Source organism: Hypanus sabinus, chromosome 12 (assembly GCF_030144855.1).
Source record: "Hypanus sabinus isolate sHypSab1 chromosome 12, sHypSab1.hap1, whole genome shotgun sequence".
NCBI classification, from domain to species: Eukaryota; Metazoa; Chordata; class Chondrichthyes; order Myliobatiformes; family Dasyatidae; genus Hypanus; species Hypanus sabinus.
The window spans coordinates 60,774,098-60,918,276 of record NC_082717.1 but is presented as its reverse complement, the minus strand read 5'-3'; the positions used below and the strand labels follow the sequence as shown (position 1 = coordinate 60,918,276).

Genomic DNA, 144,179 nt, shown 5'->3' with positions numbered 1-144,179 from the left:
TGTTTTATTGCTGCACAAATACGCAATTCTGGTCAAACCTGAGATAAGCAGACACAGATTTCACCTTCAATGAGACCATTTCTATCCTTGCTCCTCATGCTTGTTAAACATAAAAAGCTTGCTCATACATGTAAGAAGTTGAAAACTGCAGCAAAATGTTCATTGCTTTCATATGAATGGCAGGATACTTGTCTTTCACAGGAATCCAGAACTTGTCTTAAAGTCAAGTTCTCAGGCTGGGTAGAAGATTCAGAGAAAGGGTCCTTCACTCAATCATACACTTGTGTTGAAAGGAAGGAAAAATACTCTTCAATTTTGTTCTGCCCCTCTTCCAGGTGGTTTTCAATAAGACTCACAACTTTCTGATATCCTTCCTCACTCTCAACCTGAAGCAGCAGTGGAAACATTTCAAGATTTCCTTTTGCAACATGATTTTTCCAAAGATTGGTTTTCCTTTAATTCCAGGAATCTTGTCACTTGAAGTCAAAACATTTTCTCTAGGGTCTTTTTTAGACATTCTCAAGGGAACTGGTCTTTGTTTAATCAAGTTAACCATTTTTATAGCCGGAACTTTTGTCATTCATCTCCAAGAGTTTTTGACATCAGCACCTTTCGGAGAAGATCCCTCCAATTTCCTACGACACCAGTGGAGTTTGTTTGCTTCCTTAAGTCAGTTGGTGGCGCGTACGAGGAAGTTGGGGGAGTTAATTCTGGAGCAAAAGGCTGACATCACAGCCCAAGTTGGATGAGTCCATTCAATTCTCGGAAAACACAGTTCACACTCCTCATAAGCCTACTGTCCTCCCCTCTGTACAATACAGCATTCACCAGTTATTAACAGCCTCCGTATCTTGCACCAAAAACTGAGAATGGACACAACCAAATAAACCCGTTTCTACTGTGCACTGCCACACTGGGATGAGAGAACTCGAATGAGATTGCAGATTTCTTTTCATCATGATTTCGTGCAGAAACTCTGGTAACTTCTCAGGGAACCCCGGTTAAGAAACCCTGCTGTAGGTTTGCCCCTGCAGTCAGTGGATATCTTTTCAGTAAGCTATCACCCATTAGAGCAGCTGGCATGTCTTCTGCTACATATCATAGGCCCTGAGGTACATGAAACTATTTTGTAAACCAGTAATTGTATAAATTGAATGGTGCATGTGTGCATTTGGTTGATTTATTGCACAAGTGTCATTCAGTGACAGTTCAGACAGCAGCACATGTAACTGTAACAGGAATTTCCTCTTTCCTTTTTAAAAGAACTCACTTTCACTTTGTTTTTAATGGTTTTCTCATGTTAATAATAGTCTTAGAATATTCAATGGTGAAGATGAAATTTGCTAAACCTGTCATCAGTAATTAAAGTGCAAAATCCCACAGGTAATTAACTCTGAAGTGAAAACAGAAAAAGTTGGAAATGTTCAGTAGTTCTGTGATTACAGATCCAGTTTCAGTGGCTGAACAGACAATACACTGACAAGCTCAGCTCCTTTCCTGGTTCCTCTGCCTTTTCTGAGACTGGCCTGAATTTTATCCTTCCTGGGCAGGCGATTGGTGTGAGATAGCTTTAAATCAAACCACCACAAATAGACCTGAGGAATTCACCTTCTACAAGCTGATTTATCCCTTCAGACAACCAAACAGCCACAAAGCAGGCATAACTGTTACATGCCAACCAAGAAACCCATCTAAGCTTGACCCATCTGCCTGCTGTTGACACATATCCCTCTGAACCATTAATCTTCTAAACTATACCAAGAACAGAATGGTTCTCACCAGATGCTGAAGTGTACTCTACCTATTGATGCCATGGGTAAAATTTGGTATGAGCAAGAGGGAGAAAGGAGGTGGCCAAACCCCTCCAAGATCCTTCTCCCATTCAATTGCATCTTATTTGATCTTTGCTTTAAATTGTCTGGCATTCAATTATCGTTTATATGGAAGTGATAGTGGGACAAGAACATTCTTGAAAGCTCAAGAAATTTCTTTTTTTTTGTAATTTATTTTTTATTGAAGTTCATCATCAAACAAACATTTCCATAAGAGGTATTTCAGACATTGTACATATATATCATATAATCATATATATCACAAATCTCCAAAAAGTATTTATCTGAGGTATACAATAGACAATAGACAATAGGTGCAGAAGTAGACCATTCGGCCCTTCGAGCCTGCACCGCCATTCTGAGATCATGGCTGATCAATTCCTATCAATACCCGGTTCCTGCCTTGTCCCCATATCCCTTGATTCCCCTATCCATAAGATACCTATCTAGCTCCTTCTTGAAAGCTCCTTCTTGATGTTATTTTCTGGCCTCCACTGCCTTCCGAGGCAGTGCATTCCAGACCCCCACAACTCTATGAGAGAAAGTTTTTCCTTAACTCTGTCCTAAATGACCAACTCCTTATTCTCAAACCATGCCCTCTGGTATTGGACTCTCCCAGCATCTGGAACATGTTTCCAGCCTCTATCTTGTCCAATCCCTTAATAATCTTATATGTTTCAATCAGATCCCCTCTCAATCTCCTTAATTCCAGCGTGTACAAGCCCAGTCTCTCTAACCTCTCAGCATAAGACAGTCCAGACATCCCAGGAAGTATCCTTGTGAATCTACGCTGCACTTCCTCTACAGCCAGGATGTCCTTCCTTAACTCTGGAGACCAAAACTGTACACAATACTCCAGGTGTGGTCTCACCAGGGCCCTGTACAAATGCAAAAGGATTTCCTTGCTCTTATACTCAATTCCCTTTGTAATAAAGGCCAACATTCCATTAGCCTTCTTCACTGCCTGCTACACTTGCTCATTCACCTTCAGTGACTGATGAACAAGGGCTCCTAGATCTCTTTGTATTTCTCCCTTACCTAACTCTACACTGTTCAGATAATAATCTGCCTTCCTGTTCTTACTCCCAAAGTGGATAACCTCACACTTATTCCCATTAAACGTCATCTGCCAAATATCTGGTCATACTGTAGGACAGCTTTTCTCAAACATTTTGGCCTGGAGGAACCTTCAAACTAACTTTCAGGCCTTAGGGAACCCTTGCGTAAAAATTACTAGATCTACAGCTCACGGTACATTAGCGTATTCAGTAAGTTGTAGATACAATAATCTGTAAGTAATTGTCAATGCCCTTTTGAGCAGAGAATGAAATTTTAGCCAATCTTTCTTCAAAAAAGACAGGTAGTTAAACTTTATTGAAATGAATCCTTTCTTTCCCTTTCATAAATGTTAAAAACTCATAAGGCAACATCATAAATTTCTGTTGAATAGCTGGCTTAAGCCAAAATGAGATTTAATTTTTCAAAAGGTCAGCTCAGTAGATTTAATTTAAATAAAGGTTGTAAATTGTTTTTAATTAATGCTATTTACAACAAGAAAATGTATTGACAATGTTGAATGATGAGGATGATGGCTGGTTCTTCGCTTGTGAAGATCACAAGGGAAAACTCCATCGCTGTTGGGCTTCTCTTCCCATGTGCGTTGTGTGGGATTATGGTGGGGATTAGTGCATGCCGACTGATTCCAGTCTTTAGTCTGGGGGACGTTCCACAATGGCACAGCGAGCTGTGATGTCTGTGGCGACCACAAGGCCACAGACATCACACAGATTGAGCATCAGAGCTTTCCTTCTCCTACCTGGCAAGGCTAATGAGCCCCATCTAACCCAGGTTTGGAATCGGACTTGTCCTTTCCCTAGACTGGCTGCCAACCGAAGCTGATGAGTGCAGCCTGCCTGCCCAGTCATTCTGCTGGACACTCGCCCACTCCATAAAATTGCCAACTCAGTAAGAACAGGGATGCCACATGAAGGTGTTGATATAGGCACAGTAGTGTAGGAGAGGCCATATATGAGTGACCTCCTGCATGGTCCTGTGGCGATCACTATACCTGGAAAGGAGAGAGTCTGGGAAACACTTCGCCTTCTTTAAGTGAGCAGGACATCCAGCCCAGGACTTATCTGGCCCCAATAGTATCGTTACTAAAAGGCAAGCAAAATAAATAAAAATATAGCCTCAAACACAATTTTATACAAGACTTTGAAAAAACATGTTCTTACTAAGTGACATAATCAGGCTCAGGTATAAGCCTAGCATATGAGACCTGTGCTTGTTTTATTGCTGCACAAATACGCAATTCTGGTCAAACCTGAGATAAGCAGACACAGATTTCACCTTCAATGAGACCATTTCTATCCTTGCTCCTCATGCTTGTTAAACATAAAAAGCTTGCTCATACATGTAAGAAGTTGAAAACTGCAGCAAAATGTTCATTGCTTTCATATGAATGGCAGGATACTTGTCTTTCACAGGAATCCAGAACTTGTCTTAAAGTCAAGTTCTCAGGCTGGGTAGAAGATTCAGAGAAAGGGTCCTTCACTCAATCATACACTTGTGTTGAAAGGAAGGAAAAATACTCTTCAATTTTGTTCTGCCCCTCTTCCAGGTGGTTTTCAATAAGACTCACAACTTTCTGATATCCTTCCTCACTCTCAACCTGAAGCAGCAGTGGAAACATTTCAAGATTTCCTTTTGCAACATGATTTTTCCAAAGATTGGTTTTCCTTTAATTCCAGGAATCTTGTCACTTGAAGTCAAAACATTTTCTCTAGGGTCTTTTTTAGACATTCTCAAGGGAACTGGTCTTTGTTTAATCAAGTTAACCATTTTTATAGCCGGAACTTTTGTCATTCATCTCCAAGAGTTTTTGACATCAGCACCTTTCGGAGAAGATCCCTCCAATTTCCTACGACACCAGTGGAGTTTGTTTGCTTCCTTAAGTCAGTTGGTGGCGCGTACGAGGAAGTTGGGGGAGTTAATTCTGGAGCAAAAGGCTGACATCACAGCCCAAGTTGGATGAGTCCATTCAATTCTCGGAAAACACAGTTCACACTCCTCATAAGCCTACTGTCCTCCCCTCTGTACAATACAGCATTCACCAGTTATTAACAGCCTCCGTATCTTGCACCAAAAACTGAGAATGGACACAACCAAATAAACCCGTTTCTACTGTGCACTGCCACACTGGGATGAGAGAACTCGAATGAGATTGCAGATTTCTTTTCATCATGATTTCGTGCAGAAACTCTGGTAACTTCTCAGGGAACCCCGGTTAAGAAACCCTGCTGTAGGTTTGCCCCTGCAGTCAGTGGATATCTTTTCAGTAAGCTATCACCCATTAGAGCAGCTGGCATGTCTTCTGCTACATATCATAGGCCCTGAGGTACATGAAACTATTTTGTAAACCAGTAATTGTATAAATTGAATGGTGCATGTGTGCATTTGGTTGATTTATTGCACAAGTGTCATTCAGTGACAGTTCAGACAGCAGCACATGTAACTGTAACAGGAATTTCCTCTTTCCTTTTTAAAAGAACTCACTTTCACTTTGTTTTTAATGGTTTTCTCATGTTAATAATAGTCTTAGAATATTCAATGGTGAAGATGAAATTTGCTAAACCTGTCATCAGTAATTAAAGTGCAAAATCCCACAGGTAATTAACTCTGAAGTGAAAACAGAAAAAGTTGGAAATGTTCAGTAGTTCTGTGATTACAGATCCAGTTTCAGTGGCTGAACAGACAATACACTGACAAGCTCAGCTCCTTTCCTGGTTCCTCTGCCTTTTCTGAGACTGGCCTGAATTTTATCCTTCCTGGGCAGGCGATTGGTGTGAGATAGCTTTAAATCAAACCACCACAAATAGACCTGAGGAATTCACCTTCTACAAGCTGATTTATCCCTTCAGACAACCAAACAGCCACAAAGCAGGCATAACTGTTACATGCCAACCAAGAAACCCATCTAAGCTTGACCCATCTGCCTGCTGTTGACACATATCCCTCTGAACCATTAATCTTCTAAACTATACCAAGAACAGAATGGTTCTCACCAGATGCTGAAGTGTACTCTACCTATTGATGCCATGGGTAAAATTTGGTATGAGCAAGAGGGAGAAAGGAGGTGGCCAAACCCCTCCAAGATCCTTCTCCCATTCAATTGCATCTTATTTGATCTTTGCTTTAAATTGTCTGGCATTCAATTATCGTTTATATGGAAGTGATAGTGGGACAAGAACATTCTTGAAAGCTCAAGAAATTTCTTTTTTTTTGTAATTTATTTTTTATTGAAGTTCATCATCAAACAAACATTTCCATAAGAGGTATTTCAGACATTGTACATATATATCATATAATCATATATATCACAAATCTCCAAAAAGTATTTATCTGAGGTATACAATAGACAATAGACAATAGGTGCAGAAGTAGACCATTCAGCCCTTCGAGCCTGCACCGCCATTCTGAGATCATGGCTGATCAATTCCTATCAATACCCGGTTCCTGCCTTGTCCCCATATCCCTTGATTCCCCTATCCATAAGATACCTATCTAGCTCCTTCTTGAAAGCTCCTTCTTGATGTTATTTTCTGGCCTCCACTGCCTTCCGAGGCAGTGCATTCCAGACCCCCACAACTCTATGAGAGAAGAAGTTTTTCCTTAACTCTGTCCTAAATGACCAACTCCTTATTCTCAAACCATGCCCTCTGGTACTGGACTCTTCCAGCATCTGGAACATATTTCCAGCCTCTATCTTGTCCAATCCCTTAATAATCCTATATGTTTCAATCAGATCCCCTCTCAATCTCCTTAATTCCAGCGTGTACAAGCCCAGTCTCTCTAACCTCTCAGCAGAAGACAGTCCAGACATCCCAGGAATTAACCTCGTGAATCTACGCTGCACTTCCTCTACAGCCAGGATGTCCTTCCTTAACCCTGGAGACCAAAACTGTACACAGTACTCCAGGTGTGGTCTCACCAGGGCCCTGTACAAATGCAAAAGGATTTCCTTGCTCTTGTACTCAATTCCCCTTGTAATAAAGGCCAACATTCCATTAGCCTTCTTCACTGCCTGCTGCACTTGCTCATTCACCTTCAGTGACTGATGAACAAGACTCCTAGATCTCTTTGTATTTCTCCCTTACCTAACTCTACACCGTCCAGATAATAATCTGCCTTCCTGTTCTTACTCCCAAAGTGGATAACCTCACACTTATTCACATTAAACGCCATCTGCCAAGTATCTGCCCACTCACCCAGCCTATCCAAGTCACCCTAAGTTCTCCTAACATCCTCATCACATGTCACACAGCCACCCAGCTTAGTATCATCAGCAAATTTGCTGATGTTATTTTCTATGCCTTCATCCAAATCGTTAACGTAAATGGTAAACAACTGTGGTCCCAATACCGAGCCCTGTGGCACCCCACTAGTCACCACCTGCCATTCCGAGAAACAACCATTCACCGCTACCCTTTGCTTTCTATCTGCCAACCAGTTTTCTATCCATGTCAATGCCTTCCCCCCCGATGCCCTGAGCTTTGATTTAACCCACTAATCTTCTATGTGGGACCTTATCAAATGCCTTCTGAAAATCGAGGTACACTACATCCACTGGATCTCCCCCGTCTAACTTCCTGGTTACATCCTCGAAAACTCCAACAGATTAGTCAAGCATGATTTGCCCTTGGTAAATCCATGCTGGCTCGGCCCAATCCTATCACTGCTATCTAGATATGCCACTATTTCATCCTTAATAATGAACTCTAGCATCTTTCCCACCACCGATGTCAAGCTGACAGGTCAATAGTTCTCTGTTTTCTCCCTCCCTCCTTTCTTAAAAAGTGGGATAACATTAGCCATTCTCCAATCCTCAGGAACTGATCCTGAATCTAAGGAACATTGGAAAATGATTACCAATGCATCTGCAATTTCCAGGGCTACCTCCTTTAGTTCCCTAGGGTGCAGACCATCTGGACCTGGGGATTTTTCAGCCTTCAGTCCCATCAGTCTTCTTATCACCGTTTCCTTCCGAATATCAATCTGTTTCATTTCCTCTGTTACCCTATGTCCTTGGCCCATCCATACATCTGGGAGATTGCTTGTGTCTTCCTTAGTGAAAACAGATCTAAAGTACTCATTAAATTCTTCTGCCATTTCTCTGTTTCCCATAACAATTTCACCCAATTCATTCTTCAAGGGCCCAACATTGTTCTTAACTATCTTCTTTCTCTTCACATAACTAAAAAAGCTTTTGCTATCTTCCTTTATGTTCCTGGCTAGCTTGTGTTTGTACCTCATTTTTTTCTCTCCATATTGTCTTTTTAGTTAAGTTCTGTTGTTCCTTAAAAACTTCCCAATCATCTGTCCTCCCACTCACCTTAGCTCTGTCATATTTCCTTTTTTTTAATGCTATGCAATCTCTGACTTCCTTTGTCAACCACTGAGGCCCCTTCCCCCCCTTTGAATCCTTCCTTCTCTGGGGGATGAACTGATTTTGCACCTTGTGCATTATTCCCAAGAATACCTGCCATTGCTGTTCCACTGTTTTTTCTGCTAGGCTATCCGTCCAGTCAACTTTGGCCAGCTCCTCCCTCATGGCTCCTTAGGTTCCCCTGTTCATCTGCAACACTGACACCTCCGAGCTGCCCTTATCCTTCTCAAATTGCAGATAAAAGCTTATCATATTGTGATCACTACCTCCTAATGGCTCCTTTACTGCGAGATCGCTTATCAAATCTTGTTCATTACATAACACTAAATCCAGAATAGTCTTGTCCCTGGTCAGCTCTCGTACAAGCTGTTCCAATAATGCATCCCATAGGCACTCTACAAACTCTCTATCCTGTGGTCCAACACCAACCTGATTCTCCCAGTTCACCTGCATGTTGAAATCCCCCATAACTACTGTGACATTACCTTTGCCACATGCCAATGTTAACTCCCTATTCAACTTGCACCCAATATCCATGCTACTGTTTGGTGGCCTGTAGACAACGCCCATTTGGGTCCTTTTGCCCTTACTGTTCTTCAGTTCTATCCACACAGACTCTACTTCTCCTGACCCTATGTCCCCCCTTGCAAAGGACTGAATCTCATTCCTCACCAACAGGGCCACCCCCACCCCCTCTGCCCACATTTCTGTCCCTACGATAGCACGTATACCCTTGTACATTCATTTCCCAGGTCTGATCTCCCTGCAGCCATGTCTCCATTATCCCAACAACATCATAGTTACCCATTCGCACCTGGGCTTCAAGCTCATCCGCCTTATTTCTGACACTTCGTGTGTTCAGATATAGAATTTTTAACCCATTTCTCCTCTCTCTGTTTGAATCGCTGCCTATTGTGCTTAACCCAGTTCCCTGAACTCCCATCGGGCTATATGCCCCTAGAATTTTGTTGTCCTTCCTACATTTACTTATTCTTTCAACACATTTAACTCCATGTTCCGTCAGACCATCCCTCTGTACACGAGTCCTCCTTATCACTTGTTCCGCCCCACCTTCCTCTACTACACACTTAATATTCTGGAACAGTGTAGTCCCCACCTGTCCTTTGTTCTTCCTCTCGCTATCCTCTCTCACATTCTGGACCCCCGCCCCCTGCAAATTTAGTTTAAACCCCCACCAAGAAGCTCTAGCAATCTTCCCTGCAAGAATGTTAGTACTGCTCCAGTTCAGGTGTAAACCGTCCCTTCGGAACAGATCCCACCTTCCCTGGAACAAGGCCCAATTATCTACAAACCTGAAGCCCTCCCTCCTGCACCATCCTCTCAGCCACGTATTAATCTTTGTAATCCTCCTGTTCCTTGCCTCACTCGCATGTGGCACAGGTAGCAATCCTGAGATTGTTACCCTGGAGGTCCTGCTCTTCAGCTTCGCACCTAACTCCCTGAACTCCCTACGCAGGACCCCCTCACTAATCCTACCCACGTCGTTGGTCCCTACATGGACCACAATATCTGGATTCTTGCCCTCCCTCTCGAGAATAACCTGCACCCGATCTGAGATATACACTTATAGAAAAGAGTGGGAAAAAGAAACAAGCAAAAGGAAAGAACTATGTACAAGTAGCGAGTGATCTTTTTTTTACAACAGATTCATTGATTTGTGAGAATAAAATCAGGCCTATGAGGCATTATGTAGTTAACCATTTTTCCCAGTATGAATCAAATTGTTCCAGCTTATAGACAATAGACAATAGGTGCAGAAGTAGACCGTTCGGCCCTTCAAGCCTGCACCGTCATTTTGAGATCATGGCTGATCAATACCCGGTTCCTGCCTTGTCCCCATATCCCTTGATTCCCCTATCCATAAAATACCTATCTAGCTCCTTTTTGAAAGCATCCAGAGAATTGGCCTCCACTACCTTCCGAGGCTGTGCATTCCAGACCCCCATAACTCTATGAGAGAAGGTTTTTCCTTAACTCTGTCCTAAATGACCTACCCCTTATTCTCACAGCATACCCTCTGGTACTGGACTCTCCCAGCATCTGGAACATATTTCCTGCCTCTATCTTGTCCAATCCCTTAATAATCTTATATGTTTCAATCAGATCCCCTCTCAATGTCCTTAATTCCAGCGTGTACAAGCCCAGTCTCTCTAACCTCTCTGCGTAAGACAGTCCAGGCATCCCAGGAATTAACCTCGTGAATCTATGCTGCACTTCCTCTACAGCCAGGATGTCCTTCCTTAACCCTGGAGACCAAAACTGCACACAACACTCCAGATGTGGTCTTACAAATGCAAGAGGATTTCCTTGCTCTTGTACTCAATTCCCTTTGTAATAAAGGCTAACGTTCTATTAGCCTTCTTCACTGCCTGCTGCACTTGCTCATTCACCTTCAGTGACTGATGAACAAGGACTCCTAGATCTCTTTGTATTTCTCCCTTACCTAAATCTACACCGTTCAGATAATAATCTGCTTTTCTGTTCTTACTCCCAAAGTGGATAACCTCACACTTATTCACATTAAGCACCATCTGCCAAGTATCTGCCCACTCACCCAGCCTATCCAAGTCACCCTGAATTCTCCTAACATCCTCATCACATGTCACACTGCCACCCAGCTTAGTATCAGCAGCAAATTTGCTGATGCTATTCTCAATGCCTTCATCTAAATCGTTGACGTAAATCGTAAACAGCTGTGGTCCCAATACCGAGCCCTGTGGCACCCCATTAGTCACCACCTGCCATTCCAAGGAACACCCATTCACCGCTACCCTTTGCTTTCTATCTGCCAACAAGTTTTCTATCCATGTCAATGTCTTCCTCCCAATGCCATGAGCTTTGATTTTATCCACCAATCTCCTATGTGGGACCTTATCAAACGCCTTCTGAAAATGATTAACAGATGCTGTTATCTTCTCCATTTTGTAAATGTCCATTGTAATTTCCATCCATGTATTTAAAATTGGGCTCTCCTGTGATAACCATTTCCTAGTAAGAGTCTTTTTAACCATCCACCAACAGTATATTCATTAAATATTTATCTCTTTTCAACCAATCTTGAGGTATATATCCAAAATATATGGTCTTACTCTCTAAGGGTATTTCACATTTAAAGATGTCTTGTAGGGCATTGTGTATCCCCCTCCAATAGTTTTTGATAACAGGGCAGTCCCAAAAAATATGATAATGATTTGCATTTTGATTTCCACAATTTCTCCAGCAAACAGGGATCATAATGGGATTTCTGAGAGGGTGTAATAAAATATCTTATCAAGTTTTTCCATCCAAACTCCCTCCATTTCTGTGAATTGGTACACTTCCATTGATCTCCATATTGTTGTCCATTCTTCCTCAGATATAGTTATCCCTCCTTCCTTCTCCCATTTTGTTTTAATGCATGAAGTCAAATGCATTTTAAGATTTGACAACCCCTTATACATGCTAGAAATGATTCTACTACCATTATCTGAATTATATGCTTTTCTAAAAGAGCTCTATCAAGCATATATTTGCCTTGGTTACATTTTTAAGTGTCTTATTAACATATTGTCGCATCTGTAAATACCAATAAAAATCTTGTTTTTCTAATAAGTGTTGCTCTTTAAGCATTTCAAAACTGAACGGTGAACAATGTTCCTTCTTTCATTATGTTGCAAAGAACTGTTATTCCTTTAGCTGTCCAGTCCTTAAATCTAGCATCAAATTGATTTGGTGTAAAATCAGAGTCATATGCACACCATTTAAGAATTGCAATATCTCCCTCTAGATTATATTCTTTTATAGTATTTTTCCATATTTTAAGAGTCAGTTTCACCCATGGGTTATCAATAGTGTTCATGTATCTTTGCAGGTTGTTATCAGCCAAAATTGCTTGTATGGGGATGGGAAGTACCCGCTCCTCAATGTTTTTCCATTGAGCATCATATGATGGGTTGCACCAACATATCACAACTCTCAACTGTGCTGCAAAATAATAAGAGAAGGTAGGCCCCATCCCCCCTTTTCCTTGGCTAATTGCAAAGTCTTGAGACAAACTCTATGCCTTTTACCCTGCCAAATATACCTTGATAGCATCTTGTTCCATTCATTGAATTGATTTTGATTAATCTCTATTGGTAGGGTCTGAAAGAGATATAACAGTCTGGGCAGTATATTCATTTTAATAAATTCAGTCCTTGAACTAAGACTGAAAAAAGGAATCAGGTTCCATCTTGCCACATCTTCCTTAATTTTTTTGTATAAAGGCTGATAATTACATTCTGATAATTTTGCCAAATCTTTTGGCATAATGATGCCCAAATATTTGAAAGGCTCTGTGTGCCATGCCCAGGGGTATCAATTTTCAATTTCTCTTCGTGGGCTATAGTAATATGAAAGTAATTGGGTTTTATCTATGTTGATCTTGTATCCTGATAATTGACCATATTGTTCAAAGGATTGCATCAATTTAGGCAAAGAGTATGTTGGTTGCCCTAGATCGGGAGTCGGCAACCTGCGGCTCCCGAGCCATTTGTGGCTCTTTCACCTCTGTGCTGCGGCTCCCTGTGGCTTTGGGAAATAATTGGTCAGTATTTAATTAAAATGTATTTTATGTTAGTTTGTTAGCTTTTGAAATGTAATTATGGTGATCTTGTACAACCTAAGTGTAGCGACACATTTCCTGCCACATCCGAAACGGCTCACAATTAGCCAGCATTCTGGCTAAGGGAGATAGCCTACGGGGGTTTGTGAGTACGCGTCTTTTGCAGCATCTGCGTCCATGGGGGGCTGGGTTGAGGGAGGCTTAAAAGCAAGGCTGTTTAGTTCGAATAAAGCTATCTTTGACTGCAGTTTACTGACACCGCTACAACGTGTTTTTATCGCTGGCTGTCCAGACGGAAGGTGCTGAAACGCTTTGTCGCGTGTCTGGAAGAAGTGAAAACTTTCCTGGGCAGCAAAGGGCTCACCTTTCCTGAGCTGGAACAGCCAGAGTGGCTGGAAAAGCTACACTTCATGGTAGACATGACAGCGCACCTGAACACGCTGAACACAGCTCTTCAGGGGAAAGGACGTACAGCCCTGCACATGTTGGAGGATGTTTTGGCATTCGAGCGCAAGTTGACAGTGCTTGCCAGAGATTTACAGAAAGGCACTTTGTCTCACTTCCCCAATTTGAGAGAGTTCAAACAAGGTCACGACATGATAATTTCGGAGTATTTACATTCTGCAATCATCGCAATGCAAACATCGTTTGGGAAACGCTTCTGTGAGTTCAGAGAGGAAAAAAACACATTATCCTTCCCGGTCACTCCCTTAAGCATCGATCCTTCCCTACTGAATACGACTGCATTGGCAGGTGTGAGTCAACCTGATCTTGAGATGGAACTGGCCGACATAGCCGACAAAGACATATGGGTGTCCAAGTTTAGACGCTTGACAGCAGACCTTGAAGATGTTGCCCGTCAGAAGGCCGTTCTTGCTCAGAAACACAAATGGAGTGATATTGAAAACCTCACAGATGACAGCTTGCGATCCTGTGTAAAGATGAAGGTGACATCATACAGCCCTGATGTGCAGACGCTGTGCGCTGAGGTCCAGGAGCAGAAATCCCATTAACCAAGTATGATAAATATTTTAATTGCCTATTATTTTACTTATATTCATATTTTTTCATTGTTCAGTGAAATAGTCCTTTCATTTTTCAGGATGACAGCTGGCTGACGTTATTTTTGGTTTGCTGCTGGCGGAAAATTTAAGTTCGGCGTTTTTCATAAATACAAGAAGGACTCAAATAGACATTGAATATTTTACTTAAAAGTAACTTTCAACCCAAACGTCTTTTTTTCGGAGTTCAAAATGTTTTTGTTGCATGCAGAAATGTAATTTAGTTTTCTCTGCAGGAGTTCATCAATTTCATAAATGCAACACATTATAGTTTGTTTATACATAGCATAAAGGCAAAAAAAAACGTTGTATGCAGTGTTATTTCATTTTAAATGTCAAACGGGTTTTGCGGCTCCCAGTGTTTTCTTTTCTGTGGGAAACGGGTCCAAGTGGCTCTTTCAGTGGTAAAGGTTGCTGACCCCTGCCCTAGATAGATCAAAATGTTATCTGCATAACAAACCAATTTATGCTCTGTCCCTTTAATAGTAATTCCCCTGATATCTTCATTTTGTCTGATGTATTGAGCTAATGGTTCCAGATATAACGTGAAGAGTATTGGTGACCATGCACAACCCTGTCTTATGCCCCTTTCTAGGGTAAGACTATTTGATAAATATCCATTGATTTTCATCCTAGCTGTAGGGTTGTCATATAGTGTCTGTATAGCTTTAATAATTGTGTCTTGGAAACCAAATCTATGTAAAACTCTGTAAAGAAAATTCCAATTAACCGAATCAAATGCTTTTTCAGTGTCCACGTTTATCACTATTGCTTCAATTTTATTTTTTTTTGTATATGATCCATAATGTGAAGAGTCCTTCGTATATTTTCTTGTGTCTGGCATTGTCGTATAAAACCTGTCTGATCGTTACATATCAGTATGGGTAGAAACTCTTCTAATCGTTTGGCCGTGATGGAGGTAAATAACCTATAATCTACATTAAGAACGGATATTGGTCTAAATGACCCGCATTCCATTTTATCCTTGCCTTCTTTCGGTATAGCTGAGAGTATCGCTTCCTTCCAACTGGGTGGCATTTGTGCCTTTTTTAGAGCCCAGTTCAGTATGGGGAGTAAAACAGGAATTAACTCATTTTTAAATTCTTTGTACCACTCTGCCGTATACCCATCTGATCCTGGTGACTTGCTTAATTTAAGCCTACCGATTGCAACTTTTAATTCAACTTCACTTATGTCAGCAGTCATCCTTCTATTTTGTTCTTCGCTTAATGTGGGTAACTCTAGAGAATTCAAGAAGGTGTCAATTTGTGTTATGCTTCCCCCTGGAACTTTGGAATACAGAGTTTTGTAAAACACTTCAAAAGCTTCTTGAATTTCACTTAGCTTATTTTTTATCATTTTCATTCTTGGGTCCCTATTTCTATGAATTGAATTTTCTGCTAGCTTTTTTTTTTCAATTCCCATGCCAGTATTTTCATAGATTTCGATCCACTTTCATAATGTCTCTATTTCAGAAACATTGTTTTTCCTGATTTCTTGCGTAGCCAAATTATTTACTTAATTCCTAATTCTTTTAATTTCCCCTAATGTATCCTTGTGCCAAATTCAACTTGTGTTTTTTCTCTAGTTCCTTCAGCCTATTTTGTAATTCCTTTAATGTTTTATTCCTTATTTTTTTCTTATATGAAGATATCGCTATAATTTTCCATCTTAAAACCGCCTTCAGAGTATCCCATAAAATGGGAGGTAAAACCTCTCCATTATCATTAAATTCTAAGTAAAGACCAATTTCTTTTTTAATTTGTTCCTTAAAGTATGGATCATTGAGTAGACTTGAATTTAGTTTCCAAATAGCATTCTTTGGTTGTAGGTCAAAATCAACGGATAAATATATAGGTGCATGGTCACTTACATCGATTGTCCCAATTCCACAGGTGTTTATTTTGTCTTTGTCTTTTCCAAATGTTATGTAATAGTCTATTCTTGTATATACAGAATGGGGAGCAGAATAATGAGTGTAATCCCTTCTGTCCGTGAAAAGGTCCCTCCATATATCAATTAAACCAACATCCTCAAAAAGTGTATTAACTTTCTTATGTAAATATTTTGTTTCATAGGTTTTTCTATTGGAAGAGTCTAAGTTTGGTTGTAATTGTAAATTTAAGTCTCCCCCACATATCAGGAGACCTTCAGTTTCCATTACCATAATATCAGTAATTTTCTGCAATAAACCAATATCACTTCCCAGAGGTGTGTATATATTTAATAGAATAACTGAGTTGCCATCTATCTTCCCCCTTACCAGAATATATCTGCCCTCTTTATCTTCCATTTCAAATACTTTTTCAAAATTTAGCTTACTTGAGATAAGAATAGCAACTCCTCTCCTATGTCCTGATTTATATGAGGAGAAAAACATATTAGTGAAGCCCATTCTCTTTTGTTTTTTATGCTCATTATCACTTAAATGAGTTTTCTGTAAATATACTACATGGACTCGTTCTTTTTTCATTTTGGATAAATTTCTCTTACGTTTGATTGGATTTAATAGCTCATTGACATTAAAAGAAATGAATTTTACCTTGTCCTTAGCCATCTGTATTTATCTGTCAATGTATCATTGAAATTAGAACAGAACTTAATCGACCTACTCCCTGAAAATATAAGAACCAAGAAACGCAAATAATAACTAAAATGGCAATGAACGTGTGATTCCAAGGCTGAGGTCTCTAGTAGATGACCCTGCATTGAGCTAGAGGAAATGTCTAGATGTGGGGGATAACCCCTCCTACTTGTGAGTTGAGGGCCCCCATTAGCAGTATTCATAAAAGTCAGTGAACAAATCCATTACACAGAAAATATTTCCCTGTGTACTCCTCCCATATATATATACACACATACATACATACATATATATGCACATATATATATATATATTTTCTCATTTTGGTGGGGAAAAAGGAGTAAGTGAGCAAATAAAGAATAACTACTAAGTAATATAAAATCCACTTTATCAGGTCAAGTCAAGTCAACTTTTATTGTCATTTCGACCATATCTGCTGGTGCAGTGCATATTAAAATGAGACAACATTTTTCAGGACCATGGTGTTACATGACACAGTACAAAAACTAGAATGAACTACGTAATAAAAAACAACACAGAGAAAGCTACACTAGACTACAGACTGGACTGCATAAAGTGCACAAAAACAGTGCAGGCATTACAATAAATAATAAACAGGACAGTAGGGCAAGGTGTCAGTCCAGGCTCTGGGTATTGAGGAGTCTGATAGCTTGGGGGAAGAAACTGTCACATAGTCTGGTCATGAGAGCCCGAATGCTTCAGAGCCTTTTCCCAGACGGCAGGAGGGAGAAGAGTTTGTATGAGGGGTGCGTGGGGTCCTTCATAATGCTGTTTCCTTTGCAGATGCAGCCTGTAGTGTAAATGTCTGTAATGGCGGCAAGAGAGACCCCGATGATCTTCTCAGCTGACCTCACTATCCGCTGCAGGGTCTTGCGATCCGAGATGGTGCAATTTCCGAACCAGGCAGTGATGCAGTTGCTCAGGATGCTCTCAGTACAACCCTTGCAGAATGTGATAGGGGGTGGGAGATGGACTTTCCTCAGCCTTCACAGAAAGTAGAGAGGCTGCTGTGCTTTCTTTGCTATGGAGCTTGTGTTGAGGGACCAGGTGAGATTCTCTGCCTGGTGAACACCAAGAAATTTGGTGCTCTTTACAATCTCTACCGAGGAGCCGTCGATATTCAGCGGGGAGTGGTCGCTCCGTGCCCTCCTGAAGTCAACAACCATCTCCTTTGTTTTGTTCACATTAATATAATAAGTATTTCTTGAGATAGGTATATCACTGTGTACTTCTGCTTCTGTTTAGCTTCTCAACATTTTTACAGTTAGCCAAACCTTATGGCTCTTCTGAAGGAGGTGATTTCTGTCTTTGGGAAACTCCTGGTCCCTTCCTGATATATTTCTCTAAGCCTCCTCCCATCTTCTGCCTTCTCGTTTCTCACACTATTTCCCAAGCGGAGCGGGATAATTCCTCAGCCAGGCTTTCCCTCATTTTGGTCATGCTGACGGGCAACCCTCTGGCCTTCATGTCTGTAGTCGCCTCTTCCACTGTCTGGTACAACCACATCCTGTTGTCATAAAACACTCTAAGTTTAGCAGGGTACGGAGTTTGAAATCTAATCTTATTTTGCTTTAGTACTCGCTTTACTTCAGTGTTTTCTTTGCGTTTCTGGAGGACCGCGGGGGGGGGGTAATCTTGGTCGAAATATATTAATTTATCCTCTAAAAACACTCTTTTCTTACCCCAGTCCCTTCGTTGAATCTCTGCCTTGGTGCTGCACCGAAGGAACTTAATTATTATTGAGTGTGGCTTTCTATCCTGGGTAGGTTTCGAGACTAACGCGTGGTGGGCTCTTTTGATTCCCAGCTTCATAGCCGGGCGAAGATCCAGCATGCCCCGCAGTAACTTTCCGACAAACTCCTTCATAGACAAGCCCTCCGGTCCTTTGGGAACATTGTAGATTCTGATATTTTTCCGCCGTGATCTTCCCTCCAGGTCAAGCAGTTTACCTTCTTGGTGATTTAATATTTTTATTGTCTTACTCAGTATCCGTTCCACGTTTTGAATGTGATCTTCCACCTTCTCAATGCGAGTCTCTGCCACCACTATTTTTTGATTGACGCTGGCGAGCTCTGCCTTAACATCACGGAGCTGCTGCTTTATTTCTTTCTGGACCTCCATTATTTATTTCAGGATTTCGAAGATATTCGCCGCTTCGCCTGAATGAGGCCCAGCGTCCTCCTCGCTAGCATGCAGTCGGGTAGGAGAGCCGCTCGCTGCACTCCTCTCGGACGCAGTCTCCGCAGTGTCGCTTTTTTTATTTCCATTCCTTTTCCCCATTCTTGCCCCTCTTTTCAGTTCAAATATTTTTCGAAAAATACTATATTTGATGGGTTAATGGGGCTTAATACGTGTTTTTCCGGAGGAGCTAGTGACTTAAACTGCCATTCTCGATGATGATGTCACTGGAAACCTTCCTGATGTGTTTTAGACAAAATCATTTGGTAGGCAAGGTAACTTTTATGAATTAATCTTTGTTTATCAGCATGTGGAGCACTTATCAAACCCAGTTGGGTGTAAGCGTAACTTCGGGGTACTTGCTGAGTCTGTCACTCAGTGGTGTTACAGCAGACGGTTCGAATTCCATGTCCCATCCAGAGTCAAAATATACTTGTTTTTTTTTTCTCTCTGTCTGTAAAGTAGACAGTTTAGTTACATCGAGAATTATTTCTCCAGTCTGCTCAACAGGTCTACCAATCATTCACTTCCTACTCACCTCCAACCTTTCAAGAAGTTTAGTTCCATCCTCTGGACGCAGATGTTGGCATATAAAGTGCTTCCTGTACAGTCTCCAGCCCAGCACATAGTACATACACATCACCTGGACAGAAAATGTACTGGTTAATGATTTGGGAGAAGAACAGATTGGAAACGGAAAACAAATCAGTTGCCATTCTGTTCATCATTACTTGAAAGGCTTGCAAAGGCTGCAAATGTCCTGAACACAATGCTCTTCCTCAGCGTAGGGAAACTCCGTTTCTTTAATGTTATCTCATAGACCTGATCTGGTGCAGAGACAACCACCAAGCTTGAAATCAGAGCCAGAAATTCAGATGTGTAGTGCTGTTTGTGTGAGTTCTACACTTCTGAAAATTTAATCACTAGAGAACAAAAAGTGATAATGACCATTCACAGTTAATTCCACCTGCTGCAGATATGGCCAGTGTTTGTTCCATTTGTGGCCATCTGATTAGCTGATGCTCCTGCAATGCATCTTTTGGCAGAGTAGGATCCCATTTTATCCTTTCCTTTCCTTTTATCCTTGAACTTCACCACTATACTTTCATAGTATAGTACCTAAACCCAAGCTTCCTCCCACTGATCTCCAACCCTTGACCTCTCAACCATGCTCAAATTACACAACCACCAATCTTCCTTATAATCTTTCATTTTCTCAGGCCTCAATCCACTTCTCATTTCCTACTACCATCTCTTGATGTTCGAAGGCATTACCATAATTAAGTCCATCGCTGTCAACATCCTGAGAACCAAAATTAACCAAAAAATACAAGACCAGCAAAACAAATATCCTGACAATATCAGCAGGCCTAGGTATCCTGTGGTGAGTGACTCATCCTTGACATCCCTAGGCCTTTCTCACCTAGTTAAATGCCGAATGTTTAATCACAGCAAACCAACTTTTCCAATAAAGCCGTGACTATTTTTTACAGCTTTGGTCACGTTGTATGTAGACCATTCCCACAAGGCTAGGTGTAAGAGAGTTTTCATCCACAGGGAGTGGAGATCACTTTTGTTCCTGATGTGTCATTTTGATCTTCACCCAAAGAGTGCATGGAAAAATGTGCCTGAAATATTGTAAAACACAGAGTATAAACTGATCACATCCCTTTCTTGTTTACAAAGTGATGTGTGCATGAACACATACCTACAGAAGCTGTTTCACTTTCTGCGGAACAGGAGGTCATTTTCTGCCCAGCTGACTTACATGAGCATTTAAATTATATCCCATTCCCTGTGACACAGCATGGGTGGGGGGAAGGTCCAAAGGGACTATTGTTGAGAGCCAGGTTGTGATAAGTACAAGCTGAGCTGATTCACTTCAAGGAACAGCATGCCCAGCTTCCTTAGCCTGGTTTGTGATACACCATCAATAACCCTCGGAGACGTGAGGCGAGAGATAGGCTTTTATTAGCTGGAAGAGAGAGCACTATCAGCAGCAAGAGACCATCACACAACATCCTGGAGACTGAGGGAGGAGCAGTGCCTCCAATCGCCTTTATACAGGGGTCTGTGGGAGGAGCCACAGGAGCAGTCAGCAGAGGGGGGCGTGTCCAGACAGGTATATGTAGTTCACCACATTCACCCCCCTTTGTTTTAAAAGAGAGTCCCCATGCGGCGAAGTTTCTTACAAGTATATTTACAGGTCAAGTCTATCAGGTAGTCGAGTCCGTCACTGCGATCTACGTAGCACCAGTGGTGATTGCACCAGAGACGGTGGTTGTGCTAGATCCAGCCTGACTTGAGGCGTCAGCACATTAGGCGTCAGTGATCCCTCATGCTTGTGTGAGGTGCCCGGTATGGGACTGTCGTGAGGGGTCTGTGTAGGGCTTGGTGTGCGCGGTGTCTGGTAGATATACACCTCGGTGGGTACAGGGTTCATAGTTACCGTGGAGTGTTCGGGGTAGTGGTCTGCTGCTCCCAAGGGCGCCAGGTCGCAGACGGAGACCGTGTCCTCCCGCCCATCAGGTAAAACCATGTAGGCATTCTGGGGGTTCACATGTAGTAGGTGAACCCTCTCAACCAGCAGGGAGTATTTATTGCTCCTCGCATGTTTCCGGAGCAGCACTGGCCCTGGGGACGTCAGCCAAGCCGGTAAGGTGGTCCCAGTGGCAGACTTCCTGGGAAAAGAAAAGAGGCGCTCATGAGGGGTGGCATTGGTGGACGTGAATAACAGAGAGCGGATAGAGTGGAATGCCTCAGGGAGGACTTCCTGCCATTGAGAGACCGGCAACCCCTTTGACTTAAGGGCTAAAAGTGTGGCCTTCCACACTGTGGCATTCTCCCTCTCCACTTGTCCATTTCCCCAGGGATTATAGTTCGTGGTCCTATTAGTAGTAATGCCACTAGCCAGCAGATACTGGCGCAGCTCGTCACTCGTAAAGGATATAGCAGGGATATCCGAACAGAGTGAAGAGCTGGTGCAGGGCTTTTATGACGGAAGTGGTAGTGGTGTCGGGGCAGGGGATGGCAAAGGGGAACCGTGAGTACTCGTCAATTATGTTGAGAAAGTAGACATTGTGGTCGGTGGAGGGAAGGGGGCCCTTAAAGTCAACACTCAGTTGCTCAAAGGGGAGGGTGGCCTTGATAAATTGTGCCTTGTCAGGACGGTAGAAGTGCGGTTTGCACTCAGCGCAGACTTGGCAGTCCCTGGTCATCGTCCTGATCTCCTCAAGGGAGTATGGCAGGTTCCCGGCTTTCATGAAATAGTAAAATCAGGTGACCCCCAGGTGGCAAAGATGTGCATGGAGGGCGTATAGCTGGGCGAGCTGCATGCTGGCACACGCTCCCCGGGATAGGGCATCAGGGGGCTCATTGAGCCTTCCAGGCCGGTACAGGATATCACAGTTGTAGGTGGAGAGTTCTATTCTCCACCGCAAAATTTTATCATTTTTGATTTTGCCCTGCTGTTGGTTGCTGAACAGGAACGCAACTGAGTGCTGGTCAGTCAGCAAGGTGAACCTTTTGCCGGCGAGATAGTGCCTCCAGTGCCTAATAGCTTCCACTATGGCCTGGGCTTCTTTCTCCACCGCGGAGTGCTGAATTGCAGAGCCTTGAAGGGTATGGGAGAAGAACGCTACTGGCCTGCCTGCCTGATTGAGGGTAGCAGCCAGCGCGGTCAGAGGCGTCACTCTCTACTTGGAAGGGAATGGTCTCATCCACCGCATGCATCGTTGCTTTGGCAATGTTCCCTTTAATGCGGCTGAAGGCCGCGCGGGCCTCGGCAGAGAGGGGAAATGTGGTGGACTTGACCGGGGGTGGGCCTTGTCTACGTAATGAGGGACCCATTGGGTGTAATAGGAAAAGAAGCCCAGGCACCATCTGAGGGCTCGGAGGGTGGTGGGAAGAGGGAGTTCTAACGGGGGGTGCATACGGTCGGGATCAGGGCCAATGACCTCATTCTCCACGACATACCCAAGGATAGCAAGTCGGGTGGATCCGAACACACACTTGTCCCTATTATAAGTAAGGTTCAGGGCTTTGGCCACTTGGAAAAATCGCTGGAGGTTGGCGTTGTGATCCAGCCAGTCGTGACCGCAGATGGTGATGTTGACCAGATAGGGAAATGTGGCCTTCAGTTGGCACTGGTCCACCATCTGGTCCATTTCCCTCTGGAAGACAGGGACACCATTTGTGGCACCGAAGGGGACGCGCAGGAAGTGATAGAGCCTGCCGTCCGCCTCAAAGGCGGTGTAGGGGCGGTCCTCCGGCGGATGGGGAGCTGGTGGTAAGCGGATTTCAGATCTATTGTCGAGTACACCTTGAACTGAGCTATCTGATTGACCATACCCGTGATGCAGGATAGGGGGTACGCGTCAAGCTGCGTGAACCTATTGATGGTCTGGCTATAGTCCACGACCATCCTATTTTTCTGCCCGGTCCAAACAACAACCACCTGGGCCCTCCAAGGACTTGTGCTTGGCTCAGTGATCCCCTCCCTGAGCAGCCGCTGCACCTCCGACTGAATGAAGGCCCTGTCCCCCGCGCTGTACCTCCTGCTTTTAGTTGCTACAGGTTTACAGTCGGGGATCAGGTTGGCGAACACCGGTGGGGGAGGGATCTTGAGGGTGGAGAGGCTGCAAGTGGTGTCAGTAGCGCAGCTGTCGGCATGGTGCTGGGTGGGATGTGTGGGTCGGGGTGTGTGTGTGTCGTCAGTAGCGGGATATATGATGAAGTCTCACAAAACTGAGGATTCCTGACAGTCAGTGGTGGGAGGGGCCCGTCATACACCATTGTCACACTTTTTAGGTGGCTCTGGAAGTCCAGCCCCAATAGCACAGGCGCGCACAGTTGAGGCATGACTAGTAGCGCAAAGTCCCAATATTCTGTGCCCTGCACCACCAATATCGCTACACAACCCTCCCGGATGTCTGTGGAATGTAACCCAGAAGCCATGGTGACCCTCTGGCTTACTGGCTGTGTCACGAGTCTGCAGCATTGCACCGTGTCTGGGTGAATAAAACTCTCAGTGCTGCCCGTGTTGAACAGGCAGCTAGTCCTGTGCCCCTCCACCAGGATGTCCATCATTGACCTTGCAAGCTGGTGTGGAGCGCTTTGGTCGAGGGATATGGAGGCCAGAGTTGAACTGCCGTCTTGGTGCCTGGTAAACACCCCTGGGTCGGAGGCGGGGCTCGGTGGCACCGACCAAGATGGCGGCCCCCATGCCTCACACGTGGCGCTGCTCGACCCCACTCGTGGTTCAGACTTACAGACCTTGGCGAAATGGCCCTTCTTTCCGCAGCTGGAGCAGGTAGCTTCTCGGGCCGGGCAGCGTTTTGGGGGGTGTTTTTCGAGTCCACAGAAGTAACACTGCACGGACTTGTGACTGGCAGCAGCCGTGGTCGATTCACCGGAGGGTTGCGGGGAGTTCACGGACTCGTGAGTGGCAGCAGCTGAGGTTGATTCGCTGGCGAGTGGCGGGGTCTGCGGCGTCCACGGGACCAGCGGGAACTCACATGGCCGGACAGCATCAGCGTTGTGCAGAGCAGCCTCCAGCATGTCAGCCAGCTCGATTGCCGAACATATGGTAAGATCAGCGTTTTCCAGCAGCCGCTGGTGCACGTACACTGACCTGATCCCCATAACGAAGGCGTCTCATACCAGGAGCTCTGCATGCTGTTCCACCATCAGTCCCTTGCAGTAGGGCTCGGAGAAACTCCCTGCTCGACTCACTGGATCACTGCCACCACATCGCTAAGCAATGTCTTGCGTAGACGGTGTTCACCGGCCGCAGGTACTGTCTTTTGAGGGCATCCAGTTCCCCTTGGTAGGTTGGCGGATCCCTGATTTAGGGGGAATACCCTCGGACTGACTCTGGAAAGGAGGATTTTGTGCATTGTGGCAGGCTCAGACACGGGAATCTCTTCCAAGTATGATTGGAAGCATGCAAGTCAGAGTTCAAAGGCAAGAGCTGCTTCTGGAGCTTGAGGGTCCATCCAATTTTTCCGGACATAAAATACTCTCCATGTTTTAAAACTTCCAGCCAATAAAATTGATGCACCATCAATAACTCTCGGAGAAGTGAGGTGAGATATCGGCTTTTATTCGCTGGAAGAGAGCAGTCAGCAGCAAGACACCACCATACAACATCCTGGAGACTGAGGGAGGAGCAGTGCCTCCAATCACCTTTATACAGGGGTCTGTGGGAGGAGCCACAGGAGCAGTCAGTGGGGGTGGGGGCGTGTCGAGACAGGTATATGTAGTTCACCACAGTTTGCATGTTCCTAGTTCAAATCCACATATCTTTGTATAGGGCAGTTCAGTCACCAGGCAAGGGATCCTGCTGGAGTCATCAGCTAGCTGTGCAAGGGTAGAGTCACAAGCTGAGTGTGCAAGAAGTAACAGACTTGCTGCTTGTCTTGAATGGGAGGTGATGAGTAAGAAAGACTGACAGCCTCATGTTTACTTCTTGTATTAGAAGCAAACATCATTCTGACAAAACATCACTGGTCTCTCATCAGTGCTGGGTCTAAATCCCTGCCTATCATCTCTGTGGGAGTCCCTCCACCAGGTCAGCCAGGTGGCCCACCATCTCCTCCATGTCATGTTGGGATGGGAAATAGCAATGTCCAGACCCCAGAAATAAGTAAACTAACTAATATGGATTTTTTTTCTTTTTCTAATGACAAGTTTTCTGCAAGTCAAACTCAGGAGAGGAGAATCATTTCCATACCTATAGTTTTCATCTAGTGCTCTGATGTTCATTGATATCTGCTGGTGCCCATCCTTTTATCAATCATATTCTTGAAAGCATCATTGAACATAATGTAGACTTCAAAGTCAAAGCTGTCCAAAGCCTTCTATCACTTCTCCCTGAATCTGCCCAACCTGTTGGTAAGTATACAAATGGTGTCACAAAATGTCACCAATATCAGGCCCACTGAAAAGGGTAATGTGGAAAGAGCATGTGTCCAAAGCCTGATCATTAAAGGTGTTGTACTGACTAAATCTACAACATTTGGATGCAGCACACTGTATCCTACCCAGGGAAGCACATGATTAACACAGTTTGCTATTCATTCTTTAGCTTTTTTGGGGACTGTCATACTCACAGAGTGATAAATCACACAACGGACATGTCTATAGAACTAAGAGTCTACCCAGAGCTCAACTCCTAACAATCACAGCACATGAAATGAAATGAAATTAAACTGCAGTGTGGCTCACAGCCGGACTAAGAGGAACAATGACAAGATATCGTTGCTCCAGGCATGAACGTTGTTATCGGTGACACCCAGCTGAATGCAACAAGAGAACACTTGCTGTCACTCAGCTACTATTTGTGTTTTTCCACCAGCTGTACTTTTATTCTGCCCTGAGGGGGTGAGAAAAACATTAACTTCAGCAGACCTTAATATCATTGTATGAGACTGAGCTCGCTTCCTGGCAGAAGTCAATTAATTCAGCTCCAAGGTTGGACCTTCCGAATCTCTGTGATCCGTTTGACAAAATCTGCGAGGAGATCAGCCTGTGCGCAGGGTATATTTGTGTTATATTATGTTACATACTAAAGTAGAAGACTTGCCTAATTAGTTAATTAGATAAATTAATATTAAGAGGTTATCTGTGATGGTGATCATGGAGCATCAAATTGTGCTGTAACCTGCCTGGTTTATTAATGTCCTATAGACAAGGAGATCACATTCACATTGTCTAGCCTATATGTGACTGCAGATTTACAGCAATGTACTCAGTTCTTCCTACACCAATGAAATAACCGACTAAGCCACTAAATTGAGGGAACACCAAGGGAAAAGTATCAACAGACAACCTATTCAATGATACCCCATTTTTTCAATTGAAGTTAAAAGTTTGTTGACGTAGATGACCAAAGATGTCATTGGGAAGAGCCTGTGCAGTGGACTGTGTGGAGTAATTAATCCCAGGGGAAATAAGCCATCACTCAATGACTGCTGTTGAAGCGTACATGAAAGTTGCTGCCTTTTTGTGTAATGTATCACAACTCTACCATCTTGGCTCACATTTGAAGTATAATCATAAGTCCTGCTGATTTAGGTGAGTATAGATTCCACAGAACATTAAAAGGGGAATGAGATACATACATCTCAACGCTTCATCAAAGAAGGACTGTTATATTCAAGAACATCTTGATCAATGTTTATTTAATTATGAAATATAATTAAACAGGATAACTTTTCCCAAGTACTTGAACAGTGAAGATATTAAGCATAGCATTACTTCTGCTATTTCATACCACAGAGCAACATACATCAGATTTTCTGGCAAATAAAATAATTTTTAAATACAACAGTCAGAACAAAATCTGAACTTCAATTGGTTATTTAAATGAACCAAACAATACTCTGTTTACACTTGTAAAAATTGATCACAATTTTGGCTCCATAATAATTTTTCGAATCAGGTTACGGAGAATATCTATTAGGCTAACGAGGCTGCATGTTCCTGAAATAAGTACAGATCTATGAGCTTGGTGAGCAGCTCACTGAAGTTCTTAGAATATTGTTCCAAGAAGACTGACACGAAAATCGCCCTCAGGAAATGTCAAAAACTTGGAAATCGCAACCACAATTGAAAATTGATTGGTGTTTTTGTGATGTGGTGACAGACTCTGTGAAATCATTTAAATCAAGGTGTGCTTATATGGAATATCTACTAATATGAATCTGTGAGCAAGTCTAAAGATTAAAGGCAATGGGGCATGTTGAAAATATGATTAAGAAGACCTAATGAAAGATAGCTACTGTTGTATCATCTTTGTAATTCCAACAATATGTTGGACCCAGGATAGATCTTCAGAGATGTTGACACCCAGGAACTCGAAATTGCTAACCCTTTCCACTTTTGCTACCTTAATGAGGACTGGTATGTGTTCCCTCTACTTACCTTTCCTGAAGTTCACAAGTAATTGCTTGGTCTTATTGAGATCGAGTGCAAGGTTGTTGTTGTGACACCACTCAAACAGCTAATCTATCTCACCCCTGTACTCCTCCTCCTCATCGTCTGAAATTCTGCCAGCAACAGTAGTGTCATTAGCAAATTTATAGATGTCATTTGAGCTGTGCCTAGCCACAGGTGTAAAGTGAGTAGAGCAATGGGCTATGCACGCATCCTTGAGGTGCACTGATGTAGATTGTTAGTGAGAAGGAGTTGTTTTATTTACGAACTGCACTTACTGCCGTCTCCTGGTGAAGAAGTCAGGGATCCACTTACAGAAGGAGATACAGAGGCCAGAGGCCCAGGTTCTGCAAACTTATTGATTTGTAATGAGAGTATAGTGGAGATGAACTCTGAGCTGTAATTAATAAACAGCAGGTGATCCAAGGCCACGTGGAAAGCCAGAGAGATTGCTTCCGCTATAGACCTATTGTAGTGATAGGCAAATTGCAGCAGGTCCAGGTCGTTGCTTAGGCAGGAGCTGATTCTGGCTAACCGCTCAGAGCGCTTCACCACAGTAGATGTGAGTACAACCTGCCGATATTTGTTGAGGGAGCTCATCTTGCTCTTCTTGGGCACTGGTGTGATCTTCACTCTTTTGAAGCAGGTGGGAACCTCTGACTGCAGCAGTGAGAGATTGAAGATGTCCTTGCACACTTCCACCAGTTGGTTGGCACAGATTTCCAGTGCCCTACTACGAACACCATCAGGGACAGATGCCCTGTGAGGGTTCACCCTCTTGAAGGATGTTTTTGATATTAGCTTCCAAGATAGAACTCCCAGGGTCACCAGATGCTGCAGGAATTTACACAGGTGCAGTTTTATTTTCCATTTCAAAGCAAATATAAAAGATGTCGAGCTTATCTGGGAGCTTATGGCCATGGACTATTTCCCATACCAGAAGCAGATAAAAACAGAGAATATTCTCTTAGAGTAATGGTTAAGATATTGAGAAGGGATTTGAGTGGTTTGTACCCAAAATACATTTACTAAGAGTGTGGTGGAAGAAGAGGTGTTGACAGCATTTGAATCACTTTGACACAGAAGACACCAGGTTGAATGCTGAAAGATGTGGTTACTGTGGACATGTGCCACTAGTCAGCGTGTATGTGTGGGCTGAATGCTCTGCCTTCATGCTACATAACTCTATAACAATCTGATTCTATCAGGTTCACTTTCTTGATAAATGGCTTATGGTGTTTCAAAGAGGAATAAAGAGAAAGTAGACAGTAGGACCATGAAAGGAACAGAAGAAGAGATGATTAAAATTTGTGATCAATTGAGTAAAAACTACTGTAGAAACTTCAACAGGGAAAGAATGGTAAATTAAACTTCAAACACACCATGATATCTGTACCTTGGGTCACTTTCCTCTGTGATCTGTCGACTGATGTGGAACCTTTTGTTCAACAGCATGGATTGTTCTAGAAAGGCAGCTTCGTAGATTCTCCGAACAAAGGTCTCTGATGTCCGTTGTATTCTGTTGACATTCTGGGTCCACACGTAGATTGTTGTCAAAATGAGTCCAACCCACCAGACTGCCCCAGCAGCACCCACTAATCCAACGCTGACCATGTTTACTAAATCTCCCTGCTCGCAGATACTGCGAATGATTTCTGAAAAGAGGATATCTACACTAACTGTTTCATTTACCGCAGTTCTGGAATTGGCACAGAAATCTGAGATATTAGGATTGTTGTTTGTCTGCAGGAACTCATTGTAATGAATTCTGAAAACTACCAAGAGAAAGGTGAGCATGACAGGAGTATTTAGGATCAAAGGAAGACCAAAACTTCGCTTCACTGCATGGACCTTACACGCAACACCCCCAAACCAGGAACAAAGCATTGATGCCACAGCCTGCACTCCAAAAAGGCCCAGGATTATTCTGATTTCATGAGATGCAACATCACTGATAGTTGCCCACTCCAACTCTCGAATGGGTATCAAAGCTCCTACAACACAAGCAGTGACAACAATTCTCACTACACTGATACACAGGCTCAATACATTCCTGGATTTATCCAAGTCATATCTCAGATGTCTAAACATTGGATGCTTCCAATTTGAGATAAAGTTCTCCCACCAGGTTAAGGAAGTTATAACTGAGAATAATATAATCAAACCCAAGTACACCACATCATGTTTCTTTAGATAAAACATCTGGACAAATAGGAAGAGACCATAGGCACACAAGAGAATGAGCAGCCCAGCCAGAGGAGCTGTGACTTTGAACCGATGGCTGATGTTCAAAGAGATCACTTGTAGAACCGATGGGACGAGATAAACGCTGTTGGAAATGAACACATTGGTCAGGATGTCAAATTGAGGAAGGCAGACGACAACCAGCATTGCTGTACCAAAGGATGCAACTGCTTCCAGGAGGCACACCTGAAAGAGAAGCAAGAGGCTTTAGACTTCTGATGAATAGAAACCTGATAATCAAAAGAAGTTCTGAATAAATTAATTGGTATTTACAGATTAAAAACCCACAGGTACTGCTGTTGATTCTCTTTCTCGTTAGTTTCAAATTCCTTTCTAGGGAGTTGTCTGTGTGTTTCTAACCTATATATCTAGGTTGTGTTGAATAACTGAACTATGTCTTTCTTTCTTTTTTTTCAATCTTTTTATTGAATTTCATATATAAAAAAAACATATCATAATATTGAATAGGTTATAAGTGCACTAGACTTGAAGTTGAATTAGTAATAAGATAACAATATCTTATTAAAATATCAGCAAAAAATAGTACATTAATCAATCAAACCTATATTAATTATACATGAAAAAGACTAAGAATAATCATCAAAAGAAAAAAAAATTAAAAAAATATAAGAAAAAAAATATTGAAAAAAAATTAAACCTAAACTAAACTAACATGGGCAGTAATAACAGCTTATATGTATATGATCGTGTCAAAAACTCCGGAACTCCATACCAGAACAAGAATAAAAAAAGAAAAGGTCTGGAAGAGGCCAAATTAATTCATATGAAAGTGTCGAATGAACGGTCCCCAAGTTTCTTCAAATTTAATTGATGAGTCAAAAATAGTGCTTATAATTTTTTCTAAGCTCAAATAAGAAATAGTTTGAGAGAACCACTGAAACGTGGTAGGAGGATTTACTTCTTTCCAATTTTGTAATATAGACCTTCTGGCCATTAATGTTACAAAGGCAATCATTCGTCTAATTGAAGGAGAAAACCGATTACCATCCTCATTTGGTATACCAAAAATTGCAGTAATAAAATGAGGTTGTAAATCAATATTCCAAATTGAGGAAATGGTAGCAAATATGTCCTTCCAATAGTTATGTAAGGTGGGACATGACCAAAACATATGGGTCAATGAGGCCACATCTGAATGACATCTGTCACATTGAGGGTTAATATGAGAATAGAATCGAGCAAGCTTATCTTTAGACATATGAGCTCTATGTACAGCCTTAAATTGTATTAAAGCATGTTTAGCACATATAGAAGAGGAATTAACCATTTGTAAATTTTTTTCCCATTTTTCTGTTGATATATTATATTGAAGTTCTTTTTCCCATTCTTGTTTAATTCTACCTGATATTTCTGGTTGTATCTTCATAATCATATTATAAATAAGAGCCACTAATCCCTTCTGACAAGGATTCCAACTATGTCTTCCTGGAAGGATTTTAAAAAACTTACGGTATTATTTAAAGCATATCTGGGTGTTTTCAGTCACACAATGGATGACAACATTAAAGTGCTTATTTATATTTTACTTTACTGTAATGAAAACCTCATCCATTACTGTAATAAGTTGGATGATCAGCCATGATCATACTGAATGGTGGTGCAGGCTCGAAGGGCCGAATGGCCTACTCCTGCATCTATTTTCTAAACCCTCACCACCCAGGGCATATCCTGTTACCGTCAGGAAGGAGGTACAGAAACCTGAAGGTACCCACTCAGCGATTTAGGAGTAGCGTCTTCTCCCCTCTACCATATGATTCCTAACCCAACCTAACTTTTTAATACATATTATTTCTGTTTTTATTTTAAATCCATTCAATATATATATATATATACACACACACACACACATAGGCTGTCCAGACTATCCTTCAGTTTTGACTTCTTCTTTGTACTCTAACCCAAAGTGTTCCTTTCAATCTTGTGCTTCAGTATGTTTCTTCATTGTGCCCTGTCTGAAACCATTGATCCTCAGCTATGGCCACAGTTTCACCCTCTAAGTCCTCAATAATCAGCAATTTTAACACAAAACCCCCCTGTTTTCTCCTCTCTATTGGCCACTTTGACCAGGTTTGATTCATGTGTTCTGACGGAGAGTCTCAGCTTGAAATGTTGACTGTTTATTTTCCTCCATAGATGCTGCCTGACTTCAATTACCACTTGCATTTCATGTGTTGCTAGAGATTTCCAGCAAATACAGAACCTCTTGTGTCTCTAGACTCCTCCCCCAGGCTTTCTACCCCCCTCTCACTGGTTGGTAATTCATCAAGTATTTCTAATATTTACTGTTTATTCTTCAGAAATCTAGCAACTGCTTTTCCTTTGAGAGAGTTGAAAATTTGTTCCAATGTAGTTATTTTCTAAACCTCAGAATTAGAATCACATGTGGCAACCCACTTTCTGCGCAGGCGAACCGGCTCACAAATAGCCAGAGCGCGGGGAGGGACTTTGGTAATGCACCTCTGACGCCATTTCCGCCCGGAGAGGGTGGGCACTAGGGATTAAATGCCAGCGCTGCGAAGTTTGAATAAACTAGTCTCGAAATGACTTACCGACTGCGTGTCATCTCTAGCTCTGTATGTAATACGTTGCTACATTGGTGACCCCGACGGTCCAAACAGGTTTTGGACCAAAGGTGACCAACTCTTCAACTGTTCATGCAGTTTCGCTAAAACTGCCGACTTTCTGGACGCTGCGACCACGCGTGTGGTTTAGCCAAGCAGAAGCCCAGTTCCAGATTTGGCAGATATCCTCTGATTCCACGTGTTACTACCACGTGGTGAGCACCCTTGACCAGGTTGCAGATTTCATACAATCGCCCCTGGAAGAAGGCAAATATGAAGCATTCAAAGCGCTGCTCATTGGGACCTTTGGCCTCTTGCGGCGTGAGCGGGGGTGCCCGCCTGCTTCACCTGGACGGTTTGGGAGACAGACTGCCATCAGCATTGATGAACGAGATGCTGGCCCTGGCTGACGGACACAAGCCCTGCCTCATGTTCGAGCAAACGTTCCTAGAGCAGCTGCCGAAGACATATATCTGCTGCTGGCCGACGCAGATTTCAGCGACCCCCAGAAGGTGGCGGCCTGGGCAGATGTGCTGTGGAAAGCCAAGAGGGAGAGCATGGCGTCCGTCGGTCAGATTACTAGGCCACACGCCCAACAGCAGACCAGACCAGGTCTGGCAGGGGGGGGCACACACAACACAGAGGCAGGAGTGAGGAGGCCAGTGTACAGTGGTTTTCCTACCACCAGCGGTGGGGCACAAAAGCCCGCCGTCGCCGCCCACCCTGCAAGGGCCAGGGCCAGGGCCAGCAGCCGCTAATGACTATGGCGGCTGGCCACCAGAACAGCCTCTTGTACATCTGGGACAAACAGTCGGAACGCTTCTTCTTGGTCGACACTGGAGAGGAGATCAGTGTCTTGCCACCGACGGGGTATGACACCCGCAACAGGACGCCAGGACCCACCCTGAGGGCCGCAAACGGCAGCACGATATGGACCTACGGTACCTGCACGGTGCAGCTGCAGTTCAGCGCCAGCTGGTTCACGTGGGACTTCACATTGGCCGCCGTGGCCCAACCACTCCTGGGGGCGGACTTCTTGCGAGCGCACAGCCTGCTGGTCAACTTGCAAGGGAAAAGACTGGTACATGCCGAGACTTTCCAGACGTTCTCCCTGGGTGAAGCCAAGTTGCCGGCCCCACACCTGGACTCCATCATGCTGTCGGACAACAAATTCACCAGAATCCTGGTGGACTTTCCATCGATTCTGGCACTGCAGTTCACGGCAGCCATGCCCAGACACAGGGTACAGCACCACATTCCGACCCAGGGACCACCCCTCCACGCCTGCGCGCGAAGGCTCCCCCCAGAAAAGCTCCGCCTGGTGGTGGAGGAGTTCAAGAGGATGGAGGAATTGGGGAATGTACGGAGGTCCGACAGCCCATGGGCCTCCCCCCTGCACATGGTGCCCAAAGCAGCCGGGGTTGGAGACCATGTGGCGACTACCACAGACTGAACGAGGCTACACCTCCAGACTGCTACCCCGTGCCACACATACAGGACTTTGCAGCAAACCTGCACGGGGCAAGAATCTTTTGCAAAGTAGACCTCGTCCGGGGGTACCATCAAATCCCAGTGCACCCTGAAGACATCCCCAAAACAGCACTCATCACCCCTTTTGACCTGTTCGAGTTCCTCCGAATGCCGTTCGGCCTGAAGAATGCCACATAGACGTTCCAGCAGCTAATGGATGTGGTGGGACGTGACCTGGACTTTACGTTCATCTATTTGGACGACATCCTTATAGCCAGCAGTTGTCAGGAGCATCTGTCCCACCTCCGCCAGCTCTACTCCCGCCTGAGTGATTTCGGCCTCACGATCAACCCGGCCAAATGCCAGTTCAGTCTCGATACCATCGACTTCCTGGGCCACAGGATTACCAAAGACGGGCAACACCTCTGCCTGCCAAGGTAGATGCGATCTGTCACTTTGCCTGGCCCAACACGGTCAAAGGCCTGCAGGAGTTCGTTGGCATGGTGAACTTCTAACACCGTTTCCTCCCCTCAGCAGCCTGTATCATGTGCCCTTTGTTCACCCTGATGTCAGGTAAAAGCAAGGACATTACTTGAGACGAGGAGGCCACGTCCGCTTTCGTTAAAGCCAAGGAAGCCTTGGCAGATGCCGCGATGCTGGTGCACCCCAGAACGGACGTTCCGACCGCACTCACAGTGGATGCATCCCACACAGCAGTTGGTGGGGTGCTGGAGCAGCTCATCGAGGGGCGCTGGCAACCCTTGGCATTCTTCAGCAAGCACCTACGACCACCCGAACTCAAGTACAGTGCTTTCGACCAGGAGCTGTTGGCACTGTATCTGGCAACCCGGCATTTCAGGTACTTCTTAGAAGGCAGGCTGTTCACCGCATTCACGGACCACAAACCGTTGACCTTCGCGTTCACGAAGGTGTCCGATCCCTGGTCGGCTCGCCAGCAGCGACATCTGTCCTACATCTCCGAGTACATGACGGACATCCAGCATGTCTCGGGAAAGAACAACATCGTGGCGGACGCACTCTCCAGAGCAGCTGTCCAGGCCCTGTCCCTGGGGGTGGACTATGCAGCACTGGTGGAGGCGCAGCAGGCAGACGACAAGATGCCCAGCTACAGGACCGCAGTCTCGGATTTGCAGCTGCAGGACTTTCTCGTAGGCCCAGGCGAGGGGATCCTCCTGTGTGACGTGGCTACCTGCCAACCTCACCCCATCGTCCCGGCAGCCTGGAGGCAGCGAGATTTCAACTCCATACACGGTTTGGCGCACCCATCTATCATGACAACCATCCGGCTGGTCTCCAGCAAGTTCGCGTGACACGGACTTCGCAAGCAGGTCAGTGAATGGGCCAGAACGTGCGTGCTGTGCCAAACAGCCAAGGTGCAGCGGCACACTAAAGCCCCGCCGCAGCAGTTCAAACCCACCCACCGGAGGTTCGACCACAGTCATGTGGATATTGTGGGCCCCCTACGTCCCGAGGAGCACGGTACCTCCTATCTATGGTAGACCGGTTCATGAGGTGGCCTGAGGTGGTCCCGTTCACCGACACATCTGCTGATTCCTGCGCCCGAGCACTGATCACAACCTGGGTAACACGTTACGGGGTACCGGCCCATATTATCTACGACAGAGGCACTCAGTTCACCTCCAGCCTGTGGTCGGCTGTGGCCAGCCTGTTGGAAATGCAGCTACACCACACTACTGCCCACCACCCACAGTCGAACAGACTAGTGGAACGCTTCCACCGTCACTTGAAGTTGACTCTCATGGCCCGCCTGAGAGGACCTAACTGGGTGGACGAGCTTCCCTGGGTTCTGCTTGGAATTCGCACAGCGCCCAAACAGGATCTGCACACTTCGTCGGCCAACTTGGTGTACAGCGCACCCCTGGCAGTCCTAGGAGAGTTCATACCAGCCCCAAGGGGGCAAGAGGAAGAACCCGCAGCAGTCCTGGTCAGACTATGTGAAAGGCTCGGCAACCTGGCCCCTGTACCGACTTCACAGCACGGACAGAACCCGACCCATGTACCCAAATACCTACAGGACTGTAAGCTTGTGTTTGTATGAAGGGGCGGACCCCAGGCACTGCTACAATGGCCGTACAAGGGGCTGTTCAAGTTGATCAACAACAACGGGTCCACATACGTTCTGAACATTGGGGGGAGAGAGGAGGTTTTCACGGTGAACTGACTCAAACCAGCCCATGTGGACTTGGCGCAGCCAGTCGAGGTTCAGGCCCCGCGGCGCAGAGGCAGACCTCCCAAACAGAGGCTGATTCAGACTGTGGACATTGGGGGGTGTATTGCCAGTTCTGGGGGGGTGGTTATATGGCGACCCACTTTCTGCGCAGGTGAACCGGCTCACAAATAGCCAGCACGCTGGGGGAGACTTTGGTAATGCACCTCTGATGTCATTTCCACCCGGAGAGGGCGGGCGCTAGGGATTAAATGCCAGTGCCGCGAAGTTTGAATAAACTGGTCTCAAAACGATTTACTAACTACATGTTGTCTCTAGCTCTGTATGTAGTACAAAGCTACACAGGTGTATATATAGAGCTAGGGTGCCTAAGATTTTTGCACTGCACTGTAGTAATTTTATGTATTGTACTGTACCGCTGCAAAAAAAAAAATTGTGACTTACGTGAGTGATGATAAACACGATTCAGATCTGGGTCTCGATTGTGGACTGGGAGTGGGAAGGGAAACCATGGTTGGGAAAGGGGGAAGTGAGAGGGGATGGAGCGGGAAGCACCAAAGAGACACTCCGTAGTGATAAATAAACCAATATTTTGCAATGAAATGGCCTTCCCTGGTGTCTCATTTCATGTCCGTGCCAACCCTACCCCTGGCACCCCTTCTTTGCCACCTGTCCCATGGCGCACAACCTCACTATTCCCAACATCTTTTGTTCCCGGCAGGTTTACAAGCACACTCTCAGCTCCACGTATTGTGCAAAAGTCTCAGGCACCCTAGCTAGATAAATGTGCCTAAGACTTTTGCACAGTACTGTAAATTATGAAATATACAAATAATGCAAATGAAATAGTGGTCATGGGCTTGTGCACCATTCAGCAGTCTGATGATGAAGGGAGAGAAGTGCTTAATAAACAGAGCATTGACTTGGGATGGAATGAAAGTTTCCACAGACACTTCATGGCTGTCAGAATGCTGGGGATTTACCAACATGCACCCATGGACTAGGGGACTGAAGGGCTTCTTGGTAAAATGCACAGAAACATCACCTGTGGCTGAGATTATTAGAAGGGAAACCAGGAGAGAACACAACAGTTCATTTGTTAGCAGGAATGCACATTGAGAGATGAAATGTCACACACTTCAGTCTTAAATAACTGGCCCCTTATTTTGGATTTTTGTCCTTTTGTTTATCACTGTTGCGTGAGTGGAAACATCTCAGCATCCACCTTGCCTGAGCACATATTTGAATAAGGTCATCCCACATTCTTCAACGCTAGCTCTTGATAGGACAGTTTCCTCATTTGAGTCCCTTTCTGCTGGGTGTAGTGAAGATAAAGAAATGCAAACAGAGAAATGGTGAAGGAATAAATTGTACAAATTACCACATTTCAAATGTGCAGACAAAGCAGCTTTGGAATTAATTTATTGATCCTTCTCCACGAAGGACCACAGCCCTAGTAGATTACCAATTATTTACCATATGGCAATCCTCAATCTAGTACCAGTTCCAATCTTCAACAAAAAGAAATAAACATGTGAGGGCAAAGATCATTTTAATTTGTTTTCGAGGTTGGCTTCCTTGCTGTAGCTCAGTAAATTTGCATCTACTGATGTCAGCCTCGATCTTTAGGCTCATCATCTTCTGGAAAAACATGAGTACGAAGTATCAGCTATTGCTCCTTGCTGCAGTTTACAGTACATCCCCACAGAAATTAACTCACATAACAGGGATCTATTCAAGAGCACAGAGACTGACCCTGATCTTCAAGACAATCCTCTTGGAATTCTTTTAGACAGAATAGTTTTGATTGAAATTTTGTAAACTTTTTTTGAATGGTAACATATTAACTTTTCTTAGTAAAACAGCCTCCATTTGAAATATATTACCGAAGCAATGTTTCAACTCACCTTGCTAAGGAAAGCAAGTCCCAGCACATAGAATCCAAGGCCCACATAGCAAAAAAACCTCACTACTCCCTTTAATAATATTTGATTTTCTTCTTCATCACAGTTTTATGGATGTTAAATAAATTCCAAGTATTCCATTTTAAAATATTTTCTTTTAATGAGTGGACATCAATCATTTTGATATACAGTAAGCTGCAGTAATGAGGATTCAGTGGGGGAGTACGGGGTCAGAAGGACGTGGGGTGATGAAGCTGAGGCCTGAAATTGAATTGGGCCATTGGATGACAAAGGAAGCTGTAGGATATACATTGTCCTTTCAGGGACAGGGAGAGGCAATACAGATTACATAAAAGTCAAAACAAATCAAATATAAGATACCACATTGCAAAAAACCATGTATGAATTTGTGACTTCACTTTTTGGGGTCCTTATGGATTTGCAGAGATGAAATCTTAATTGTCACAAGCAATTGCGTGTATACATCCCATGAAAACATATTATTGAAAGGTGAATCCGAGACTTTCCATCTGGTGATGTCCAGATCACTTACAATCCAGAGAACCTTGCTTGAGTTTTTATAAAGTCACTTCAGTTTCTCAGGCAATGCTTTATTTATGACTGTCCTGGGGATTGTTTTCTCATAAGCGACTGACTTAGGTTGTTTAGAAGCTGACTTCAGCACACCACAGATTGGCAGTTTAGTTCAGCACAATCTGACCTGGGCCTTTGCTGGAGCCTGTCCCAGCCCGGTTGATCCAAGGCTGAACCGAGTTCTAACCTGAATTAAATTTGCTTCAATTACAATGCATCAGATGTTGGTCTGTGATGCACCATCAATAACTCACACTGAGACGTAAGGCGAGATATCGGCTTTTATTGACTGGAAGAGGGAACCAGGAGTGAGTGTCTATCATACAATGTCCTGGAGACTGAGGCCAAGCGTCAGGCCTCAGATCTCCTTTATACAGGGGCCTGTGGGAGGAGCCAACAGGGGCAGTCAGCAGGGGGCGTGTCCAGACAGGCACATAGTTCACCACAATCTGATTAGCTGACCACTCACTCATTCAACTGGATATTTCAAATTGTAAAAAGAATGGATCCTTTTCCATGTTGCTAGGAACATCATGGTTGGGGATATTCTCCTGAAACACGTACTATTCCAAACTCAATCACAGGAAGCGATTACCAGGCTGAAGAAAAATTCAAGGACACTGAGATAACAGTGGAGATTTTCTATTTCTCTTTAACTTCTGTTCATTAGATATGTGAAGTCACATTTCAGAACTGTCTGTGGTGCAGAGAGACCTTCTCATCATCCGGGAAGCTTCCCAGCTTTGTGAAACTTTCCATTTGTGACAATGTGTCAGTACTCAAAGAAAAATTCCTATTTCAGTGGCTCTCAGATTTTGGAATTTTGGATAAGGGGTGCTCAACCTGTATTACTGTGTTAATATTATTTTATTTAGCTGCATGCATGTTCACAACTGAATGACAATGAACTTGAACGTGAGCTTAACTGTCGAGTTTCATGGGCAGTGGCTGTTCAATGACAAAAAGACAGGTGTAGCTGGGACCCAAGTGAGCGCGTAATTCTCTGGAACTTCCACCACCAAGCACATTTTTCCCTCCTCCCACCACTTTCTGATTTCGACGGGGATCACTCCTTGCTCGACTCCCTTGGCCATTCGTCCTTCCCCATTGATCTCCCTCCTGGCACTTATTCTTGCAAGTGGAACACGTGCTACACCAGCCCCTACACCTTCTCCCTCACTACCATTCAGGGCCCCAAACAGAATCAGAATCAAGTTTATTATCACCAGCCAGGGTCCATCCAAGTGAGGCAACACTTCACCTGTGAGTCTTTTGGGGTCATATATTGTGTCCGATGCTCCTGGTGTGGCCTTCTGTAGATCAGTGAGACCCGTGTAGATTGAGAGACCGTTTCGCTGAGCACCTACGCTCCGTCTGCCAGACAAAGCGAGATCTCCCAGTGGCCACCTATTTTAATTCAACTTCCCATTCCCATTCCAATATGCCAGTCTGTGTCTTCCTCTACTGTTGCAATGGGGCCACACCCAGGTTGGAGGATTAACACTTTATATTCCATCTGGGTAGCCTCCAACTTAATGCCATGAACATCGATTTCTCGAACTTCCAGTAATGCCCCCCTTCACTATTCCCCATCCCCCTTTCCCTCTCTCACCTTACCTCCTTGCCTGCCATTGCCTCACTCTAGTGCTTCTCTCCCCTTTTCATTCTTCCATGGCCTCCTGTCTTCTCTTATTAGGTTCCCCATTCTCCAGCCTGGTATTCCTTTCACTGAACAACTTCCCAGCTCTTTACTTCATCCCTCCTCCTCCCAGTTCCACCTATCACTTGTGCTTCTCTCGCCCCTCCACCCCCCCCCCCCCCCCCACTCAGCTTTTACATCTACTCCACATCTTTTTTCTTCAGTCCTGCTGAAAGGTCTTGGCCTAAAACATCGACTATACTCTTTTCCACTGATGCTATTCAGACTGTAGTTCCTCCAGCATTTTGTGTGTGTTGCCCATTCATCTTTCTCTGGTTTTCCATGTCACTCCCTTTATTTCATGGTCTACTGTCCTTTCCTGTTGGATTTCTTCTTCAGCAGCAATTTACTTCTTCCACCTAACAACGCCAAGGTTCTGACACCATTCCCTCTCCTCCACGCACCCACCTTCCCCCTCATCCAGTATCTCTGCTGGCAGGTACTGCTTCCCGTTCCACCACTATTGTATTCTGGCTTCTGCCCCAACCTTTCCATTCCTGAAGAAGGGTTTCAGCCCAAAATCCAAAGATGCTGCCTCCAATATTTTGTGTTTTCAGAATCTCTTGTGTCTGTGTCTCATATATTATGTCTTCAAATTTCAATCACAGAATCTAAAATGTAAGTTGGCAGTCTATTGCAATATTTTGTTCTGCAGTATCAAAGGTCAGTTCCCTCTGATGACATTGTCCGGTCCCTCTAGTACACACGAACAGTTCAATAAAAACATTTTGAGTAGAGAGAAACTAACTGTAGTAGCCTGACCAATATTTATACATCACTCACCTTTACTAAAAAGGAAACCGTCTGTTTGTTAGCCCATTGCTGAGCATAGGAATAAGCAAGTTTAAATTGACTATTGCCTGCCAATGTTACAGCAGTGGCTAGTCCTTGATTGGCTGTGAAGTTCTTTGGGATATATATCCATATAACAATTACAGCACGGAAATAGGCCATCTTGGCCCTTCTAGTCCATGCCGAACGCTTACTCTCACCTAGTCCCGCTGACCTGCACTCAGCCCATAACCCTCCATTCCTTTCCCATCCATATACCTATGCAATTTTACTTTAAATGACAATATTGAACCTGCCTCTACCACTTCTACTGGAAGCTCATTCCACACAGCTACCACTCTCTGAGTAAAGAAGTTCCCCCTCATGTTACCCCTAAACTTTTGCCCCCTAACTCTCAACTCATGTCCTCTTGTTTGAATTGTCTCAATGGAAAAAGCCTATCCACATCAACTCTATTTATCCCCCTCATAATTTTAAATACCTCTATCAAGTACCCCCTCAACCTTCTATGCTCCAAAGAATAAAGACCTAACTTGTTCAACCTTTCTCTGTAACTTAGGTGCTGAAACCCAGGTGACATTCTAGTAAATCTTCTCTGTACTCTCTCTATTTTGTTGACATCTTTCCTATAATTTGGTGACCAGAACTGTACACAATACTCCAAATTCAGCCTTACCAATGCCTTGTACAATTTTAACATCTTGAGTGGAATGTGGCAGGTGACTGTCTAAGTTCTTTTTGTTTTTGACTTAACTCTAATCAAATTAATTTCATCCAAATATGCAGGATAAGAGAAAAGAAATACATCTGCAGTATATGTGAAGAATATGAACAAACTAGAAATAGCCCAAAAAAACGCTGGGGTCTTCTGTCGTGTAGGCAGGCAGAAGGGAATAGGAGAGGAACGAGAATTGATGGGCCTGGTCTGGCATGGATGTATTGGGCTGAATAACGTGATAAAAAATAATTTAAACTGAACCTGCAAAATGCTTGTGTACTTCAAGCTGTTATTGGATACTCTTTCAAAATTAACATCCTAATTCTTGGCAGCTCTAATTAAGCCTCCAGCACTTTTATGCTCTGAATTCCTGGCAAGCTTGTCAGGTAATGTCCTTGAAGACATATTTGCTCAGTTAAATTTAAGAAATGCCTCATCATGTTTACAGATGGTTGGATTATGGTGGTGTGTTGTAAACTTTGTTATTAATTTAAATCTTGTTCCAAATTATTATTAATTTGTTTCAAAGAAAACCATTATGGCATTTTGGCAACGTTTATTTGAACATAATCATTTCATTTTATAAAACAATTCTTTATTAAATCTTTGAACTGCAGCATCTAGGAAATGCAACCAACATTGTTATTTTTTATGAATAAATGATGCATAAAAATTTATTTTATCAGGAAAGATTGCACTAGTAATGTTTCCAGCTTAAAGGTGAAAGCAAGCCCATTATGAAACTGCATCAGGGCCCTCGGTATACAGTTCAATGGAGCTTTCAGGTATCAGGGTTCACCTAGTAGGTGCTGGTGTAGGGTGCCCCTTGACATTTTCTTTCTGAATGATGTGAATTGCAGCTTCTGGGTACAATCAATCTTCTTCTTTTTCATGTGCCTTGCGCGTTACACGCTTAGGCGATTATGGTTCTCCACATCAAGTGATCCCTTGCAGTGTCAATGATATCTCGCACATTTAGATTTGTTAGTTCTTTCACAGTGTCCATGTATTTTCTTCTTTGCCTTCCTCTTCTGCGTATCCCAGGCATACGGTCTTGTTATGTAAGGCATTCTATTTCTCCCTTTCTGATGACATGGCCCAGGAAATTAAGTTTCCTCTCATTTAATGTTCTCATTAAAGATCTTTTTGTATGGGCATGTTGGAGTACTGTCTCATTAGTTACCCTATCTCTATATGATATCTTCAGCATTCTTCTAAGAAACCACATTTCTGTTGCTTCTAAGTTTCTTTGGTGTTCTGGTGTTATAGTCCATGTTTTGGAAGCATACGGCAAGATTGACCAGACATAACATTTTAGTAGCCTAAACCTTGTTGTCATAGAAATGTGTCTGTTGTTTAAAAATGGGTTTCAATTTTTGGAAGTTGGTTTTGGCAATGGCAATTCGTATTTTTATTTCTACTTCTAGCATCTTGTGATATAAAGCTACCAAGGTAATTAAAGCTGGTCTTTTGTTCAATCTCTTGGTTACCGATGTACATTTGGAAGTTGGGAGTATCCTGCTGTTTTGATATTACCCTACATTTAGTGTTTTTACAGTTGATGCTTAGACCAAAATCTGCACTTGTTTGTACTACTTTGTCTAGGAGGATTTACTAGACAGGTATATGGAGGAATTTAAGGTGGGGGGTTATAAGGGAGGCAGGGTTTAGGGGTCGGCACAACATTGTGGGCCGAAGGGCCTGTACTGTTCTATGTTCTGTGTTCTATGTTCTATTTGTAGGTCTTCTGCTGCACCTGCTATTAGGGTGGTATCGTCTGCATATCTTATATTGTTGATGTTAACACCTCCAATTTCTATCCCATCTAGGTCTTCTCTGAGAATCATTTCACTATAGATATTAAATAGTTCTGGTGAGGCAACGCATCCCTGTCCAACTCCTCTTTGAATTTTAGTCCAACTGCTCATATTATCATCAATTTTTACTGCTGCCATTTGATTCCAATATAAATTTTGAAGCAGTTGTTCATCCCTTCCGTCAATGTTTAGTTTAGCGAGAATTTGAAATAATTTTTCATGATGCACTTTGTTGAATGCTTCAGCGAAATCAATAAAAGATAAAAAGACATCATTTTTGCATTCAATTGCCCTTTCTGAAAGCATTTGTAGTATGAAAATTCTGTTTCTCGTTCCTCTATCCTCAATAAACCCATATTGCAGTTTGGAAGTTTCTGGCCTTAACAATCAATAACCTCCAGTAAACAGTCACAGTGCAATAATGATGCATCCTGTGATTTTGTTGCATTTGGATCTCATTCAGTGGACATAACAAGACCCACCCTAAATCCTGATAAAGGGGCCTGGCCTGAGAAGTCGACTTTTTATTCTTTTCCTTAGACGTTGTCTGGCCTGCTGAGTTCCTCCAACATTTTGCGTATATTAACTCTGATTAAGTTAATAATTAACTCTGATTACTTCAGAGTCTTGCATTTCTGCAACCACGAGGTGACACTGTATGTGTATGTGAGAGGTTGCAGCCTCTATTTGAATTCCTGAAGGGAAATCTCCTTGTGGTGAATATGCTTCAGACTCACACCTCTGATTTCCAGCCACCCAGTGCAGACCACTCGGGGGATCTCCTGTAGTCTGTTTGAAGTCAAGTCAAGTCACTTTTTATTGTCATTTCGACCATAACTGCTGGTACAGTACACAGTAAAAACGAGACAACATTTTTCAGGACCATGGTGCTACATGAAACAGTACAAAAACTACATTGAACTACGTAAAACAACACAAAAAACTACACTAGACTACAGACCCAGCCAGGACTGCATAAAGTGCACCAAACAGTGCAGGCATTACAATAAATAATAATCAAGACAACAGGCACAGTAGAGAACAGTAAGCTGGTGTCAGTCCAGTCTGTGGGTATTGAGGAGTCTGATGGCTTGAGGGAAGAAACTGTTACATAGTCTGGTCGTGAGAGCCCGAATGCTTCGGTGCCTTTTCCCTGATGGCAGGAGGGAGAAGAGTTTGTATGAGGGGTGAGTCGGGTCCTTCACAATGCCCTTTGCTTTGTGGATACAATGTGTGATGCACTATCAATAACTCCAAAAGACTGGAAGTAGAGTAAATACTGAAAAGCTCTTATTAGCAGTAAAACGGAGCACGTCCATGCTGGATGACAGTGGGAGGAGCAGTGACACAATCACCTTTATCCAGGGGTCTGTGTGAGGAGCCACAGGAGCAGTCAGCAGGGGGGCATGTCCAGCCAGATAAATATGGTTTACCACAGTGTGTGGTGTAAATGTCCGTGATGGCAGGAAGAGAGACCCCGATGACCTCACAATCTGCTGCAGGGTCTTGCGATCCGAGATGGTGCAATTTCCGAACCAGGCAGTGATGCAGCTGCTCAGGATGCTCTCAATACAACCCCTGTAAAATGTAATGAGGATGGGGGGGTGTGGGAGATGAACTTTCCTCAGCCTTTGTAGAAAGTAGAGACACTGCTGGGCTTTCTTTGCTATGGAGCTGGTGTTGAGGGACCAGGTGAGATTCTCTGCCAGGTGAACACCAAAAAATTTGATCCTAGGCTTGGCCATGCTGGCCATTCATGAGTCCAGGCTGCTAGCAGTTGAGGGCTTTGCCCCAACCAAATGCCTGTCCCTCTCCCGGCTTTATGTCCGTGCCTGGGTGTCCCTGAGAAGGAGCATATGACCTCAGTCCAGAGGTACAATGGGGATTTTCCTGGATGGTGTGCACCTCAGGACTCACATGTGTTTTGGGCAGTCATGACCGTACTATAATTCGAAACTGCAAAATAGTGCATATTAAGATGTAATGTAAAATTGTATAATGTTGTATTTCCATGATACTGTAATGATTTGAATAAAGTTTTGTAATAAGAATAAGTTTTTTACAGGCTTCCTGCAAAGTGGGCTTAACTGCAAGCGAGAGTATTTATTAACATTTTAGCAGCTGAGGTATTTATATGCATATTTACTCATTATCCACTGGCAGTGTTTCATTAGTAACCTTTTTCAATATTAATTCCCCATTCACATCCCCCACAAGGATAAAGTTTTATCCCATCTATTCCTTTGCATGTACTTGTACAAGCTCTTAGTTTCTGTTTTCTAGATTTTTCATGTGTACTTTTATGATCTATTTCTCTCATCCGGTATCTGAAATTCTCCCAAACTTCTGTTCATCCAGCTTATTTTCACAGTTTTAAGAGTTCTTTTGATAGTGGCATCAAATTACTCACACACCCTTTACTCCCTTTTACCAATAAAATAAGTTTTTATTGAGAATTCTAAACTCTTTAAAAGTCTGCCACTGATTATCAATTCCCAACTAAATTTTTTAAATTCAATATATTCATTAGAATTTTTATTAGGAATCAACAGCACTCATCCAGATTTTCACCACCAAATAAAACAATATTTTTAAACATCACTCAATTCATAAAAATAATAAAGTAATTAATATTAAATTATTGATGCAATTGTAACAAAGATGCAGAATTGGGATTTTTTCTAGAAAAAAATAAGCAATGATGGAACAATCATTAATGAAAAGATTGCTTTGAAGAAAGTGCACAGTTTTATGATAGATTTTTGGAAGTAATATACAAATCTAAATAACTTATCTCCCTGAATATAGACAGATTAGCATGTGCCTGCAAGATTTCTTGGTTTTGGTTATAGATTTCCAGCATCATCAATGTTTGCTTTTGTTCAAATAAAAGGAATTGTTTATTCTTACAAAATCCAATTTAATTTTGATAGGCCATTCTGCCCAACTGCTCTCTGCTGGTATTGAGCCTCCTTCATCCAGTCCTTTCCCTCCCATTGGCCTGTTGTTATTTTCACTCAGTTATCAGGCCAATATCCGTCAGTTCTGAGTACCTCCTGATGCTTGTGATCGTCGCAATGGACATTTTTTTCTTCTCACTGGCTTCAACAGCTCCTTCTAAAAGAAAATAAGTATTGTTTGTTTGACTGGATTTTTGTTACATTTGTAATTCACCAAAACACCAGTTAAATTTTCAATCACACCACACAATAACAAGAACAATGGAGCTTAAATATTAATTGCCCACCTCCATGACTTTAGTTTATATATTTCTCTTCTATAGTAATTGCTTTCAGTAACCTTATAAAGGAAGTCTCAGCTATCAATAATGCAAATTCCGCAAATGCTGAATGGAATCCTGTTAACTTTCAATATGTAAATGTCAGTTCCAGTTTTTTTGTTAGCAGCAGGCTCATCCTCACGATGGATGTCCAATCCCTCTCTACCTCTATGCCACACCTAAATTTTCCAATGCCCCTTCCTTTTTTTCTTGCCCCATTCTCCACCACTTTCCTTTACCCTGGCTGAACTTAATCTCACTTTCAACAATTTTTCCAACAACTCTCATGTACTACAGCCCAAGCTGCACTTAATTTTGCTTTGGATAGATAGAATGCGCTTCATATTCCTGCTTCAAACACTTTCCCTCTTTGCATGGATAACTGTATTGCTTAAAGCAATTGTGCAGAACTCTGAAGTTTGATTAGTAATATACCATTCTTCACTCTGCTCTCACTTCTACGTGGTCCATATCTGACCCGTTCCTTCCCATTGCTATCTCCATCTCAGGGGATAGATTGGGGTGACCAATATCTATTACAAGCTCACCAACTCCCAGAGGTAGCTTGACTATGTCTCTTCCCACCCAATTTCCTGTAAAAATTTCAGGCAAGCACTCTGGTTCATTACTTTCCAGAGTAATGGCAGTACCTTTTTAATTCAATTTGTTTATTTTTCTTTCTTTTCTGTCTCCAACTATCAGTGGTTTAAATTGTTTCCTTCTTATCTTTTGTTCCCACACAATAATAGGTTGTCCCTTGGTGTTCTCCACACCCCTCTTGCTCTGCAGCTTAAAACATTTCCATCTCTTTACCTTTGACAGGCTTCTGACCTGAAGTCTCAGCTCTGTTTGTCTTCCCAAAGAAGCTGCTGGAGCAGTTGAGAGCTTTTGTTTCATATTTTCAGCATCAGCGGCTTTTTTTGCTCCAATATCAAAACCTTGACAATTTCCCCCAAGACACATTGTTTATTGAAGAAATTTTCAACACACCAAAGTTAAAAGCACCCAGAGTAGATGTTCCTGCAAATGTCTGACTTTTTCAGTTCATCTGAATTGTTATTCATACTTTTAGCACAAGGGTCTGGAGTTCATAATCCTCGTTTAGATATTGACGTTTTAACATCTCGCAGAATCACATGCATATCTCTTACGTTCCCTCACAAATACTGATACACATGGACACAGATGGAGTAGATGCAAATGCATGATGGCATAATTACATGCAAGTGCATGCACACATCATAAATGAAGCTCTCATCGAACTCTGACAATCATTTCATTGCAAGACTTTGAAATTACCTTCCATGATAAAGTTGACCATAATGCACATCTATCAGAATAAATCTAGAGGGTGGGGGTCTTATCTAACTCCAAGGTTCAGCAGACAGGAGGAGTTGATCCTCCTCCTTATGATCACTGGAGGAGTTCCCTGAATAGTTAGAAAATTGAAGTATCTAGTGTATTGCGTTGTATTGTATTGTAGTATAGTGTATCTAGTGAAGTATCTAGTATGTACGGACTTATCCTGTGCTCTCCTCCCTTAAATTAACAAACATTCTGTAGATATGGGCACTGGAGGAGTTTCCTGTGTCATTAGAAAATAGAAGTATCTGTGGTATGAAAGTGTCTATGGACTTATCCTGTGCTCTCCTCCCTTAAAGTAACAAGCAATCTGTAGATATCTATCTACATGTGTACCATGCATTGCACCTCATACACTCAAAGTTCAAAAGTTCAAACTAAATCTATTATCAAAAGATATGTCACCGTATACAATTCTGAGATTCATTTCCTTGTGAGCGTTCAGTCAATACAAAGAAACATAATAGAATCAATGAAAAGCTGCACACAAGACAGCAAAAACAACCAATGTGCAAAAGGCAACAATCTGAGCAAATACAAAACAAAAAAAAACAAACAAAATAATCATAAATAAATAACCAAAAAAATCAAGAACATGAGATGAACACATGCGTTGTGCATCGTTGTCTATCAGATCACATACAATTTACCCTTATCACTGCAGAGTTTCACACAAGATAGCCAGCCTCCTAGCATCACTTCATCCCCTCCACACAGAATTGCCACTCCAAAAGAGAAGAGGAGGAAATGGAAGAAGAAGATACAGGCTTTGTGAAGGTTCAACAAGCTAAATTAGATGGGTACATTCCATATTGAGAGAGACACCTGACATTTTCAAAGGCAGTTAGCACCTAATCTGCCTCAATGACAAGAAGAGCAGACCTGATATTTCAAGCAAAACACTGGAGGAACTCAGCAGGCCAGGCAGCGTCTATGGACAAGAGTACAGTCAACATTCCGGGACTAAACCCTTTGGCAGTCTCTACAGCAGTGTGTGTGTGTGTGTGTGTTGCTCGGATTTCCAGCAGCTGCTGATTTCCTCTTGTTTGTGATTGATATCCCCAATAAGGGTTAGAAACAAGGGTCTTACCTTTCTTAAAGGTGTTTGAATGATGTCCATGTTTTGATGGTTTTGATTCAGTCAGAGCAATTGACATCAAATGGATAACAGCATAAACTCTGCGAATTAAATAAAAATATAATTACAGTAAATACGCTACAAAAGATCCATTAAAATTGAAACCTAAGTCATCACTGTTTCTCAGATATCAGACTGACATAACAGTATAGCTAAGAATGATAGTCTTTCCACTAGTTGAAGTATAAACTAACATTAAAAATAGTAATGCATGGATTTAGTAGGTTGGATCAATATACCCAATGTTGCTCACCTTCCACACATACTATCAGAGGAAATGTGTAATTGCAAAATGTTTGAGGGTTTTTTTTTTGAATCCTTGGAATATTAAGCAAAATTGAAGTCAATATTTCCTTACAGTATTGTAGTTAGTAGTTAGCATCATATTGAAGGAGTTTACACTGCTGGAAGTGCTAGCTTTCTGATGCTTTACTGAGGCTCTCTGCTTCCTGAGGTGATCTTAGAATAAACCACAGCAATATATTAAACAGAGACTTCTCCCTAGGAATTATTTATTGACTGAAGTGGATTATCAGATGATTATCTCACAGATATTGGTAGAACTTTGATAACCGGATTCATTTTTTAAAATCTTAAACTGATTTTAAAATCCCTTGAGGTAGCCTGAGAGCATCCAAGACAATATTCAAGTTTATTTACATCTGTTGCTACAGGCTTCAATGATATTAAAGCATCAGACTAGGTCTGCTCTTTCGGGGAAAGTGATAAACTCAAGGAAGTTCCCTTTGTTTTCCCCAATGTTCTAGAATTAGAGTGAAGAATTGCAGTTGGTGTTTCAGATTTAAATCACAATCCCTTTGAAGTGCAACACAGCATTACACAGCTAAGTAAGAACTGCACTTGTTCCTTTCATGCAGAGATCCCATTACTGAAGCAATAACCTTAACATTGCTGATTCCCTTCACCAACATGTTCCTCCCCAGCAAGACTCCAATCTTGGTCAATAGTCATCCCTCAACTAAAAATTAATCAGATTTATGGTCTTTGTTACATGCTGTGTCAGTCCTTAAATGATTATATTTCAGAAATATAATTTCTGACTTTCAAATCTCTTACTATCTTTCCTTTCGGTTAGTCCTGACGAAGGGTCTCGGCCCGAAACGTCGACAGTGCTTCGCCCTATAGATGCTGCCTGGCCTGCTGTGTTCCACCAGCATTTTGTGTGTGTTGTTGTTTGAATTTCCAGCATCTGCAGATCTCCTCGTGTTTGATATTTCAGAAATAGTTAGCTTGAACTATTTTGAGTTCATGAGAGGTGTTTACATACATTAGGTACAAACATCCTTCTATTCTAAGAAACAAGTTAAATAAGAGCCAGAAGATTGCTTTCATAAAAGGGGATTTTAAAAAAATATTTCTTCCTTACATTCAGTATTATTTAAACAATTATATTTGCATTTATGCAAAGAAAAGGCTGTTGGGGGAAATCCACATGTCAGGCAGTATCTGTGGGTAGAAAGGTTTTTCAATGCAAAACACTGGCATTTCCTTTTCTCCACACGGAAGCTGCTTGATCTACCAACTACCTGCTGCACCGCGCTTTTTGCTCCAGATTTTAACATCTCCAGTCTCTTATTTCAAATTTCTCTTTATGTTTTCACTGTTCTCAAAGGAAGTCACAGAAGAAGATTCGTAAAATGAAGTCAAAAATTGCATACCTGTGGTACAGCATTGCCAGAAATTGAAGAACAAGAATAAGTGCAAAAGAAACAAGGAAGATGATTCCAAGGGGTTCAATCTCAACGTGTTCGTTAGGTATAATTTCTCCGTTGTAAAATTTCGGAACATGGATTCGAAGTGTGGAACTCATCAGTTGTAGAATAAAAGTTCCCACAAGCCATAGCAAATTAATTATGACGTAAATGAAAACAGCCTGATGAGAAAAGGTAAAATCTTAAAAGTTTTGCCAAAACACACATATATATACATACACATATACATACATGTGTTAAATTCAAAAGACTTGTTTCTAATTTAAGACTTCTACAATTATGCAGCAATTTTATGTTGTCATGTAGAAAGTCCCTATTTGAAGTTTCAAATTTGTTTTGGCATTTACTTCTGTCAGCATGAAAATCAGAAGCACTACTGTTTTGATTTTGTTTATCTTTTTAGGTGTGGCTCTTTTTTTCGTTGCTCAGTCATAGTGCCATTTGTTACCAAAAAGGAACAGGTTGCAAGCCATCACAAGCTGGGGAGCTCCACCCTATTTTTGCTATCATTGCCAATCTGTAATGAACAAGATGTTTCTTTCCATGCCTGTGGCAGATCAGGTGACAATTGATGTTTCTTTAGCAATTTTGTCTGTTTTTTTGATGAGGAGGTCTGTTTTTTTGATGAGGAGAAGTTACTAGCTCAACACCCAACCAAGGGCAGTTGGAACACGTTCAAGGAGACAGCTGGATTCAAACTCTGGACCACTCAGCTCGAAGTACAGTGCAGATGCCGCTACACCACTGGCCTGCTTTAGAATGAATAAAGAAGTAGCATAAGCTGTTGACCAGAGATGTGAAAAGGACCTGAGATCTCTAGTTTTTTTTTACTCAGTTAACGCTTCTACAGTAGGACGGTCACTATTCTAAACCTGTCATAAATACTAGAAACAGTCGTCTGCAGGCAAACACAAGGATTATCAGTTGTGGCCGTGAGATGTTGGAGAATCCTTTCAAGATTAAGTTGATAGTTTGAAGTTCATATGAACATTAAAAATGTTAAATTACTTTCTCCCAATATTACAACCACTGAAAATGTACATTAGGTCAGTTCTGCAATGAGGTCAATGGGTCTGCAGATTTCAGTGCAGGGTGTGTATTTGTCTCGTGCAAGGTGAGCCAGCGTGGAACATTACTGTTCTCATTTTGCGCTGATCCCAGCTAGGAGCAGCTGCAGAGCTTGCCAGTGCTTACTATCTTTTCTAGTGTGCTGAATAGGTCTATTTGAGCAGGTGGTCAAATGGAAGTAATGCCGTTGATCAGCACTCTTGCATTAGCCAGTCGTTACAGGATGGACAGCAGTGCATCAAAATGAGTTGGGACCCATAAGCTGAGCAAACATATTTGTCAGCATAGGGTGCAGTGCTAAATGTTTTCATTTAATGATGGAACTAGCCTAAGAATTTCACTAAGTACCTGATGACAGCAGGCAGTTGCATTCATTATTCATTCAGAAGGCAAAAACTTTGGTACACTTACCTTATTCCTCAGAGACAAGAGATCTTTTTTGGCCTGTTCTACTTGGTTTTTATCATTTTTAAGAGGTTCCAGATACCCCTTAATCATCTCACTCCAAAATAAGGATTCATCCTACAGTGAGAGAAAAATAAACTATGTTCTCCTCGATTCATGTTTCCATTATTTTCAAATGACTTCACTGCATAATCATCAATCAGATCTTACATAACAAATAACTGATAAATTTGATTTGGTGAGGTGCCACCTGCTATTGCAATTGTGAAATATCATCAAAGAGTAAAGAGTGAGACATCTCCTGTTGACATTTATGAAAAGAAAACATGGGTTTGCTTATTCCATTTCTACTTCATAATTCTCTGTCCCAGCTGCATGAATGACTGCCCCTCCTTTCAAACACACCCTCTTATGCTTTTTGCACAAATGCATCTCCATCCTCCTTTCTAGCATGTCACCCTATCTCCACTAGAGAAATTATTCCATAGGGGGAGAGTCACGCGATTGCATTGATATTTCACAAGCAAGTATATGAGGTCATCTTCCACCAATGATCAATCCAAATTGTCAACAACTTCTATGCTCATTAGTCAGAAAACGTGGCATTTACTTGTCAAAAGGCAGTTTGTACTCTATATACACCACTTATTTTTCATATTTTTAAGACATAGGAGTCCATTCGGCCCTTTGAGTCTCTGCTGGTTCGCAGAACATCCCTATTTATCATTATCCTGATTTTCTTGTCACCTACCTACACTAAGGATAACTCATAGAAGACAATTAACCTACCTTTGAGGTTTGAATGTAAACCCGAACACTGAAGAATACCTTACAGTAACAGAAGGAATATGTAAATTGAACAAAGGGAACACCTGTAGTCAGGGACAAACCCAGAGTGATGGAGCATTGTGGCAGTCTGTACTGCTCTTCCTCCACCAGGTCTGTCAACTCCTTAAAGAATGTTCTCATATACCAGCTCTATCTTCTTTAACAAATTCATCAATTGCAAATTCAATCAGTTTTTTCAAAATTGAGCAGGTACAAGGAGGGTTGATCAGGACTGTAATTTGATATGTCATGAATAGAATTTAACAAGACTTTAGACAAGGTCCCTCATGGTGGCTGGTCAAAAATTGTATCATCAAGGACCCAGGGGAGAGAGATCAGTTGGGCAGAAATATGGCAAATAGAATTTAATACAGAGAAAAGTCAGCTGATTCATCCAGTAAGGTTGGATAGTGATGCGGATTTAGGAAATGGTGGGATTTGAGGATGGCGTTGGCGGTGGCTATCAGAGATGATGCAACAAAGCAATACACAGAACAAGGTTGGAATTTATGTCCAAAGACGTTTGGAGATTGCAGAACACAGGATGTTTTCCTCTATTAGCTGAGGGGCAGAGCATGATAACAGAGAAGTTTTGTTAGAACTGTTCCTAAGAGTGTTGTACAATTCAGATCAGCATATTGCAGGACATACGGGATTCCGGAAAGAGGAAAGTGAAGATCCATAAGAATACAGAACTCAAGATATAGAAAATGAAGGCGCGTCCATAGGTTACGGAATCAGTTCTGTGTTGAGGTGAGTGATGTTATCCACGCGGGTTCAGGATGGTTATCCACGATGGTTGAAAGGTAACATCTGTTTCTGTACCTGGTTGTGTGGGACCTATGGCTCCTGTATTTGCTTCCCGACGGCAACAGCAAGAAGAGAGCATGATTTGAAAGTAAGTGGTCCTTAATGATGCTTGCTGCTTCCTTAAGGCAGTGCTCTTTATAGATGTGCGCTATGGTGGGGATAGCATTTCCTGTGATGGACTGGGCTTTCACCATCACTTTTTGTAGGCTTTTCAAAATTATTCAATGTCTTGTATACAATGGATAATCAGCTTACAGGGCCATGGTTAATTGATTTATTTTATGATGACATTTACAAAAAGAAATGGATTAAGTACTGGAAACATCACCTAAATATAATAGATACAAAAAGCATTTTTTAAAAGTCAGTCAGTTTTAGTCCCTCACTTCTTTAACATTTGTTAATGCCTTATTCAAAGATAATTTTTAACACCCACAAATGGAACATCTATTTTATGTGGTAAGAGTAGTCTGATTTCCTACTGGAATTCTTTTAACACTATGGCGTTGATCTATGTAGTTGAAGAAAAACTGAACAGGCCGAAAGGCTTATAAAGGTGTTTATACAAGAGGATTGGTAAACGTGGAATAGCTATTAGGAAAGGGTGACTTCAGATCTAGCAGCTGATGTTTAAGAGACTTGCAGTTGATTACACTGGTGGCAAATCACATTAAATTGCTAATGGAAACATAATACTACCTCTTCCATCTCATCCTCAATGAAACAAGTATTGGGCATTGCATTTGTTAATTCAGAGATCCAACCTATGAAACATTAAAAAAAAGAATTATCCATGAATTCTGAACATCCTATATTTCCAGGACTATTAATGTTTAAGCCTTATATATAACATCGATTAGTACACATAGGCTCACAAGGATCATGTGATCTTTTTACCCACGTTATTAATTTAGTAACACAACACCAAAAAGTTCTGTTGATTTTATGCAAGCTTATTAATATTGCATCACTTTTGTAGAACAGTTTTATCCTTACTTGACCTCAAATGTGAGTCAGTAATTAACTGTGCAATAGAACTTAATATTGTGTCACTGGTGTCACGAATCTTGGAAACAGTGTGGGACAATTAAGAACTAGAAGGAAATTAATGACTGTGCTCTTTAAAAAGTGGTTTTAATTCCAAAACCATGCCATTAGTAAATGTCCAATTTAACTTCATAAAAGGGCAATCCAAAAGGAATGCAGGATTGATATTTACCCAGCCTATGAGATTACAGCTGGGCCGGTTAGCTAACAAGCAATGTATAATGAATAGTTCACTCACAGTATTGCAGAGGTAGATCTTCTTCTTTTACTTCTTTGGTTGTATTGATGCTGAGAAATCAGAAGAATATAGTTGTAACAAAACAGCTAAATGCTGGCATCGCGGTATTTGACTAATTACTGCGTTCAATATAAAACCATAATTATAACTCTAGTTAGGTCACACTAGGAGTACTGTGTCCAGTTCTGGTTGCCTCACTATAGGAAGGATGTGGAAGCATTGGAAAGGGTACAGAGGAGATTTACCAGGATGCTGCCTGGTTTAGAGGTTATGCATTATGATCAGAGATTAAGGGAGCTAGGGCTTTACTCTTTAGAGAGATGGAGGATGAGAGGATAGAAGTATACAAGATATTAAGAGGAATAGATAGAATGGACAGCCAGTGCCCCTTCCCCAGGGCACCACTGCTCAATACAAGAGGACATAGCTTTAAGGTAAGGGGTGGGAAGTTCAAGGGGGATATTAGAGGAAGGTTTTTTACTCAGAGAGTGGTTAGTGCATGGAAAGCACTGTGTAAAATAGATCAATTTATATTGTCAGCAACACACACAGAATGCTGGAGGAACTTAGTAGGTCAGGCAAAATCTATGAAAATGTATAAAAGACCCTTCTTCAAGACTGGAAAAGAAGGGAGAAAACGCCAGAATAAAAAGGTGCGGAGAGGAGGTGGAAGACCAACTAAAAGGTGATAGGTGAAGCTAGGTGAGGTGAAGAGGTAAGAGGCCAGAGTAGGGAATGGAAGAAGAGGGAAGTGGGAGAGGAAACACTTTCCAAAAGGAGAAATCGATGTTGGAGGTTGGAGTCTACCCAGATGGGATATGAGAAGTTGCTTCTCCAACCTCACGATGGGAACAAAATGTCATGGTATTACCAAATCCTTGATATTGTGAGGACATAGAGAAAATTGTAAGTCCCCAGCCCTTTTCCTGATGGGTAATAATGCCAATTATGATGGGAAAACATTTTCTCTGGGAACCCAAATTTAAATTTTGTGACAATTCAGTTAAGAGTTTGGGTAGTGGGGAGGGGGACAGGAAGTGAAAGCAAGAGTCATAAATACATATTGAGATATAAAGAAAATGTAAATATAGGTGAGCTGACTCATCTAGTAAGGTTAAGAGGTAAGGGGGTTTAGGAGTAATGAGACATAATGTGAAAGAGAAATACAAGTATTGGAACTAGTAGAAATTAACTTAGGTCTGTTATTTCTCATGTACCTAAGCTGTCCAGAATGTCCTTCCAAAAGCATGACAAATATCAGGATTTTCTTTTGAATATTAGCTTTAGTAATATGAGATTCACCACCACTGAATTACCAATGATCCAAATTTTTTACACATAACCTGGTTTTCAGTGAAAGTGGTAGTTTATCTTTAGTCCAATCACTTTACAACTCCAGTGATCGGTGATTGAGGTTCAATTCCCACCATCATCCAAAAGGAATTTGTACATTCTCCCTGCGATAGTGTGTGTTTCCTCCAGGTGCCCCAGTTACCCCCAAAATTCCAAAGATGTATGATTAGCATTAGTAAATTGTGGGCATACTATGTTGGTGCTGAAAACGCGGCAACATTTTCAGACTGCCCCCAGCATAATCCTCAATGATTTAATCTGACACAAAATAATGCATTTCTCTGTAAATTTCAATGTACATGTGACAAGTAAAGCTAATCTTGGTTTTGCAGCATAGTAGATGACTAATCTTGATGAATGGTCTAATTTAAAATTTGTTCTGTGTGCTGGTAGAATGTGCATAAAAATCAATCATGTTCAGATTCATTCAGAGAAGCACTAAAAATGGCAATTAACGTAAGAACTGCTCCTCGCTTATGTAGAATGATTATATTTGAGAATAGCCAGCACAACAGTAATCAGAGGCACTATCACAGTACAAATGCATTCCTTTCTTAAGACAGACCTTCTACTGATGAGCAGCAATTACTAAAAAAATGTAATTTACGTACATCAGATTTAATTGGAAAACCATATCATGAGAGTTCTGGAAATGAGTGCACCAATTTATTCTCTGAATACAAATACTTCCCCTTTATAAATCCCCAAATTAGGTATTAAAATTGTCATATCAAATACTCTGATATCCAATACTGTTCTGAACATAGTGGTATTTTCTTTTTGTTAATTGTTTATTAACTCTGAACTCTGAACTCTGAAACTATGCAGTTTCCCAATGCTACAACCAGATTATGAGGTAAGTACAAAGTACAGGTATCGTTCATTCAATTGAATGAAAAATAAAGAAAAATTAGCCACTGGAAATCTAAAATAAAATCAGAAAATTCTGGAAATACTCAGCATATCAATCAGCATCTGTGGGAAGAAAATAGAGTTAATATTTCAGTTTGAAGACCCTTCACCAGCCAAAGGAGCTTTGTGTCCCGAAATAGTCCAAGTAGTGATTAGTCTGAGTCATTTAATTTTACTAAAAAACTTATTGTTTGAAATCTATCAAATTAATTATAGCGGAAATGAGGGAAAATGCAGACTGAAAGATTAATAATGAGTCATGACAAAAATTAATTTAAATTAAGATTGGCGTGCCAGTTTGATTCATTATTAGGTTATTAAAAAGAGATCTACTGTATTTGCCTTAAGAGAAGATACTAATGTGCTAGACATAGAATTATAATTACCAATGACAGTAAATACTCTGTAAATATGTCAAAATAAATCACCTTAAACAGTTAATCAACACACACAAAATGGTGGAGGGACTCAGCAGGTCAGGTAGCACCTATAGAAAAGAGTACAGTTGACGTTTTGCGCCTTGATCTCTGTCTGAAATGTTGACTGTTTACTCTTTTCTATAGATGCTGCCTGATCTGATGAGTTCCTCCAGCTTTTTGTGTGTGTTGCTTGGATTTCCAGCATCTGCAGATTTTCTCTTGTTTGTGATTGAACAGTTGAATTAATGTTGGATAGTTTAACATGCACCTTATAATCTGTCTGCACTGCACTTGCTCTGTAATTGTAACACCTTAGTTTACACTGTTATTGTACTAGATCAATGCACTTTGGGAATGAATTGATTGTATGAACGGTATGCAAGACAAATGTTTCACTGTAGCTTGGTATATGCGACAATAATAAACCAGTTTACCACGTTAACATAGGGTCATAGAGTCATAAGTGACATAATACAGAAACAGGCCCTTTGGCCCGAATAGTCCATGCTGATCACAATATCTTCCCTGCTAGTCGTAATTACCTGTGTTCGGCCCGTTACCCTCCAAGCCCTTCCTTTTATTTACCTATCCAAATGCCTGTTAATCGTTACAATTGTACTTGCTTCGACAGCTTCCTCTGGCAGCTCGTTCCAAGAACTCCCTACCCTATATGCAAAAAGGATTCCCCCCCAGGTTTCTTCTAAATCTCTCCCCTTTTATTTTGTATCTGTGCTCTCTACTTTTTGATTCCCAATCCAGGGGGGAAATTTATAACTATCCAACTTATCCGTATCCCTCATTTTATAAACTTCCATTATCTCACCTCTAATTCACCTCTGCTCCAAGGAAAAAAGATCCAGTGTGGCCAAACTCTCCATATAATTCAACTTCTCTGGTCCAGGCAGCATCTTCATAACTCTCTTCTGCACCCTCTCCATCTTGACAATTTATTTATTTTATGTTGAAATACAGCATGGTAACAGGCCTTTATGGTCCAATGACCGCATGCCACCCAATTACACCCATGTGACCAATCAATCTATGAGCACACACGTCTTTGGAATGTGAGAGGGAACTGGAGCACCTGAAGGAAAGCCATACAGTCAGAGAGAGACAGTACAAACTCCTTACAGGCAACAGCCAACCTGAACCCAGGTCACTAGCATTGTAATTGCTTTTCACCAACTGCTATGCTGCCAATGACTTAACTGTTACAGAAAGACCACAACTCTACACAATTGCAAGTGCAGTTACTCACTAGTGAGGTATATAACTGGAACGTAATATCTCTACTCCTAAACTCAGGCTGGTGAAGGTCAGTAAACTAAATGTCTTCATTCCCCACCTTGTCTACTTGTGTAGCCGCTTTCAGCAAACTGAGTATGTATTCTCAAAGGTCTCTCTGTATCACAACATTCCTAAGTGCCCTGCCATTCACTGTATTGGTCCTACCCTGGTTTGACTGTCCAATGATCATGATCTTACACTTACCTGAGTTGAAAACCATTTGCCAATCCTTAGAACATTACCCTAACTGATCAATATCTCTCTACAATTCATTGTAACCTATTTCACTATTAACAAGCCCCCCCTAATTTAATAGCATCAGTAAACTTGTCAATTCTGCCATGTCCATTCATGTCCAAATCATTTACATAAATGACAGAGGTCCCAGGGTCACTCCACTAGTCACAGGCCTCCAGCCAGAGAATTGATCTTCTATCAATGCCCCTCTACTTCCTATCATGAAGCCAGTTCCGAATTGATCTCACTAGTACTCCCAAATCTCATGGATGTAATGCTCCAGATCAGCCTGCCATGCAGGGCCTTGTCAATGGTCTTACTAAAGCCCATATAGGTGTTATTCACAGCCCTTCCTTCAACTATCCCTTTAGTAAGCTCTTTGAAAAACTCTAAAAGATTACTCTGGCATGACCTCTCATGCACTAAACCATGCTGTCTATTCCAGATCAGGCCTTGACTATCCAAGTGATGGTAGATCTCGTTCCTCACAACTCTCTCCAGTAACTTTCCTGCAGCTGAAGTCAGGCTCACTGGCCTGTAGTTCCCTGGACAGTCCTTGCTACCCTTCTTGAACAATGGAACAACATTAGCCACCTTGAGAAGATAAGCGGAAAGTGAGTTATATATCATGGAATTAGCTCGGTGTAGTGGTGAATGACGTCATCTATGCTGATTCAGGTGCCTGACGGCTGCAGGGTAATGACTGTTCCTGAGCCAGGGGGTGTGGGCAGGGCTTTGGTACCTCCTGCCCAATAGTAGGAATGAGAGGATGATATGACCTGGATGGTGAGGGTCTTTAATGATGGATGCTGCTTTCTTGAGGCAGCGTTTCATGTAAATGTGCTCAGTAGTGGGGAGCGCTTTGCCTATGATGGACTGGGCTGTACCAAGACTTTCTCTAACCTTTCTTGTTCCTGAATATTTGTGCTTCCAAACCAGGCTATGACGCAGCCAGTTAGAACACTCTCCACTGTGCATCTCTAGAAGTTTGTCAAAGTTTTTGGTGACGTGCTTAATCTATGCAGACTTTGAAGGAAGTGGAGGTGCTGCTGTGCCTTCTATGTGATGGCCCTCATGAGCTGGCTTGAAGGCAGATCCTCTGATATGTTAACACCAAAGAATTTAAAGGTGCTTACTCTCTCCACCCCTATGAGGACTTCGAGGTTGAAAATAACTCCATGCTCGTAATATGCATATTTTCCAAGACTTTGCTACTTATTGCCCTCATTTCGTTATTATGTTGATAATAATAATAATGTTTATTATTACTTCTAATCATTTTGGAATTATGCTTTTTTTCAACCCAGTAATTCTCCTGTTGAAAATGCAGTGCAGAGTATTGAAATGTTTTGATCTGATAACTTTATTAGGGGGAAAGGCTCTAGCATACTCATATCTTGCCATGTTTTCTGAAGGGACTGGAGACCTATCGCCCCCTCAGAGTTCAGCTCTCCTTTTGACTTGCACATGTGTGAAGATGCAGAAGTGTCAATGTCAGAGACACGCTGGAAGTTAGATGATATCACGCTTGAAATTAATACTCCGCCACAGCTTATGCGTCATATAAGCAATTAATTATTGAAGTACTGACCGGAGCGCCTGAAGCACTTCTCGTCACATTTACCTCAACATTACACTGTTGCTTGCTGGATGTAGCACAGCCCACTTTACTAGCGACCTGCGTATTTCGAGTAAGTCAGTGGCTCGTTTATTGTCTTTACCTTTAAAATTAATTTTTAAATTTAGGATGTTTTAAATTAAACTGATGATTTCTTAAATAACTTCTTTTAGTTACAAATATCAACGATTACCAGAGTGATTGGAACAGCTGTCTGACAACTTCATATCCAGGACTCAGTCCTGATTTCCAGATGCTACCTGCAAGGAAGCGTGCGATCTCCTGTGATCTCGTGGGTGGTCTGGTACATCCACCCCACGCCCATATCAACACCCCAAAGCCATGCCAGTTGGTGGATTTATTGACTCATAATCTGCCCCACGTGTAGATGGGTAGCAGGAGAATGAGGAGAGTTCATGAGCATGTGGGATAGAACAAGTTAAATGGAGAACTGTGGATGATGGGATTGCTCTGAAAGTAGACAGAGGCTCAGTAGGCCAAATGTCTTTCTTCTATGCAGAAAGGAAATATCGAAGGGAAGATTACTAGTTTTGTGGGCTTCAAGGTCAGGTATGAAGGATCAAAGGAGAAGGTTCTCTGCACCTCAGTCCAGTGAATCACAAAACACCAAGGTTAGTGAGTTTGAGAACAATAGGAATTTCCTAAAGAGTTCAGGAAGACCTGAGGAGACTCATACTTGTTCAGTTCAGTAGTCTTTATTGCACTGTTAACAATTTAGAAATAGCAGTTTTGGTGTTTAATGATGATCGAACCAGCAACAATTGTATTTTGTTGACGCTGATGCTGATTGATAGATAATGATAGAATTAAATAAACTTTAGGGCAGGGACTGTACGTGAAAATAAAGCTAAAATCTACTTGTACTGTGTCACTACCTGGGCTACACATCTCAAACCATGAGCAAAGGACAAAGGAAGAGCACCAAAGCAGCAATCCCACCAGTCAGAAGTGAGATTTTGTGACATATAACCCATCTCTAAAGCAGATGCCTGGGTCTTAAAGTACAAGGAAGAGAGGTCATTTGTTGGAAAAGAAATAGTAAATGGAGGTAGACAAAGTGGGTGAAAAAGGAGGGTATGTCTCCGTGATATCATATCAATTTCATCACATATCTTTTGGTCTCCAGGGGATTACAAGACCACGTGAGTGGGAAATGGTACTATACCTCAACTAGCATTACTCTACAGAACAAATGTATTTTTCTTCAAGTCAACTTCTTTGTTTACTAACAATAGCATTATAAAGGTTTGACTGCAAGGAAATGAGGATTACTAAACTGACTGATGAACAAATTGATTTCTATAAATCTCATGAAATAGAATTGATAATTGAAATTCAATTGATAACCAATACCTTGCTGGAGTTTCCAGAAGCATGGATTCCTTAGGTTTCTGGCGGGCTCGAACAATACAATCAATATACCAGGAGTAACATTTCCACTGTTTGAAGAACTTAACCTTTGACACATCGTTATTTCCATCTTTGTTTTGGACATTTGTTGCAGACTCCCTTGTGCCCCAAGAAGTAATATTTAAATTTGTAAATGTATAAATAGCCAGGATAAGTGCACCACTCGGGATACATATGAAGTACAATGGGCCATAGGCTATCAGTGGAAACTCCATCGGATGTAGTACTGCACTGACAAAGTACAGAACTGTCATTGATGTAATAAAGATACCAGTTGGCGTTAGAATTGTTCCTTCCAACAATATTAACCCTACAAAAAAAATCCAAAAAAATGTTACAGAAGATAATGCCCCTATAAATGATGAATAAATTGAAAAACATTAAGTGTGGACTATGAGGTGTAGTTTGAACCAAAACTATGGCTGTATGAGATATAAACATTTAAAGTATCCTAAACCCTGCCTCAGCTGAACTAATCTGCCCACTTTTGATTTTAATGCAGGTGGATTGGAGGATGAACAGCTTATGTGCTGCCAGGAGGTAGAGTTTCATAACAATGTTGAGTCTGTCCTCCATGTACAACTCCATGTTGAACATGGATGAGAAATTATGGGTGGAAATTATGAGATAGGTTTGTTTAGTGAACTTTTTGAGATGAGAGAAGGCCTGCTTCACCCATGCTCTTAAAGTTAATATATTTCACTTCCATCAAACACTAGATGCCCATCTGTTCTCCCCCGCCCTGGTTTTAAACTACAATACTGGAATAGTTTGCTACCAGGAAGTTCAGGAGGGGTGATCATCACAAGGTCCAGGTGCCCTGTACCCCTCCTGGAGTTCCTGCTAATACAGCTACTCATTCTCCGCCAAGCCCTGGGGTTGCTGCTTACTTTGGGGCATTCCCTGACTGCCAGGAAGCCAGGCTATCCAACAGCTTCATCTCTGAACATATTGCTGGAGTTCAATGTCATACGGCATCCTTTAAAACTGCCTAGAAACAAACCCCTCCTCCTTCCTGATTACAAAATGCAATTCATTCAACATCCATTGCCAAGAAATATTTATAAAATCAACACATCATAGAAATATAGAAATCATAGAAACCTCACGTACACAAGAACTTACACTTTTGTCTTTAAATATTTATCTAATTCATTCTTAATTCAATAGTGAAACACACATTAGGACACTTGTATTTCATGATCTATTTGTCCTTGTATGAACATTTTCTTCTGCTTCCCACCACCTTCAGTCTCCCTTGGCATTTTTCATTTGACCTGACATTTTTTAGAAAGAACATTAAAGGATCATAAAAATTTAGACTGTTTTGTGATTGCAGATATAAGCCAAAGTTTAGATTTCCTTATTAGCTAATTTTGTGCAGAGGGTTAGTTTGTTGGAGCCAGATGTTCTCAACATCTGATTTTGTCACGCTCCTTGGAGTGCTGGAAAGCAAAGGCCAATAGGCTGACTGAGTAAGGGGCCAGTTGACATTAGATATGTACAAAACTCCACTGACTGACTTAAAGTTGTAAGATTAAATTCTTTGTAAGAAATTACAGGGAAATTAGGATAAAAATTACATTGAAACTGTACACTTACCAATTATACTGAAAAGTGCTGCAATCATTAGGAAGGCATACAACAAGCTTAGAACTGCACCCACTGCAATCTGGGTGTCTGGCTTTGTTGTTAAGCAGATAATCAAGTAGAATGTTGGGACGATTATTGAAAATATCAGAGCACCAATGGGATCCCAGTTAAATACATATGTCATGACAACTGCAGAGATAAAGAGAATAAATTACTTATTGTTGGAGAAGTATCTCAAAGTAACTACTCTTAAGTATTAGAATCCAATTAATACAATTCACAGCCATTGTGTACAGACAATCTCATCCTCAATCCACTCATCCACTGTACAGGCATGTGGTCCACTTGATCCACGCAATGAGCCTTGTGGCTTACAACTTGATCACCTATGTGAGTGTATAAAACAAAATAAGAATCTGTCCTTTCATATAAATTGTAATTTCAATAAATCCCAGAAGAACTGGACACTTTTGTATTTGACCTGAGTGCATAGTCAATTGTAAAACCATCTATAAATAATTTTACGTAATGGAGGAAATTGCCAAGTCTCCAACATTTCAAAAGAAATCATATAAACTGCTAAGTTTGTCATCTCTACCTTGTGACTTCTGTTCTGAGGACTTTATTAAGGAGTGAATTAAAGCCTTAGGTGTTGGTGTCTTTCTAAGTCTTTTAACCACTCACATTACCACTCACATCCAGCTGTATGTCCCCCAAGGGTTACCATTGTCGAGGAGAAGTTCGTTAGAGCAAACAAGTTAAAGTCATAGCCACAGGTGGGACAGTGGATCAATATATCCGCCTTCCCATTCCACTACGTCTATTCACCAATTACAAGATCGAAGTCAGTTTAATCCGACACTTCCCTGAGGAATTAAGGGTTATGGAAATGGCACAACAGGGAGGCTGAGGCCAGCAGAGATCAGTCATGATCATATTGAGTAGTAAGCAGCTTTCAAAATCTATGAGTGGCCTAAAGCATCCTGAGTATTCACCTACAGGTTCATGTTCTATCAGAATATTACCGTCATACCGTGGAGGGTTCTGTCATTTATCAATATATACATTTTGAGAAAGACGAAAGATTTTTGTTTCAGAAAATATCATGATATCATACAGAGTTCTCTCGCCCTGAGAGATTCACAATCATTTTATTAGGAGTGAAGAGTCTGAATGATCAGGAAAGATTGGATAGGCTGTGTCTGTATTCCTTAGATTAAAGGAGACAGACTCATAACATAATAGAGATATATTGTATAAAATTAAGAGAGGCAAAGATAGGGTAGATATCAATCCTGTGGCAGGTGTATCTGAAACTAGAATCTATAGGTTTAAGGTGAGAGGGAGGAATTTGAAAGGGGATCTGTTCAACCCTATGATTCTCATAGTGCCACAAGCAACCCTTTGGATATTTGCTACAGGAAAATTAATTGTTCACAGATTAATCACCTTAAAAGTACAAAGTTACCTAAAATTAAAATCTTTCCTCAGTTTAAAACATAAGGTAAGACCAAGTGAATGCCATTGCTCAGATTTCAGTGAAAACAGTGATCTTGTCCTGAAAGACTTGGAAGGTATCCTTGAAGATCTTTTAGTGGGAAGTGAAATTCCAGTGAGGAGTTGATCATTAAAGGCAAGGGTAGTTCTGCAGTAATTAATAACTGAAGAAGTAAAAGTTTCATGTACTCTCTGAGAATAAATATAGCAGCTATCATAGCAGGATCACACCAACAGCAAAGAAGTCACTTGATACTCTCTGAAAGGGAAACATTGGGAAAGCACATTCAGCTCTTCCTCAGTGAATACCATGGCATGTTTAATATTTAATCATAAGATGACACCATCAAAAATGCCATCTTCTTTCCCCGTCCATCTGGAGTACTAACAATGCCAATCACTGTGATCCTGGGACAGTTTAGTTTGTGGATATGAGGCAGATGACAGATCACAGGAAGGCTACAGAACAGATCTCAGGGTGTTGGTGTGGGAGAGGGTGGGTGGAGGAATGGGCAGGTCCCAGCATACCTTATGCAGCAGAGACGGGCAGCTTCCAAGGCAGACTACAAATTGCTGAACAAGGTAGGGTCAGGGTCAAGTGGTCAGATCACAGAACAGAAGTCAAATGCGTTGTGGATTGTCAGCCTGTGTCATGGCCCATAAAATAGATTGCATTTTAACTTTAATTCAGTCTGTGCTGGAATTTACATGTTATTTCTTCAGGCAGCATGTTAAAATCAAACACGGTGTACACTTGTATGAAGGCATGCATGTTTGCAACATGCCGAGTAATTTGAGGGTGGTGCCTTCTCTTGGCCCTTCATGTACATGAAGTGCACTCCAGTTTTCTTATTCTGTATCTATTGCTCCAAACACTTATAGAGAGAAAGCAGCTGTGACTCTGCTGGAAATGAAAGTGTACTCACCTCCTACCATTAAGCAGACTGTAGCCGGAGCGATAAGAGAAGCTATCATAAAAATGATCTGATAAAGGAGGAAAAGTTTTGAAAGAGATGGGTTTTTCTTTGTAGTTTCAACTCCTCTACCCAACATGTCAATGGTATTTGCGATTTTTGACGGGTCCCAGCGTCGCCGTTGGTTGAAGAACTCCTTGAACTCCTGAGGGGCGTTGGTGTACGAGTCGGAACCAGCACAGTACTCGATTCGCCAGCCCTGCTGCAGCATCAGGAGGCAAAGCCACCGGTCTTCACCTGTGAGGCACATTCACATCACAAGGTGATAATTATAAAGGCTGAGTACAGTGCATTTCATAAAATTAGGAGATCTCGAAAAGCCAATTAAAGACCAGCCTGAGATGTGCGGGTAGGGGCAGGTCATTAGGCCAGCTAATATTGGCATGGAGGTAGATAGATCGTAGAGTCATCTCCAGTAGAGAAGAACAAAGATACTGAGCTGGTTATCATAGGGCAGAGATGAACAGATCACAAAGAGGTTACATAGAGCATGGGTCACAGGAACTATAATCAAAAAGAAAATTAATAATTTAGGAAAGCTAAATCATAATCAAACATCATCAAATGATTTTATAAAAGGAAAATCATATTTGACAAACTTGCTTGAATTCTTTGAGGCTATCGCAGCAAGAGGTGGTAGGTGGGGACCTGTAAGAGGGAACATCTGGATTTCTGAAAGGCATTTGACAAGGTGCCAAGAGGCTGGTGTATAAACTACGAGTCAAAGTATTGGAGGATGTGTGTTAGTTAATTTGAGGTTGTTTTTTTTTTAAATCGATATTTAAAAGAATGAGGGATGCTAAGGAGCTTGACAGGTTAGATGTTGAAATGCTCTCACAGCCTGGGACAGTCATGAATAAGCTGACATAGATGCAAAATAAGGGGCCAAATTTAAATGTGCAGAAAATTTTTCACTCAGAGGCCAGTGAGTCTCTAGAATTCCCTGCCCCAGATGATGGTGGAGACAGATAAATATCTGAAAATCAAGGACGTAAGGAAAATGATGAACTGGCATAGAAGAGGTGCTGAGGCCAGCATAGCTATGCTGACATCATACTGTATGGCGGGGCAGACTTGTGAATCAGAGTGCCCTATGCTTGTGCGCTCCGCATTCTTGTTCTTGTGAGAAAATGAACGGGTGCTGGTTAGGAGCACGTTACTTGCTGTGAAAGATGACAAATATAAGACTGTAAATTTCATTCACGTGTGGAAGGCTACTGGCAAGTAGTTTATCCCAAGTTATACAATGTATTCAAGATCACCAACAAAGTAGCAAATAAGGAAGTCACGGTTTCATGCACATGATTTAGCAATCAAATTACATTTTAAAAGACTTCATAGAAGTAATAGAAGCACACTTGAAGGGCTGAATGGTCTGCATCTGCTCCAATATCTTATAGTCTAATAAAATACTCTCATGGGAGGAAGGGCATGTTCCCTTCACCCTTCTTAACTAACTGCTCTTTAAGAATTTAATGGAGACTCTGCAAGCCTGATGGGGCATCAGATATAATGTGATAGAAACACTCCAGCTTTGAACTGCCTATCAAGTATGTTGATGTAAATATTCAGCTAACCTTGATCATATTGTAAGTGATTCATTGCTGTGACCGGCTTCATTGTGTATTTTTTCAGTACGTTGTCATCCATTAGAGCAGCTGCCCTGAACAAGCTGAAACAGCCTGGACTGCACAGCACGCAACCCAGCGCGTGTTCGGCTGTCTTCTGGAGCCAGTGACCAATGGCATATTCAAACTTCTGGTACCACACCATAGGGCCTGAGTTGCAAAAAAAAACAGTTAACTAGCGCTATAAATAAGGTATGCTTCTAGATATATGTTGCTGTCTATATTTGAGAGTGCAGAGCTAACGCTAATAAAGCACAATTACCAGAAGATTTGCTGTAATAAAACAGTGTTAAACCTCATTATTTAATTAAAATGTCCTTGATGATATCAATGTAGGCCAGGAGCTTTGAACAAACAAAAGCAGTAAAACTGCAACAAGGCACATCTAAAGTATGTACAATTTGAAAGTAACACAAGGCTTCCTATCTTTCGTGTGATGTGCAGACCTAGGCATGTGGATTGATTTAAGATACATATCCTTTGAGAGTTATGGCCTATTACATAATAATTCACATCCTGCTAGCAACTTATAATTTGAATTAATAAACCTGCATAGTAGTAAATGATCTACATCTGGACTTCTTTTATTTGATCCCAGTGTACTTTCCTGGACTAACTTTGTTATTAGATTTCTTCATTGCAGAAAGGATTACTGCTGTGTTATAAACATACAAAACTAGTCCAGATTTAAAATCTGGAAAAATGTATAGAAAGCAAAGGAGCATGAAGAAATCCTGATAGCACAAAGCAACGTATTTATCTGGCTCAGTATAAATGACTGTTGTACAGAGAACTTGAAATATGAAGTTGCCAGGAACATGGAATTGCAGTTTACTGTACTGGAGATAACTTAAATTCCTGAGTCTCATCCAATGTTGATGACACATTGGAACTTCAACACTAGATAACGCTTAATGTTGAGGCCAAAAAGTTCCACTTTCATCTCATCTGACTTTTTTCACATCTATACAGTATCCTCTAAGTGACTCTTTACAAAGTCTTTACAGACAGACAGACAGGCATACTTTATTGATCCCGAGGGAAATTGGGTTTCATTACAGTCATACCAACCAAGAATAGTGTAGAAGTATAGTTAAGTATGGTGGAGGTAGCTTCATGCTATGGGGATGCATTTCAGCAGCAGAGACTGGAAATATGGTCAGGATTGATGGGAAGATGAATGTTGCTACATAAAGAGAAAATCTGGATAAAAACCTGCCAGCATCTACAAGAAAGCTTAAACTGGGGAGCAAGTTGGTTTTTAAGCAGGACAATGACCCAAAGCACACTGCCAGAGCAACCATGGAGTGGCTTCAGGTGAAGAAAATTAATGTCCTTGAGTGGCCCAGTCAGAGTGCTGACTTTAACCCAACTGGACATCTTTGGCAAGACCTCAAACTTGCTGTGCACTGCTCCCCAACTACCCTGACACAGCTTGAGCAGTCTGCAAGGAGGAATGGAAAAATCTTGCTCCATCATGTTATGGAAAGCTAATAGAGATTTATTCAAAAAGACTAATAGCTGTGAGAGGAGGTTCTCCTGAGCAAAAAGGGATGAATACTTTTGAACTGCTGATAGTTCCGTTTTTGTATTCTTAGTTTATCATGGTTTAAAATTTTCCCTGTTTTTTGGACTTTGTGAAAAAGGAGCTAGTAAATAATAAAAATTCACAAATAAATATTCTCATATAAATTGTTCAGAATCCCTGGTTGTTATACTTACTTATGTCAACAAAGGGTTGGATGCTGACTATTTTTTCAAGGCACTGTACTTCAGGCCTCAGTAGCAAATAAAATGGGTAGCAAACCCGAGATCACAACCTGGATACTTGATATTCTTCAGAAGTCCAAATCTTTCCTCCTCCCTGTCAAACACAGTTATTGTAAACCTGTTCTGCAGCTTAAACGGGCACATAGACCCCACAGTAGAGTCAGGGTTTGTGACAATATTGATCACTTATCTTGCTTGTTCCTTATGTAATCAGAATCAGACTCAGAATCAGAGTGTGTGCCTTCAGGCTCCTGTACCTCCTCCCTGATGGTAGCAATGAGAAGAAGGCATGTCCTGGGTGGTGGATGTGCTTAATGATGGATGCCACCATTGCTCCTTGGAGATGTCCTGGATGCTGGAGAAGCTAGTGCCCATGATAGAGCTGACCAAGTTAACAACTTTCTGCAGCTTATTTTGATCCTGTGCAGTGCTCCCCCCACACCCCACCCCATCCTGATTGGGATGCAGCCAGTTAGAGCGTCCTCAATGCTAAATCGGTAGAGATTTGTGAGTGTTGTTGATGACATACCAAATCTCTTCAAACTCCTAATGAAATATAGCCACTAATGTACCTTCTTTGTAACTGCATTGATATGTTGGGCCCTCTGAGGATAGACCCCTCAGAGATGTTGACACCCAGGAACTTGAAATAGTTCACCCTTTGCACTACTGATCCCTCTATGAGGACTGGTGTATTTTCCTTCATTTTGCGTTTTCTGAAGTCTGCAACCATTTCTTTGGTCTTATTGACGTTGACTGCAAGGCTGTTTCTTCAACACCACTCAGCTAGATGATATAATATATCTTGGATTTTAATTGCCAGCATATTTTCATGTCATCTCTTAGCATTTCTAATCACATCCCTGCACTTTCTACACTCTTCTTGGCTTTCTGCAGATTTGGTTGATGTAAGTTTATGCTTTATGTTATCCAGAGTGCTCCAGCCTTTTTGTCCTGGGACCCTGTGAATCTGCATCCTGAATACCAGGTAGCCTGACAAACAAGACCTCCATCAACTGGACCTGACAGCTGTGCTTCATCAATCCTGTTGAATTTACGTCCATTGTCAGAAGTGATACTTCTGGATCTAGAGACTTGGTCAACATCTCACATGAGCAAGTTATTGACCACCTCTTTGTCAAGGCTGATTTTTATATTATGTTTGCTTAGAAGTAGGCCAGTAAGAATAAAGGTGGCCTCCTCGCACTTTCTCCAAACCTGAGGGGTAGCTATGGGCATTCACAGGGGCTCAAGCTACATTATAACCTGCCTCTTCATCAGACTATATTCAAAGCCTTCCCGGTTATACTGCTTAATTCTTCCTCTGCTACACTGAGACCTACATTGGAGTTGGTCTATGTATCCATTCTAACTCATCAATTTTATAAATTTTGCCTCTAATTTCTACCCTGCCCTTAAATTCACTTGGTCCACTTCTGACACCTCCCTCCACTTTCTTGATCTCTTTGTCTCCATCCCTGGAGACAAGCTGACAGCCAACAACTTTTATAAATGTACTGATTCTCATGGTTATCTCAACAATCCTTTTTCCCACAGTACTTCCTGTAAAAATGCTATTCTCTTTTCTCACTTCCTTCGCCTCTGCAACATCTGTTCTCAGGATAAGGCTTTCCATTCCAGGATGTCCTCCTTCTTTAAGGAATGGGATTGCCATCCCTCTTCTATTAATGCTGCCCTCACCCTCTTCTCCTCTATTTCCCATATATCTGTACTCACCTCATATTCTCGCCGATGTAACAGTGATAGAATCCATTGTCCCTACCACCCCATCAATCTCTGCATCCAACGCATTATCCTTTGCAACTTTAACCATCTCTAAAGGGATCCTAGATTCAATGTCCATTTAAGAATCGGATGACACAGGGGAAGAAGCTGCTCCTGAACCGCTGAGTGTGTGCCTTCAGGCTTCTGTATCTCCTACCTGATGGTAACAGTGAGAAAAGAGCATGCTCTAGGTGCTGGAGGTCCTTAATAATGGACACTGCCTTTTTTAATATTAGCTCGTGGACTGTGTACTACAAAGAAATAATATAATCTTTGATTGCACATAGGGTTTTTCAAATGAACAACTGAATTTATAGTTGGTAGAAATCTCAGGCGGAATGCAGGGCAGGTGCTGATTTATCAGACTTACCAAACCCTGTTGGGTGTATTCGCCCACAGGCAGCTCCGACTTTAGGGTATCTTCTAAGTCTGTCAATCAGTTGAGTTACAGCAGATGGTTGGAATTCAGTGTCCCCGTCCAGTGCCAAAATGTATGTGTTCATTTTCTCCCTCTGTTAACACAAAATAGATCACCATAAAGAATCCACATTTCTTTTCTTATACTCCTGCGATTCAAAGTTCAAGACAGTTCAAAATAAAATTTATCAGATTTCATAAGTGTCACCACATGCATTCCTGAGGTTCTTTTTCTGCGGGCATACTTAGCAAATTTATAGAACAGGAACTGTAAACAGGATGAATGGACAACAAACTGTGCAAAAGCAAATATAAATAAATAGCAATAAAAAAACAAGCATGAAGCAACAAGATCAAAGAGTCCTTAAATGAGTGTAGTTATCCCCTTTTGTTCTAGAAGCTGACGGTTGAGGGGTAACAATTGCTCTTGAACCTGGTGGTACATGTCCTGAAGCATTTGTACCTTTTACCAGATAGCAGCAGCAAGAAAAGAGTATGGCCTGGGTGATGAGTATCTTTGATGATGGATGCTGCTTTTCTACAGTAACGTTTCATGTAGATGTGCTCAATGGCTGGGAGGGTTTTACCCATGATATACTGGGCTGAATCCATTACCTTCTGTAGGATTTTATGTTCAAAAGCTTTGGTGTTCCCCTGCCAGGCCATAATGCAGCCAGTCAGCACACTTTACACCACACATCGAAAGAAGTTTGCCAAGGTTTCTGATGATATGTTGAATCTCCATAGACTCCTGAGGAAGTAGAGGCATCATCGTGCTTTCTTGGCAATTATTTTTATATGATGGGTCCAGGACCAGCATTTGCTAAAAGTGCCAGTCTATAGACAGCGGAAATACTGGCATTTCCTTGCTCTGTCACTTTCATTGTACACTTAAAACACTTTGGTGTATTACTGGAGGAACGTAGCATTGCCAGATATGAAAATTAACCCTTGGCCCAATTTGCCCTTTTGGACCTTTACAAAAAAGAACTCAAAATATTTTCTGAAAGAGAAAAGAGGAATTTACTCACAAGAAGTGCAGAAACCATCAGATTACCTGGGATTGGGATTACAACTGAGATCACACCCTATCTCAAAAAAAAATTAGTAAAGTCTGAGGCCATTTAAGTATTGTATGATTGTGTATTGTTTCATTTGGTTCTACATGTAGTCATATCATTTAAGTTAATCCTATTCTTAGGCCTTGAATAATGCAGATTTATAACTAAAGTAATTAAACCACACTTGACAGCAGGAACAACTGTCACTCCCTGGACAGCAGATGTTCAGATTTGAAGCAACATTTATCCTAATGATGATTGTCAGACATGGCCCTGACTAAAGATCAAATCTTAAATGCTGATCATTCTTTTCTATTCGGGTTTAGGAATCATGGACATTGTAGAAGGAAGCTACCTTATTTCCTTCATTGAATTCTCACTACATGGATGAAGGCCAGACAGCCATTCCTGTTTTCAATTTCTCTGACAGCTTTGTCCACCTGAATAACTGACCTTCTTGAGTATAGATTAAAAAAATAAATGAATTCAAAATTACAGGTGTTATGGGATACACAGAAAAGGCCAAACAGCATTTGTGGAGAGAGAAGTACAGTTAATGCTTAAAGGTCCATGGCCTTTCTTCAGAAGGCTGTGGAGGCTTTGCACAGTTACCTCGCCTTATGAATCTCAGGATAGTGTGTGATTTATTAACTAATTTCACACTTCCTATCACCTCCAGAGATGAGATACCTTCCATTCCTGTACGTCCTTCAGATGTGTGCTAGTTAGTCAATGAGCTTCCTCACTCTTATTCCCCCCATTTCCCGAAATTAAAGTTCAGCTGCCTGCTTAGTCAGTATATCTACTGTATTTCTTCTCAAGACCTGTTACTGCCCTCCTAATGTTTTACCACACTTCCAGAATTTTGTGACAACTACACATTTTAAAGCAAATATCCCGTAAACCTCTGTTTGAGTCAATAATATACAGTACATCTAAATAAAACAGTGCCCACTGTCTGCCATCCTCCAATCTAAAAAACAACAGCTCATCACACATTCTACTCTGTAAAGAATGAGTGTTAATTTATTATCTCAATTTAGACAATGCATGAAAACATATTTAGATATCTCAATGAAGTCTATGTGGTAAGTACACGTGGATTTATTTCATGGGAGCCAATGTTGCAATAGATCTTGTGTAGTGAGGGCATTCTCCATGTGGTAATAAGAACCTGGAGGTGTAGTTGGGAGTGGGTGAATATACTGGGATGTTCATTTATTTCCCAATAGTCAGAGAGAAATTATACCAGTGGTTGTGACGTTCTCATAATACGTACAGTATAGTGCCTCACTATGGCTCTATCTTGTCTAAAGAAGGACATAGGGTCGTAAAATATGGGAGCAAAATTATGTCATTTGGCCATTGAGACTTCTCCACTATTCAATCATGGATGATTTATTTTTCCCTTTCAATCCATTTTCGTGCCTTCTTCCTGGAGTCTTTGACACCCCTACTAATCAAGAACCTATCAAACTCTTGCTTTAAGTACCCCAAACACTTGGATTCCAAGGCCATCTGTGGCAATGAATTCCACCCTCTGGACAAAGAAATCCCTCTCATCTCAATTCTTCATCCTTTTTTCTGAGACTGTGCTCTCTGGTCCTAGACTCCCCTCTACTGGAAACATCCTCCCCATGTCCACTATGCATTTTGCTCTCTGTTTCAATGAGATAACTCCTCATCCTTCTAAACTCTAATGAGTACAAGCCCAGAACTACTGTATCAAGTACTCCTCATACACTCATACATTATAAACTCAAGGGATACTGCAGATGCTGGGAATCCAGAAAATGCTAGAGGAACTCAGTAGATCAGGTTCCATCTCTCGAGACAGACTGTCCTCTCTCACCACATTCAGGGTCCATCCCAAAGAGGCAGTACAACATATGCAAGTCTGTCTGGGTCATCTACTGCATCTGGTGTTCCAAGTTCAGACTCCTCAATATCAGTGAGACCCGAATTAGATTGGGGCAACCCCTTTAGTGGAGCACCTTCACTCTAAAAGGGGGGACTTCTCGGTAGCCAGTCATTTTAATTCCGCTTCCCATTCCCATTCCGACATTTCAGTCCAAGACCTCCTCTACTGCCACAATGGGGCTGCTCTCAGGGCTGGAGGAGCAACACTACATGTTCCATTTGGGTAGCCTCCAACTTGATGGCATCAACATAATTTTTCCAAATTCCTCTAATTTCTCACCCCTCTCTGTTCTTCCCTTTCCCATTCTGGCTCCCCTCTTACCCATTCTCTTCTGCTCACCTGCCTATCACTTTCCTCTGGTGGCCTTGCTCCTTCTCTGGCCCACTCTCCTCTCCTATCAGATTTTGCCTTCTTTAGCCTTTTATTTTTCTTTTACTTCATTCCCTACCTCCCCCCTCAGGCTTCATCAATCAACTTCCTGCTTATTCTCCTTTCCCTCCCCCCACCCTCTTATTCCGGTTTCTTCCTTTCTAGTCCGGATGAAGAGTCTCAGCCTGGAAAGTCGACTCTTTGTTCCTCTCCATAAATGCTCCCTGACCTGTCGAGTTCTTCCAGCATTTTGTATATGCTACTCCTCATATATTAACCTTTTCATTCTCTGGATTAATGTAAAAAAAAACTCCTCTGTTGTCTCTCCACATCTTTCCATAGATATGCGGCCCAAAACCGTTCACATTTATCCAAATATGGTCTGACCAATGTTCCATAAAGCCCCAGCACTCCATTCCTTCTTTTATATTTTAATCCACTTGAAATGAATGCTAACATTTCATTTGCCTTTCTTACTACCAACTCAACATGCGATTTAAGCTTCAGGGAATTGTGCACTAGGAGTCTCATGTCACATTGAACATTCTATTTCTGAATTTTCCTCCATTTGGAAAATAGTCTACACCATTATTCTTTCTGCCAAAGTGCGTAACTATACACTTCCCTACATTGTATTCCATTTGCCATTTGGTACATGGAGCTTAGAAAAATAGAGGTAATTTCTAAAGTAAGTACATGTTCAGCACAGCATTGTGGGCCGAACAGCCTGTATTGTGCAGTAGGTTTTCTATGTTTCTATGTTCACCACGTTGTTCTCCATTCTCCAAAACTGTCCAAGTCCTTCTGCAGATTCCCTGCTTCCTCAACACTACCTGTCCCTCCACCTATCTTTGTATCATCCATAAACTTGGCAATAAAGTCAACCAGATCATTACCATATCATGTGAAAAGTAGAAGACCCAACATCAGCCCCTGGGGAACACCACTAATCACCAGGAGCTAACTAGAAAAGGCCTCCTTTAATCCTTACTCTTTTCTTTACCAATTTTCCATCTTCTATCTATGCTAGTACTTTTCCTGTAATACCATGGACTCCTATCTTGTCATATGTGGCACCTTGTCAAAGGCCTTCTGAAAGTCAAGTAAACAACATCCACTGACTATCCGTTGCCTATCCTTCCTTTTGCTTCCTTAAAGAATTCTAACAAAATTTTCAGGCAAGATCTCCAGTTAAGGAAACCGCACTGACTTTGGTCTATTTTATCATGTGCTTCCAAGTAACCCAAAATTTCATCCTTAATAATAGATTCCAGCATTTTGTCAACTACTGAAGTCAAGTTAACTAGCCTAAAATACCCTGTCCTTCTGCACCCCCCCCCCCCCCAGAGTGGAATGACATTTGCAATTTTCTTGTCCTCTGTAATGATCACAAGATCAAGTGATACTTGAAAGATCACTAATAACACCTCCATAATCACTTCAGTTACCTCTTTCAGAATCCTGGGTTGTAGTCTGTCTGGTCCAGTTGACTTATCTACCTTCACACGTTTCAACTTCCCAACATCTTCTCCTTAGTATTAGGGATTTCACTCACACCTGCTTCCCTGACACTCAAACTTCTGGCATACTGCTGGTATCTTTCACAGTGAAAATTGACACAAGATACTTATTCAGTTTGTCTGCCATTTGTTTGTTCCACATTGCTACTTCTCCAGTGTTATTTCCTAGAAGTCCGATGTCCACTCTTGACTGCCTTTTACTCTTTTTGATAAAAATTTTGAATCCTCTTTTATATTATTGGCTAACATACCCTCATAATTCATCTTTCATTATATAGAGCACAGAACGTTATAGCTCAGTAAGGGCCCTTGATGTTGTGCTGACCTCTTAACCTACTCTAAGATCAATCTAACTCTTCCCTACGACATAGTTCATTAACATACATTTTCCTTTTCTCTGCATGTCTATCTAAGAGTCTCTTCTCTGTCTTTTATATATTTGCCTCTACCACCAGCAGTAAGTTCCAAGCACCCACAACTGTGTAAAAATCCTACCTCTGTCTTTTTCTTCACTCAGTGGTTTTTTAGTTACTTTCCATTGATTTTTAAAAGCTTTCCAATCCTCTATCTTCCCACTAAGTTTGTCTAGGTTGTATGCCCTCTCTTGCTTTTATGCTACTGTTGACTTCTTTGTCAGCCACAGTTGCCTCACCCTCCGTCACAATGCTTCTTCTTTGGGATGAAATGACTGTCTTCAGAATTACTCCCAGAAACTCCAGCCATTGGTGCTCCATCATCATCCCTGTTTGGGTCTCCTTCCAAATCAACTTTGATTAGTTCCTCTGTAGTTAATAATGCCAATACATCCCATTTTAGCTTCTCCCTGTCAAACTGAAGCATGAGTTTAATCCTATTTTGAATACTGCTCCTAAAGGCACCTTTACCTTAAGCTCCCTCATCAAATCTGGTTCATTGCACAACACCAAATCCAGAATTGCCTTTTCCTTGGTGGGCTTGATCACAAGCTGCTCTGAAAAGCTATCTCATAGACATTCTACAAATGGATGATCTTTTCAAGTTTTGTGTAAAGTTAAAACCAATTCACTACATTTCTCTTACCTCTAAGTAGGAACAAAGTTTGGCTTTGATTTCTGGATGCAGTTGCTTAGATATATAATGCTTCCTGTATAGCTTCCAACCCAGAAGATAATACATATACATCACCTAAATAAAAAACAGTGCATGAGTCTCAGTTAAATTAGGGGCATGGATGCAATAGAGGTTTCACATTCTGTACATGTACATCTGCATACATTTATAATGTTCATGTCTTCATGGCAGCATCTCTCTTAATGACCAAACTTTCACAGATGTGCTTTTGTGTTTTCCCACATTGTTTAATTTTTTTTCTATTTTAATACTTAAAATAAAACCATTAAATTTCAAGCAACCTTGCAATTTTGTTGTTGTTTTATCTCTCACCACTCAAAGGTATGGCATACAAGAGAACTAAAGAAGATCTAAATTTTGACAACCATCACCACCAATACCATCACTAAAGGCCCTGAATGTACCACCTCTCCACCTGCTCAGCACCTATTAACCATTCCTCTGTTATGGTCCAGTCCAGAGACCGCATTCCGCGTCTTGATCTGATCCGCGGACTCCGGACTCCAGGTCTTGTAGCCATCCCTCCTTTCACCCTTGAGCCCAATTAGTCACACCTGTGGATCATCGTGGCTTGTTGGGGATCAAGGATGTGTACCTGATGCCCATCGACTGGCGGTGTATATAGGGGGCTCTGGGACTGAGTGGAATTTCCATCAGTATAAGAATGAGTTCTTTGAGTAAGTCTGGCAGTCACCCTGGACCTAGTTCCCTTCCTATCCTTTGCCTCTGTCGGGCAAGCCTGGCTGGACTGCCGTTGCCCGATGGGGGACTCTGCCCCTTTCCATCCCTTGCTGCTGAAGGGTTGTGCCCTGCAACCTACCCAGGTGCCCTGTGACCTGCTCAGGCCCCTGTGTTCCTGCCTGGGAGGTCTGGGCCCTGCCCAGGAGTTATGTGGCCTGCCCAGTGAATTCCTAGACCTTGCCTGAACTCTAAGACTCTCCCGGAACCCCAGAATCACCTTGAATGTCATGTCCCTCATGCACACCATGGTCACCACATCTTGTCTATCGTTTAGTTGTTCCTGTCCTGTGCCTAGTACTTTAGTGCCTGCATCCTGCACTTGGGTCCAGCCTCCTGTCCCCTTATGACAACCTCACCCTGTATCTCTCCAGCCCACAATGCCCTGAAGCCAGTATGATTTGCATGAGATCCAGACATGGACATCCCTTCTACCCCATCCTCCCTCATTGCCATGTACCAGCCTGCTGTCCTTAGAAGGGATGAAGCAGGATTCACTTCCACGTCACATAAAGTAGCTATGTGCTTCACCTGTGACCATCTTTTACGATTTCGGATAAGTTGCTTGTCTTTCATGTGGACATGCAGGCCACTTCCACAAGGTAAAATGTAAGACAGTCTTCCACCATAGGGAGTGGAGATCACCTTTGCTGAATTCATCCTGTCACCTTCTTTAGAAGAAGACGTTCCATTATTACCTTGAAAAGCCCTATTAAATGGAAAAAAATGCGTTACCACTGCAGGAAATACCTTAATTTGTCAAAGACCAAACAGAAACTAATTTCCTAGCAGGATATCAAGACTCATCTTCAAAAAGAGGCAACAGAACTTAAAAAGCAAATCCCTCTTACTCTCTTTCTTGAAAAGAACATGCGTATCAGTACAGAACATCCTCCTTCTGACATGTTCCCTTTGAAGGGAAACACACATTTTGTTTTGCTGCTGGGATTTGTTCCAGCCTAGATCTTCTAGAAAGTTCAAGTTTAATTGCCATTTAACCATATTGGAATACTCATGAATGCAGTGTGAAAAATACAGTACTAATAATCATACACAGCACAAGGCATGCATAGCACAGATACAATAGTGGCAAAAAACAGTCACACAAAAAAATTGTCTGTCCCTGAGTCCATGAATGTTGAAGCAGTCTGCAGATTAACACAATATACAATACTCTGCAGGAGTCAAGCACATATATCAGGTTTACATTAATCAGGTCCACAGTCCAAGGATAAAAGATAGGAGCAGGTCGTGGTTGTGTCAAAAAGCTTTGACCAGTGACCAATCAGCATATGGGATTGATTAGTAAGAGCAAATTAAAGGAAAGCAGCAGCAGTGGCCAGTGTTACAATGGCTGTCGTCTGAATGAATATGGTTAAAGTGCTGGTTGTAAGGATTTAGCTCTTTGAGACTTCAATGAAAGGAGGCTTCACTCAGAGAAAGTAAAGGAAAGAAAAGCTCTTTTTTTCCATTCTCTTCTTTATATCTGCTCAGCTAGGACAATAGGGATGACAGGCAGGATAGTGAAATGCTCCTCTTGCGGGATGTGGGAAGGCAGGGAAACCGCCAGTATCCCAGGTGACTACAAATGTGAGAAGTGCATCCAGCTGCAGCTTCTAACAATCCACGTCAAGGAGTTTGATCTGGAATGGGATGAACTCCTGATCATTTGAAATGAAGCGGTGATGGATAGGACATATCGAGAGGTAGTTACACCCAAGGTGCAGGACATGGGAATCTGAGTAACAATCAGGAAGGGGAAAGGGGTTAAGGAGTCCGTGGCTAACCGCCTCAATAACAGGTCTATCACCTTGGAAACTGTCAGGGGATGACCTACCGTCCCTGATAAAGATGGCAGAGTTGGTCATTGAAACATCAGTTATAACCATACCTGTACCCAGCTGGAAGCTCAAGATGATTTAGGGTGGAATATGAAAGTAAGTTAGCCAATAATATTAAAAAGGTTACCAGAAGTTTCTTCAGATACGTAAAATGTAAAAGGGAGGTGAGAGTGGACAACAGACTGTTGGAAAATGATGCTGGAGAGGTAATGATGAGGTACAACAAAATGGCGGATGAACTGAGTAAGTATTTGTATCTGTCTTCACAGTGGAAGACACTAGCAGTATGGTGTAAGTTTCAGGGGTCATGAAGTGTGAAAGGTCTGAAGATAGATAAGTCACTTGCACCAGGTGTACACCCCAGGGTTCTGAAGGAGGTGGCTGAAGAGATTGTGAGGCATTAGTAATGATTATTCAATAATCAGTTGATTCAGAAGACTGGAAAATTGTAAATGTCACTTCACTCTTCAAGAAGAGAGAAAGGCAGGAGAAAGAAACCTATAGGCCAGTTAATCTGACTACAGTGGTTGGGAAAGTGCTGGAGCCAATTATTTAGGATAAGATGTACATGACAGAGGCACATGATAAAACAGGTCATGGTCAGCATGGTTTCCTCAAGGAAAAATCTTGCCTGACAAACCTGTTTGAATTCTTTGAGGAAATAACAAGCAAGATAGACGAATAGAATCAGTTGATGGTGTGTACCTAAATTTTCAAAAGGCTTTCACAAGGTGCCAGACATGAGACTGCTTAACAAGCTACGAACCCATGGTGTTAGGAAAATATTTTTAGCATTGATAAAGAAGTGGCTGATTGGCAGTTGGCAAAGTGTGATAACAAAGGGAACCTTTTCTGGTTGGCTGCTAGTGATTAGCAGTGTTCTACTGAAGTCTGTGCTGGCACTAATTATTTTTATGTTTTATGTCAGTGATGCAGATGATAGAAACATAAATCCTACAGCACAATACAGGCCCTTGGCCCACAATGCTGTGCCGAACATATACTTACTTTAGAAATTACCTAGGGTTTCCCATAGCTTCCTATTTTTCTAAGTTCCATGTACCTATCCAGGAGTCTCTTAAAAGACCCTACAATATCCACCTCCACCACCGTCACCAGTAGCCCATTCCACACTCTGCCACTCTCTGCGTAAAAAATTTACCCCTGACATCTCCTCTGTACCTACTTCCAACCACCTTAAAATTGTACCCTCTTCTGTTAGCCATTTCAGCCCTGGGGAAAAAGCCTCTGACTATCCACAAGATCAATGCCTCTCATCATCTTACACAGCTCTATCAGGTCACCTCTCATCCTCTGCCACTCAAGGAGAAAAGGCCAAGTGCACTCAACCTATTCTCACAAGGCATGCTCCCCAATCCCTGTAGATCTCCTCCGCACTCTTTCTATAGTTTCCACATCTTTCCTGTAATGAGGAGACCAGAACTGACCATAGTATTCCAAGTGGGATCTGACCAGAGTCATATATAGTTGTGGCATTACCTCTCGGCTCTTAAACACAATCCCACAGTTGATGAAGGCCAATGCACCATATGCCTTCTTAACTACAGAGTCAACCTGCGCTGCAGTTTTGAGTGTCCTATGAACTCGGACCCCAAGATCCCTCTGATGCTCCACACTGTCAAGAGTCTTACCATTAATACTCACTTCTGCCATCATATTTGACCTACTGAAATGAACCACCTCACACTTATCTGAGTTGAACTCCATTTGCCACTTCTCAGCCCAGTTTTGCATTCTATCAATGTCCTGCTGTAACCTCTGACAGCCCTCCACACTATCCACAACACCCCCAACCTTTGTGTTATCAGCAAATTTAGTAACCCATCCCTCCACTTCCTCATCTAGGTCATTTATTAAAATCACGAAGAGGAGGGGTCCCAGAACAGATCCCTGAGGCACACCACTGGTCACCGACCTCCATGTAGAATAATGACCCATCTACAACCACTCTTTGCCTTTTGTGAGCAAGCCCGTTCTGGATCCCAAAGCAAGGAGCCCTTGGATCTCATGCCTCCTTACTTTCTCAACAAGCCTTGCATGGGGTACCTTATCAAATACCTTGCTGAAATCCATACACACTACATCTACAGCTCTACCTTTATCAATGTGCTTAGTCACATCCATGAAAAATTCAGACTCGTAAGGGGCGACTTGCCTTTGACAAAGCCATGCTGACTATTCCTAATCATATGCTTTTCCAAATGTTCATAAATGCTGACTCTCAGGATCTTCTCCATCAACATACCAACCAGTAAAGTAAGATTCACTGGTCTATAATTTCCTGGGCTATCTCTACTCCCTTTCTTGAATAAGGGAACATCTGCAACCCTCAAATCCTCCAGAACCTCTCCTGTCCCCATAGATGATGCAAAGATCATTGCCAGATGCTCAGCAATCTCCTCCTTCACCTCCCACAGTAGCCTGGGGTACATTTCATCCGGTCCTGAAGACTTATCCAACTTGATGCTTTCCAAAAGCTTCAGCACATCCTCTTTCTTAATGTCTGTATGCTCAAGTTTTTCAATCCATTGTAAGTCATCCCTACAATCACCAAGATCCTTTTCCATAGTGAATACTGAAGCAAAGTATTCATTAAGTATCTCTGCCATCTCCTCTGGTTCCATACACATTTTTCCACTGTCACTCTTGATTAATCCTATTCTCTCATGTCTTATCCTCTTGTTGTTCACATACTTGTAGAATGCCTTGGGGTTTTCCTTAATCCTGCCCGCCAAGGCCTTCTCATGGCCCCTTCTGGCTCTCCTAATTTCATTCTTAAGATCCTTCCTGCTGGCTTTATAATCTTCTAGATCTCTATCATCACCTAGTTTTTAGAACCTTTTGTAAACTTTCTTTTCTTCTTGACTAGATTTTCAACAGCCTTTGTACACTATGGTTCCTGTACCCTACCGTCCTTTTCCTGTCTCATTGGAACATACCTATGCAGAACACCACACAAATATCCCCTGAACTTTTGCCACATTTCTGCTGTACATTTCCCTGAGGACATCTGTTCCCAATTAATGCTTCCAAATTCCTGTCTGATTACTCCACTTAAACACTTTCCTAACTTGTCTGTTTCTATCCCTCTCCAATGCTGTGAGATGCTTTACAGCTCCAATGTAAAGAAGATAGAATTGTGATCACTATCTTCAAAATGTTCTCCCACTCAGAGACCTGACACCTGACCAGGTTCATTTCCCACTACCAGATCAAGTACAGTCTCTCCTCTTATAGGCCTATCTACATATTGCGTCAGGAAACCTTCCTGAACACACCTAACAAACTGCACCCCATCTAAACCCCTTGCTCTAGGGAGATGTTAATCAATATTTGGGGAATTAAAATCTCCCACCATGACAGCCCTGTATTATTACAATTTCCAGAATCTGTCTCCCTATCTGCTCCTCGATGTCCCCCTTACTATTGGGTGGTCTATAAAAAACACCTAGTAGAGTTATAGACCCCTTCCTGTTTCTAACTTCCACGCACAAGGACTCAGTAAATAATCCCTTCATGACTTCTTCCTTTTTTGCAGATGGAGTTGACGGCTTTGTTGCAAAGTTTGCAGACGATATGAAGATAGGTGGAGGGGCGGGTAGTTTTGAGAAAGTAGAGAGGCTACAAAAAAATTTATACAGATTAGAAGAATGGCCAAAGAAATGATAGATGGAATACCCAGTGTCAGGACGGCTGCAGACAGATGACAGTACCGCTTGCTGCCAAGTCCTCACTATGACCAAGGCTGCCCGGCTTCTTCATCGTCCAACCCCGCTATTTGACAATAAACCAATGAAACATTCCACACCATCAATGTCTAACTGGGTCATGTGGTCACAAGAAAAGCGACAAAGCAATCACGGTGTTAGACTGCACATTGCCTTCGTGCACAGACGCCTCTCTGTCACAGACAGCATCACAGTCCACAGTGAGTCCCTGTCCTTCTGTTTCTCCACCAACAAGCAACTCACTGATGGGGTAGACCTGCAGTATCTTAAGTTTTTAGTGTCTAGCTGGGTCTTGCAATCATAACAAATATGTTTAAGAAAGACAATAACACCTTTGGTTGACCCTGTAGAAGTTGCTGCGTCCAAGCACACCGCCATGTTACTGCAAATAATAAAGCTTCTATCCTCTAGCAAAAGAGCACATTGGGAATGTAGCATCTGCCTAGAAGCTGCCAAGAGTTGCATGGAGATAAGTTACGAAACAAACAGAGCCTACTGTTGCCTTCAGCCCCAAGTGGACACAGAGTCATTAGGGCTCTGACCTGGAGAACGAGTCAGTCACAGTTGTCTTCCAAAAGAGACCACGTAGGAAGCAACACTAAATAAAAAAGGTATTTCTGGCCAAGGTTAATTAAGTGAATACTCTGTACCATCTTTTCAGTTCTGACAAACATTGCATTCTTCTGAGCAATGAACCCACAAGATGTAAAATCGAATTTTCCATTACAGCTTCACAGATTCCAAATTAAATTAAACAATTTCAGGTAATTTTTTTTCATTCCCTGTTTTTATTTCAGATTTCTAAGTTGGTTAATTTTCCTTTATGTCATTTCAGATAATGATTTTCCTTCTTGTTCCTCCTTGAGACAAATACTGTTTTGCCTGTCTTGTTTCATGAACACTCTTTTTTACCGTCACTCTAATTCCATTTTGCTCCCCACTGCTACTGCATAACCTGCTAAGATATTTCCAAAGTCGTCTGTTTTACTTCAGGTTTTCGGCATGTACCATATTCTCCATTTGAATTCAGTAAATACAATTAAAAAGTTGTGTGGCGATTAATGCTTTAATGGTCATCAGAACTAAAATCTAATTTTTGATTGTGTTTGATACATGAATTTGGCGTAGCAAGAAGTTAGGATCGGCATTACTATGACAACCTAGCTACTTGCAATCACATCACTGACTTGTATTTACAGTTCCTGACAAATTTCCCTCAGGCAGTTTCTTTATGCTCAGTGTGACTTATGAAAGTAACTTCTCATAACAAACAATCAAGTATTTATGTACAGAACAGAAAGAATAAATTTCAGAATAATTAAAACCACACCTGTAAGTTTTATTTATTGCTTGGATTAGCGATTCCAAGAATTCATTAATAACCCTTTTTCTTGTGCCCGCCTCTCTATCTGTAACATTCGTGAAGGCGTCATCAAACATGATGTGGACTTCAAAGTCAAAGCTGTCATCACTTTTATCTGATGTTGCCCAATGCTTTTCCTTGAATCTGTCCAATCTGTTAAGAAATAATTTGTGTAACAATCACAAAATTCTGGAGACATTCAGCAAGTCAGGAGGCAAATGAACAGTTGTATCATGAAATTTCTTAACTTTGCAGCAGTAGTACAATGTGATGTATAATAGAGAGAAAAAAGAAAACTATGAATTAGAGTAAGTATATGTATATGTATATATATATATATAAAATAGTTAAATTAAATAGGTCATGCAAACAATGTTCTAAAATAGAAAACATCCTGAGAACACAGCGGAGGAACTGAGAGAAAGGAATAGCATATTTACAAGTGACTGGTGGGAAGAGGGAAACTCAACACAACTGTGAGAGGCAGTGGGTTTGTAAACGATGTCAATGATTGCAACAACAAGATTGAGGAAAGGAAGATCAGTGTCAGAGATGAGCCTTATAAATTTGAGGGCAGAGTGCAAGTGGGAGGCAAATTTGATGAGCACAGCATGGGTGTTGAATGTGGTGTGAAAAGAGTTAAGGGGTATTGCCGGTGTATGTTTTTAACACATAGCCGACAAACAGGCAGGCATAACAGGGACCATGCTAGTGCCCATGGGTACACCTTTGGTTTGGAGAAAGTCGGAGGAGACAAAAGAGAAATTGTTGCGGGTAAGAACCAGCTCTTCCAGATGGAGGGGGGTGGTGCTCAAGGAGAACTCTCTGTTGTCCAGAGAGAGAGATTTATGGCTTTCCAAACAGAACTGGAAGCATTATAGGGACTGGGAATCTATTTTGAAGATGAGATGATCTAGGCCAGGCAACTAAAAGCGATTGAAGTGCTGGAGAGCATATGATGTGTTATGGATATAGGTAGGAAGGGTTTGAACCAAGGAGTCTAAATACTGTATGTGGACATGAGTTCAGAGGGACAAGAGCTGGCAGAAACAATTGACCTGCCAGCTCATTCAGGATTGTGGACATTGGATAGGAGGTGGAATGAGCAGTGTGGGATACAGGAACAATGAGGTTGGAGGCAGTGGATGGGAGATCTCCAGAATCAATAAGGTTGGTGATGGTGCTGGAGACAATGGCCCGGTGCTGCATAGTGAAGTACTTGGCAAGGGGTGTGTGAGAGGAGGCAGCTGAGAGCTGACATCTGGCCTCAACAAGGTAGAGGTCAGTCCACCAGGCTACAACAGTAACCACGCTCCCTCTCCCCCACCCCACTACTGCCCATCAGTGGGTTAGATCGTGAGGTTGAGATTGGTGTGGAGAGAGCAGACGGCAGTGAGATAAGAGGGGATGAGAATAGAATAGAAGAGAATAAGAGTTGATGTCTCATCGACAGCAAGAGATATAAAGATCCAGAATGGACAAAAGTCAAGAGCAAGGCAGCTTAGAAGAGGAGGCTCAGTTAGGGTGGGGAAGTAGGTTCAGAGACGGAGACAATGGAAGAAGAGCTTGGCATCGGGATAGGCGTGGAACTCATTATTAATCACTCTTCTCACAGCAGCTGAATAGATCAGATAACATTTAATTTATATCTGAACCTTGCAGTCTCATGCAAAGTGTGTTTTTTGTAGCCAATGATAAGCCAGTGAACAACTAACCACAAAAGCAATATATTTTGGATGATGGAGATGCAATATAAGGAACAGCACGCGATGAAAATAGTAATCAGATGAGGCTGTGTCTCCCTTGCCAGCATATCCTTTCTTAGATATGGGGCCCAAAACTGCTCACAATACTTCAGACATGGTCTGACCAACGTCTTAGAAAGTTTCAGCATTACACCCTTTATTTATATTTTTGTCCTCTTGAAATGATTGCTAACATTGCATTTGTTTTCCTTACTACTGATGCAACTTGCAAGTTAACCTTTAGGGAAGTCCTGCACTAGGACTCCTAAGTCCCTTCTCACCTCTGATTTTGCAATTTGCTCCACATTTGGAAAATAGTCTATGCTTTTATTCCTTCTACCAAAGTGTATGACGATACAACTCCCTACACTGTATTCCATCTGCCACTTCTTTGTCCATTCTCCTAATCTGTCCAAGTCCTTCTGCAGAATTCCTTCTTCCTCAATGCTACTTGCCCCTCCACCTATCTTTGTATCATCCAAAAACATGGCCACAATGCCATCAATTCCTTCATTGAGATTATTAATATATAAAGTATAGTTACCTCACTTTATGAATCCCAGGATAGTATGTGATTTAATTACTTTCATATTTCCTGCCACCTTGAGAGACTACATACCCAGGTTCTCCCACTCCTATACATGCTTTAGATATATATGTGCTATTTAGTCAACCGAAGATTCAAACGAGAGGACATGATTTGAGAGTTAGGGGGCAGAGTTTAAGGGAAACACGAGGGGGTATTTCTTTACTCAGAGAGTGATAGCTGTGTGGAATGAGCTTCCTGTAGAAGTAGTAGAGGCCAGTTCAGTTGTGTCATTTAAGGTAAAATTGGATAGGTATATGGACAGGAAAGGAGTGGAGGGTTATGGGCTGAGTGCGGGTAGGTGGGACTAGGTGAGATTAAGAGTTCGGCACAGACTAGGAGGGCCGAGATGTTTCCGTGCTGTGATAGTTATATATGGTTATAACCTTCTCCATCACTGCTACTTCTGCCATTTCCTGAAATAAAATTTCAGCTATCCATTTAGTCAGTATATCTACTGTGTTTCTTCTCAAAGCCTAATGGTTTATCACTCTTCCAGGATTTTGTGTCACCTGCATGTTAAAAAATATATCCTATAAGCCTGTATCTGGGTCGATAATATACACTAGGATGGCACAGGAGCACATTGCTTAGCACAGTGCTTGACAGTACCAGTGACCTGGGTTCAAATCCTGCTACTGCAGGTGAGGAGTTTGAACATTCTCCCCATGACCGCATGGTTTTCCTCCAGGTGCTCCAGTTTCTTCCCACAGTGCAAAGACATTCCAGTTGGTAGGTTAATTGGCCATTGTAACTTGTCCCATGATTAGGGTGGATTTAAATTGGGGAGTGCTAGGCTTGAAGCACCAGGAGGGTCTATGCCAAGCTTAATCAATAAGCAAATAAAACAGTGACCACTCTCTACCCCCCTCCAGTATGAACATAACAGTTCACCACACATTCTGCTCTCTGCAAAGAATGAGTGTTAATTTATTATCTCAATTTAACAGTGCAAGAAAAGAAGTAACTATTTAGATATCCTACAGAAGTCATAGGGATGTGGATTTATTTCCGAGGAGGATAGAAATGCTGCAATAGGTTGAGTGGACCATAAAGAGGGCATTTTTTTTTGTAGAAAATAAGGATTTGAAGATGTAGTTAGGAGTGGGGCAGCAGGATTGGATTAATACACTGGGAGCTCTTAATTTTCCAATAGTCCAAGAAAAATTATACAAGCAGACATGACACTCTCAAATGCCTCATTGGACTTTAATATGTCTGGTGAAGGTTGTAAGACCTTAATATATGGGAGCAGAATTGCACCATTTGGCCCATCAAGTGTGCTTTACGATTTGATCATAGCTGATTTATTTACCACTCTCAACCCCATTCTCCTGCCTTCTCCTACCTTCTCCCATCAGCCTTTGACACCCTTACTAATGAAGAACCTATCAACCTCCATTTTAAATTTACCCAGTCACTTGGACTTCACAGCTGTCTGAATTCCATTGATTCACCACCTCTGTCTAATCCTCTTCATTTCAGTTCTAAAGGGACATCCTTTGATTCTGAGGTTGTACTCTTTAGTCCTAGTCTATCCCATTACTGAAAACATTCTCTCCATATCCACTCTATATTTCTTTCCATGCTTCACTGAGATACCCACTTATTCTTCTGAACTCCAATGAGTACAGGCCCAGAGCCATCAAATGCTCATCATACATGAATCTTTCATTCCTTGGATATTCTCATAAACCTCTTTTGGATGCTTTCCACATCCTTCCTTAGATTCTCTCCCATTTTGAAAATATTCTATACCTTTATACCTCTACCAAAGTAGGTAAATACACCCTTCCCTAGATTGTATTCCATCTCTCACGTCTTTGCTCATTCTTATAATCTGCACAAGTCCTGCTGCAGAATCCCCGATTGCTCAAAATCACCTGCCCTCTGCCTATTTGTGTATCATCTGCAACTCAGCCACAAAGCTGACATAAGATCACAACCTCACCTGTGATCAGCAGCCAACCAGAAAAGGTCCGCTTTATTACCACTCATTGCCTGGTGACAGTCAGCCATTCTTCTACCCATGCTAGTACCTTTGCAGTAATACCATGGGCTCATACCTTGTTTAGCAGCCTCATGTGGAGCACCTTGTCAAGGCTTTCTACAAACCCATGAAAACAAAACCTACTGGCTCTCAGTTGTCTATCTTGCCTGTTATTTCCTCAATGATTTCCAACAGATTTGTTAGGCAAGATTTTCCCATGTATCTGGATTTCAGCCTATGTACCCTCCCAGTACCCTGAAACCTCATCCTTAATAATGGATTCTAACATCTTACCAACCACTGAAGTCAACTGGCCTATATTTTTCTGTCTTTTGCCTCCCTCCTTTCTTAAAGAGTGGAATGACATTTGAGATTTTCCAGTCCTCTGATGTCTAGAATCTAGTGATGCTTGAAAGTTCACCACTAAAGCCTTCACAACTTCCAATTTTCCAAAGTAATGGAAAATGGACCTACCTCTTTCAGAGATCTGGAGGGAGAAACAGTTAACATTTCATGTGGAAGAATTAGGAAAGAGAGATAAATAAAGGAAAGTAATTTTAATGGGAAAATAAAGGATGCCAAGGAGATGGATAGGACAAAGAGAGAGTATTAGATAGCTGATTAAGAGCATCAGAAGAGCTTTCTTTGTCTGTGTTGTATTGTTAATAGCAGTGCTGTGGGAAATGCCCGACAGATTCCAGCTGGACGAATGGAGCAAGAAAAACTGAGCTAATGACACGGCTGACTGACATCCAGCAGAAATATCCAGTTTTCATACAGACAAAGAAATAATGTTATCGATGTATGAATGGAGAAATCAATATTGAGCCTGAAAATCTGCCACAAATCCGGATGAGATGTTTTTGGGCAATGTAGATTCAATGCAAGAAGCCATAGTCTGACTGGTCAGAGTAGGAGTAACAAAAGATTTCAATACTCTTCTGGCTTCTGTTTTGTACCTCCATACCTTCTTGAGAAAGAAAATTAAATCCTGGTGCAGATAATCACATGTCAAGGAAAAAGAAACTAAAACTAAAGAAATTAAAAAGGCAAGTAATATTTAGTTATCCTTGTCTAAACAAAAACAAAACTCACAGGCCAATAATTGCTGAGGATTATTATTGAACTTGTAAGTATCTTGTATTTACCTGAACAATGATGATATTACCCGTATCATTTCCTCTGCTGTTTCATGCCACATTGTTGCACAAATATAAATCATCATTTTTTCTTTCTTCCTGCGAATTTGAATAAAACCATTTTGACATAATGTATAAAACAGCATTAAACACTGCAACCTGCTATATATTGAATTAAATATGAAATAAAGTCTTATGTTTTATTAGTAATCAAATACCTGATAATAAATAAAGTGGCCATAAATAATTATAGGCAATGAATACAGTTTTGAAATTTAATCTAAAAGTCAATCAAGCTCAGAATTCAATGAGCAGATACAACCATATTCAGATTTGATGCTTAAAACAGAGGGCAAATTTCTAACCAGATATGCTTTTGTATACTTTTTAAATAAACCTGTATTATAAAATAATAGTATGTAAATCCAACAAAACCTGTATTAAAACTCAGCATTGATTGTCTATTAAATCTAAGACGCACCATGATATCTGTACCTTGGGTCACTTTCCTCTGTGTGCCGTGGACTGATGTGGTATCTTTTGTTCAGAAGCATGGATTGTTCTAGAAAGGCAGCTTCGTAGATTCTCCGAACAAAGGTCTCTGATGTCCGTTGTATTCTGTTGACATTCTGGGTCCACACGTAGATTGTTGTCAAAATGAGTCCAACCCACCAGACTGCCCCAGCAGCTCCCACTAATCCAACGCTGACCATGTTTACTAAATCTCCCTGCTCGCAGATACTGCGAATGATTTCTGAAAAGAGGATATCTACACTAACTGTTTCATTTACCGCAGTTCTGGAATTGGCACAGAAATCTGAGATATTAAAATTGTTGTTTGTCTGCAGGAACTCATTGTAATGAATTCTGAAAACTACCAAGAGAAAGGTGAGCATGACAGGAGAATTTAGGATCAAAGGAAGACCAAAACTTCGCTTCACTGCATGGACCTTACACGCAACACCCCCAAACCAGGAACAAAGCATTGATGCCACAGCCTGCACTCCAAAAAGGCCCAGGATTATTCTGATTTCATGAGATGCAACATCACTGATAGTTGCCCACTCCAACTCTCGAATGGGTATCAAAGCTCCTACAACACAAGCAGTGACAACAATTCTCACTACACTGATACACAGGCTCAACACATTCCTGGATTTATCCAAGTCATATCTCAGATGTCTAAATATTGGATGCTTCCAATTTAAGATAAAGTTTTCCCACCAGGTTAGGGAAGTTAAAACTGAGAATAATACAATCAGACCCAAGTATATCTTGTCATGTTCTTTCAGGTACAAAATCTGGCCAGCTATAAAGAGAATATAACCACAGATTAAAAACAGAAGTCCAGCCAGCGGTATTGTAATTCTTAGCTGATGGATGAATTTCAGAGAGATCACTTGTAGGACCGATGGGATCAGGTAAATACTGTTGGAAATGAACACATTGGTCAGGATGTCAAATTGAGGAAGGCAGACGACAACCAGCATTGCTGTACCAAAGGATGCAACTGCTTCCAGGAGGCACACCTGAAAGGGAAGCAAGAGGCATTACTCTTACAATATACTTCAAATAAATTTTGAATGATCTAGTGGTACTGAAGCCAATTATTCTTCCAAACCACATTCTCATGTCAACCTTTTGTTGCATTAATTTACTACTAGTTGTTATGCTTCTAGTATTTTTCCGGTTTTTGAATCAAATTTATGGTTTTGTTTATAACAATGCCACAATTGTCAAAGGGGAATTCAATATGAAGGTAGATTGGGAAAGTCAGGTTGGTGCTGGATTCCTAGAGGGCAAATTTCTGGAGTGCCTACATGACTGCTTTTTAGAGCAGCTTGTGTTTAAGCCCACTAGGGTATTGGCTATTCTGGATTGTGTGTTGTGCAGTGAATCAAAATTGATTAGAGAGCTTAAGGCAAAAGAACTCTTAGGGGCAAGTGATCATAATATGATTGAATTCACCCTAAAGTTTGAGAAGGGGAAGCTAAAGTCAGATGTATCAGTATTACAGTGGAGTGAAGGGAATTGTAAAGGCAGGAGAGAGGAGTTGGCCAGAACTGATTGGAAAAGAACACTAGCAGAGCATCGATGGCTGCAATTTCTGGAAGCAATTTGGAAGGCACAGAATATATACATCCCACAGAGGAAGAAGTATGCTAAATAAAAGATGACACGAACATGGCTAATAAGAGTCAAAGCCAACATAAAAGTCAAAAAGAGGGCATTAAATAGAACAAAAATTAGTGGGAAGTTAGAGAATTGGGAAGCTTTTAAGAAACAACAGAAGGCAACTAGAAGTCATTAAGAAAATAAACATGGAGTAGGAAAGTAAGCTAGCCAATAATATTAAAAAGGATACAAAAGGTCTTCAGATACATAAACTGTAAAAGGGAGGTGAGAGTGGATATCAGACTGCTGGAAAACGATGCTGGAGAGGTAGTAATGAGGGACAACGAAATGGCCAATGAACTGAATAAGTACCTTGCATCATTCTTCATGCTGGAAGGCACTAGCAGTATGGTAGAAGTTCCAGGTGTCAGGGGTCATGAAGTGTGTTAAGATACCACTACTAGAGAGCAGGTTCTTGGGAAGCTGAAGGAACTGAAGATAGATAAGTCACCTCAATCAGATAGTGTACACGCCAGAGTTCTGAAGGAGGTGGCTGAAGAGTAATAATCATTCAAGAATCAGTAGATTCTGCAATAGTTCCAGAAGACTGGACAATTGCAAATGTCACTCCACTCTTCAAGAAGGGAAAAAGGCAGAAGAAAGGAAACTATAGGCCAGTTAGTCTGACATCAATGCTTGGGAAGGTGCCAGAATCAATTATTTAGGATAAGATATCAGGGTACTTAGAGGCACATGATAAAATAGGCCATAGTCAGCATTGTTCCCTCAAGGGACAATCTTGCCTGACAAATATGTTGGAATTATTTGAAGAAATAACTAGCAGGATGGACAAAGGAGAATTGGTTGATGTTGTGTACTTAGATTTTCAGAAGGCCTTTAACAAGGTGCCACACATTAGGCTACTTAAAATGCTACAAGACTATGGATTTTAGCATAGATTAAACAGTGACTGATTGGCAAAGAGTGGAAATAAAGGGAACCTTTCTGGTTGGCCTCCAGTGACTGGTGGTGTTCCACAGAGGTCTGTGCTGGCATCGATTCTTTTTGCATTATATGTCAATGATTTAGATGATGGAATTGATGGCTTTTTTGCAAAGTTTGCAGATGGTATGAAGATAGGTGGAGGGGCAGATAGCTTTGAGGAAGCAGAGAGGCTGCAGAAGGACTTATACAGATTAGGAGAATGGGCAAAAAATGGCAGATGAAATACCCAGTATAGAGAGGTGTATAGTCAAGCATTTTTTGTAGAGAAATGAAGGGGTTGGCTATTTTCTAAATAGAGAGAAAATACAAAAAAAAACTGAGGTGCAAAGGGGCTTGGGTGTCCTTGTGCAGGATTCCCTGAAGGTTAAATGCAGGTTGAGTCATTGGTAAGGAAGACAAATATATGATAGCATTCATTTCAAGAGGACTACAATATAAAAGCAAGGATGTAATGCTGAAATTTTATAAAGCACTAGTGAGGACTCACTTAGAGTATTGTGTGCAGTTTTGGGCCCCTTATCTTAGAAACTAAGAGAATTCAATGGACGTTCACAAAAATGATTCCAGGATTGAATGGCCTATCATATGAAGACCATTTGATGGCTCTGGGCCTGTTTTCACTAGAATTCAGAAGAATGACGGGTGACCTCATTGAAACCTATTGAATGGTGAAAGCCTCGATAGCGTTAATGTGGAGAGGATGTTTCCTATGGTGGGAGAGTGTAAGACCAGAAGACACAGCCTCAGAATAGAGGGGTGTCCTTTTAGAATGGAGATGAGGAGGAATTTCTTTAGCATGTGGGTGGTGAATCTGTGGAATTCTTTGCCACAGGCAGCTATGAAGGCCAAGTCTTTATGTATATTTAAGGCAGAGATCGATAGATGCTTGATTGGTCAGGGCATGAAGGGATATGAGGAGAAGGCAACACATCGAGGCTGAGAGGAAAATTGGATCAGCCATTATGAAATGGTGAGGCAGACTCAAATGGTCAAATGGCCTCAGTCTGCTCCCATAACTTATGGTCTTATAACTGCAAGACGTATAACTGTAATTACCTTTGATTCTTTCTTGGTCTGAAGAAATGTTGAAAAGTTAACTCTGTCTTTCTTCCCAGAAATGGTGCCTGACCTGTAACCTGGAAGTTGCAGGCTGAAACACTTTCCAAAACCCCTCTAGCAGCTACAGTTTTTTGTCATCTTTTCCTCTGCCCCACCACTTTCTTCTTTACATAGGAATCATTCTCTCCCATGATTCTGTTATCTATTAATCCCTCCCCATCGATCTCCTCAGAGGCACTTATCACCACTAGCAGAAGAGGTGCTGCACCTGTCCATTCAGCCCCAAAATGGTTGGAGTCATCTACTACAGTATATCCTGTATTCCCAATACTGCCTCCTCTAGATTTATAAGACTCCTGAAGATTGGAGGGACCACTTTGTCAAGTACCTTCTTTTTAACCACAACAGGCAGGATTTCCCAGTGGCCATCCACTTTAATTATCATCCCTATTCCCATTCCTACATGTTGATCCATGGTCTCCTCTACTGTAGTAATGAGGACATTCTCTGTTGAAGAACCAACATATATTGTGCCTGGGTAGACTCCAAGCTGAGACATAAACATCGATTTCTCTATCTTACAGTAATTTTCGCCCCTCCCTCTTCATCCTTCTTCCACTCCCACTCTGGCTTTCGTCTTACCTCTTCTCTTCTGCTCACCCACCTCTCGCCTCCTGCTGATGTTCCTCCTCCTTCCCTTCCACTCTCCTCTCCTTTCTCTTTACCTTTTCCACCTACCTTCTCCCAGCTTCTCACTTCATCACCCTCCCCCCCCCCACCAGGCTTCACCTTCTAACGTACTCCTTCCCTTCGCACCCCCCCCCACCACTATTCTGGTTTCCTCACTCTTCCTCGCCAATCCTGATGAAGGGTCTAAGCTCAAAACATTATTTATTCCTTTCTTTAGATGCTGCCAGACCTGCTGAGTTCCTCTAGCATTTTGTGTGGATTATTCTGGGCTTCTATCATCTGCAGAATTTCTTGTGATTACGAAGTAAAGTACTAGGTGCTTCTGAGGAGGTGCGAATGGGATTGAACATTGTGCAATGACTAACAAGTATACACGAGGAAATCTGCAGATGCTGGAAATTCAAACAACAACACACAAAATGCTGGTGGAACACAGCAGGCCAGGCAGCATCTATAGAGAGAAGCGCTGTCGACGTTTCGGGCCAAGATGAAAGGGTCTTGGCCTGAAACGTTGACAGCGCTTCTCCCTATTGATGCTGCCTGGCCTGCTGTGTTCCACCAGCATTTTGTGTGTGTTGTTGACTAACAAGTATAATCAGTTCTGACCTCAGGAAGGAAAAGTCATTGATAAAGCAACTGAAGATGAATGAGCCTTGTCTATGACCTTGAGGAACTTCTGCAAGGTCGCATAATTCACCACTAATCAGCACAACTTTGTCTCCTTATGTGACTTCAGATCACAAATGGAAGTTGTCGAAGGGCAGCTTTATGATGATGACAACCTTAGACGAAGCTTAGATGAACCATCTCTTGCCTATGGATTCCACATCTTGGTTTCATTCATTTATGAGGATTGGCATCCACTCCTTCTGTCAACTGTTTAATTACTCACTACCATTCATGATTGGATATGACAGCAACACAAGGTTGTTTTTGCAGCAGCTAACAAAGTTTGGTCCTACCTCTCCAGAGGATATTCTGCCCTGGCTCCACCTGACATTAAGTGTCATCACTATTCACCCTTCCTTCTAACCACTCCTTCTCTTTTTCCAAGGTGAATTGCTCGTAGTTTCTCAAAAGCCAACAGTGAGCAGCACCTTCAGGCCTACTTTCCTGCCATTTAACTGTCCGTAGCTCATTAGCAATGAGACCAGAGAACTAACATCAGATATTTACTCACAATATCCACTGGAACCATCTACCTGCTTCCTCAATATTCAGCTGCTAATTTGTACTCTGCACACTTGTCATGTCCAGAAATGCACCATTTTTTGTTTAGTCCCTTTGCTTCCATACAAGAGCTTAGTTATGTTAATAAAAGAGGCTGCAACTTCCCACTAATGAAGACAGAATAGTTTAATAAAAATCTTTCATTTATTCCAAATTTGCTTACAGTTATCAGGCTGCTTGCAGGAAGCAACGATTCAGAACGAAATGTGAGATTCCAGAGACACTTTGCAGCCGTCAGGGTACTGGGAACTACCAGTACGCAGCCAAGAATCAGATGACTGAAGGGTTTATTGGTAAAGTAGACAGAAGCATCACTTGTGGCTGAAATTATCAGAAGAAGAGAAACCTGGAGAGAAGACAAGTTTTAGAAACTATGTAATTAATGTTAACAAAATTACACACCCTACATCCATCTGGAATTACTTAGCACAAGATAAGCTACCTGATTCATCAGATCGATGCTGGAGTTAGGGCTTTTGGAAACCTGCTTTTGCACCCCTCCCCCTCCCACTCCTTATCATCAAACCATTATGTTTTTATCTAGTTTACCACTGAAAGCATCTTTATTTGTTTTTAATTGATTTTTTATGCATTTCTACAACCACAACAAGCAAGAACCCAACAGTAAAATGAAGATTAATACTGTGCAAAATAAACATGTCAATTATATAGTTCAGAACAGCAAGGAAAAAGCGCCCAGAATATAATCATATAAAGTTAGAATCCTCCCCACCCTCCCACGGAAAAGAAAACTCCAGGCCAACCATTACAAGATGTAAAAAAAATTAATTGGAGCGTTCAAACCCCCAAAACTGTAAATATGAATAAAAACAAAGAATAATAATGCCTATTACCAAAACTAAAATGAAAGTTCAAACAGAAAGAACACCATATTTCTTTACCTCATCTGCACCTCATAATTATGAATTTCAGATTCATGACATTATTTTCGCCTGAACGACTTAGGAATATTGATGAATTTCTTATAAATGTTCACTCTATTTTTCTCCCTTCTTGAATAATTCTGCATTTGTAATACTTCCCATCCCTAGATCACCAGTCATTTTCAAGGATGATAAATGAAATATTTGACTTTAGTGGAAAGCCAATGGGAGTACAAATGTAATACAATATTGTTGAGATTGCAGTAGGTTTTATTGAGACTGGGTGCAGTATTTACATTCATATTTTTTTGTAGTCAATCCAATAGAAAGACTGAATAGATTTCTGAGATGAGGGGATATCCTATCTTCGTAGTTCTAGACCTGAAGAATTGTGGAGTCTCGATCTCTAAGTGCATTGAAGACGGGTCTCCAGCTTTCTGGATATTAAGGAATATGGAGAATTTAAAGAGAAGGAGTATTATGACAGCAGATTACCATGATCATGAGGAATACAGAGCTGTCTCAGAAGGTCAAATTGCATGCTCCTTGTCGTATTGTTTACAAACTTGTCAAATAATTGCCCCAAAGTACCAGGAGTTTAGAAGAAAAACATGATTCAATTAATATACGCAAAAATTCTAAAAGACATTGACAGGGTGAATTCCAGTGACACTGTTATGAATCCAGACTCTGGCATTCTGCCATGCCCTCTGCCCCACCAATCTCATGGGTCTGATGGAATATTGTTGTATTTGAGTAAAGCTAGTTTTTCAAGGTCTACACGGATGAGTTTGACTGGCTCATTGGACAACTGGAAAGGCACAGGGAGCTGGAGAAAAGATGACAAAGGCTTAAAACTCCTAGACCACATTCGTATTACAAACAAAATCAAATTTCTGGCAAAAATAAACAAGTAAAAGAAGAGAAAATACCAGGTCTAAACTAGTGACCTTCAAATGAGGCAGAGAAGTGAAAAGATGAAAAACAAATTCTGATAACCCGGGCTCATCACAAATAGTGATGAAACAGCTTCGTGCACAACCTGTCATGGTCCCAGAGCACATCCAACACAATTAAGAAAGCTCACCAAGGCCTCTGCTTTCTGAGGAGGCTGAAGAGGGCTGGACTACGTACATCGATACTCATGTCATTCTCCGGATATGGTGTAGACAGGATTCTAACATGCTGCACCACTGCATGGTATGGGAGCTGCACTATGGCAGCAGAAAGGTGATGGAAAAGGGCCAATAATATCATGAAGGATCCAACCCACTTTGCCCATGAACTGAGCATTCTATTCCTCTCAGGTAACGTAGCATCCACACCAGTACCTCCACACTCAAAAATAGTTACTTTCCCCAAGCATTGAGGTTGATCAACACCTCCACCCACTAACTCACCCCGCCACTACTATTTTATCATTTACTGTCAGTCACCTTATGTACAGACACTCCTCTGCTCAGTGTCACTTTATGAAGAATTATAGAATCAATCAATGTGTGATACAATCAATCTATCTTAAATAAGCTATCTTAAGTATTTTTATTACTGTGTTCTTTATCTTATTGTACTTTTTTGTGCTGTATTGGACCCGCAGTAACAATTATTTTGTTCTTCTTTACTGGAAGTTACATTAAACAATCTTGAATCGTGAAGAAGATAAATGCCTGGAAATGTACAACTGCAAAACACAGATTACCAGAAGAGGTGGCTTTATCCCATAAGTGGAGAATTCCATCAGAGCAGTTATGAAATATGAAAAATTAGGCACTGTTCACAATTGATACAACAATAAAATAGAAATATCTTTATTGCAGCAGTTGCTAATTCACATTAACTTACCTTGCTTAGTAGAGCAAAACCAAGCACGAAGGCAGCAAGAAGAGTACAGCAGAACAACTGGGCTACAGTCAAGCATGTTGAGTTGGTTTCGTCTTCAGTCTTAACTGTACTATTTTCAAACTGATCCCAGAATTTTCTATTCAATAACAGTAACACAGAATTTGAAACAGTCACAGATCAACTTTATATAATTCAGCTAACAACAGTAATATTCAGAACAGTCACTTCTTCGGTGTTATCTTTGAGTTAAAATGCAACACAAATAGTAAAACAGACATAAGCTTGTACAGTGTTAGGGACAAAGCAATGACTTCAATTGTCCTAATTCTGATTTTCCATTTAACATATTATCATGCATGGCTTTGCATTCATAAATACCAGCTCTTACTCTACTGTGAATGCCTGCAAGAAAATAGGTGGTATATGGTCACATGTACACACTTAGATAATACTTATAAATTACTTATTACTTATAAATTTGAGATACTCCCCTGGAGCAATTAATTGCACTAGGAACAATGAGTTTAGATCTACACCTGGAGATAGAATGTTAGCTTGGGGCAAGGCAAGTAATTCCTGGGCACAGTGGTGGCAATGGAAGTCTTAATGTAACCTGTTTGCACCATCTCATAAATTTCTGTTGCAATAAAGAGAGCAATTTTCTATCTAGCTAGTTTCACAACTTTTAATTGCAGGTGATGACTGATTTTACGTTGCAACAAAGGACCAAAATCAACCTTCCAATTATTTTGGTTGGAACCAATTATAGGAACTAGCTTTTCTAGATCTTAGGCAAAAATAGTGACTTAAAATTTTCACATTAGTAATACAAGAAGTTGACATTTCACCTTTAAACTGGTTCTGTTGCACTTCTTAGTTAACCACTTCACTGTACAGTACTTGCAGAGGTATCAAAAACTAGGGAAGTAAGCCTATATATCCTGCTTAAATCCAAACTACATAAATTTTCCAACCTTCAGTGTCCTACCTCCTACCTACCTGTGAGTTATTCTATCCCTTTTTAAACAAACCACAGATGAGACTGTAGATGTAACCACCAGTCACTGGCACAGTCAGTGAAGGGAAGCTACAGACTAGTTCTCATTGCCCACAGGTCACAGGAAGTATTCTGAATTCCAGAGAATTAAGAATGACTCTTCTTGCTTAATGTGTAATTATCACAGACCTTTACAATGTTCCTCAGGTGTCTTAGATTATAGTGCCTTGAAAATTTATTCTGCCCATAACCCTTTGTTCATATAAATGAGTGTTACAAATGGATTTTGAACAAGTGATTACCGATGGGTTCAATTCCAGCTGCTGTCTGTCAGGAGTTTGCATGTTCCCCTTATGACTGCACAGGTTTCTTCCCACATTCCAAAAACCCTTGGTTAGGGTTAATGAGCTCTGGCATCCTATGTTGGCTCCAGAAGCATGGTAATTCTCGCAAGCTGCCTTCTGCACAACCCTCAGAGTTATGGAGGTCGTTGATGCAAAACAACACATTTCACTGTATGTTTCAATGTGCATGTGACAACTAAAGCACATCTGTATTTTTTGGATAATTCTGCTTTAAGGAGTACCAGTTTTATCCAGACAGCTGTGGGAAATACAGGTTATCATTAAGGGCTTGAAATTAAAATTGCAACTGTTCCTAGTCCTTAGGTCATATGAAAGAAGAATCCAGAACTGGACACTCATTACAGGAATGCCCATTTTAATTAATCATTCTCTTATTACAGGAGTGACACCTATCAGTGCCTATGGCTCATCATCCACACCGAAACCCTGTAACATCAATCTCCCAACCTGACAGCCCTTACACCATGATTACTGATCAAATCTTGTTGACCTTATACACTCAGTGGACATTTTATTGGGCACTTCCTGTACCTAATAAAGTTGCCACTGTGTGTGTGTTCATGGTCTTCTGCTGCTGTAGCCCATCCACTTCAATGTTCAAGTTCTGTGGGCAGAGATGCTCTTCTGCACACCACTGCTGCCACTTGTGATTATTTGAGTTCCTGTCACCTTCCTGTCAGCTTGGACCAGTCTAGCCATTCTCCTTTGATCTCTCTTATTCACAAGGTGGGTTTGCCCACAGAACTGGCACTCACAGGATTTTTTTGTTTGTTGCTCACAACGCTCTCTCTAAGTTCCATGGTCAAAGTTAATTAGATCAAATTTCTTGTTACATACACCTGTTGGGTTGCATTCTCCAGGTACTTTATGAGGTATCCATAGCCTTCTGCCAGGAGCAGATGTCTTCAGGTGAAGCCCAGCCTTCACAGAGTGTTTCGACCCATTACCACTACACTCTCCAGTTGGTGGGCCAGCCCTGATGGCCAAATCACTGCCCATCTGCTCCTGGCTTCCAGCTTTCCTCCTCTCACCTACTCCAAATCTAACAAGAGGCTTGTTCTGCCTCTTAACCCAATCTACAAGCAGCTTGTTGTTTGTCTCTTTCGTCCAGGCCCAGAGCTGACAACAACCACCATGCTGATTTGGCTGGGAAACCTTCGCGGCCGATCTCCACAGGGAGCAACCATGTCTACCATCCCTGGTCTTTGCACCCCATTTTGTCCAGGCACCCTGGGACACTTGTTCCACTGTGTTTGCCATCCGTTTCTCTTCCTCATGGATCCATACTTCTGCCTGTACTATGTCTCACCTGTGCCTAATGCTTGCGTTTCCCCACTGCTGGAAGAGAGCTGAGCCGAGGCCTTGCTGCCTGATGCTGGAGCTGCCAATTATATCTTGCAGCTTCAGAGAACACACTGCCTGCTCTACTGCTGCTTTGGCTGGCCACTTGCGCCCAGATCTGGTTGTAACGCCTGCTTGCTTTACTAGGTCGTCATTGGAATATCTCAAGCTTAATAAGGCTCTGCGCCTAGCCACCTTGAACTCCTCCACAACAGATGACGGGAAGCTGCAGCTGCCCAGATCGAATATAGAGGCCCACTGAAGAGAAGCCCGGGGGAACCAACCATCTCCGCAGGTGCTTGTTGCTTTTCCCCTCGATGCCCTCTACGGCGGTCACGGGGAACTCGTAAACTGTGAAGAGCCAGAGAAGCCTGGGCAGAAGGCCGTATTGGTACAGCCAGGTCTTCAATTTACCAGGAAGTCCGGATTTGTCAATTTTCTTCAGCCATTCGTCCGTCTGCTTCACAGCATTGGTGACATTGGCCCCATTTGTCAGTGACGCATTTTTTATTGGGTTATCTTCGATGGAAGGGATGACCTCACCCTGAACATGGAGGATGAACTTGCTAGTTACTTTGCCCGTTCTGATCACCATACACCTGGACTTCTTGGTTTTGAAGGACATCATCGCCCAAGTGGCTACATTGCCCAGTGTTTCCAATACCCATCTTGCTTGGACATGTGACACAGTTGTTATAGTGATGTCGTCCATGAACCCTCATAGAGCCGGCTGGGCAATGCCCAAATCCGGCGTCAAGCCATGGGTTACATCCTCTGCTGCTGATATTAGGAGGTTCATTCCCATAATAAATAGGGTGGGGAAGATGCTGCACCCTGTTGGAATCCCCTTCTGGAGGTCCTGCAAACTTGCTGTGAAATGGGCTGATGTAAATCTGAATTTAAATCCTCCTGTGTAGCTGGTGATATGTCTTGAATAGCCACTGGGATGTAGTAGTGGTCAAATCCTTCTAGGATGAGGTCATGTGGAATAGACCTGAAGGCGTTCGCGAGGTCCAACTGGACAACTATTAGGTCGACTTTTTTTTGCTTGGCCTCACAGATCAAATAGCTAATCATTGAGTTGTGTTCCAGTCACTCCGAAAAGCCTGGAATGCTGCCTGTTGTGGATGCATGTGTTGATATAGCAGTTCTGCATCATGTAAGAAGTCAGCCTTCTTGCAAGCACAGAAAAGAAAGTCTTACGTTCCACATCCAGGAGAGAAATTGTCCTAAACTGGGCAATTGTGGAAGAATCCTCTTCCTTTGGAATAAAGCATCCCTCTGCCAATTTCCAACCTGATGGAATAGTACCTTTGACCCAGATCTTTCTGATGACCTTCCACAGCCTCTGAAGAAGTTTTGGGCATTTCTTATACACCTTATAAGGTATGTCACTAAGGCCTGGGGCAGCTGATGCTTTAGCTTTCCGGATGATGTTCTGGATTTCCATCCATGTAGGCCCCTTCACATTCAGCTCCATTGATGGTTTTTCCAGTCTACCCACAGTCCGATTGGTTCCGTGGGTTGCTGTGTGCCTCCCGCAGGAACTCCTCTACCTCTGGCTTCGAGCTGGATAGTATGCCTTTTCTCTTTCTTCCTTTTTTGCTGTCGAACATGTTCTGCCCTCCAGAGTTTACACAGCTGTTCCCACAGCATGCTGGTTAGGTCCTTGATACCTTCTTTTTTGGCCAGTCAGCTGGTTTTAAAACTCTTGCTGAGCGTCTTTAATTCGCTTCTCAAGTGACGAAACTCCCTTTACCTCCTATTCAGTTGCCGCGGTAACTCGGCCTGACTTCTCCACTCCATCGGGCCAAATCGTTCTTTAGCTAGATTGTACGCTATGGCTGTGAGTGAGTTGATCTTTCTGTGTACTGGGCCTGCTAAGGCAATTTCCAGGATGCCGTCTAGATCATTATCGAACTGCAGCCAGGCGACATTGTCTGACGATCTAGGCCATATGATCCTGTCTTTCCTTGATGAATGGATTGGGGTAGCCAAAGGGAAACTCACCTGGTGTGTTGTTTGGTGCTGAGGCGACTCGAGTGCGGAGAGATCTTCAGCTCTGTGGGGTGCTTCCTGGCTGACATTCTTCTTCGTCTCACTGGATACCAAGTCCGTGCACTGCACTAGGGTCACCAATGATCCACATCTAGACCGGCTCTGGTGCATCTTGAGCCCTCTGATGCTTTTGCAGACTTTCCCGCAATGACACTTTACCGTGAGTTCCTCTCTGGTCAGTGTTGTTTGCTTTAGCTTCCTCGTAGTCGTGTTTCATGTCCTGGCCATTGCCGGTATGTTCTTCCAGTTGAGTCTCTCACCCTCCCTGCCTCTCGGGGGACTCTGGGGATATTGCTCGTCATGTTCAATCATAGCTTGAGTGGGCCTTCTTGCGAGCCGATGTTTGTTCTGAATAACAACCTCTTTATTTTATTTAGTTGTAACACAGAATAGGCCTTAACAGCCCTTCAAGCTGCACCAACCAGCAACCTCCAACAACCCTGATTTAATTCTAACCTAATCAGTGACAATTTACCTACCAGTAAGTCTTTAGATGGTGATAGGAACCCAGTGGACCCAGAAAAAATGCCCATGCATTCCACGGGGCAGATGTGCAGAGACTCCTTACAGAGGATGCAGAGATTGAACTCCGAACTCTGAATTCCAATGGCCCGAGCTGTAATGATGCCACACCAACCACTATCCCACCGACATCCATGTGATTCTCTTGGCCTTGCCTGCATACAGTCATGTGTTGCTGCTACATGACTGGCTGCTTTAACGAGCAGGTGTACCTAATAAAATGGTTATTAAGTGTGCATTCCCCAGTATCATCTTACAATCACCACCAAAAAAATGCTGTCCTAACTCCTTCAATACAATCCCTATTGATTCCTCTTACATAACCGCAGCCTGACGCCTTTACTACATTCCTGGACCTCTCCCTGCTTCAGCCTTTCCGGATTACAATAATGCTGTTATTTCTCCCCCTTTCCACAATGCTGCCCGTTAGAAGCAGCACTTCCAGCAGTTATGGTTTTGGCTCCAAATTTTCAGTATCTGCAGACTTTGGTTTTCATTCCTTGTTTTTCTTTCCTCTTAAGGCAGCTTTATTTTCCAGCTGCCCTGATTATGATTGTTGGCTATCAACTTGAAATCCACTTTGTATTTCTCCCTCCACAGATGCTGCCCAACCAAATGACTGGCTGCTTTAACGAGCGGGCTAGCAATCTGCCAATTGCTATTGTGCAGATTGGCAACAACATCACCTCCACAATTACCATCAGCACAAGTGCACCACAAGGCTGGTCTACTCGTTTTATATCTATGACCAAGTGGTTCAGTACAGCTCCAATGCCATAGTTAAGTTGGGTGATTGAACCACTGTTGTTGGCTGAATCAAATGGTGGTGATGAATCAGCATGTAGGAGGGAGGTTGGAAATTTGATTGAATTATGCCATTATAGCAATCATTCTCTTTGCAATCGTTGGCAACAAAATGAATGAGCTGATTATTGACTACAAGAGGAAGAGGCGGAGGTTCATGAACCAGTCCTCATCAGGGGATCGGAAGTGGAGAGGATCAGTGACTTTAAATTCCTTGGTGTTACCATATCAGAGGATCTGTCCTGGGACCAGCACTTAATGCCAATATAAAGAAGGCACAACCATGCCTCTACTTCCTTCAAGGTTTGCATAGATTCTGCATGTCATCTAAAACGTTGACAGTCTTCTATAGATGCACACTGGAGAGTATTTTGACTGGTTGCATCATGACCTGGTGTAGAAACACAAATGCCAGGTGCAGAAAAGTCTACAAAATGTGGTTAATACAGCCCAGTCCATCACAGATAAAACCCTTTCCTTTACTGTAAATATTTACAAGGAGCGCTGCCTCAGGAAAGCACCATCCATCATCAAAGACCCCCATCATCCAACCCATGATCTCTCCTCATTGCTACCATTAGGAATGAGGTACAGAAGCCTTATGTTCCACACCACCAGGTTTAGAAACAGATATTACCCTCCAACCATCAGGTAGCTGAACTAACATGGTTAATAAATTCACTCACTTCAGTGCTGAACTGCCTACACAACCTACAGACTCACTTTCAAGAACTCTACAGCTCATGTTCTTAGTTTTTAAAATTTATTTATTTATTTATTTATTTATTTAGTTCGTTAGTTAGTTATTTAGTTATCTATCTATCTATTTATTTATTAATTATTTGCATGACTTGTCTTCTTTTGTGAACTTGTTTTCTTTAGAGTTAGAATATATATGGCAGATCAAAACAGCTGAAGCGATCCATCAGCAGCTGCAGAATCTGGCAGCTACCTCATTCTATCATGATTACTGAACCGGGAGATGTTTATTGGACATCACAGTAAGAAATCTGATTAGTAACCTTGTGTATGACATAAAGATTGGTGGTGTGCTTGATAGTGAGGAAGTTATCCTTCAGCCAGAGAACAATATTGATCGGTTAGTAAGAGGGGCAGATGGAAATTAAATCTGAAAATTAGGAAGTGAAGCAGTTTCAGAGGACCAGTAACATTGAGATATGTTACGAATGTGCCACAAATCTGAGGGGCCGAAGGGTACAAAGTCGCCCCCTCCTTTTTGAGAATCGCAAGATCGCTATTAATTCGGGTCTGGGACCCAGGAAATGAGAGAGACAGAGAGACACACAGAATCCTCAGGGTTTGGAATGTGTCCTGGCCTCAGTAAAACCATGGATAACGGCTATTGTCTCTTGGAGACGGAATTGTGTGTTGTGTACTGTACTATTCATTGAAGCCCCTCAGGGGATGACCAGAGTGGGCTGGTTGAGGGATTGCATCATCCCAACCTGATTGACATCTGAGACCCCGTGAGTAAGGATAAAAGAGGGTCTGGGGAACAACCCCTTCAGACGCACCAGGAGAAACGCTAGAAATCCCGTGACAACGTTTAATAGCGACAGCCGGTGGGGCTCGCGTGCGTCCTTTCCCTTGCCTGGGATTGGCGGCCTCACCACGGAAGAACAGCTTAGCTAAAGGAGAGGCCACAAGTGAACGGCCACACTAACAAGGCTCTGATGGATCGAAATCATAAAAGGAATTGGCAAGTTTCTCCAAATCTCTCTCTCTCTCCAACCAAAGGCTGCAGCCTGCATGAACTGAGTGACTTTTATATTTCCATCGGACAATACATTTATCCCCTAGACAACGATAGAGCTTATTTCTTATTGATTATTATTATACCCACACTTTCAGATTTAGTATTGACGACGTATATTATCTGGATGTTTGCATTGATATTATTTTTGTGTATTTTTACTAATAAATACTGTTAAAATAGTACCATCAGACTTCAAAGGACCTCTCTATCTTTGCTGGTAAGTGACCCAGTTACAGGGTTCGTAACAGACGCTTACAATGCCTATAGAAACTGAGAGACTTCAATGTATTCGATGAGAGACTTCAAGGATTCTGAAGGCAGCAGCACTAGTAGAAAATGTTTTAAAAGGCGTACAGGATACTTGCTTTCATTAGTTAGAGAAAATAGAATATTACAGAACAGTACATGTTTCTCAGCCAACAATGTTGTGCAAACCTTTTAGAATGTAGAACATTGAACTGTACAGCACTGGAACAGGCCATTCGGCCCACAATGTGGTGCTAAGCAAGCTAAAAAGTAAATCAAAAACACCCAACACTAATCCTTCCTACCTACAACATTCCTCTATCTTCCTTACACCTCTCTGTCTACCCAAAGATCTCTTAACAGCCTTCAACATATTCCAGGCATCCATGACCTTCTGAGTAAAAAACTTACCCCTCACATCCTCCTTGAGCCTACCCCATCTTACCTGCAATGCATGTCCTCTGGTATTAGACATTTCAGCTGTGGGAAACAGATACTCTCTGTCCACTCTGTCTATGCCTCTTATAATCTTGTAAACCTCTATCATCTCTGGCACTCCAGAGAAAACATCCCAAGTTCATCCAGCCTCTCGTGATAGCATACTCCCTCTAAACCAAGCAGCGTCCTGGTTAGCCTCTCTTGCACCCTCTCCAAAGCCTCAACATCCTTCTATAGTGGGGTGACCAGCAAAGTATGCAATACTCCTGATGTGGCCCAACCAGAGTTTTATAAAGTTGCAGCATAACCTCTTGATTTTTGAGCTCAATGCCTCAAATAACAAAAGCAAGCATTCCGTAAGGTGCCTTAACCACCTATTGGCCCCGTGTAGCCACTTTCAAGGAGCTACGAACTTGGATGCCAGGTTCTCTCTGCTCAGCAAGACTGTTTATGGTCTTGCCCTTAACAATGTACTGTCTCCTTGCATTTGCCCCACCAAAGGGCAAAACCTCACATTTATCTGGGTTAAACTCCATCTAAGATATACTCTATGATACTAGTCTAATATCCGTCTAACCTGTTCCTCCTACATAACCGTTCATTTTTTAAATTATACGTGTGTCCATCTAAAAGCTTCGTGAATGGCCATAATGTATCTGCAGTGACCTCCACCTCTGGCAGGGCATTCTATACGCTCACCGCTCTCTGTGTAAAAACTTACCTCTGACATAACTCCTTTTACTTTTCTCTAATCACCTTCAAATTATGCACCTGCAAAGGATATGAAGATACATGGAGGGGCAGGTAGTTTTAAGAAAATAGAGAGATGACAGAATGACTTAGATTAGGAGAATGGGCAAAGAGGTGGCAGATGGATTACAGTATTGGGAAGTGTATGGTCATGCACTTTGGTAGATGAAATTAAAGGGTTGACTATTTTCTTAATGGAAAAAAAATACAAAAACTGAGGTGCAAAGGAACTTAGAAGTCCCTGTGCAGGATTCCCTGAAGGTTAATTTGCAGGTTGAGTCTGTGGTGAGGAAGGCAAATGCAGTGTTATCATTCATTGAAGAGGACTAGAATATAAAAGCAAGGATGTAATGTTGAGACTTTATAAAGCACAGGTGAAGTCTTACTCGGAGTACTGTGAGCAGCTTTTGGCCCCTTATCTTAGAAAGAATGCGATGAAACTGGAGACAGTCAAAGGAAGTTCACAAAAATGATTCCAGGATTGAACAGCTTGTCATATGAAGAGTGTTTCATGGCTCTGGGCCCTTATTCACTGGAACTCAGAAGAACGAGGGGTGACCTAATTGAAACATCGAATGGCAAAAGGCTTCGATAGAGTGGAATTGGAGAGGATGTTTCCTATGGTGGGAGAGTCTAGGGCCAGAAGGCACAGCCTCTGAATAGAGGGAAGATTGGAAGAAATTTCTTTAGCCAGGGAGTGGTGAATCTGTGGAATTCTTTGCTACAGACAGCTGTGGAGTCTAAGTCTTTATGTATATTTAAATGCAGAAATTAATAGATTCTTGATTGGCCAGGAGATGAAGGGATACAGGAGAAGGCAGGAGAATGAGGCTGACAAGAAAATTGGATCAGCCATGATGAAATGGCATTGCAGAAGCAATGGGCCAAATGGCCTAATTCTGCTCCTATATCTTATGGTCTTATGGTCTTCTGGCATTAGCCATTTCTGCACTGGGAAAAAGTCTCTGGCTTAGGTTCCTTCACCTTACCATCCTTTCCCTGCCTCAGAGGGACAAACCTTTCCAGAACCCATGGAAGTGTTCCACGGTTCCACTGTGCATTTAGCTGATCCATCTATTCCCAATTTATGCTTCCAAGTTCCTACCTATTGCATCCCTACTCACAGTTAAATAATTTCCTATACTGTCTGCTCCTATCCCTCTCCAGGCCAAGGTAAAGGTCAGGGAGTTGTGGGCACTATCTCTGAATGCATTGCCTTGCACCAGATCCAGTATGGCCTCTCCTCTGGTTGACCTATCTACATATTGTGTCAGGAGTCCTTCTGCCCCACCTAAGCTTTTTGCATTATGGAGGTATCAATCAATATTAGAGAACTTGAAGTCACCCATGACAACAACAGTGTTATTTTTGTATTATTCTGAGATCTATCTCCTCACTGTTCCTCAGTGTCTCTGCTGCTATGGGGATCTGGGGGAGGGGGGCATCTACAGCATTGACCAAAAAGAATGATTGCACCCTTCCTATTTCTGACTTCCACCCACACTGACTCAGAAGGTAATTCCTCCATGAGACCCTCCCCCTCTGCAGTTGTGGCAGCTGATGGTTCAACTGTAATAAATCATAGTCAGGTGTTACGTACCCCGTAACTGGGTCACTTACCAGCAAAGATACAGAGGTCCGTTGAAGTCTGATGGTACTATTTTTAACAGTACTTATTGATAAAAATACACAAAATAATATCAATGCAAACATACAGATAATATACGTCATCAATATTAAATCTAAAAGCGCGGGTATAATAATAATCAATAAGAAATAGCTCTATCGTTGTCTAGGGGTTAATGTATTGTCCGATGGAAATATAAAAGTCACTTTTAGTTCGTTCAAGCTGCAGCGTTTTGGTTTGAGAGAAAGACCAGTCCTTTTATGATGTCAATCCTTCGAGAGTCGTTGGGAGTTGATTTCCCTGTTGTTAGCTAAAAACCATTCTTCCTTGGTAAAGGACCACCGATTCCGGGGCAAATGGAAACGGACGCACGTGTCCTTCCCACCGGCTTTTGCTATTACGGGATCACTAGCGTTTCTTCTGGTGCATCTGAGGGGCTGTTCCCACAGACCCTCTTTTATCCTGACTCACAGGTCTCAGATGTCAATCAGGTTGGGATGATGCAATCCCTCCACCAACCTCCCTCTTGGTTCATTGCCTGGGGGCTTCGATGCATCATACAGGATGCAATACACAAGTCTGTCTCCAAGAGACAATAGCCGGTATCAATGGGTCCGCCTCTCGGAGGCCAGGACACATTCCACTCTTTGTGAATTCTGCATGCCTTTCTCTCATTTCCTGGGTCTCCTGAACGGACACAATAGTGATCTTGTGATTCTCACTAAGGAGGGGGCTACCCCGCACCCTTTGGCCCCTCAGAGCTGTGGTACATTCATAACACAGGCTACAGCTGGTGGACTGTGGAAAGCGCTCGTCACCACACTAAGAGAGGGATAAGTTGCACTAAAGAGGATGCAGTGAAGATTCACAAGGATGTTACCAGGACTGGAGTATTTTAGCTATGCAGAAGATCACTCTCAACCAGAAACCGAACTGCAGCAGCTACATAAACATGGCAGCTAAATGTGCAAACGGGAGACTAAATACCCTGTGGTGACTGGTACACCTCCTGATACTCAGAGACTTCCCACCAGATACGAGATTCAAATTGGCAGTGGTATGGAATATTCTCCAGTTGCCTGGTTGAATTCAACTCCAACAGCATTTTAGAAACTAGAAGCCATTCAGGTAAGGCACCCTAATTAATCGGCATTTGATCCACTGCATAGCCATTCATTCCCTCCAATACCAATTGTATAGCACCTGATATACAAAATATACCGCTGTTATTTGCCTCAACTATTCAACAACTCCTTCCAACACCACAATCTACCATCACAAAGGGCAATATCTTAGATGCATGGAAACCCCTCCAGGTTATACATTGTCCTTTTTTGGATATAAGAGATTCTGTAAATCTTGAACAAAACACACAAATGCCGTAGGAACTCAGCAGGTAAGGCCTCATCCCTGGGGAAATAGACAGACATCGGAATACAAGGTGTCTGCCAAAATCAGAACTTCCCAGTGGCCAAACATTTTAATTCCCATTCCCATTCCCATTCCAACATGTCGGTCCATGGCCCCCACTTGTGCCAAGATGAGGCCACCTCCTCCTCCCCTCTTCTATTCCCCAACTGAGCCTATCACTTTCACCTGGGTCTCCTCCTCCTTCCCATTCTCCTATGGTCCATTCTCCTCTCCTATCAGATTCCTTATTCTCCAGTCCTTTACCTTTGCAACCCACGTGGCTTCATCGAGCGCCTTCTAGCTAACCTCCTTCCCCCTCCCCATCTTTTTATTCTGGTGTCTTCCCCATTCCTTTCCAGTCCTGAAGAAGTGTCTCAGCCCAAACATCAAATACTTATTCATTCCCATAGATGCTGCCTGACCTGCTGAGTTCCTCCATACTGTGTCTGTGCTGGTTTGACGATGACCCACTCTGTCAGTGGCACACTTATTGGTCAGTCTATATTCATGGACAACTTCGAAAAAGAACTCAAACTCACTGACTCCTGCTGCAGAGACAAGATTGTGATCATTCTGTCAACGTTAAAAGCCTTATTAATCAATTAAAATTATTCAGTACTCACGTTGTTTCTTCATTATTTCTGTTCTCCATGCTTTCCCTGTCCAGATTTAGAGAAGCTCTGTTGTTTACAAGAAATTGTTGAGGTATGTTCCCTTTCTCAGCTGTGACAGCTTTTATCCTCCTAGGGCTTTGGCACGCCCTCACAAATTCATTACATTCTTGCATTTAGATAAGGAAGCTGAATCAGAATCAGTTTTATTGTTACTGATACACAGTATGCTCTGAAATTAGTTATTTTGCAGCAGCATTACAGTGTATTATAAAAAATAAATTACTGTAAGTTACAATAAGAAATATATTAAAAAAGTAATGCTAAAAGAGAACAAAAAGCGAGGCTATGTGCATGGGTCCATTCAGAAATCTGATGGCAGAGGGAAAGAAGCTATCCCTGAAACATTGAGTAAGTGTCTTCAAGCTGCTGTATCTCTGCCCTGATGGTAGTAATGAGAAGAGGACATTTCCTGGAAGGTGGGGCTCCTTAATGATAGATGCCACTTTCTAGAGACACCACCTATTGAAGATGTCCTTAATGGTGAGGAGGCTACAGCCCATAATGTTGCTGGTTGAGTTTAGAAACCTCTGCATCCTTCTCCAATCCTGAGCTTCAGTACCTGTGATGCAACCAGTCAGAATGTTATCCATGGTACTTCTGTAGAAGTTTGAATACTTCATGATACACCAAATCTCCGCTACTCCTAATGAAATATAGCCACTGGCCTGACATCCTTTTGATTGTATCAACATGTTGGGCCCAGGATTGACCTTCAAAGATGTTGACGCCCAGGAATATGAAGATGATCATCCTTTCCAATAGTGACCTCTTGATGAGGACTTTAGCCAGAGAGTGGACATTATTGTCACAGATGGCCGTGAAGGGCAAGTTGTTGAGTATATATAAAACAGAGGTTGATATTTTCTTGATTAGTCAGGGCATGAAGGGATATGGGGAGAAGGCAGGAGGTTGGGGCCATTTGGGAAAGTGGATCAGCCATGATGAAATGGTGGAGCAGACTTGATTAGCCAAATGGCCTAAGTCTGCTCTTGTATCTCATGGACTGATGTATGTTCTCCTGACTTCCCCTTCCTGAAGTCCAAAATCAGTTTTTTTTTACAAAGTGCCCACAAGTAGGGCATGCTCATGCAATGCCATATAAGCTGCATTTACAGTTACATTTCAGGCAACACTGGGTTTTGCATCAAAGTTCTATCTCCATCCCACTGTGGCAATATTTTCAAGAGGGGCACCATGGAAACCTCCCTTGAAGGAAAATAAATTAGATAGGTACAATTGTCTCAGATTAATTTGTCATCAGTTATGACAGATAGAATGGATGACACTATGACACTATTAACTGTATAAATGTAATAAATAAGAGGACAAGGAGAAATGAACCCCTTAAGCTTGCTTTAGTATTCAATAGGGTTGTCAATGACTTGATCTTCAGCCTCACTTCTACTCTCCTGCTTCATCCCCATGATTCTTAATCCTCCCACAACCCAAAGCCTTTTTACTTGGGCATTAATGTACTTAATGGCCTCTCAACCAATTCCAATTGACGAATGGTGGCCAATGAGCATTTGGCAGTTTCTGCATCAGGCAAAGTTTGAAATTAACATAAAAGAAATCATCATAAACACAATTATTGCTGCTCTACTTCCCTGTTTTTCCTAAGTCTCTCACTTATTTGGTTCCTCTTTCATTTCTAATATCACTTATTGGTAAGTAAAGACCAGGTAATCTGCTGGTACAGTGTTCAAGGCAGGTACCCCTTTTCTCTCCATGATGTCACTGATGGTGGGATCCCACTGGAAATGGTGGAAATGGTGAAGATTGATAGGCTGGTGACAGAGGTTGTTGGACTGAGGGTGAGGACCATGGCAACTCCATCTGGGCAAAGGAAAGGTGAGTGAGAGCAGACAAGATTGGAATGGATGAAATATCGGTGAAGGCTCCATCAATCACAGCAGGTGGGTGGGGGGGGGTCACATTTTCTGATGATGGAGAATGTTTCAGAAATTCTACATTGAAACTCTACCTTGAGAGCAGGTGTGGCAGAAACAGAGAAATTGAGGGAAAGGGGTGGCATCCTCACAAGAGACTCATAGGGAGGTGCAGTAGGCAAGGTAACTATCAGATTCCTCAGGTTTAATTGATATCAGTGAATAGTTCTTGTGATAGATCCAGAAAAGGTAGAGAAATGCTGGAATAATCCAGGCAAATTTGAGGGCAGGGTGGACATTGATTGCAAAGGAATTAAAATAAATGAGTTACACATGAAATGAGGAAGCAATCTCAATGCAGTAATGGAGAAAGATTTGGGGAGGGATGGCAGAGTTAAGTTTGGAATGTCCATTAATCCATGTAGCCTAGCAAAAGCCGTGCAAAGTCGGGGTCCATGCCAGTGCATGGCTACATCTTTGACTTGTTGAAAGTGGGAGGTGGGAAGGCTGTTCAGGGTCCAAATGGGCACTGTCAGGCAGAGGAGAGTGTTAGCCAGAATCAGAATCAAGTTTATTATCACCAGCATGTGATGTGAAATTTTTTAACTTAGTAGCAACAGTTCAATGCAATACATAATATAGAAGAATAAATAAATAAATCTTATTCAGTATACTTTATACAGTATACATATATTGAATAGGTTAAAAATCATGCAAAAAACAGAAATAATATTTAGTTTTAAAAAGTGAAGTAGTGGCCAAGGCTCAATGTCCATTTAGGAATTGGATGGCAGAGGGGAAGAAGCTGTTCCTGAATAACTGAGTGTGTGCCTTCAGGCTTCTGTACCTCCTACATGATGGTAACAGTGAGAAAAGGGCATGCCCTGGGTGCTGGTGGTCCTTAATAATGGATGCTGCCTTTCTGAGACACTGCTCCCTAAAGATGTCCTGGGTACTTTGTAGGCTAGTACCTAAGATGGAGCTGACTAGATTTACAACCCTCTGTAGCTTCTTTTGGTCCTATGCAGCAGCACCCCCCCACCCTCCATATGAGACAGTGATGCAGCCTGTCAAAATACTCTCAATGGTACATCTATAGAAATTTTTGAGTGTATTTGTTGACATACCCAATCTCTTCAAACTCCTAATAAAGTATACCGACTGCCTTGCCTTCTTTATAACTGCATCAATATGTTGGGACCAGGTTAGATCCTCGGAGATCTTGACAGAGATCAGAGATATTTGTTCCAGAAAGAAATGGAGAGCTGTAAAAGCTTCCAAATGGGGAATGGAGGTGTAGAGAAACTGGATGTTCATGGTGAAGATGAGTTAGTTGCAGCCATGGAGTTGAAATCTGTCTAAATGGTGGAGGCCTTGTAAGTTATCCCAAATGTTGGTAGAAAGGGTCTAAACAAGGGGAGAGAGGAGAGAGTTGAGGTATGAGGAAATAAATTTAGTTGGGCAAGAGCAGGCATGAACAATGAGCCCACCATAACCTTCTTGTTTGTGGATCTTGGGCAGGGTAGGGAGGCTAAGGTTGGGTACAGTGTTGAAATTGAACTTTGAACTTTGCTCTGCAGCACAGTGGCCTTGTGTTTATACATATTTTAAACATTAGTTTGTCAAAAGTTTTACTGCATAGTCCAAGACCTACCATACTATGATTACCCCTCATTCTGTGCTTGGAGTCATATTTTAGTTCCATTTTCGTAATTAAATCTTCTGTAGCTTCCTTCACTGTAAGAGTGTAAATTCTTTTAGTGTCAAATTTCTCAAATTTTGCATTTTTGTAGATCCATCAATCACCTTACATAAATCTTTTAGGCATTTACTCTTCGTAACTTTAACCATGTGATTCCCTCACTAAACCCCTCTATTCTCTACATGCTTTTTCAGTTGGTCAATATCATCTTCTCTATACTCCTATGAATTGCAAAGGGATTTCTTAGATATTAATGTGTTATCATATTGTTGGCCAGAAAGAATGACAATCTTCAAATCAGTGAATTCAAATGAATCAAGAACAGTGGAAACAGTCTTTGTTCTTGCTGTGTGCTTGGGGGATGGAGGCTGTCATTTTGTGAAGACACTGGATTCTCCATTTTGTGAGCTTGACATGCTGGACTTGATTAGTGTTTTAAAGAAGACACAAAGACCAGGTAATCTGCTGGACTGGAGGTCATTTCCAAATAAGGAGTTGTTTGTGAGGTGTTCTTTGATTGGCTATAACATGCAGACTTGTGAATGCCTGAGGTGAATCAAGCTCATTGTTGACTGAGAACAAAGAGCCATGAATCAGCAACTGTCCTTTGGTGGGGAGAGGACAATAGATGGATGCTGCTTTGGACCAGAGCCAATGACCAGGTGTTAAAGGCCAGACACCTGCGGCCAATGACATGGGAATTCGACATTTGAATTGATGAGCAATGGATATAAAAGTGGATGCTTTGTGTGTGCCGGGGGGCGGTAACTTTGAAGAATAACCATCGCAGACACAAGCGAGAAAAACCCTGCGTGAAGCACGTGGAGAGTAAGTCGGGACCACGAGGAACAAGGAACGCCCGGCCAGTGTAAATTCCTCCGCCCGGGTAATACCTTTGCTATTCTTTGACTATCCAGGAGAGTCAGGGGTACTTAGCAGTTGTGCGCACAAGGTATTTAGTGTATAAATTCACCTATTTGTTAGTTTGAACAATAAAGGTAATTGTCAGTAAATACCGATCTCTCTGTGCCTCACTCAGAATTGTTGGAAGAGGTAGAAGCGGTATCTCTCTCTCCTCTCTTTTCCAACAATATTGAAGTTATTTTGTTTCACTAAATAGGACTTAAATCTACATCCTGATTCAATACTTAAATGCAGCATTTATATAATTACTAAATTAATTTGTAGAATCTACAAAATCTCACCAGTAGGCGATGCTGGAGGGAGTAAAATTATACAAGTGATGTGTGCAGGCTATAATTTCCATTAATTTGCAGGTTACTCTAGCGCCACGGTGGCGTACACTTAGTGCAAAGCTCCAGGCATCGGAGCTTGGAGTTCAATCCAGGTGTCCCCTGGAAGGACTGTACATCCTCCGTACAGAATGCGTGGGTTTTCACCTGGTGAACCATTTTCCTCCCACAGTCCAAAGTAAAGGTTAAATTAATTTGCCTACAGGAATGGGAATACTGAGTGGATATAAAATTGAGATGACAGTGCAGTCAAATATTGAAGTCATTGTAGGCATTTAAAAAATCAGGGGCGTGAAAGGACAAAGAAGAAGAATGCAAGGCTGAATTGTGTTCTTTTGTGCAAGTAATTCATGTGGGGAGGTATATGAAAAGAGTATTAATCAGTACATGAATAAGATGTTGCTACCATCACTAAAGATATGATTGAAAGAAGGGCAGACCTGGCAGCTCAACATTCCAGGAGCAGGACATGTCCAGGGAAATGTAAAAGAGGAGGGGGCACAGAAATATTGATTCAGGAGTCTATTACTACAGTAATGAGAGAGGATATCCCAAAAGGCTCTGTGCTGTCTTTACGACAGTTATTTAGTTTATAATATTTTCGCTTAGTAATTCATTCAATAGTATTTTCTAGTTAGAATTAGAAGTGTTTAAAGTGTATTCATTGCATGTAAAATATATCGGCATGCGATGACGTCACATCCGGTTTCGCCGCGTCTTGTGGGAAAACACCGGTTTAAAATTAGCGCGAGGGTGGGGGCTTTCCACGAGGCTCACCTGAGCACAAGCAGTTTGCAGGCATGAGAAATCACAGTGAGAGCAACGCTGTAAGTTAATAGATAATCGATATATTGAACTAAGATATTAATGCTGATCCTGTTAGAGGTAACGACGGTAGATAATGTTTATGCTTTCGTTAGTTAAAGAGTCGCGGATAGTTTGCATGGAAGTGTATTTAAAGTAGTCAATGGAGCAGGTAAACTCTCCCTGTATACTGCACCTTAGTGTAATGTAGTTATAGTCACCTTTGCAAGTATTTACACTTGAAATGTGATATTAAGGAAGGAACAAATACTGTATCAATCTTGTATTGTTTTATCAACAGTTTTCACCATATGTTAATGTGAAGAGTGAACAGTAAATGGTTAATCTTACTGCGATCTGGTTTGCATTGGCTGTGGTTTATCCGGACGTTAAATTCGGCGTTTCGTTACACCCGAAGGAGAACGTGACAGTGAAAAAGCGGCATTATCAGGTGTTTCAAGTGCTGCAATGTCAGCTCAATCCAGCATCAAGTCGACGCCGCCCAGTGACAAGGGCAGTAAACCGACATCAAGTAAGCCCACCCGGGCGTTATCAGGTGTTCCAAGTGCTGCAATGTCAGCTCGATCCGGGATCAAGTCGATGGCGCCCAGCGACAAGGGCAGTAGAACGACATCAAGTAAGTCCGCACAGGCAAGAGCCAAGGCAGAAGCCGCCAAGGTGCGACTGCATTACGCCAGACAAGAAGCAGTTTTGAAAATGAAACTGGCCACCAGAGAAGCCGAAATCCAGAAAGAAGAGGCTGCCAGAGAAGCCGAAATCCAGAAAGAAAGGGCCGCCAGACAAAGAGAAGAGGCTGCCAGAGAAGCCGAAATCCAGAAAGAAAGGGCCACCAGAGAAGCCGAAATCCAGAAAGAAAGGGCCGCCCGAGAAGCCGAAATCCAGTTGGAAATGGCAAAAATATCGACAGAGTTGCAAGTGCTGCAGCTAGAAAGAGAAGAAGCTGCTGCCATGGCGGAAGCAAAGTACATAGAAGAAGCTGAAGGGTCGCGTGATCTGACCGCAGCAAGATCTACTTTAGAAAGGACCAGACTGGAACGCACAAGCGACTATGTACAATCTCAAATAGACAGGCAGGCTCGTCTCCCCTCTCCATACGTATTCGATAACTTCCCCAGCTACGAGGAACCTCAGAGAGTCACGATTGCATCACATCCATACGAGGAAGGAAATTTACCCTCACGGCTCCGTGATGAAGTCAAGAATGAAAGAACCGACAACGCTCCTTCACCCCCACAACAGGACGGCGGGGAGGGAGAGGTTCACTCCAGGACAACAATTGTCAGCTCGAACTGTACAGAAGTTTGCGGTCAAACTCAGTCAAGCCGTTCTTGTTCCGAGATCTGCCTCACTGAGGTGTACCCTAAAGAAGCACAACAAGACATTACCAAGCGTAAAGTAACCGACGAGACGCTAGGTCAGTCAGTTTTCGTTCAAACCGAGCACGGAAACAAACTTGCACAATCAGCTCAAGATACCATTTCTTTAAAACCCAAAGACACCAAGGTCTTCCGAGATGAAGCAAATAATGGGGTTGCCCCATTGCCTATCAGAGAACCATGCCAGCGCTCACCAGATAACAAAGAGCAGGCAGTCAAACGGTTCACGTCCTTACGGAAAACCCGGAAAAGGAAACCCGAGATGCAGCAACGCACCCGATTGGCCCACGAGGTACTGTGCACCCTAATGGCAGAGGTCACAGCCATTATAAACGCACAATCATTCCTACCTGTGTCTTCTGACCCAGAAAACCCCTTTATACTTTCGCCATCAACGCTCCTTACGCAGAAGGCAGGAGCACCTCCTCCACCAGGAGACTTCTCAGACAAGGATTTGTACACAAAGCAATGGAGACAAGTCCAGGCTCTGGCAAATCAGTTCTGGCCTCGCTGGAGACAAAAATATCTACCTTTGTTGCAACAGAGACAAAAGTGGACAGAACCCCGAAGGAATCTTCAAGTTGAAGACTTAGTCCTGCTCAGGGACAAGCAAGCCGCTCGCAACAGCTGGCCAACGGCCAGAATCACTGCTACATTCCCTAGCGAGGATGGACATGTCAGGAAGATTGAATTGAAGACTACCGACCAAGGTGATGTGAAAATTTACCAAGGGCCAGTTACAGAAGTTATTCTACTTCTACCCAATGACTGATTAAGAGACTAAGTTTTGTACTCTGCTCATTGTGACCTTACGAAGGTCAAGCGGGGAGTGTGCTGTCTTTACGACAGTTATTTAGTTTATAATATTTTCGCTTAGTAATTCATTCAATAGTATTTTCTAGTTAGAATTAGAAGTGTTTAAAGTGTATTCATTGCATGTAAAATATATCGGCATGCGATGACGTCACATCCGGTTTCGCCGCGTCTTGTGGGAAAACACCGGTTTAAAATTAGCGCGAGGGTGGGGGCTTTCCACGAGGCTCACCAGAGCACAAGCAGTTTTGCAGGCATGAGAAATCACAGTGAGAGCAACGCTGTAAGTTAATAGATAATCGATATATTGAACTAAGATGTTAATGCTGATCCTGTTAGAGGTAACGACGGTAGATAATGTTTATGCTTTCGTTAGTTAAAGAGTCGCGGATAGTTTGCATGGAAGTGTATTTAAAGTAGTCAATGGAGCAGGTAAACTCTCCCTGTATACTGCACCTTAGTGTAATGTAGTTATAGTCACCTTTGCAAGTATTTACACTTGAAATGTGATATTAAGGAAGGAACAAATACTGTATCAATCTTGTATTGTTTTATCAACAGTTTTCACCATATGTTAATGTGAAGAGTGAACAGTAAATGGTTAATCTTACTGCGATCTGGTTTGCATTGGCTGTGGTTTATCCGGTCGTTAAATTCGGCGTTTCGTTACACCCGAAGGAGAACGTGACAGGCTCCTCAAATGAGGTCACTTGGGCAGAGCTCAGGAACAAAAAAAGAGGTGAGTACTTTATGGAGGGTGTATGACCGGCCTCCTTTTGGTAAGTTGTGGGTGGGAGAACACTACATTTCTTGACCACTGAGGTGCTTCTGGTGAAGATTGAATCAATACAAGCTGGACAGAAGAGATTGAGAAGTCATCATTGGCAAATCCTAAAACTATTTATGTGTACTGTATATAAAGAGCAAGAGGGTAACTGGGGAAAAAATAGTACAAAATAGAATAAAAATGGGAATCTGTATGTGGAGTCTTAGGTGAGTTCTTAAATGAACGCTTCTCATCTGGGGAAAACATTAGGTATCCTAGTGGGCACAAATAGTTTGATGAGATGTATCCTGGGCTGATATGGGAGACTAGGGAGGAGAACGCTGGGATCGCGACAGAAATTTTTAAACCTTCACTGACTGCAAGTGAGGAGCTAGATGACTGAAGGCCAGCAAAAGTTGTACCTTTATTGAAAAAGGGATGCAGCCTGTTACTACATTGACATTGATGGGGAAGTTATTGGAAGAGGGACTGAATTAATTTACACTTGGAAATTCAAGGATTAATCAAAGTTAGTTGGCATGGCTTGTAAGGAGAGGTATGCCTAATTAATTTGATTTAATTTTTAGAAGAGTTAACATAATGTGTTCCTGAGAGCACTGCAGATTAAAAGATAATATCTCATAAGGACATGGCAGCCATGCAAAATTTCACTATTATTCTATGAGGTTAAAGCTCATGGGACACAAAATAGTCTTGGTGATGGGATACAGTGGTAAAGAGTCAATTTTGTGACTGGAAGCCTGATACTTGGGGTGTACCATGGTGATCGGTGATAGGGCTCTTACTTTTTTGTCATGCACCTTAATGATTTGGATCTGAATGTAATAGGCATGATAAATATAATATGGAAATTTGTGCTAATGTGACACAGTCAGAGAAACATGCCCTTTAAACCATCGAGTCCAGCCCAAACACCAACCGCCCATTTACTATTAACCATATTTTATTCTCTCCACATTCACATCAACTCCCACAGTTTGTATCCCTCACACAAACTCTGGTAGGAAATTATAATCATGGGAAATTAACAAAATAGTAGATAATTAACCTATTGGGCAACATGTCTTTGAAAAGAAACTGGAGGAGCTGAAGGAAACCCACACAGTGAATATATCAAATCTACATAAGTACCGAGAAAAAACTTAATACTGAGAAAAAATGGAATTTCATGTATATGTAAAATATAGACCCAGGAGACTCTGAGACGGAACTGTGAATATCAAATCTTCTTAAATTCATGGTTTTGACAGGTTTGTCAGAGCCCAGGTATACAAATTAGATACTATTTTCTTGGGTACTGATTAAAACTTACTTGTCTGGATTAACCAGTGAAACAAATACTTTAGTTGCTAGGTGATATTTTGATCTTTGTCATCGTACGACATCCCATACTTTAAAAGCAACACTTTCAGAAGATTGGTCATCTGTAACATGCTTCGTTGGGGTTACGTTTCTAGGTGTAAAATTATTGTTGAGTCACTCTTTCACAATGTGAGGATGTATCTGAATGTCTTTAATTGCAGGTTTAAGTACTGCTAACCTGAAAATCAACAACATAGAGATAAAGGCTGACTAGATATGACAATGTGACCGACCCCTCCCCCCCCCCCACCCCACATCCCCGAGAACCCGCCCTGCTATTCTCTTTGCTTTTCCTGGATTCCCAGCCTCTGCAGCTGAGCTCCTGGCCAATTGCTCCCTTGCAGAGGAAAAGGCTGTGTTTGATGTGAAGGACAATGGTGAGCTGCTCTGGGCATGGCTTTGGTTTGCACCATCTCATTTACTGGATGACATGCAAATGACTGGTTGTGAGGGAGGAGGAGTAGGGTCAGGTGTGGCACTTGTTCCTCCCTCACTATCATTCAGGAGAACAAGTGTCACACCTGCCCCTACACCTCCTCCCTCACTATCATTCAGGGCTCCAAACAGTCCTTTCAGGTGAGGCATCACTGCACCTGGGAGTCTGTTGGGGTCATCTACTGTATCTGCTGCTCCCGGTGTGGCCTCCTGTATATTGCTGAGACCTGACATAAATTGGGAGACCACATCATCAAGCACCTATCCTTTGCTTCATCCGCTGGGAAAAGCAACGTCTCCTGGTGGCTACCCATTTTAACTCTACTTCCCATTCCCATTCCAATATGTCAGTCCTCTACTGCTGTGATGAGGCCACATTCAAGCTGGAGGAGCGTCACTTTGTAATCTGTCTGGGTAGCCTCCAACCTGATGGTAAGAATATCGATCTCTCGAACTTCCAGTAATTGACCCCTCCCCCTTGCCCTCACCATTCCCCATTCTCATTCCCTTCTCTCAACTTATCTCCTTACCTGCCCATCACTCGCTCTGGTGCTCCTTCCCTTTTCCCTGATTCCATGGCCTTCTGTCCTCGCCTATCAGATTCCCCGTTCTCCAGCCCTTTATCTCTTTCACCAATCAAATTCCCAGCTCTTTACTTCACCCCTCCCTCTCTCCTGGTTTCACACATCACCTTGTACTTCTTCCTTTCCTCCCCCACCTTCTTACTCTCTCATCTTTTTTCTCCAGTCCTCATGAAGGGTTTTGCCCCAAAATGCCGACAGTTCAATCCTTTCCATAGATGATGCCTGGCCTGCTGAGTTCCTCCAGCATTTTTATGTGTGTTGCTTGGATTTCCTGTATCTGCAGATTTTCTCTGGTTTGGAGAGGGGAAGGTGATAGCTTGAGAGGCAGTGGAAAAATGTTGATGGCAGCTTCAAATGGTGCCAGTGAGTCATGGAGACATCCTGAGGGTTATGTATAACTCTTTTAAATATACTCTATTCTCTTCTGCTGCCAGCATGGGATGACGAGTCAAATCGGGACCCTGAGGACTTGTGGAATCTGTGTGGTGGTTTTTTTCGAACTTATAGTCTTTTAACATCTTTGGACTATTTTTACTGTGCCCGTGGTCTGTTTTTTTTTTATCAATTATGCTATTGTTTGCACTGTTGTAACTATGTGGTTTTGTGCAGGTCTTGTAGCTTTAGTTTTTGGTCTTGTTTAGTCTGGTGGATTTGGAGCTCCTTTCCAGGGAACGTGCTAAGATGGTAGCGCAATATTATACACAGCAGCCTCTCCGGACTCTGGATTGGGGATTGCCAAAGGTTACGTGGATTTCTGGTGTAGTCTGTTTTGTTATATGCTTTTGTGATATCATTCTGGAGGAACGTTGTCTCATTTTTTAACTGCATTGCATTTGTGGTTTCTAAATGACAATAAACTGAATCTGAATCTGAATTCGAATTACTCTCATTGCTATCTACAGCATGTAATTCTTTTCTAAGCAATGTACATTTAAATCAACAATGATGTACAGATTTCACGATTGCCTGAAGGAATCGGCAAACCAAGTGGATATGCCCCCCCGAAGTGAGGCAGGGTGGGGGGGGGGATCTCCAAATAAAACAGGAATGAGGCCCCTCCACCCACCATCTCATTAGCAACTGGAAAACAAAAACTGAGGACCTGAGGGCAAGATCACCGTATCAGAGGGAAATGAGGGTATGTTTGATATCTGAGCAAAACATGGCTTTTGCCCAGCACGCATGATACAGTGCTCAGGCCAGAAGACTTCTTAGTTCACAGAATAGCTCAAACTGTGGATTCAGAAAAGGCAAATGGTGGAGGTGTGTGTTCCGTGATAAACTCTATGTGGTGCTCTGATGTGGCGGTATTGTCGAATTCATGTTCCCCCAACCTTGAACACCCAATGGTCAAATGCCATCCATTCTATTTACCTAGGGCAGGCATGGGCAAACTACGGCCCGTTAAGCTTTTTAATCCGGCCCGCAGAACTTGATGAAATTATATTAATAAACCTTGTTAACATTTTCTCCCCGCAATTTTGGCGTTTTCCCAATAGATGACGCACTCTATATACATTGACCTTTGTTGAGGTGCAGCGTATTACTCCACATTTGCGCTTTACTTTGTGACCTTGTGGCGACCCATTTCCTGGCACATCCGAACCGGCTCACAATTAGCCAGCGTTCCGGCTAAGAGAGATAGCCTGCGGGGATTTGCGAGCACAGAGCTCCGCATACCGGCGCGCTCTCCCTGCTTTGTCATTGTGCGGGTCGTTGTTGAGTTTTGGCACAGGGGACAATTGAATAAGAAGGAGCAGGACAAGTAGACCTGCATCTCCTACCGTTTTTGAAATAAAGACAGTCAGGAGGAGAGTGATGATGATAATATCTTGAAGGATAACAGAATTTTCAGTGCTTTAAAATAATAACTGTTACTATTAAAAAAAGCTGTATTTTATTCATTTAATTTTCAGTGTTTTAAAAGTCATTTCAATAAATAGCTAAATACCATGGGACTTCAAAGACAGATATTTTGTTGTAATGCATTTGTTCATCTTCAATTGAAATTAAAGCACATGTTTTCTACATATCCCATGATATTTTATTTTCTCTTATGAGGTGTATTACCAAAACATTCCGTCCATCTGCTCCTGGTCCGGCCCTCCTGTCAAATTTTAGAACCCTTTGTGGCCCTCAAGTCAAAAAGTTTTCCCACCCCTGACCTAGGGAGTTCTCCTCCATAATTCTGACCGCAGTTTACATACCATCAGCGGCTGACTATAATCAAGATCTTGAGATACTGCATGATGCCATCTCCAAACAACAAACAGTCCATCATGACACATTTCAAATCATAGTTGAGGACTTCTGCCAAGCTTGTTTGAAAAAAACTCTGCCCAACTACCATCAGCATATAACGCATAGCATCACAGGTCCCAACACACTAGACCACTGCTATACTAAGATAAGGGATGCCTACCAGACAGCATATCAGTAAAACTGATCACTTGGCTGTCCTTCTCCTACCTGCATACAGGCAGAGACTAAAAAACAAAGCTCCAGAGATTAGGACAACAAAGAGTTGGTCATTGGAGAGAAGGCAATGGCAATAGCTTCAAGACAGTTCAAGTACTCATTTGAGGATCTGAATGAGTACACCGTGGTGCCCATGGACTTTACTAAAACAGTGGTAGATGAGTGTGTTCTCCCAAAATCATTCAGAGTCTTCTCCAAGCAGAAGCTCTGGATGAACCAAGAGATCCACAATCTGCTGAGGGCCAGATCAGAGGCATTCCAGACTGGTGACCAAGAAGTTCCTATACCGTTTCTTTATTCCTCCATTACTACCTCTCCAGCATTAATTTCCAGCAGTCCAATATCCACTTCTGTCTTTCATTTACTCTTTATATATCTGGAAAAAGCTTTTTGTATCTTCTTTAATACTATTGGCTCACTTACTTTCATATTTCATCTTTTCTCTCTTTGTGGTTTTGTTGTTGGTTTTTAAAAATCCCAAATCCCCTATCTCCCATCAATTGTTGCTGTATTATATGCTCCCTCTTTTGCTATTCTGCTGTTTTTGATTTCCCTTGTCAGCCACGGTTGCCTCATCCTCCCTTTAGATGACTTCTTCATTTTTGGGACTTTTCTTTCCTGCACTTTCTGAATTTCCCCCCATAAACATCAGCCATTGTTTTTCTGCCATCATCCATGCTAGTGTCTCCTTCCAACCAACTTTGACCAGTTGCTCTTTCATGCCTCCGTAATTCCCTTTACTGCACTGTAATACTAATTAATCTAACTTTATCTTCTCCCTCTCAAACTGCAGGGTGAATTCTATCATATTATGATCACTGCCTCCTAAGGGTTCCTTTACCTTAAGCTTCCTAATCAAATCTAGGTCATTAGATAATACCCCAAAGCAGAATTACAATTCCCCTAGTGAGCTCAACTGCACGCCGCTCAAAAATCCCATCTTGTAAGCATTCTAAAAATTCCCTGTCTTGGGATCCAGTACCAACTGGATATTGAAATCCACCATGATTATCGCAACATTTCCCCTTTTACAAGCCTTTTCCATCTCCCATAGTAATTCATAACCCACATCCTGGCAACCATTCAAGAGCCTGCATATAACTCCTGTTGGCCATGGTAGATTTAAAGCATGGAAGAAAGTGTTGAACTCACATGGTGCAAGGATTGTGGAAGCAGATAGATCAATTGTCTTTGTTCTTGCCATGTGTTCATAGATGGGGTCTGCCATTTTGTTGAATTGATTTGCATCCTCCATTTTGTAAGATGTAGTTGTTTAGTTTTCTATATTTTGAAGTAGACACAATGGTGCTTCAGGTAATGTGTTAGACCAAGGATCATTTCCAAATAAGAATTTGTTTGTGAGATTTCTTTAATAGAATATAACCTACAGGTTTGTGAATGTTGGTGTTTAGGCCTGCTTAGTGTGATTCAAGCTGGTTATTGAAGAGAACAAAGAGCCATAAATTACATGTGTAACTTCTGTATCAGAGCCAATAAAAAGTTGTTAAAGGGCAAATATCCAATGACACTGAAAGGCAATATTTGAATTGGTAAGGAATAAATATAAAAGTGGATGCTTTGATTGTGCTATCAGCAATAACTCTCTTCAGAGACCCACCATTGCAAGGAAGAACCCCCATGCCTTGAGCTGGGGGAAGAAATGGTCGATTGTCTATCCAGCGGAGATCCTCTATTTCAGTGTTATAAATTGGGAAAGTGGTCTGAGTGAGTACTGGTATGGAGGGAACAGTAGAATTCAATTTTTAAGTTGTTGGCTTGGGGTCAACATATTTTATGTTGTTTGTGCAGAGACAATAATGTGCGAGCTTCAATTAATTAAGAGTGCATAGTGAGTTTCCTGATCTAGTTCCATTGACGAACAGTCAACACTCCCATCAGGGTCTTTTTACCCTTGCAGTTTCTTAATTCTAACCACAAGGATTCTAACCACCTTCTGATCCTATGTCACTTCTTTCCAAGGATTTGATTCCATTTTTTACCAATACAGCCATCCCAACCCCTCTGCCAACCAACCTGTCCTTTTGATACAGTTCAATACTCTGCCTACCTGCCTATCCTTTCCTTGGATGTTAAGCTCCCAAATATGATCCTCTTTCAGCCTTGATTCGAAGATGCCCACAATGTCATACCTGCTGATCTCCAAATGAGCCACAAGGTCACTTACCTTATTCTGTATACTGTGTGATCTCAAATATAACATAGCCCTGTATTCATCACCTTTTTTTGATTTTGGCCTCCAGCTACGTTTTAACTCATCCCACTAACTGCAGTTTTGCCCTCTCATCTACCTGTGCTTCCTCACAGCCTCATTACACACTACACCAACTTCTCCATCCTTAACCCTATCACTCTGGTTCCCAACACCCCTGCCAAATCAGTTTAAACCCTCCGCCACAGCTCTAGCAAATCTGCCCACAAGGAAATTGGTCCCCCTCAGGATAAGGTATATCCTGTCCTTTTTGTACAGGTCATACCTTCCCCAGAAGAGATCCCAATGATCCAGAAATCTGAAACCCTGTCCCCTGCACCAATTCTTCAGCCACACATTCATTTGCAAAATTATCATGTTTTTACCCTCACTAGCATGTGCACAGGCCCCAACCCAGAGATGACTATACTAGAGGTCCTGCTCTTCAGCTTACTGCCTAACGCCCTATATTCTCTCTTCAAGACCTTCTACCTTTTCCTACCTATGTCATTGGTACCAATATGTACCACAACTTCTGCCTGTTCACTCTCCCTCCTTAAAATGTCATTGATATGATTTGAGAAATCCCTGACCCTGGCACCTGGGAGGCAAAATACATTTGCACCACCCATGTGTCTCCTTCGACTCCGCAGAAACTGCTTTTGGCTCCTCTAATTATGGAGTGCCCTATTACTACTGCACTCCTTTTCTCCCCCTCCCCTTCTGAGCACAGAGCGAGACTCAGTGTCAGAGGCCTGGTCACTGTGTTTAAACTAATGAGGCTATGGATGGGATCCAGAACGACTGTGCGTTAGGTAGAGAGGCTAATTCATATCAAGAACAAAAATAGGCAAGCCCACTGAGACAAAGAGACAGAGACAGAAAGGGATGGGAGGCTTACCTGCATTTACTTTAATGCAAACAGCTTCACCCATAAACTGAGAGCATGGGTTAGCAAATGGGATTAAGATATTGTTGTAATCACAGAAATGTGGCTTGAGAAACAGAAGGACCGGCAGTTTAATGTCCTGGTATACAAAGCTAATTGATTGCACTACAGCAGCACTTAGGGAGGATGTCCTAGAGAGCCTCAGCAATAAGGGCTTTATGAGTAGAATATAGGGAAAAAAAGGGAGCAGTCACCATAATGATGTTGGACTATAGGCTTCCCAAGAGTCACTGGGAATTAGAACAATAGCTATGCAGGCAGTTCTTAGCAGGGTGCAAAATGAATAAGAATGTAGAAATGGAGGATTCTAACTTTACTAATGTAGACTGGGATTGCCTTAGTGCAACAGGTTTACAAACAGAGGAATTCATGAACTGCTTAAAGCATCCTCTTTCTAGAACATGCTAGTCCTGAGCTCTGATCTTCCGGTGTTTAAACATCTCTTATGACAGATGTGGACTTACCTGATAACAGCTGCTCCCAGTTAACTCCCTGTAGCTTCCGTCTAATAATGTTGCAATTTGCTCTCCTCCAATTTAGTACTTTCCCACAAGGCCCAGATTTACCCATACTCATAACTGTCTTAAATCTTAATAAGCTGTGATCACTATTCCTAAAATGCCATTTGACCGAAAAGCTCATTTCCAAAACCAGGAAAATCCATTTCATCTAAGGATCATGCACATAGGAAATCCCAGTCAGTATTAGGGAAGGTAAAGTCACCATTATGACAATTGTTGTTTTGATATATTTCCATAATATGTCTACATACCTGTTCCTCTATTTTTCCACCAGCCACCGGGAGATTTACATTAAAACCCCGTCAAACCTTTTTTCTTATTTTTGAGCTCTGACCATCAGTAAATGAGCCCTCCTGTATGCCCCCTCTGAGAGCAGCTTAGACATTCTATATGATAAGTAATGCAACTCCTGCATCTCTTTTATTTTCCTCTCAATCTTGTTTGAAACATCGAAATCTAGGAACTTCGAACTGCCAGACATGTCAGTCTCACAGCCAAGTCTCTGTAATGCCCACAACTTTATAATTCTATCCTGGTGCATGTCACCTTTCTGATACAAAGAAAGGAATAGGTCACCTCAGGGACTAGAGTGGTAATCTACGTTTAGAGCCGGGGGTGTACGAGTGAAATCTTACATGAAAATTTCTCATCAGCCTTCATCATGGTGGAGGATGTGGAAGCTCGAGAATTAAGGGAAGCGTGTACTGGTCTTCTGGTGCATTTCAGGAAATAAGAGTGCTAGAAATACTGAAGTATATTAGGGTAAATAAATCCCCAGGTCAGGAGAAGATTTATCCCAGTATGCTAGGAGAAGTTAGGGAGGAAATTGCTGCGGCTCTGATGGAGATTTTGGCATCTGCATTAACGCCAGGTAAGGAGCTGGAAGACTGAAGAATGGTTAATGTTGCTCATGTGTCCAAAAATGGAGACAGAGATAAGCCTGAAAATGTACAGGCCAATGAACCTCATATCAGGGGTAGAGAAATTGTTGGAGGGCAGGATTTATGTTTACTTACAAAGTAGGAACTGAGTAGGAATGAGCACATTTGTGCAAGATCGATCCTATCACATAAATCTCATTGAGGTTCTTGAGGAGTTAGCCAATGACCTGATGAAGGTAGGGTGGTACATGGCATCTATACAGACTTTAGTGAAGATTTTATAAGGTCTTGCATGGTTAGTTTGTTGACAGGTTAAGGCACAACAAATCCAAAACATGTTGGTGAACTGGTCCTACAAATTTGACTTGGCAATAGAAGATAGAGGGTGGTTGTAAGGTCTATTTTTGACTGGGAATCTAAAATGAATGGTGCACTGCAGGGATTGGTGCTGGGGCCTTTGTTTAAAGTCATAGGCATGTCATGCAGATGGGAAAGCTAAATTATTGACTATTCAAGCTACAAATCTACACATTTGAAATATATATCTGTTGACTCTGTCATGATCACTGGGTTTCCCATCAACATGACAGATCTACCAGAGGTCTATGATTGAAAGGATGTAGCTATGTCAGCACTCAGCATTTACTCCAGGTCTCATGAAATTTCTTGGCATTAGGTCAAACACTAGCAAAGAAATCAATTCTTCAATACCACATACCATCTGCCTGAAATCTGATACATCAGTGGCATAAAACCATTGGACATAGGAGCAGAATGAGGCCATTCAGCCCATTGAGTCTTCTCTGTCCTTTGCTTATGGCTGACTTATTTTCCATCTTAACTCAATTTCCTCCCTTCTCCCTGTAACCTTTTTTTCACCCTTAATAATCAAGTCATTGGATATATTCCTTTAAATATATATATTCCTTTATATATATGACTTAGTCGCCACAGCTGTCTGTGGCAATAAATTCCATCCATACACCATCTTCTGTATAAAGAAATTCCCCCTCATCTCTGTGTAAAGGGACATCCTTTCTGAGGCTGTGCCCTCCAGTCCTAAACTCTCCCACAAATGGAAGCATCCCCTCCATGTCTACTCCATCTAGACATTTCAAAATTTGGTGGGTTTCAATGAGATCCCCACCCTCCTAATTTTTCTAAACTCCAGTGAGTACAGGCTCAGAGGCATGACACGCTCCTCATACATTAACCCTTTCCCCCCCAGAATCATTCTCATAAATCTCCTCTGGACCCTCTCTAATGCCACCACATCCTTTTTGAGATATGGGGTCCAAAACTGTTCAAGATACAGTTAATGGCAAGAGGGAAGTAAAAGAGGTACAGGAGTTGCAATGTTAATCAGAGAGAATGACACAGCTGTACTCAGAGGGGACATACAGGAGGGCTTATCCACTGAAGCCATATGGATGGAGCTCAAAAGTAAGAAAGGTCTAACAGATGCTCATGAATGTACTTTGTCACAGATGCCAGTCTGATTCACACCACATAATATTAAGAAACGGCTGAGAACATTAACAGGTTAACAAGCGAGACATTTTTTACAGCCACCAATAAGTTGGTTTGTCCTTAAGTCAGAAAATACAGAAAAAATCGCTTGATATGATAACCTCCATGAGTATTGTACTGAATAGCACCAAATGTATACAAGACAGAAAATAAATATTATTGAAAGTGGAGAGAGTGAGGGAAAGATATACAATATAAATGTACATGGAACTCTTGAATGTAGTCACATTAAGGGAGTTTGTTCATCTGTAGGAGTGTCTACATGATGAGTGTTCTTATCCCAGAGTTGGCCCGTACACGAAAAGCCAGACAATAATAAAGTTGTCTTGTTATATACAAATGTTAGGGTGCATTCTCCAGATACTTTATCAGACATCCATAGCCTTCAGCCAGGAGCAGATGTCATCAGGTGGTTCCCAGCCTTCACAGAGTGTTTCGACCCATCTTGCTTGGACATGTGACACAGTTGTTATAGTGATGTCGTCCATGAACCCTCATAGAGCCGGCTGGGCAATGCCCAAATCCGGCGTCAAGCCATGGGTTACATCCTCTGCTGCTGATATTAGGAGGTTCATTCCCATAATAAATAGGGTGGGGAAGATGCTGCACCCTGTTGGAATCCCCTTCTGGAGGTCCTGCAAACTTGCTGTGAAATGGGCTGATGTAAATCTGAATTTAAATCCTCCTGTGTAGCTGGTGATATGTCTCGAATAGCCACTGGGATGTAGTAGTGGTCAAGTCCTTCTAGGATGAGGTCATGTGGAATAGACCTGAAGGCGTTCGCGAGGTCCAACTGGACAACTATTAGGTCGACTTTTTTTTGCTTGGCCTCACAGATCAAATAGCTAATCATTGAGTTGTGTTCCAGTCACTCCGAAAAGCCTGGAATGCTGCCTGTTGTGGATGCATGTGTTGATATAGCAGTTCTGCGTCATGTAAGAAGTCAGCCTTCTTGCAAGCACAGAAAAGAAAGTCTTACGTTCCACATCCAGGAGAGAAATTGTCCTAAACTGGGCAATTGTGGAAGAATCCTCTTCCTTTGGAATAAAGCATCCCTCTGCCAATTTCCAACCTGATGGAATAGTACCTTTGACCCAGATCTTTTGCATGACCTTCCACAGCCTCTGAAGAAGTTTTGGGCATTTCTTATACACCTTATAAGGTATGTCACTAAGGCCTGGGGCAGCTGATGTTTTAGCTTTCCGGATGATGTTCTGGATTTCCAGCCACGTAGGCCCCTTCACATTCAGCTCCATTGATGGTTTTTCCAGTCTACGCACAGTCCGATTGGTTCCGTGGGTTGCTGTGTGCCTCCCGCAGGAACTCTACCTCTGGCTTCGAGCTGGATAGTATGCCTTTTCTCTTTCTTCCTTTTTTGCTGTCGAACATGTTCTGCCCTCCAGAGTTTACACAGCTGTTCCCACAGCATGCTGGTTAGGTCCTTGATACCTTCTTTTTTGGCCAGTCAGCTGGTTTTAAAACTCTTGCTGAGCGTCTTTAATTCGCTTCTCAAGTGACGAAACTCCCTTTACCTCCTATTCAGTTGCCGCGGTAACTCGGCCTGACTTCTCCACTCCATCGGGCCAAATCGTTCTTTAGCTAGGTTGTACGCTATGGCTGTGAGTGAGTTGATCTTTCTGTGTACTGGGCCTGCTAAGGCAGTTTCCAGGATGCCGTCTAGATCATTATCGAACTGCAGCCAGGCGACATTGTCTGACGATCTAGGCCATATGATCCTGTCTTTCCTTGATGAATGGATTGGGGTAGCCAAAGGGAAACTCACCTGGTGTGTTGTTTGGTGCTGAGGCAACTCGAGTGCGGAGAGATCTTCAGCTCTGTGGGGTGCTTCCTGGCTGACATTCTTCTTCGTCTCACTGGATACCAAGTCCGTGCACTGCACTAGGGTCACCAATGATCCACATCTAGACCGGCTCTGGTGCATCTTGAGCCCTCTGATGCTTTTGCAGACTTTCCCGCAATGACACTTTACCGTGAGTTCCTCTCTGGTCAGTGTTGTTTGCTTTAGCTTCCTCGTAGTCGTGTTTCATGTCCTGGCCATTGCCGGTATGTTCTTCCAGTTGAGTCTCTCACCCTCCCTGCCTCTCGGGGGACTCTGGGGATATTGCTCTTCATGTTCAGTCGTAGCTTGACTGCTGCCCATGTGCTTGCTAGCCTTGTGAGCCCATGCCAGTCTTTCCTGAAGGTCAGCTGTTTCTCCAGCGTCACCAACCTTCTTCTGTTGCCATCCAATCTTTCCTGGAAGCCACTGGTAAATACCAGAGATTACTTGTTACATACACCTGTTAGGGTGCATACTCCAGATACCTTATGAGGTTTCTGTAGCCTTACGCCAGGAGCAGATGTCATCAGGTGGTTCCCAACCTTCACAGAGTGTTTCGACCCATAACCAGGACACTCTCCAGCTGGTGGGCCGGCTGTGGTGTCACAAAATGTAGAACAAACCTACTTCAATAATTATCGCCTAATTAGGCTTTTCTCAACTGCAGGGATTTCAGCACAACTAATTGCCTCCAGATCTTCTCAGAGCTATTGATGAAAGGGATGTTTTCAAGAGGCAAAGTGTGAGTGACAAGCCTCGATAGTGAGGCAGCACTTAACCAAGTACGGCTTTGCCGAAAATGAAGTCAATAGGCATCAAAGAAAATACACTCCGATGACTGGAATCATACATCACACAGGGCAGGTGGTTGATTGTTGGAGGTCAATCATCACTTCAGGACCTCTTTAGGGTAGTGCTGTTCATCTTCAGCTGACCTTCCTTCCAGAATAAGGCTAAAATGATGTAACTGACTTGTGATCACACTCTTCACCAAATAAAACAGTTCATATATTTGCATGCAGCAAAACCTAGCCCTAGACCTTCGACAGTGGTAACCAAGATGACAATTCTCATGCATTGGGCCGTGAACTTACTGCCTTCAAAATGGCAATGGAAACAATTGGGAATTGCACCAATTAAGTTGCAGTGGACAATTGGGGGAATAGGATTACTTTACTAGGGGCCAACACTGACTAAGTGGGCTCCTTTCTAACAATTTATTCATATGTCCCTAATAACGCCAGGCAATGACCAACTCCAACAAGAGAAAGTTTAACTAATCATCTCCCCTCAACATTACCAAATCCACAGCATTGTCAAAAATAAAAACACAAAATGCTGGCAGAACTCAGCAGGCCAGACAGCATCTATGGGAGGAGGTAGTGACGATGTTTTGGGCCGACATATCCACATATCCAACAACATTGAAGAAATGTTACTTACCCAGCAATCTACTTGGTAAGTACAGCATCTGTCATCTGAACATTAATGTCCTCCTCCACTAACATATGAAGGTTTCACTCTGTGCAATCTGCAGTTATTTGCAGTCACTCCACTAGCAGCTCCTAAACCTACAACCTCTACTGTGAGGGAAGGGACTCATGCAGATGGAAAAATCGGCGCCCTGCAGTTCCTCTCACCATCCTGATGTGCTGCTGTTCCTTCCCTTTTGGAACTCCTACTATAACAACAGTTATGGAAGTACCTTCACATGAAGGACTGCAAAGATTCAAGGAAAATAGATTACCAGTATTTCTCAAGGGCTGTTTGAAATGGCCTTGCTAGCAATTCCAGATTTTTAAAAAAGGAAATGGGCAGATAGAGTCCTGGCAGTATTATGTTCCAAAACTATTTATTAGGCATGTAACCAGCTTGGATTATTTATCAAGTGTGTGTAACAGCACTGACATTTTAGAGTAGTTCAAAAGCTTTTCATACCAGCTTAGCTTTCACCACGAATCATTTTAAAGTTTAATGGTAGAAAACACCTGTATAAAGAAAATTGGGTAGCAGGTAACTGTGCTGAAGTTGAGAGATACCCTAATGCAGTTTGCAAAATTATTATGGGGGCTTTTAATGATAAAACAATCAGAAGGATTTGGGACTCCAGAGAAATAGGCTATGATACCTGAAGTCAGTGTCCTCAGACCAAAAGAGAATACAAATAGCAGGCTCAATACAGAGAACACTAAAAACTTTGACTGGATTTATAGGCCAATGGCTGATTTGTAATTGATAATAATTTTGTATTTCATACAATACAAAACCTGGGGATGGACGGAAGCAAACCCAGGTATAATGGAAGAATATAATGCTGGAGAGAATGTCAGTGGTGTTTTGGATGATATATTGTTGACCTGAGCTGCTGGGAATAACAATAAAGACCTTGAGCCTGAAATCAATGTAAGTACAACCATTTTTCAGCCCTCATGGAAGGAGCTATGGATTAAAATGGAAAATGTGAAATCAACTGCCCTTGTAATGGATAAGGCATGGAGTTAGAAACAATAGGGTTAAGCATCACTGTATTCAATTTCAGCAAGTATCTGGAAAAGAAATTGTGTTTGGAAAATAGAGATAGGAGTAGAAGTATGTCCTTGGTTCACCTACACTCAGTGTTGCTCTGTATATGCAATGAACTCATCCTGAAATTCAATCTTCCTAACATTAGAGTTATAATACATGAAGAACTTTAAATTTACACATACTTTAAATTTCACATATGTAATAAAAGATGAACGTCTATACTGTGAAATTTTGGCAGGAGCTAAAAGAGTTCTGCTTGCAGTTTCCTTAGACTTAGCTCTAGGTAATCCACATCTGGCTCATCCACATTTTGATGTCAAAGAAGAAATGAAGAAATCATGGGTGGCAACAGTATCATAAACAAACAATGATGATAGCTTCATGACCGTAACTAAACTTTAAGCATTATGTTGACTCTATTAGCAAAATGGGCAACTTTTCTGAGCCACTTAGTATTTATAAGTGATGAGTTATTCATTTTTTTCATGTTTCACTGAATAAATCTGCTAAATATGGCCAAGAAGGAAACATTAGTGAAATAATAGGGATACATTTGCCAGAGAAGCAATGGTACTAACCATCCACCATATAAAACATAATACATAGAACAAGAAATCTACAGCACATTATAGGCCCACTGGCCCACAATGGTGTGCCGACCATGTAACCTACTCTAGAAACTGCCTAGAATTTCCCTACCACATAGCCTTCTATTTTTCTAAGCTCCATGTACCTATCTAAAAGACTCTTAAAAGGCCCTATCGTCAAAAGATCCATCTGATCTATTTATTATTTTCTGGAGATAAGGAGGTAGGGAAAATAGAAATTATTTACCTACATTGCCACCAATGAAAAAACTAATGGACAAAATAACAAAATGGGAATACGCAACTTTTCTTCTTCAGATTCATATTCAGTTTATTGTCATTTAAAAATCACAAATGTAATGCAGTTAAAAAATGAGACAACATTCCTCCAGAATGATATCAACAAAGCACATGACAAAATAGACTACACCAGAAAATCCACGTAACGTTTGGCAATCCCCAATCCAGAGTCCGGAGAGGCTGCTGCGTATTAATATCGCACTACCGTCTAGCGCGTTTCCCAGAAAGGAGCTCCAAATCCACCAAACAAGACCAAAAACTAAAGCTACAAGACCTGCACAAAACCACAAAGTTACAACATATAGTTACAACAGCGCAAACAATACCATAATTTGTTTAAAAAGAAACAGACCATGGGCACAGTAAAAATACTCCAAAGATGTTATAAGACTATAATATCGAAAGAAACCACCACACAATTTCCACAAGTCTTCAGGGTCCTGATAGAATCGTCATCTCACGCCGGTGGCAGAAGGGAATACCCCCACTATGGACTTCCATGGCGCCGCCTGACTCAGTCTCGCAGATGCAGCACACAATGAAAGCTCCGTCAAACCCAGCCTCGCAGACGTAACATACACTGAAAGCGACCTGACCGCAGCAGACTTCGAATCCGTCAAACCTCCGAGCCTCCGGCACAGCTTCTCCGAGCATCATCCTCTGCCGAGCGTATTAAGGTGCCATCGCCAACGGCCACTGGCAACGCAACCTCGAGGACTGGGGGCTTGTACTTCTCAGCAGAAACCGGGACTTCACAGCAGCAGCAGCAATGAAGAGGGCCTTCCTGGAGATTTCCTGATGTTCCTCCGTGCTCCATGTTCCCACGTCCGTTTTTCATTAGATTAGGGTTGCGCATGGCACCCTCGCTTAACAAATAATGTATCAGCTCCAGAGTAGCCACTGCAAGCTGCGTTGCACCGCCATCTTGAAAGACTGGTGTAACTTGCTATAAATTATAATGGAATATTTTAATGTAACATTAGTACATACTAAAAATTGCTTGCCTTTTCAACTTTTTTTTCAATGTAGGCCTCACCAGTGTTTTGCAAAGTTTCAACATTACATCCTTGTCTTTATATTCTGGTACTCTTAGAATGAATGCTAACATTGCATTTGTCTTCCTCACCACAGACTCAACCTGCAAACTAATCTTTAGGGAATCCTGTACAAGGACTCCCAAATCCCTTTGTATCTCAGTTTTTAGTATTTTCTTTCTATTTAGGAAACAGTCAACGTTTTCACTTCTTCTACCAAAGTACATGACCGTACACTTTCCAACCCTGTATTCCATCTGCTATTTCTTTGCTCATTCTCCTAATCTGTTTAAGTCCTTCTGTAGCCTCTCGACTTAATCAAAACTACCTGCCCCTCCACCTATCTTCATGTCGTTTGAAAACTTTGCAACAAAGCCATCAATTTCATCCAAGTCTTTGAGACATAACATTAAAAGAATCTGTCCCAACATAGACCCCTATGGTACACCAATAGTCACTGGCAGCAGTCAGAAAAGGCTCACTGTATTCCCACATTTCATTTGCTGCTAATCAGCCATTGCTTTATCCATGTTAATCTTTCCTGTAATACCATGGGCTCATAGCTTGTTAAGCAGCCTCATGTGGAGCACCTTGTCAAAGACCTTCTGAAAAAAGGATGCATGTCCAGCAAGATGCCGCCAGTGATCCTTGGCAATATTTTGTGAGCTGCAGACAATAGCTCTAAATATACTTGCAAATATACCTCTTTCGAATCACTCTCTCTGCAATCTGCAGAATAAAATTGTGGACCTGAGGGAAAGATTGCTGTATTGGAGGGAAATGAGAGCCTGTTGTATTCCATGTTTGACCAAGACGTAGCTTTCTCTCAGCACTCCAGATACAGTGGTAAAACTGCAAGGCTCTGGATTTACCAAATGGTCTAACTGATGATTTGAAAAGGCAAAAGGTGCAAGTGTGTGTTTCATGATAAAATCTTGGTGGTGCTCAATGTGGTGGTTTTGTCAAATTCATGCTTCTCTGACTTGAAACACCTAACATTCAAATGCCACCCACACTATTTACCTGGGAGTTCACATCATGATCCTCACTGGAATTTACATATCACCAGCAGCCTATGATAACTACCCACTCATGATACTGCGCAATGCCGTCTCCAAACAAGAAACAGTCCTTCCCGATGCATTTCAAATCATAGTTGGGGAATTCAACCAAACTTGTTTGAAGAAAATCCTGCCCATCAGCATATAACCGGACGAACCAGAGGTCCCAACACAGTAGACCACTGTTATGCTCAGGTAAGGAATGCTGTCCATGTCCAGAGTACATTTCGGTAAATCAAATCACTTGGTTGTCCTTCTACTTGCATACAGGGAGAGGCTAAAGAGCAAAGCCTCAGTGATTAGGACAACAGAGAGGTGGTGGGAGTTGCTACAGGATTTTGCTTCAAGTCAGTGGACAGGCTGCGTTCAGATCTAGAGATCTGAATGAATATACCACGGTTGTACTAGACTTAATTAAAACAGTAGACGAGTGTATCAGAGTCTTTCCCAATCAGAAGCCCTGGATGAACCATGAGATCCATAATCTGCTGAGAGTCAGATGAGAGGCATTTGAGCATGATGAACTAGAAAGTTGCAAGAGGTCCAGGAATGATCTCTGGAAAGCTATCTCTCATGGGTGAAGTGACAACTCTGAACCACACATGAATCAACGAAGGATGCTCGACAGTTGTGAATACTATCACCGCTTATAAAGTTGAATCTAGCAACATAGGCGACAACAGGGCTTCACTTGCAGATGAGCTCACTGCCTTCTATGCACACTTTGACTGGCAAAACATGGAGGAACTATCACAAACTCCCACATCTCCCGAGGATCCTGTGATTTCATTCTCTGAAGCCAACATGCAAGCAGCCTTCAGGAGGGTGAACACATGGAAAGCATACGGCCAAAATGCCGTACCTGGACGAGTACTGAAGACCTGTGCTGATCAAGTGGCTGATGTGTTCTTTGATATCTTTAACCTCTCGCTTCAGCAGTGTGGTACCCACCTGCTTCAATCGTACCGGTGTCCAAGAAGAGCATGGTGACTTGCCTCAATGACTATCACCCTATAGCACTTACATACACCATGATGAAGTGTTTTGAGAGACTGGAGATGAAACGTATCAGCTCCTGCCCGAGAAATGACTTAAATTTGCTCCAATTTGGCTATTGGAGCAACCAATCCACAGCAGATGCCATCACACTGGCTCTTTACTCAACCTTGGTACATCGGGACAGCAAAGATACATACCTCAGGATGCTCTTTATTGGCTACAGCTCAGCATTCAATACCATCATCGGAAAACTAATCAATTAGCTCCAAGACCTTGGCCTTAACACCTGCTTGTGCAAATGGATCTTCGATTTCCTCACTCACAGACTCCAATCAGTTCAGATTGGCAGCGATACCTCCTCCACAATTTTGATCAGTACAGGTGCACCACAAGGCTGGGTACTTAGTCCCCTGCTCTACTTGCTTTACACTTATGACAGTGGTGAAGTACTGCTCTAATGTCATATTCAAGTTTTCTGATGACTCCACCGTTGTAAGACAAATCAAAGACAGTGATGAAACAGCATATAAGAGGAAGGTTGAAAATCTGGCTCTTCCTCAATGTTAGCAAGACCAAGAACCTAATTATAGACTCAGGAGAAGGAAATCAGAGGTCCATGAGACAGTCCTCAGCAGAGGAACAGAGATGGATAGGGTTAGCAACTTCATATTCCTAGATGTTATTATTTCAGGGTACCTATCCTGGGACTAGTACATAAGTACAATTACAGAAATATAGAAACATAGAAAACCTACAGCACAATACAGGCCCTTCAGCCCACAAAGCTGTGCTGAACAAGTCCTTATCTTAGATATTATGTAGGGTTACCTATAGCCCTCTATTTTTCTGAGCTCCATGTACCTGTCCAGGAGTCTCTTAAAAGACCCTGTCGTATCCGCCTTTACCACCGACACCAGCAGCCCATTCCACACACTCACCACTCTCTGCGTAAAAAACTTAGCCCTGACATCTCTGTACCTAATTCCAAGCCAGAGGCTCAGCAATCTCCTCCCTCACCTCCCACAGTAGCCTGGGGTTTATCTCATCTGGTCCTGGTGACTTATCCAACTTGATGCTTTCCAAAAGCTTCAGCACATCTTCTTTCTTAATATCTACCTGTTCAAGCTTTTCAGTCCACTCTAGGTCATCCCTACAATTGCCAAGATCTTTTTCTGTAGTGAATACTGAAGCAAAGTATTCATTCGGTAGCTCTGCCATCTCCTCTGGTTCCCTGCACACTTTTCCACTGTCACACTTGATTGGTCCTATTCTCTCACGTCTGATCCTCTTGCTCTTCACATGCTTGTAGAATGCCCTGGGGTTTTCCTTAATCCTGCTCGCCAAGGCCTTCTTATGGCCCTTTCTGGCTCTCCTAATTTCATTCCAAAATTCCTTCCTGCTGGCTTTATAATCTTCTAGATCTCCATCATTACCTAATTTTTTGAACCTTTCGTAAGCTTTATTTTCTTCTTGACTAGATTTTCAACAGCTTTTGTACACCACAGTTCCTATCCCCTACCATCCTTCACCCTGTCTCAGTGGAACATGCCTATGCAGAACACCACACAAATATCCCCTGAACACACATTTCTGCCGTACATTTCCCTGAGAACATCTGTTCCCAATTAATGCTTCCAAGTTCCTGCCTGATAGCTTCATATTTCCCTTTACTCCACTTAATCACTTTCCTAACTTGTCTGTTCCAACCCCTCTCCATTACTATGGTATAGAATTGTGATCACTATCTTCAAAATTATGAAGAAAGTGACATCTAAAACTTTGACAAACTTCTATAAATATGTAGTGGAGAGTGTATTGAAAGGCTACATCACAGCCAGATGTGGAAACACCCATGCCCTTGAACAGAAACCCTACAAAATTATTGGATACAGCCCAGTCCATCATGGTTAAAACCCACCCAACCATTTAGCACATTGCACAAAATGCTGTCACAGGAAAGCAACATCTATCATCACAGACCCCACCACCCAGGACATGCTCTTGTCGTGCTGCTGCCATCGGAAAGAAACCACAGGAGCCTCAGGACTCACACCACTAAGTTCAGGAACAGCAACCATCAGGCTCTTGAACCAAAGGGGATAACTGCACTCAACTTCACTTGCCCCAGCATTGAAATGTTCCCACACCCAATGGACTCAGCTTCAAGGACTCTTCATCTCATATTCTGAATATCGGTTGCTTTATGACTATTATTATTTCTTTTTGTATTTCTACAGTTTGTGTCGTTTGCACACTAGTTGAATGCCCAAGTTGGTAAAGGTATTCATTGATTTTTTTTATATAAAGATCAATTGTGGATTTATTGAGTAAGCTTACAAGAAAATGAACCTTGGGGTTGTATATGGCGACATATTGATAATGAATTTACTTTGGACTTTGAGATTGGGTGGGAGTAAAATGGTACTGGTGGCAAACTGAGTGACTGGACAGCACTGCAAGAATCTGCACTGGATTGAGAGAATTTGGGTGCCTGTAAGAACATGCAGATATCATTGTTCTAGAGAACAATGTGCGTGTTTGATTCACAATGAGTATGTTTGAAAGGTGTTAAAAGAGTTTGAGTAGCAGGAAAGTTATTTGAATTTAGGTAGCAGTGAAAGATTACTCATGGTGTTAAAAATGTTTCCATTGTTTTGAAGGAATTTGAAAAGCAACTAGAGAATTTGGAGAGCACACTGAGAGGCTGGGCGATAATGAGAAAGTCTGCGTGCCAGTGGAGTAATTCAAG

The 144,179-nt window shown here is 42.0% G+C and overlaps 2 protein-coding genes across 2 annotated transcripts; one reads left to right on the top strand and one right to left on the bottom strand.

Moving 5' to 3' along the window:
* Nucleotides 1–12,802: 12,802 nt before the first annotated feature.
* Nucleotides 12,803–14,361, top strand: LOC132402502 (general transcription factor II-I repeat domain-containing protein 2-like). The gene is made up of 2 exons (XM_059985354.1): nucleotides 12,803–13,900; nucleotides 13,986–14,361. The coding sequence occupies exon 1, from the start codon at nucleotides 13,294–13,296 to the stop codon at nucleotides 13,894–13,896; it is 603 nt and encodes a 200-aa protein (XP_059841337.1). The 5' UTR covers nucleotides 12,803–13,293; the 3' UTR covers nucleotides 13,897–13,900; nucleotides 13,986–14,361.
* Nucleotides 14,362–45,795: 31,434 nt separating this feature from the next.
* LOC132402501 (chitin synthase chs-1-like) lies at nucleotides 45,796–113,492 on the bottom strand. Its single transcript, XM_059985353.1, has 19 exons — nucleotides 113,439–113,492; nucleotides 100,481–100,616; nucleotides 97,918–98,100; nucleotides 92,151–93,184; nucleotides 91,665–91,754; nucleotides 86,163–86,348; nucleotides 79,774–79,951; nucleotides 78,454–78,558; nucleotides 72,477–72,618; nucleotides 68,501–68,701; nucleotides 66,876–67,160; nucleotides 64,462–64,641; nucleotides 62,803–63,169; nucleotides 55,603–55,652; nucleotides 55,017–55,081; nucleotides 52,686–52,796; nucleotides 51,153–51,367; nucleotides 49,426–49,514; nucleotides 45,796–46,810 (listed from the first exon to the last, which is right to left on the bottom strand). The coding sequence occupies exons 1-19, from the start codon at nucleotides 113,465–113,467 to the stop codon at nucleotides 46,707–46,709; spliced, it is 3,750 nt and encodes a 1,249-aa protein (XP_059841336.1). The 5' UTR covers nucleotides 113,468–113,492; the 3' UTR covers nucleotides 45,796–46,706.
* Nucleotides 113,493–144,179: the final 30,687 nt, after the last annotated feature.

Coding starts and splice junctions, on each gene's coding strand:
- LOC132402502 (XM_059985354.1), top strand. CDS start 13,294: ATGGTAGACATGACAGCGCACCTGAACACGCTGAACACAGCTCTTCAG.
- LOC132402501 (XM_059985353.1), bottom strand. CDS start 113,467: ATGGAGAACAGAAATAATGAAGAAACAAC. Junction 91,755..92,150: donor ACAGAGGAAAGTGACCCAAG/GTACAGATATCA, acceptor TCAAATTCGCAG/GAAGAAAGAAAAAATGATGA. Junction 68,702..72,476: donor AATACACCCAACAGGGTTTG/GTAAGTCTGATA, acceptor TTTGCAACTCAG/GCCCTATGGTGTGGTACCAG.